The sequence below is a fragment of the Hevea brasiliensis genome, chromosome 1 (assembly GCF_030052815.1).
Source record: "Hevea brasiliensis isolate MT/VB/25A 57/8 chromosome 1, ASM3005281v1, whole genome shotgun sequence".
In the NCBI taxonomy this organism is placed as follows: Eukaryota; Viridiplantae; Streptophyta; class Magnoliopsida; order Malpighiales; family Euphorbiaceae; genus Hevea; species Hevea brasiliensis.
The window spans coordinates 125,786,464-125,928,871 of NC_079493.1; the positions used below are offsets into that span (position 1 = coordinate 125,786,464).

General features: G+C 35.0%; 7 protein-coding genes and 2 pseudogenes across 15 annotated transcripts; 5 read left to right on the forward strand and 4 right to left on the reverse strand.

Annotated features, from left to right (window-relative positions):
- Positions 1–254: 254 nt before the first annotated feature.
- Positions 255–16,036, forward strand: LOC110666896 (protein unc-13 homolog). 2 transcript variants are annotated; one of them, XM_058151934.1, is made up of 27 exons: positions 255–468; positions 1,040–1,120; positions 1,214–1,389; positions 1,477–1,541; positions 1,941–2,277; positions 2,606–2,672; positions 2,852–3,002; positions 3,726–3,893; positions 4,067–4,177; positions 4,422–4,631; positions 4,895–4,996; positions 7,660–7,878; positions 8,576–8,650; positions 8,935–9,015; positions 9,716–9,898; positions 10,004–10,159; positions 11,248–11,340; positions 11,517–11,588; positions 11,702–11,819; positions 11,984–12,162; positions 12,995–13,076; positions 13,658–13,762; positions 13,839–13,945; positions 14,692–14,769; positions 14,858–14,953; positions 15,257–15,352; positions 15,562–16,036. In XM_058151934.1, exons 2-27 carry the CDS (start codon positions 1,113–1,115, stop codon positions 15,733–15,735), a joined length of 3,309 nt encoding a protein of 1,102 aa, XP_058007917.1. In that variant the 5' UTR covers positions 255–468; positions 1,040–1,112; the 3' UTR covers positions 15,736–16,036. The 2 variants fall into 2 exon arrangements, with proteins under 2 accessions (XP_058007917.1, XP_058007920.1); XM_058151937.1 differs by having other exon boundaries at positions 255–436.
- Positions 16,037–24,195: 8,159 nt separating this feature from the next.
- LOC110666881 (peptidyl-prolyl cis-trans isomerase CYP22-like) lies at positions 24,196–30,286 on the forward strand (annotated as a pseudogene).
- Positions 30,287–30,774: 488 nt separating this feature from the next.
- On the forward strand, positions 30,775–33,202 carry LOC110666887 (NADH dehydrogenase [ubiquinone] 1 alpha subcomplex subunit 6). The gene is made up of 2 exons (XM_021827543.2): positions 30,775–31,105; positions 32,797–33,202. The coding sequence occupies exons 1-2, from the start codon at positions 30,893–30,895 to the stop codon at positions 32,980–32,982; spliced, it is 399 nt and encodes a 132-aa protein (XP_021683235.1). The 5' UTR covers positions 30,775–30,892; the 3' UTR covers positions 32,983–33,202.
- A 304-nt stretch (positions 33,203–33,506) lies between these two features.
- LOC110666851 (transcription factor TGA6) lies at positions 33,507–41,747 on the reverse strand. 3 transcript variants are annotated; one of them, XM_021827500.2, is made up of 12 exons: positions 41,397–41,747; positions 40,005–40,148; positions 39,274–39,377; positions 38,440–38,516; positions 38,133–38,330; positions 37,619–37,693; positions 37,482–37,541; positions 36,386–36,463; positions 36,215–36,266; positions 35,109–35,380; positions 34,269–34,517; positions 33,507–34,010 (listed from the first exon to the last, which is right to left on the reverse strand). In XM_021827500.2, the coding sequence occupies exons 2-12, from the start codon at positions 40,088–40,090 to the stop codon at positions 33,864–33,866; spliced, it is 1,398 nt and encodes a 465-aa protein (XP_021683192.2). In that variant the 5' UTR covers positions 40,091–40,148; positions 41,397–41,747; the 3' UTR covers positions 33,507–33,863. The 3 variants fall into 3 exon arrangements, with proteins under 3 accessions (XP_021683192.2, XP_021683199.2, XP_021683202.2); XM_021827507.2 differs by having other exon boundaries at positions 40,005–40,144; positions 41,397–41,613; XM_021827510.2 differs by having other exon boundaries at positions 41,308–41,613.
- A 4,317-nt stretch (positions 41,748–46,064) lies between these two features.
- On the reverse strand, positions 46,065–56,817 carry LOC110666871 (DNA replication complex GINS protein PSF3). Of its 4 annotated transcripts, XM_058151965.1 has the most exons (8): positions 56,508–56,817; positions 56,291–56,410; positions 55,526–55,674; positions 55,344–55,412; positions 55,059–55,159; positions 54,626–54,718; positions 46,567–46,703; positions 46,065–46,474 (listed from the first exon to the last, which is right to left on the reverse strand). In XM_058151965.1, exons 3-8 carry the CDS (start codon positions 55,568–55,570, stop codon positions 46,365–46,367), a joined length of 555 nt encoding a protein of 184 aa, XP_058007948.1. In that variant the 5' UTR covers positions 55,571–55,674; positions 56,291–56,410; positions 56,508–56,817; the 3' UTR covers positions 46,065–46,364. The 4 variants fall into 4 exon arrangements, with proteins under 4 accessions (XP_058007948.1, XP_058007943.1, XP_058007939.1 ...); XM_058151960.1 differs by having other exon boundaries at positions 56,291–56,817; XM_058151956.1 differs by lacking the exons at positions 56,291–56,410; positions 56,508–56,817 and adding an exon at positions 55,819–55,951.
- Positions 56,818–62,477: 5,660 nt separating this feature from the next.
- Positions 62,478–63,262, forward strand: LOC131182422 (uncharacterized). Its single transcript, XM_058151973.1, has one exon. The coding sequence runs from the start codon at positions 62,682–62,684 to the stop codon at positions 63,096–63,098; it is 417 nt and encodes a 138-aa protein (XP_058007956.1). The 5' UTR covers positions 62,478–62,681; the 3' UTR covers positions 63,099–63,262.
- A 3,654-nt stretch (positions 63,263–66,916) lies between these two features.
- Positions 66,917–79,625, forward strand: LOC110666829 (E3 ubiquitin-protein ligase KEG). The gene is made up of 16 exons (XM_021827468.2): positions 66,917–67,970; positions 71,088–71,450; positions 71,558–71,788; positions 71,982–72,107; positions 72,209–72,545; positions 72,637–72,794; positions 73,242–73,399; positions 74,514–74,635; positions 74,788–74,922; positions 75,128–75,252; positions 75,455–75,559; positions 75,675–75,908; positions 76,453–76,786; positions 76,911–77,099; positions 77,263–77,568; positions 77,984–79,625. Exons 1-16 carry the CDS (start codon positions 67,243–67,245, stop codon positions 79,193–79,195), a joined length of 4,863 nt encoding a protein of 1,620 aa, XP_021683160.2. The 5' UTR covers positions 66,917–67,242; the 3' UTR covers positions 79,196–79,625.
- A 157-nt stretch (positions 79,626–79,782) lies between these two features.
- LOC110666838 (nudix hydrolase 16, mitochondrial) lies at positions 79,783–86,188 on the reverse strand. Of its 3 annotated transcripts, XM_058151985.1 has the most exons (5): positions 86,144–86,181; positions 85,797–86,040; positions 84,579–84,693; positions 83,752–83,835; positions 79,783–80,361 (listed from the first exon to the last, which is right to left on the reverse strand). In XM_058151985.1, the coding sequence occupies exons 2-5, from the start codon at positions 85,961–85,963 to the stop codon at positions 80,122–80,124; spliced, it is 606 nt and encodes a 201-aa protein (XP_058007968.1). In that variant the 5' UTR covers positions 85,964–86,040; positions 86,144–86,181; the 3' UTR covers positions 79,783–80,121. The 3 variants fall into 3 exon arrangements, 2 of the variants coding, with proteins under 2 accessions (XP_058007968.1, XP_021683178.2); XM_021827486.2 differs by lacking the exon at positions 83,752–83,835 and having other exon boundaries at positions 85,797–86,188; XR_009150778.1 differs by lacking the exons at positions 79,783–80,361; positions 83,752–83,835; positions 86,144–86,181 and adding an exon at positions 84,390–84,443 and having other exon boundaries at positions 84,579–85,921.
- A 6,963-nt stretch (positions 86,189–93,151) lies between these two features.
- On the reverse strand, positions 93,152–98,460 carry LOC110667526 (glutamate receptor 2.8-like; annotated as a pseudogene).
- Positions 98,461–142,408: the final 43,948 nt, after the last annotated feature.

Below are 142,408 nucleotides of genomic sequence, written 5' to 3' on the forward strand. Positions count from 1 at the left end.
ATTATTAAATAAAAATAAAGTAAATTAAATTTTTTTATTTTTTTTTAATTTTTCTTTATTTTCTCTGTCAAGGTCAGAGCCAAACAAACGGTAATAGTAAATTCACTTTATGGAAAAGTTAATTTATACATCAACAAATTTTTATCAGTCTAAGTTTAAAAAGTCAATTTTTTCACGAAATAGTAATTTTGCACCAGATGAGACCTGAAAATATAGAATTATTTATAGAAATACATATTAATCGTCATCAGACATCATCTCCTAGCTTCCATTCCCTCTCCCTCCCTCCATCTATCCTTTACTCTCTCTCTCTCGAAATCCCAATGGAACCATGGAGTCTCAAGAACTGACCTTTTCAAATTCAGTTCTCATTTTTTTACTTTCTTCAGCTTTCACATTGAGTTTTCTATGCATTTCTCAAGGATCATCCTCTTTAGTATGCTTCATCCACTGATTTCTTATTTTTAGGTACGATTTATCCATTGATCTAACTTTACTTTCTTAGTTTCTTTGATTACCGAATCTTTTAATTAAGCTTTTAAAGTTGAGTAAAAGGGAAGAAAGTGGGATTTTTTTTTCTTGATTAGTTTGTTAGGTTGGCTTTTACTGATCTAAAGCATTCACATTTAGTGGCATGATGAAGCAAGTCAAGAAGTTGATTTCGATGTAATTTAGCGAGAATTTTCCGGTTTTGCAAGGTTTTTGTTTTATGGGTTTTCATTATTTGCTCATTAGTGATTAATTGGATCTAATTTTGTGTTTTTTTTTTTTTTTTTTTTTTTTTTTTAATTCAATCCCTTTACATTCTCTTTGTTTCTTTCATTTTCTCAGCAGCTAAACAAAGCTGTTTAGTAGAATCTGTGACTTTGCTTTCTCGTTTTCCTAGATTTTTCGAGTGTTAGATCAGGATCTAAATGCTCGTGTATGTATTTGTCTGTGTTTAATGTGGTGCCACTAAATGCAATATGATGCAGCAATTATTGAAAATCCGGCGCCTATATTAGCATTCTAATTACAAACATTTTAATTTTATAACCAGGTTCTGAAGATAGCGTAATTGCAGAGCTGTGAAATTTTGTAGAATTTGCCAACTATTCCCTGTTCTATTTGCCATGGAAGAGTATGTATTGCGCTGTACTTTATATATGTTTTTTCAATCTCTCTCTCTCTCTCTCTCTGGTTTTTTCTAAATTTGTGTACTTGATGAAATTAGGGAGACTGCTGTTCAGCTTCTACAGAGATACCGGCGGGACCGGCGCATACTTTTAGATTTTTTACTTTCTGGTAGCTTAATTAAGAAAGTTGTGATGCCTCCTGGTGCTGTTACTCTGGATGACGTGGATCTAGACCAAGTCAGTGTAGATCATGTTCTCAATTGTGCGAGAAAAGGTGGACCATCATGCTATGTTTATTTCTTTCTTTCCAAGATTCTTTTTAGTTAGATTTTATCTTCCTAATGGCTTTTTATTGATGTAGGTGGAATGCTTGAGCTCTCAGAGGCAATAAGAGATTACCATGATAACAGTGACTTACCCCAGATGGTATGCTTTAACTAGCAATAAGGTGGATGAATGATGTAGTTCATTGATTTGCAAATCTAGTTGCCCATTGGCATTCCTATTATGATACTGCGAAGTTATTACTATTTATTTAACTTTGCAATCCATGGGTAGGTTCATTTTGAATCTTTTTCCCAGAGAATTATGCATATGATAATGAGATGAGAGGCACAAGCGGTTTTTCTAAAATTAGAGATCTGATTTTTTTCCTTTTTTTAAATATATATTTGTTCTTTCTAACTTTCAGTTGCGATATAATTCCCCAAAATTAGTTGATATTTGTGCTTGATATATCTGTTAGTTCATTTAATTTAGCATATGGATGATTGTAAAGAACTTGTGCTGATGATTTTAAAAGTTGAACTCTTTGCTCAATTTCAGAATAATGGGGGTTCCACAGATGAATTTTTCTTAGTCACGAATCCTGAATCTTCAGGATCACCTCCGAAAAGGGCACCTCCACCCATTTTGGTTTCAACACCGGCCCCTGTTATTGCAACAGCCCCTGTTTTTGCACCATCTCCTGTTGTGTCATTGTCAAGTGTAGAGAAGTCAGAGTCCTTTAACTCCACTGATGTCCGAGAACTGACTGTGGATGACATTGAAGATTTTGAGTATGATGAAGATGAACTTGAGGAAGTTGATGTTGCCAGGATTCCGAGACGTAATACAAATGATGTTGCTGATCTCATGCCCAAATTGCCAGCTTTTGCAACTGGTAAGAATGGTTCTTCAAGAAGAATGTTTTCTTTAACTATAATATGATAAAGGCTTAGAAATGAAAACATTGGGAGATCCTTATTCAAAAAATGGCTAAAAAATTGACGTACATATACATAGCAGTAAATAGGCTGTGATGGGTACAGGAGTAAGGAATGAGATAAAAATTTTCTGTTTGATATTAAAAGCTACAGTTATATATGTGGTCAGTTATTTGAAGAGTTGTTGCACTGCTTGGATGCATTATTACTAAAATCTTGTTATGGAAGGTGAAGTTCTAATTTACTAAGTGCTTGTCATTATTATTTTGGAATTATACTTTTCAGGTATCACAGATGATGACCTTCGTGAAACTGCATATGAAGTCCTCTTAGCGTGTGCTGGGGCAGCAGGGTAATTTATCATTATTTCATTTGGCTTGCATATTTTTTTTTCCATTTAATGTTAATCAACAAGATTTCTAGGTACCATGTGTTCTTAGAATATGTTGTGACCTTTCTTTGCTTTTCTGTTCTTTTGTCTTTCTGAAATCTTTCATTTTTTCCCATTTATTGTTATCATCATATGAACAGGGGCCTAATAGTTCCTTCAAAGGAAAAAAAGAAAGACAAAAAGTCCAGGTTGATGAGGAAGCTTGGACGTAGTAAAAGTGAAAATGTTGTGCAGTCTGAACGTACACCTGGATTGAATGGTTTGTTAGAGATCTTGCGTGCTCACATGGAGGTATTTTGTAAACTTCTTCTTGTCATGTACATAGTTTAGTAGGGGTTTCTTCATTTTTTTTTCTGCTGTGTAGGATTCTGTCTAGTTGATGAAATAAGATGTTAGGTGATTTTGCAGATGACAGTTCTTTATATTTATGGCACTTTGTTGTAAAATTTTTTCTGGGCTGTATATAAAGGTTACAGTGGGTAGAGGACATTTGAATGGATAAGAGTGCAAGGTTAAATTATGGTATCTAAAATTGATTGAATTTGCAAATGAATTCTAAACTAGCAAGGCTACAAATTTAAAATTAATTCTTTAAGTACACCACATGCTAAATATGAGAATTCATTTAAAAATGAATTCATTTTTATGAAATTCATTTGCAAATGAAATGAATTCCATATCCATTTGATCCAAACGCGATGGAAGGCTGAAGCTTTTCAATCTAGCTATGGGTCAGATTCTTGCTGTCATCTGATGATGATATTTTTAGGGCCAAGTGTTACTTGATTTTCTGAGAATCCCTGCTTTTATTGGTGCTTAAAATGATGCTATATCACTTTAGTCTTTAGGTGTTTTAACTGTTAGCTAATGTAATTATTGATTTTAGATACTTCATGAAGTATTATTCTGACTTTACTAAAGTTCCTGATCCTTGTGTTTTAATATGCACCAATTTATATCCCTTGTTACAATGAGTGATATAATGGTTCATTTACTATACTCAAATTAGTGCAGATATCTGAGGCAATGGACATTAGAACAAGACAAGGGCTGCTCAATGCTCTTGCTGGAAAAGTTGGAAAAAGAATGGACACTCTATTGATTCCTTTGGAGTTGCTATGTTGTATTTCACGGACAGAATTTTCTGACAAGAAAGCATACATACGGTGGCAAAAAAGGCAGGTAAATTTAGTTACTTTATTTATTTATTTGTTTATTTTCTTCTTTATTTATTTATTTATTAATTTTCTTCTTCTGCTGGCTGTTTAATTTCTCTTGAAGTAGTGAAATTAGAGGTGTAGGAGGAAATTGGATTGCTATTAACATAACACATTTTTAACTTTGTCTCAATACAGTTATTCATGCTGGAGGAGGGTCTTATCAATCACCCAGTTGTTGGATTTGGTGAATCTGGGCGTAAGGCAAGCGACTTGAGGATTCTTTTGGCAAAAATTGAGGAATCTGAGGTATATACTTTATTGAATCATGAGATTTGACATGGTATCATCTGTAATAACAACATATCACACCAAAATGTAGCATACCTTATCATTCCTCTCCTTGGCTGATGAAATCCTTTTCCTTATATTCTCTGATGTTTCCAATTTGCATTACTTAAATATTCATCTGAATGTGTAAATACTTCACGTCTCATCAGTTATTAAAAACATTCATGATTATTATACTTTTTTCTATCTCTTTGGATTGTAGTTTCGTCCATCATCTGCGGCTGAAGTCCAACGAACAGAATGCTTGCGATCGCTCAGAGAGATTGCTATTCCACTTGCTGAGAGGCCAGCTCGGGGTGACTTAACTGGTGAAGTATGCCACTGGGCAGATGGCTATCACCTTAATGTTAGATTATATGAGAAACTCCTTCTCAGTGTCTTTGACATTTTAGATGAGGGGAAGCTGACAGAGGTTAGTAATATCTCATCTTGATATCATGACACAACTGGGTTGAAGATTTGTTTACATAAGTTTAGATAGTTGTTATCTAAAATTATGGTACCAGCTTATGTAAAAATATCCTGTGCTCAAAAGAAATTTCAAATTTTTAGGATTTTGCAAGAATGTTACTTTTTTTGTGGGGATGTTTATGAAAACCGAACTTTTTTTTTCAATGTTTTCTTGTGTTCATGGTTTTCTGGTTCAACTAATATGACCTTTGTCTTTATTTTCAGGAAGTGGAAGAAATACTTGAGCTATTGAAGTCAACCTGGCGTGTTCTAGGAGTTACAGAGACTATCCATTACACATGCTATGCATGGGTATTATTTCGTCAGGTATTATTCTCATTTCTCCCACCTGCTGAACTCAGACACATACAAAAAAAAAAAAATGCTGAGATGCATATAGTTTTGCTATTATTCTGTACTGATAAAATGTCTCTCAATTGTTCTACGCAATCTCCTAGTTTGAATATGTATATAGGAAATTACTTGCCTGAAGTTTTAAGACTTTATGGACATAAACTCATAAAGACCAACAGCAGTAGTCAGTTCCCTTTTTTTCTTTTCAGATACCCAAGAGGCCCAGGTGGACTCCACCACCCACTTGTTTATACATCCGCTCAGTTTGATTTTGGTCACATAAGATATCATATCTAAGACATAGTACGAACTAAACTAATTTGCCAACAAATTTTCTGGCTTTTGTATGATAAAAATTTTGAACCTCCTGTAGATGCTTGGAACTCTCACTGTTTGGAATGGCAAATAATATCATGCTGATTCTTTTCATTCTACAGATTTTTCTCTTGTTCTCTCTCATGTAAATAAACTTTCTTTCCCTTGGTTTTTATTCCCTTAATGTCCATTAACTGATTTTTTATTTTACATATCAAAAAGTAAATAAGGAGAAGAAACTTGAAAAGTTATATGAGAAACTTGAAACTAAAGAAGGAGAGAAAGATATTTATAGATTAGCAAATAGGAGAGAAAAGAAATGTAAAGATCTCAATCAAGTTAGGTGCATTAAGGATAGAGAAGGAAAAGTGTTGGTGAAAGATGAGGACATTAAAGAAAGATGGAGAAATTATTTTGATGATCTCTTTAATAATAGTCAAAATGATAATAGCGTGAATATAGACTACAGAACAATAGAAAAGAATGTGAATTATACTAGAAGGATTAGATCTTTATAAGTAAATGAAGCACTTAAGAGAATGAAAGTGGGTAAAGCCTGTGGACTTGATGGAATACCAATTGAAGTATGGAAGTGTTTGGGAGATATGGGAGTGGCATGATTAACTAAATTGTTTAATAAGATTCTAAATTCAAAGAAAATGCCTAATGAATAGAGGAGTATTTTAGTTCCTATTTTTAAAAATAAGGGAGACATACAAAGTTGCTCAAACTATAGGGGAATTAAACACATGAGTCATACTATGAAGTTGTGGGAGAGAGTTGTGGAACATCGGCTACATCATGATACTTCTATCTCTCCCAATCAATTTGGATTCATGCCTGGTCGTTCAACTATAGAAGCAATCTTTCTCATCAGAAGCTTGATGGAGAAATAGAGAGATGCGAGTAAAGATTTACACATGATTTTTATCGATTTGGAGAAGGCTTATGATAGTGTTCCAAGAGATGTCTTATGGAGAGTGTTAGAACAAAAGGGGATATCTATTAGGTATATACAAGTGTTGAAAGACATGTATGAAGGAGCAACTACTATTGTGCGCACAGTGGAAGGAGACACGAGATTTTCCTATCTTAGTTGGATTACACCAAGGTTCAGCTGTAAGCCCTTACCTTTTTATATTAGTTTTAGATTAATTAACGAAACATATACAAGAGAGTATCCCTTGGTGCATAATGTTTGCGGATGATATAGTTCTGATAGATAAGACGCAAGAAGGAGTTAATAGAAAGTTAGAGCTTTGGAGAAGTACTCCAGAATCAAATGGCTTTAAGTTAAGTAGAACGAAAATAGAATACATGCATTGCAAGTTCAGTGAAGGCCGAATTGGTGATAGGGAAGGAGTTGGTTTGGATGGAGTGATACTGTTTCAAAGTAATCACTTTAAATATCTCGGCTCAGTCTTTCAAGTAGATGGGGGATGTGAGGAGGATGTTAGTCATAAGATTAAAGCCGGATGGTTGAAGTGGAGACGTGCCACGGGAGTTTTATGTGATCGCAAGATTCCCAATAAGTTGAAAGGAAAATTTTACCATAAAGCTATACGACTGGCCATGTTATATGGTAGTGAGTGTTGGGCACTGAAAGAGTCATATGTGTCTAAGATAAGAGTTGCGGATATGAGAATGTTAAGGTAGATGAGTGGCTATACTAAATTAGATAAAGTCCGTAATGAGAGTATTAGAGAGAAGGTAGGAGTGGTACCAATTGAGGATAAGTTAAGAGAAGGAAGATTGAGGTGGTTTGGTCATGTGAAGCGTAGACATACGGAGGCTCCAGTTAGACAAGTAGAGCACATTAAGGTAGAGGATAGAAAGAAAAGAAGGGGTAGACCTAAACTGACTTGGAAGAGAGTAGTACAATATGACCTAGAAGCATTACATATTTTCAAGGATTTAACCCAAAATCGTTTAGAGTAGAGAAAGAGAATCCATATAGCCAATCCCAAATTTTTGGAATAAAGGTTTAGTAGAGTTGAATTGAGTTGTATATCAAAAAATAAATAAATTATAAAAATAAAATAGGCATAAAAAATATAAACAGTGTGGATCTGTGGTTAACAGCTAGTCTTGCCAGTAAAGGATCAAATTTTATGGTGAAACTTGGTTGTGAGTAGAACATCATTGCAAGCAAGAAAGGGATTTTGCAACATGTTTTTTGTTGGCCCTTATTTTAATTAGCTGTGTTTAGTTTAGTTTTTGTCACCATTGACATTTAACATCGGCAGTATCCTTCATTAATTTATGTTCATTTTCATTATTATCAGCATTTTGTTGTTAGAAATGTGGTTGTATGATTGCAGTATGTTATCACACAAGAGCATGGACTTTTGCAACATGTCATTGAACAGCTGAAGAAGATACCATTGAAGGAACAACGGGGCCCACAGGAGAGATTGCACTTGAAGAGTTTGCGTTCCAAATTTGAAGGCGAAGATTTATCTTTCTTGCTGTCTTTTTTGTCACCAATTCAAAAATGGGCTGATAAGCAGCTAGCAGACTACCATAAGCACTTTGCTGAGGTTTGACAAATTGTTTGGAGCAGTATATGAATTATTTTTTTTTTTTATCTAATATAGTTTTGGTGATAGGTTGTGGTACAATTTTAATATTTGATTTGCGGATGCTCTGTCTGAATTGTAATGAATTTGAATTGCTTAAGTTGGTGCACTCATTTGTAGCCTGAACATTTTGCTGCTGCCATTGTTCATGCTTTTATGCTTAGGCAAATAAAATTCACCATTAAATTATTATTATTATTATTATTATTATTATTATTATTATTATTATTTGCATTTACATTTAGTATTATTTCTTGATGATCCTTTTATATTTGAATGAAAGCTTGAGAAGCTCATAATTACAATGATTTCAGAGGATTAGCAATCTGATGAGAATTTTTTAAAATTTATCTTTTCTTAGTCTACTCTAATATTTAAGTCTAGATATGAAGGAAGAAATATTTTAAGCTGGAATTGTTGTGAAAATATATTTTATGATGCATTTGATATGTTGTGCACTTATGCTATGCAGTGCATTTGTACTAGGAGTAAGGGAGGACTCTAAATGAAAGTGTGCAAAGTTTTTTTTATCTGTTCTTACATGCTGAATCATGCATTTTCCCACTAGAAAGAATATCCTTCCTATAAGGCTTTTCCTCTGCAGCTGTCTTCCAAGGTTTGGAATGATGTATCATAATATATATTATTGGCCTTGTAGGAGTGGGCAACAATGGAGGATGTGGTATTAGTTGCAATGGTTACTCGGAGGCTTCTTTTGGAAGAATCTGATCAGGTATGTGAGAATCTTGCTCATGCAGTGTGTGTGCTCAAGATGAGCCCATTATGGGATACATTTTGTATTTGAGGTGAATATTGTTTAGTTAGAACTTGCTCTGTTTGTTTCTATCTAGACAGAAACATATTGTCAAAATATTACAATGTACATGGCTGTTTAATTTGCAATGCACATATTGCTTTATAATTTAATTGACACCTGAAACTTTATAGTTTAATTTGCAATGAGATTGAAATTGAAATTTTCTGTTTTTTTATACGTATTTTCCATTTTTCTTGTAGGTAATACAATCTACATCTGCCACAGATCGGGATCAGATAGAATCATACATATCAACCTCCATAAAGAATGCATTTACGAGGGTAAGTGTTCTAACATCATGGATTCTAGCTGGTCCACTTGGTAGCTGATGATAGAGCATGAGATCTAAAATTAAAGCAAATTAGGAAACACCAAACTTTATTTTTTAAACTATATGTAATTGCTGAACTTCCCCTTCACAAGTGGGGCATACATAAACATAGATATACAACATAGGAGCCAACACCAAAAACAACACTATAACAGTCAACTCCGATACTATTTTAGATATCCAACACATTAATTTCTTAAATGTTTGATTTATTTTCTTCATATAGATTTCTGCAGCCAAATGATCCATTATAGTTGCTGAAACTTGGGAGGATTGCAATATCAGAGTTTCTTTCTCTATTAAGATTGAGAATATGAATCCAATTATTTCCCTTCCACAACTTCAGAGAATAGGAAGAGATCAGGTTAAGATAAAGGGATTCAAATTTTTCAAGAGGTTAATAATTTATTTATTACAACTTTGGAAAAAAAAATTGTGTTTTGCACAGTAGCAACCTTGTATGTATTTTATGCATGCTATGGCTGTGATATATGTAAAATATTGTTCATTCCAGTTTCTGGCTGCCTTCAGAACAAATTTTAAGTTATATGAAACTAGTGAATTGTGAATATTGATTTTGACTTATTTAATTATCTTTAAAATTACTGTATCTCTCTCTCTCTCCCTCCTTCCTCTTCTTCTTAATGCAGTCTCTGCAAGCTGTTGAAAAATTAGACACAATGGATGAGCATTCTCTAGCATTACTTGCAGAAGAAACCAAGAAGCTTCTGAAAAAAGAATCAACCATATTCACGCCAATTTTGTCTCAGAGACATCCACAAGCAATCATAATTTCAGCATCGCTTCTTCACAGGCTTTATGGGATCAAATTGGTAAGGAATTTGTGTTGGTTTTGCATGATTGCAATATTGCATATGTTCTTATTTCCCCCTTCCTTCCTTCGTTGTGGAAGCTTAATTAGACTTGCCTGTCTTCAGAAACCATTTCTCGATGGTGCTGAACATCTGACTGAGGATGTTGTATCAGTTTTTCCGGCTGCTGATAGTCTTGAGCAGTATATAATGTCACTTATCGCATCTGCCTGCGAAGAGGGGAATGTTGAAGTCAATTTCAGGAAATTAACTCCATACCAGGTGAAATAGCTGGAATTTATTGCTTGAAGTTTTCTCTTTCTTTTTACCTATCTGTTTTCTCTATCATCAAGTAAATTTAGTTCCAAATTCCAATAATATAGGCTGAGTGGAGCTTGTGGGACAAAGATGCCATTAAGTTGGATAGCATTATTTGGTTTGATAACCAAGTCTTCTACAGTGTCAAACTTGAACTTTTAGGTAGGACTTAGGAGGGGGGATTCTCAGTGGCATCAATTAGTCTGGAAGTTAGGGTTATAAAGTCCTTGATTTTTTTTGAGTTCTTTTGTGAAAATACCAGGAAGTCTACCTGTTTCACATGTTTTTGAGAAGTGCTAATGAACCACAAAAAGCACTTTAGCCAAATTTACAATTGTGGTCCCTTCTTTGGAAATGCACTATTAGGGCCTCGACTTCCATTTCATGTCCTTAAAAAGGTTTTTTGATATGGACCTAAATATCCATATTACACTAGTCAAAGTCCAAGGCTAGATAGAAAACTGAATCTTACACACAACCAACTGTTTTAGGACCACATCCAGAACACTTTCAGAATTCACTTAAGCAAAGCCAATTCTGCTACCCTTTCCCCCCTAACACAAAAAGAGAGAAAGAAATAGGACCACTCATCCAACCCCTCTCCCACCTACAAAGAGAAAGAAGAGGGAGGGGGGGTGGTTTGTTGTGGGTTGGTGTCGTGGTGTAGAAGAAGAAAGATCACTGCCGCATCATGTTTTCTTCAAACAAGGTGGTAAAAAAGTTTTGGCTCTATTGGATGCCCCCTTGTCAATAGGATTAGCTGCAGATTTGTGTAACCAGCTAATGTTTGTAGGTGTGCATTAAGTCTGTGTGTAATCCCTTCTTTTAGCTCTCTAATTTGTAACATACTTGGGCGCTTGTGGTTAATGTGATATGGCTAAATCTTAATTCTTTATGAGAGAATGCAGCTATCAAATTGTTTGAGTAACTTGTAATCAAGCTTTTATAATAATGTCATACACTCAATAGTAGTGCCTAATTACTAGGATGTTTTCATTCAGTTTTATTTCCCTCTCATTGTTTTTCTTTCTTTGCCCTTTTGTTCTAAAAAGGTTGAATCTATATCTGGAACACTGGTGATGCGATGGGTCAATTCACAACTTGGAAGAATTTTAGGTTGGGTTGAGCGCACCATTCAACAAGAGGTAACTGTTCAAGTTTGTTTCATTTATCCGTTCGTGAACACTTTTTCTTATTGAATATGTCCTATTCTTAATCTATGTAAATCAATTATTTAAACCTTGGGGTACGCTTAATCTTGCTTCTGCCCCAGCTAGGCATCAAATTCCTTTATCTAATGTATGCTGCAATTTTCTTTCAGAGATGGAACCCAATATCTCCTCAGCAGCGGCATGGGAGTTCAATTGTCGAAGTATATAGGATTGTGGAAGAGGCATGAATACTTTTTTTATTATTATTTTAACTGAAATATATGAATGTTTATGTCATTTCTGCTTCTAGAGACACTAACAAATGCTTGCATCACAAATATTCATTTTGGTGCAGACAGTTGATCAATTTTTTGCTCTTAAAGTTCCAATGAGGCCTTCAGAATTGAATGGGCTGTTTCGGGGCATTGACAATGCATTTCAAGTATATTCAAATCATGTTGTTGAAAAGTTGGGTGAGTATATGCCGCATGTAAATTTATTTGCACCAACAACCCCACCACCACAACCCCCCCCCCCTCCCTCTCCTCTCTCCCTTTTTCCCTTTTTTATTTCTTCCTCCTTCTGCTCCTCTTCTCCTCTTACCAGTTAAATCTTAAAGAGTGATTTTGACATGCAGCATCCAAAGAAGATTTAATTCCACCTGTCCCTGTTCTCACACGATACAGAAAGGAAGCTGGAATAAAGGCTTTCGTAAAGAAGGAACTATTTGATTCTAGGCTGCCTGATGAGACAAAACCAAGGGAAATCAATGTCCAGACCGCTCGAACTCTTTGTGTTCAGTTGAATACACTTTATGTGAGTTCAAGTTAACTTTGGCATTGTTCATTGAGAAATGAAATAAAAGAGCTTCAAATTCATTATTTCATGTTAGTTGTATAATAATGACAAGATTGTTTAATTTTTTTTTTTTTTTTTGTTCTGCCAAAGACTGTTCTATTGAAGAAAAAATTTCACACATACAAAAGCTTTGAACTCCTAATTGCTATACTTCTTCTATATATGAAGCAAACCAAGACGAGAAAACTACAGAAACAAATTATAACACCAAAATGGGATCAAAAGTAGAACACAACTGGAGATACTAATTCCAGATATCACAAACTCACACCATGCACTATTAAGGCTAAGATATATATATATATATATACCTGCAATGTTGCGCTCACATCATATTGCTCTTTAAAGTAAAATTTTATTACTATATGATGGTCATGGAACATTAACTGATTCTAATTTTATTCAATTACAGAGGTGGCCTTTTTGTACAAGTAATGTCATAAAAGTCCTCTCTTTAATTCTTCTCTTTTAATGTTATCATCCTGCACATTGGTATTGGTGAAACATTTGTGGTCACTTGTTATGTGAAATACAGAATATGTGCTTAATGGGTTGAGAATTTTTACCTCAAATAATGTAAATTGTTTTCTTAGAAAATTTCAGAATTGCTGGAATTACTCAATTGGATGATAATAACATCACCTTGGTGACAATTTATCTCGTCAAGAACTGTTGTTGCATCTGTTCTAATTAATGCTGGCTTTCTGATTCTTTTCATTTCAAATGTGGAGGCTATTTTTTGGTGTTTTTATCACAATGTGTTTGCCATTTCATTTTCTGCCATGAACAGTATGCAATTAGTCAACTGAATAAGTTAGAAGATAGCATTTGGGAGCAATGGACAAGGAAGAAGCCTCGTGAACAATTTATCAGTATGTATCTGAAAGGATAACTCTTTTGTGCTTTTTGTTTTAAGTTTTTCCTGAACTGCATATGCTATCCACAGTTGGAATATGCCTGACTGATATGATACCCTTTTGATTAGCTAATTTTTTGCTCTTGCTAGCTAATGGAAAGGGAAGATAAAGTTTTTTTTGTGTCTGGTAGATCCAGTTATTTTATGTTTTTCATTTTGTAGTACATAAATTGGTATAATTGTTGTCTGAAAAACACTTCCACTATTGCATCAGATATTCTCATTCACTTCATTGGTTTTCTGGCTATATAATCAATTAGATTTTAGATTGTAGTGAGTATTTACTTCCAATACTCTCTAGGATTTGTGAGGTTATTTTACATTTCCAACTTTTATAGCTCCCTGTTTCACTCAACCCCAAGTTTGTTGCATCCGTACGGCTGCTAAAAATTGTAGCTTGTACAATTACTCATTCAATTTTTTTTTTTTTTTTTTTTTTTTAAATTTTTGGGAATGCCATGATATGCTTATGCTTCCAACATAAGCAATTTTTTTTCTAATGTTTGCCATAATCCATATGAATACCTACATTAATAGGAAAATCCATAGATGAGAAGTCCACAAGTTTCAAGCAGAAGGGTACATTTGATGGGAGTAGAAAAGACATAAATGCTGCTATTGACCGCATTTGTGAATTCACCGGTAAGAGTTATTGGCTACTACTGAAGCCTATCCTTGAGACGTTAACTTGACCTTCAATTAATTTGGGTTCTTACAGGAACTAAAATCATCTTCTGGGACTTGAGGGAGCCATTCATTGAAAATCTATATAGACCTAGCGTCTCTCAGTCCAGACTAGAAGCACTAATTGAACCAATTGATACGGTAAGTTGGTCCTCTTAGGATGCTACGTTCTTATTGCTATACATTTCTTTATGAAGTGCAAAAAATAAAACCAATTAATTATAGCTTTTGACTGGAAAAGAAAGCAATGTGGCATTCTTCTGCCAAAATAAAGCGGCTTACATGTGTGGATCCTTGCTATATTTCTTCAATCTTGTAGAAGAAAAGTTCGTAGAAGTGAGAATTTATTTGATTTGTCCCTTCCATTGTAAGTTCTGCAAATGACTGCATTGTATGCCATCCTGTTAACTTGCATGCAAATGTGGCTTTTATTTGTCCAGAAATGGATTCGTTTATATAATTGCCATGTGCGTTGTGATACTGGAAGTGCCAACTCTCTTATGTTGGAGCCGTCTAGTAAGTCAAGTTAGCTTGCAAAATGTACTTCTCATTTCTCAAGCCGATGCAACTTAAGATGCCCTATAGTTTTTAATTATATTCCCATGTTGCAGTCAGTACCCAAAGGAATGATAACTGCACAAGTTTTTACAACAACTTGACAAAGCTGTTATACTTCACTCTTAGGTTCAGGAGATTGATATGTCTTTGATGAGCTATGACCATCAAAGAAAAATAAGGCGGAATTAAATCAACTATTTGATTTTATTATATTCCATGGTATGATAAAAGGCCTCATTCTTAGCAACTGCTGCAGGAACTAAATCGGCTATTTGATTTTATTAAAATCTATGCTTTATAGAAGACCTCATTGTTAGCAACTGCTGCAGGAACTAAATCAACTATGTGATATTATTGTGGAACCCCTCAGGGATCGCATTGTGACGAGTCTCCTTCAGGCTTCGCTGGTCTGTGTCTTTTGCTTCTCTGTACATCTCTATAAAAATACCACAAATGCCTGAATTTGTTTTTCACTGAAGTGGTTTTTCCTTTCAGGATGGTTTACTTCGTGTAATACTAGATGGAGGACCATCACGAGTTTTCTCCCCAGCTGATGCAAAATTACTGGAAGAAGATTTGGAAGTTTTGAAGGTATTTACTCACTGGTGCTTCAAGTTTGAACTAGCCAGAAAAAAATGGATAGGCTAGACAAAATTTGCTGTCAATTTCTGATTTGGGCACCTCTTGTATTTGACTAAGGAAATTTCTTTAAAGAAGGCTTTTAAAAGTTGCATGAAGAATGATTTTATAATTTGTGATGTAATGTTTAATTGCTTTATTAATGAGGCCTGGTAGAATTAGGTTATCCAACAGGAGCAATTTCATCTTCCCGAGTCTTTTCACCTAATTATTATTTGCTGTCTCACATGTTTCTGTTCTGTGTTTGACTTGTAGGAATTTTTTATTTCCGGAGGAGATGGGCTTCCTAGAGGAGTAGTGGAGAATCATATAGCACGAGTTCGTAATGTAATTAAGTTGCATGCCTATGAGGTTAGTTGCTGTAGCGATGCTTAAAATATCCTCAAGAAAATTGTAATAAACAATGGAATGTTGCCTCATTGATGGAAGGTTTTAGACTATGCTAGATGCAGATTTCAACCTTTTCTTTTACACATATTAATCCGGTGTTATATTAGATAAGGTATATTTCAGCTCCACGTTTAAGGTATATTGATTTCCATTTTGCACTTGGATTGCAGACTCGAGAATTGATCGATGACCTGAAATCTGCAAGTGGAGTGGAAAGACAGAGTGGTGGAGGCAAAATAGGTGGTGATACACAGACTTTATTGAGAATATTATGTCATAGGGGTGACTCGGAGGCATCCCAGTTCCTCAAGAAACAGTTCAAAATACCCAAGTCTTCAGTATAGTGGAGAGTGCCTGTGCTGTGTTCACTTGGAGATGCATAGAAGGGTAGAAAAAACAGTAACTGTGTATCTGTAGCGATTCTATTTTGTTCATATCATTTCAATTCTATTCTTTTCCATTTCCCTCCAAAAAAAAAAAAAAAATACTAAGGATATTTACTTCTTTCAGTGTTCACTATCTGTATGCCCATAGAGGTTTTGTAATTTGTATCTATCTTTGCTTCCTATTATTGTTTCCATAATTATATGACCTTGATACAGCTCCTAATCTTGCAGGTAAAGTCCGTTTGAGAATTTCCAACCACTTGTTAGTTATGTTCTTATCTTCTTTTACCCCATTTTGGCTCCTTTTGGAATTGTATTTTGCAGGTAAAAAAATAAAATAAAAATATTTTTTAGATGTTGAAAAAAAAAATATTTGATTATTTTTAATTTTTATAAAATATATAAATTTTAATTTTTTTAAACTAATTTTTAGTATCCTTTAATTAGTATATTTGAGTAACAATAATGTCAAATTTGATATGATTTTTTTTTTTTCCTTTGAAGAGGCGATGACCAGTTTTGTAGTATGGTACTGCCTAAATTTCGATCAATTGGACTTATTAAAAATAATTTTAAAAAATTGTAATTTAATTTTTTTGTAATTTATAAAAAAATAAATTAAAAGATAAAATTAAATTTATGATTGATTTGATTCATTATTACTGTGTGGTCTTAGTATGAAAATGCTGATATGTGAATCAAACAGTATAATTTTAAATGTATTAACTAAAAATTAATTTTAAATTATTTATAAAAATTTGAAAATAATTAAATATTTTTTAACAATATTTAAAATAATTTTAAAAGGTGTGTTGAGCTAAACCCAACACTTTAATAATAAGAAAAAGTTTTATTTTTAATTATTTTTATCGTAATTATGAGACACATGATTTAGGTAATTGAAATTAAGCTTTGCTTTTAACAACCAATCATCCTTGGACACAAGTGCAGTTAAACCTCAAGATAAAGTTTTTCTATTTCAAGTTCAACCTAAGCTGGTGTTTTCTAATGTTAATTGATTTCACATAAATTAAAATTACTTTATTATAGACAAAATAAAATAATTTAATATTCAGAGATATTTTTATAAAATGATTTTTAAATAATTAATTATGAAAATTTATTAATTTAATAAAAAAATTTTCAAGTAAAAAATACATTTTATTTTTTCACATTTTCATAAATAAATCATGTAATAAATTTATTAAAAAATTATAAATATAAAATATATTTACCTCTATTAATAAATTACCCACTAAATATAACATATTATTTATTAATTATAAAAATATTAAAATAACTAAAATATCTTAATTTAATAAAATTTTATTATTTTGATTAAAATTATAGATTTTAAATATAATATATTGTTTCAAAAAATTAATATGTTAGATAATTATATCTTATTTTATTATTATTTTTAATTAGTAATTGTCACGACCCAACCTATGGGTCGGACCGGCACTAGGACCTGGGCCAGCCTAAAGCCCCCGAGGCCCGTAGTAAGCCTAACTATTCACTTAACCCAACTCTAAGGCCCATTTGGACCCAATTTCAAGAAATCAACCGGACAGAGTCCGGCCATAAAATGGACCTTTCAACGGGGAGTTTTTGACTCACTCGACCTGTAAACACAATAAATACTCAATTGGGGAGCTAAGCCCACCCTCTATATACTCATCAACATAAAAATAAATGGGAGCTCAAGCTCCCTCATCTAATCCATCAAACATGCATAAAATATTAAGTTTACAGATTCAAAATAATAATTTAATTTACAGACCCAAATCAAATAAATATTTCTAACACATACGGAAATTCTAAGATTTAACAAGTTTATACAAACATTAATAATCTACCTGCGAGGGAGAAAGCAGGTTAACCTCAAAAATATCCTCCTGTGGCCTGGAAAAATATTGAACAGGAGTGAGTGTTCGACTCAGAGAGTAAAATATCAATTTTAACCATAATCTCTATAACTATCTAAAACTAATGCACCCTGTAGAGTGAAATGCAACAACAGCAATAAATTCACATCATAACAGCAAAAAGGTAATTTGGAGCACTCACACACCCAGTAATATCAATCATAATATATGGGAATTGATCCCCTATACAGCTCTCTTAAATCCAACCTGGTGCCAGCGAATAACTCAAGCCAGACTTTCGCTTGATAAACCAAATCGGGGTCCCAGTGAAGAACTCAAGCCGTGACTACCCCGAAGGACCGGGTTCCAGCGAAGATCTCAAGCCGTGTCTACCCGTCCTATCAATAGTCCACACCACATCACACGCACGTCAATGCACGCACACTGCTCCAAATTACCACAACAACATCCATGGCACTTTAACAGTTATAAATGCAACATAAAACGTGCCTAGAGTTTATCTACATAGATACATACATATAAGTGATGCATGGACATGCTTGAACATATAATAATAGTGAAATTACAATTAAAATTAATATTTTACTCACAGACTTGACAACGGTCACTGGGGTGGCTGGGCAGAGGAAGAAGGCTGTCCTGGCTCACCTGAAAATTACATTATAATTATTTAATACAAATGACTCAATACAAATTAAGAAAAGACTAAATACGTCCTAAGTCGTGCCGAAAATCCGGCAGAGTCTCCCCTATACCTAGGACCTACCCAACCTGCAAAAGGGCTCAAAACACACTTCTATATTCACAACCCATATATCCGCAACTCAATCACATCACACAGCCCCTCCTGGGCCCATCAAATCAGTCATCCATCACAATATGTAAAATTTCAATTTAGTCCTTATAATTGATTATTTTTACAAAAACTACCCAAATAAGCTCTAAAAATTCTAAAACTTTGCCCCGCGATCCTTAACAATATTGCTAGGCTATTGCAAAAAGAATCATAATTTTCTGAGCTATCACGAATATTTTATAAATTTTTAATCCTATTTAAGCACTAGAAAATTATGAAAAAGCAAGGTTCGGGTTTACCTTTGTCGATTTTGACTTCGGGAACGCGCTCGGGACGTCTGAAAATGGGGGGGTAGCCAAAACCTCGGTCCAATTCGGAGACTTTTCCGGTAACGGGTCTGTCTGATCGAAAATTCACAGACCCGGACAACTGTCGAATTTCCGCGAATTGAGGATACCTACATGAAGCCCACAACACGGGGGTTAGTACATAAATTTTTCAGAATTTTCTAAGCTCATTTAATGCTCGGAAAACACTACGAAGTTCCATGGGACCCACCGAAAAACGGTATCGAAAAATTTTGAAATTTATATCCCCACGAAGCTCTCAACGAGTGGAGCGCTCCGGTACTCTCAGTTTTCTCGTGAGGTTCACGGTTTGCGAGAAATCTAGCTCGAAAGTGAAAATGGGCTAAAACTTCCCGGGCAAAAATTGGACAAACTGCTCGATGGATTTCTGTGTTCTTAGTGTCTATGGAAAGCTCTGGACGAGTAGATGAGTTTAGACACAAGACCCGGTCCGATTGGTGGCCGGATCGGCCTGATTTCTGCCGGGAAAACGAACGGTCGCTCGCGCGCGTTGCTCCACTTCGGGCGCCGTTTTTCGACGTTCCAGGCGGCGGCCGGTGGGCTGGGACGGCTGGGGGTGGGCGCCGGTGAGCTGGGGTGGCAGGGGAGGTGGCAGCGCGGCAAGGGGAGGAGGGAGGAGAGAGAAAAAGAGAGAGAAAGGGAGGAAGGTCGGACGCACCCGGGGAGGAGGAAGAAAAAGAAGAAGACCGGTCCGATTCGATCGATCAGATCCGATCCGGTTCGATTCGGTCGGTTCAATTCGAAATACAAAATTTTGAATTTTTACTCTGCCTTGGGACCGAAAACGAGGTCCAAAAATTCTGAAAATTTTTCAGAAAACTCAGAAAAATTCGTAGACTCTAAATATATTTTTAGTTTTGCCACGTGATCTTTAAATTAATTTTTAAAAATCATTAAAATTTATAATTTCGGAAAATCGAACCTGATTTTTAAAATTTGAAAAAAAAATCTCAAATAATTTCTTAAAATTTAAATAAAATTAAAATATAAATAATACTCATAAAATAATAAAATTTAAAATTTTTGGGGTGTTACAGTAATTTTTCATGTTAATATTTTATTTTACAGTATTATTAAAAAGATTATATATATTTTTATGTAAAAATATTTATTATTTTGTTAAATTAACAAATTTTTTTAATTAGTTTATGAAAAAAAATATTACTTTATAAAAATTTCATGAGATATAAAATTATGTTAGGTAATCATATTTTTTACGATAAAAGAAAATTTAAATATTTTTTAAAGGTACAATTATGAAGAATTTAAACTCATATGATAATAAATTTATCTATTCTTAAATTAAATTTTTATGAATTTATATATATTAAGTTAATTAACTCCGCCTAAGTAGTTTGCGCTTAGTCGGTCCCAAGCCCGAATATAGAAGGAGGGTTGCGGTAGGTGAAAACTAGCATAAAAATTTTATCACATCTTATTATATGGATTCAAATGATATAAACGTTGGGGCGTCCTCTACTTACGACGCACTACATCGGAGCCTGAGTGTAGTGAGAAATATGCAAGGGTGTAGGGCATTCACCAAAAGCGACACGCCATACCGGCGCCTGGGTGTGGTGTTAAGTGAGCAAGGGTTCCCACATCATGGACGGGTGTGGATAAAGAAGTTAGTCCATAGGACAGATAGTAGAACAGATAGTTGAATAGAACACAAGATAGACATAGAAAACAATAGAAGATATCATAGAAGAAGACCAATTAGGAAGAAACAGGATAGGAGGAGGATCATGGTTGGTACTTAGAATGTTGGATCACTTACAGGAAAATTAATGGAGCTTGTGGATACCTTGAAAAAGAGAAGGGTGAATATTGCTTGCATTTAGGAGACTAAATGGGTAACAGAGAAAAGTAAGGAAGTGGGTAATTCATAGTACAAACTGTGGTTTATCAGAAATGAGAGAAACAAGAACGGAGTGGGCATAATCATAGACAGAACATTGAAAGATGCAGTAATAGCTGTGAAAAGAGTAGGAGATAAAATTATACTAGTAAAGCTAGTACTAGAAGGAGAAACAATAAATGTAGTTAGCGCTTATGCCCCGCAAATAGGACTAGACAGTGAGAGTAAACAAAAGTTTTGGGAAGATATGGATGATTTAATGCAAAACATACCAAATGAAGAGAATGTTTTCATTGGTGGAGATTTGAATGGACATGTAGAAAGTGATAGACAAGGTTATGAGAATATTCATGGAGGTTTTGGTTTTGACAATCGAAATGAGGAAGAAAAAAGTATCATAGATTTTGCTATGGCATACGACCTAATACTAGCAAATACTTACTTTATAAAAAGAGAGTCACATTTAGTGACTTTCAAAAGTAGACAATATAGAAGCCAAATCGACTTCCTCTTAACTAGGAAGACAAATTGAGCTCTATGCAAGGATTGAAAGTTCACTTACAGGAAAATTAATGGTGCTTGTGGATACCTTGAAAAGGAGAAGGGTGAATATTGCTTGCATTTAGGAGACTAAATGGGTAAGAGAGAAAAGTAAGGAAGTGGGTAATTCATGGTACAAACTGTGGTTTATCAGAAATGAGAGAAACAAGAACGGAGTGGGCATAATCATAGACAGGACATTGAAAGATGCAGTAATAGCTGTGAAAAGAGTAGGAGATAGAATTATACTAGTAAAGCTAGTACTAGAAGGAGAAACAATAAATGTAGTTAGCGCTTATGCCCCGCAAATAGGACTAGACAGTGAGAGTAAACAAAAGTTTTGGGAAGATATGGATGATTTAATGCAAAACATACCAAATGAAGAGAATGTTTTCATTGGTGGAGATTTAAATGGACATGTAGAAAGTGATAGACAAGGTTATGAGAATGTTCATGGAGGTTTTGGTTTTGACAATCGAAATGAGGAAGAAAAAAGCATCATAGATTTTGCTATGGCATACGACCTAATACTAGCAAATACTTACTTTATAAAAAGAGAGTCACATTTAGTGACTTTCAAAAGTAGACAATATAGAAGCCAAATCGACTTCCTCTTAACTAGGAAGATAAATTGAGCTCTATGCAAGGATTGCAAGTTCATTCCAGGAGAGACTTTAACAAGTCAACATCGGTTGGTGGTCTTAGATGTCAAGTTTAGGAACAATTCAAGTAAGGTCAGAAAAAATAGTATAGCTTGAACAAAGTGGTGGGAGTTCAAAGGAGTAAAGCAAGTAAAGTTCAAAAATGAGCTTCTCAAGTCCGAAGTATGGAAGCTAGATATGGAGGCCAATGATATGTGTATACAGATGGCATCAAATATTAGAAAAGTAGCTAGAAAAGTACTTGGAGAGTCTAAAGGACATGGACCACCCTCAAAAGAGAGATGGTGGTGGAATGAGGAAGTACAAAACGCAGTGAAGAGAAAAAGGAAATGGTATAAGAAATTACCTAAATGTAATAATAATGAGTCATATGAACAGTACAAGATAGCAAAGAAAGAGACAAAAAGACAATTAGTCAAGCAATAGCACAGGCTTTTGAAAAGTTATATGAGAAACTTGGAACTAAAGAAGGGGAGAAAGATATTTATAGATTAGCAAGGAGGAGAGAAAGGAAATGTCAAGATCTCAATCAAGTAGGTGCATTAAGGATAAAGAAGGAAAAGTGTTGGTGAAAGATGAGGACATTAAAGAAAAATGGAGAAATTATTTTAATGATCTCTTTAATAATAGTCAAAATGGTAATAACGTGAATATAGACTATAGAACAATAGAAAAGAATGTGAATTATACTAGAAGGATTAGATCTTTAAAAGTAAACGAAGCACTTAAGAGAATGAGTGTGGGTAAAGCCTGTAGACCCGATAAAATACCAATTGAAGTGTGGAATTGTTTGAGAGATATGGGAGTGGCATGGTTAACTAAATTATTTAATAAGATTCTAAACCCAAAGAAAATGCCTGATAAATGGAAGAGGAGTATTTTAATACCTATTTTTAAAAATAAGGGAGACGTACAGAGTTGCTCAAACTATAGGAAAATTAAAGTCATGAGTCATACTATGAAGTTGTAGGAGAGAGTTGTGGAGCATCGACTACGTCATGATACTTCTATCTCTCTCAATCAATTTGGTTTCATGCCCGGTCATTCAACTATGGAAGCGATCTTTCTCATTAGAAGCTTGATAGAGAAATATAGAGATGTGAAGAAAGATCTACACATGGTTTTTATTGATTTGGAGAAAGTTTATGATAGTGTTCCAAGAGATGTCTTATGGAATGTGTTAGAACAAAAGAGGGTATCTATTAGTTACATACAAGTGTTGAAAGATATGTATGAAGAAGCAACTACTATTGTGCGCACAATGGAAGGGGACACAAGAGATTTTCCGATCTCAATTGGATTACACCAAGGATCAGCCATAAGCCCTTACCTTTTTATATTAGTTTTAGATGAATTGACGAAACATATACAAGAAAGTATTCATTGGTGTGTAATGTTTGCGGATGATATTATTCTAATAGATGAGACACGAGAATGAGTCAATATAAAGCTAGAGCTTTGGAGAAGTACTCTAGAGTCAAAGGGTTTTAAGTTAAGTAGAATGAAGACAGAATACATGCATTGCAAGTTCAATGAAGGCCAAACTAGTGATAAGAAAGGAGTTAGTTTGAATAGAGTGGTACTATCTCAAAGTAATCACTTTAAATATCTAGGCTCAATCCTTCAAGTAAATGGGGGATGTGAGGAGGATATTAGTCATAGGATTAAAGCCGGATGGTTGAAGTTGAGACGTGCTACAGGATTTTTATGCGATCGCAAGATTCCCAATAAGTTGAAAGGAAAATTTTACCGTATAGTCATACGACCGGCTATGTTATATGATAGTAAGTGTTGGGCACTGAAAGAGTTGTATGCGTCTAAGATAAGAGTTGCAAAGATGAGAATGTTAAAATGGATGAGTAGCCATATTAGACTAGATAAAGTGCCTAATGAGAGTATTAGAGAAAAGGTAAGAGTGGTGTCAATTGAAGATAAGTTGAGAGAATGAAAATTGAGCTAGTTTGGTTATATGAAACATAGACATATGGAGACTCTAGTTAGACAAATAAAGTACATTAGGTTAGAGAAAAAAATGGGTATACCTAAATTAACTTGAAGAAGAAAAGTACAACATTACCTAAAAGCATTACATATTTCTGAGGATTTAACCAAAAATCGTTTAGAGGGGAGAAAAACGAATCTATATAGCCGACCTCAAATTTTTAGGATAAAAGTTTAGTTGAGTTGAGTTGAGTATATATATTAAGTTAATTTTATATATTTTGATATAATTATTTAATTTAATAATTATTAATCTATTTTTATATAAATGGATATATATATATATTTTCAATCTAAGTCGGCAGCTTTAAGCAGTAATGTATAAGCGCCAAAAACCTTAACAGAAACTTGTCGTTGCCAAGAAGCAAGATGCTCTGCGCTTATCATGGCTTCCGGAGGCAACGCAGCCGCCGGTTTAGGGAACGTGGAGTGGCATGTGAGGCCTCCAAACCCTAAAAACCCTTGTTTTCTTCGATATTACCATCGGCGCCATCCCTACCGGTCGCATCAAGATGGAGCTCTTCGCTGATATTGCCCCCAAAACCGCAGAAAATTTCAGGTTCTGTAATTCCCATCGCCCATTTTCCCTTCAATTTTGTTAAAGTTTATTGCTTTTGCTCGATTCCTGAAGTGTCTTTTTTTTTATTTATTTTTTTTTTATCTTGCTTGCTTAATCTTTCAGGCAGTTTTGCACTGGAGAGTACAGGTACAGAGAATTTTCGAAATTTTTTGGATGATGTTCTATTTTCTGGTCAATTTAGCTACTCATTAATTGGATAAAATGGGCAGAAAAGCAGGATTACAGTTACAAAGGTTGCCAGTTCCATCGGGTGATTAAGGATTTCATGATTCAAGCTGGTGATTTTCTCAAGGTTTCTACACAATTGATAAGTTCTGTTAGTTACATTTATTGATGCTGAAATGCTCATTATGAAAATTTTTCTATGCAGGGTGACGGTAGCGGATGTGTTTCTATATATGGACACAAGTTTGAGGATAAAAACTTTATTGCCAAACACACTGGTCCTGGTCTACTGTCAATGGTGTGCATCTCCTTTTGTACCGAATATATGTCATGTTGCTTTTAGTATTGAATGATCATGCATTTTACTTACTGTTAGAAAAAAAAATTATGCATTATTTACATATTATTTTTCTTTTCGATATGCTTAGTTTCTGAATATTGAAAAGGGGCGATTCTTAGTAGGTGTGTCATTGTAATGATCCGAAGGCATTTCCTATTAATAAAAATCTGTTAACGTTAGTTCTTTTCATATATTTTTTTAGAGGTTTATTTTGACCATCAGCTCACTTGGCTACACCCAAAGGCTGCACCGCATGAATGAATGACTGCCATGTACCATGAATGTCTTATACTTGGCCAATGAATGAATGACATGTACCCCTAAATGCTTCACACTCATTAAATGGCAGTCATTCATTCTTTTCGTGTAGTGCTCTAGTTGTAGCAAAGAACTTTCCAAACTTCATAGGGTAAAGAAGTATCTATGCGCTTGGAAAGAGTTTCTAGTTGCCAACTTGGTAAAAGAACTCAAGGATTAAATGCATTGAACTTATATTTAAGTTGCATGATGGTTAGAAGTTTTGGGACCAAATTTGTCAGATTATTATTCAGTTGTTGGAAGTACTGTATCGTTCCTTTAAAAACTGTTTGATTTCAAGTGAAAGCCCAAATTTCTCTGAATACCAAACCTTAAATTTTTTTGTAGCAGTAGTCTACCTATATTGATTTTATTATAAACTTGATTTTGATACTTAGGACTAACCTTACATCACAATTATTGAATATGCAACTCTCTTCTATTCCTGGCAAATAGTGGGCCAAACACAAATGGTTGTCATGTTCTTTCTCTTTCTCTCTCTAGCTCACACATACACACAGCCTACTACATTTTGTGTTAGATATTCAAAAGTACTATATATGTTGTTTGCATGGGCATAGGTCAGAAGCCTTTAAGGGACAGCAGCCCACATTTCAATCTTATAAACTGGAGGTTTGGTATGCACAATGTATATTTAAATACATGACTTTTTTTTTTAAAAAAAAAAAGTAACTGTAGTGATCCTCCAGTATATGATAAGCTGCTTACTTGAACCAATCCAATAAAGATGCCACAAGCCAGCTCTTTCTTCTTTATTTCCCTTTCATTTACTCCCTTTTTAGATAGGTAGAAGATAGAATCATAGGTAAGAAGTTAAACTTGGAATTTTACTCAACTCAACTCAACTCAACTAAGCCTTTACCCAAAAAATTTGAGGTTGGCCATATGGATTCGCTTTCTCCACTCTAAACGATTTTGGGTTAAATCCTCAGAAATATGTAATGCTTTTGGGTCATGTTGTACTACTCTTCTCCAAGTTAATTTAGGTCTACCCCTTTTTTTCTTTCTATCCTCTAACCTAATATGCTCTACTTGTCGAACTGGAGCCTCCGTATGTCTACGCTTCACATGATCAAACCACCTCAATCTTCCTTCTCTCAACTTATCTCCAATTGGCATCACTCCTACCTTTTCTCTAATACTCTCATTACGGACTTTATCTAGTCTAGTATAGCCACTTATCCACCTTAACATTTTCGTCTCTGCAATTTTTATCTTAGACGCATACGACTCTTTCAGTGCCCAACACTCACTACCATATAACATAGCTGGTCGTATGGCTGTACGGTAAAATTTTTCTTTCAACTTATTGGGAATCTTGCGATTGCATAAAATTCCTGTAGCACGTCTCCACTTCAACCGTTCCGCTTTAATCCTATGACTAACATCCTCCTTACATCCCCATCTACTTGAAAGACTGAGCCTAGATATTTAAAGTGATTACTTTGAGACAGTACCACTCCATTCAAACTATCTCATTCTCTATCACTAGTTTGGCCTTCACTGAATTTGCAATGCATGTATTTTGTCTTCGTTCTACTTAACTTAAAACCCTTTGACTCTAGAGTACTTCTCCAAAGTTTTAGCTTTCTATTGACTCCTTCTCGTGTCTCATCTATCAGAACAATATCATCCGCAAATATCACACACCAATGAATACTCTCTTGTATATGTTTCGTCAATTCATCTAAAATTAATGTAAAAAGGTAAGGGCTTATGGCTGATCCTTGGTGTAATCCAATTGAGATCGAAAAATCTCTTGTGTCCCCTTCCACTGGGCGCACAATAGTAGTTGCTTCTTCATACATATCTTTCTAACACTTGTATGTACCTAATAGATACCCTCTTTTATTCTAACACATTCCATAGACATCTCTTGGAACACTATATAAGCCTTCTCCAAATCAATAAAAACCATGTGTAGATCTTTCTTCACATCTCTATATTTCTCCATCAAACTTCTAATGAGAAAGATCGCTTCCATAGTTGAACGATCGTGCATGAAACCAAATTGATTGAGAGAGATAGAAGTATCATGACATAGTCGATGCTCCACAACTTTATAGTATGACTCATGAGTTTAATTCCCCTATAGTTTGAGCAACTCTGTATGCCTCCCTTATTTTTAAAAATAAGTACTAAAATACTCCTCCTTAATTCATCAGGCATTTTCTTTGAGTTTAGAATCTTATTAAATAATTTAGTTAATCATGCCACTCACATATCTCCCAAACACTTCCACACTTCAATTGGTATTTCATCGAGTCTACAGGCTTTACTCACTTTCATTCTCTTAAGTGCTTCCTTTACTTCTAAAGATCTAATCTTTCTAGTATAATTCACATTCTTTTCTATTGTTCTATAGTCTATATTAATGCTATTACCATTTTGACTATTATTAAAGAGATCATTAAAATAATTTCTCCATCTTTCTTTAATGTCCTCATCTTTCACAAACACTTTTCCTTCTTTATCCTTAATGCACCTAACTTGATTAAGATCTTGACATTTTCTCTCTCCTCCTTGCTAATCTATAAATATCTTTTTCTTCTTCTTTAGTTCCAAGTTTCTCATATAACTTTTCAAAGGTCTGTGCTCTTACTTAACTAACTGCCTTTTTTGCCTCTCTTTGCTATCTTGTACTATTCATATGCCTCATTATTATCACATTTAGGTAATTTCTTATACCATTCCCTTTTTCTCTTCACTGCCTTTTGTACTTCCTCATTCCACCACCATCTCTCTTTTGAGGGTGGTCCATGTCCTTTAGACTCTCCAAATATTTTTCTAGCTACTTCTCTAATCTTTGATGCCATTTGTATCCACATATCATTAGCCTCCATACGCAGCTTCCATACTTCGGACTCGAGAAGCTCATTTTTGAACTTCACTTGCTTTACTCCTTTGAACTCCCACCACTTTGTTCAAGCTACACTATTTCTTCTTACCTTACTTAAATTGTTCCTAAACTTGACATCCAAGACCACCAACCGATATTGACTTGTTAAAGCCTCTCCTAGAATGATCTTGCAATCCCTGCATAAAACTCTATTTGTCTTCCTGGTTAAGAGGAAGTCAATTTGGCTTCTATATTGCCCACTTTTGAAAGTCACTAAATGTGACTCTCTTTTTATAAAGTAGGTATTTGCTAGTATTAGGTCGTATGCCATAGCAAAATCCAGAATGCTTTTTCCCTCCTCATTTCAATTGCCAAAACCAAAACCTCTATGAACATTCTCATAACCTTATCTATCACTTCCTACATGTCCATTCAAATCTCCACCAATGAAAACATTTTCTTTATTCGGTATGCTTTGCATTAAATCATCCATATCTTCCTAAAACTTTTGTTTACTCTCACTGTCTAGTCCTATTTGTGGGGCATAAGCACTAACTATATTTATTGTTTCTCCTTCTAGTACTAGCTTTACTAGTATAATTCTATCTCCTACTATTTTCACAGCTATTACTGCGTCTTTCAATGTCCTGTCTATGATTATGCCCACTCCGTTCTTGTTTCTCTCATTTCTGGTAAACCACAGTTTGTACCCTGAATTACCCACTTCCTTACTTTTCTCTCCTACCCATTTAGTCTCCTGAATGCAAGCAATATTCACCCTTCTCCTTTCCAAGGTATCCACAAGCTCCATTAATTTTTCTGTAAGTGATCCAACATTTCAAGTGCCTACCCTGATCCTCCTCCTATCCTGCTTCTTCCTAATTGGTCTCCTTCTATGATATCTTCTGTTGTTTTCTATGTCTATCTTATATTCTGTTTCACTATTTGTTCTACTATCTGTCCTATGGACTAACTTCTTTACCCACACCCGTCCATGATGTGGGAACCCTTGCTCACTTAACGCCACACCCAGGTGCCGGCATGGCATGTCGCTTTCGGTGAACGCCCTACACTCTTGCATATTTCTCACTGCACCCGAGCTCCGATATAGTGCGTCGTTAGTAGAGGACGCCCCAATGTTTATATCATTTGAATCCATATCATAAGGTATGACGAAATTTTTACGCTGTTTGTCACCTACCGCAATCCTCCTTTATCCGGGTTTGGGACCAACTAAGTGCAAATTACTTAGGCGGACTTAAACTTGGAATTTTACTGTGATGTTATAATTCTAACCCTTAGGCCCTTACAATTCTCTAAATTACTTACTAGCTTAGTGAAAATTCTTGATATTTTCTAGTGTTTCTAACTTGACATAAATTAATGTTGGTGTTGATTTGAACCTTCATTTGCTGCAGTTCTTTATCACTTGTGCAAAATGTGACTGGCTTGACAATAAGCATGTTGTATTTGGGGTATGTTCTCTAATTCTTTTCTACAATACTATCTAGTTAGCTCCTATTTGCTCGTCTAATATTTCAATTAGACTTAATATTCCTTGGACTAGGTTCAACTAACGTCTAAATATTCAATGTCGATTTCAAAAGCAACCAACCATGATCTTACTTGCTGTAAAAAGCAATCAAACCAACAACAGTTCATATCTTTTCAGCTTGGAGCAATCTTCACACGCACAATCATGAAAATATCTTCCAGATATCAATTCCAACCCAACCTCCTCTCTTTTTCCCTGTATTAACTCTGATTTATTGTCTGCTAATACTTTTTGTAGAGGGTGCTTGGAGATGGTCTTTTGGTTGGCTACTGGACCCAACAACCGGCCTAAACTAGCATGTGCTATTGCTGAATGTGGGGAAATGTAGAAATTGAATTCAAGAGCAGAGCTTTCCAGGATTTATTGCAAACACTTGTATAACCTCTTTTAGATCAACATCATCTAACCAACTGATCTTTGTCTTACATTATTGCTCCTTTTAGTGGGAAATATTCATTCTCAAAATGTTGGTAGAACCAAAATACCTTGCACATGTTGGCATTGACAAGTTTACATTGCTTCATGGACAGCTTGTAAAATTTTAAATGATTTTGCTTAAACCTTATGAACAATTTTAAGGTGACTGTTAGATTGATCGCTGTCTCACTTTGTATCATTGTGATTCTCCAAATGCTTCTTCTCATCAAGTGATGTTGAAGCTTGTAAGGTTGCATGTTCCTAAAACTCTTTTACGTAAAGTTGGATTCAACTGAAACTCGAATTTTTTTCTGCCACAAGCAAAATAATTTCCTCAACGCTTGCTAAATTTCGTTGTTTCCATCATGATTTCCCAGTAATTCTTGAGAGGAGGTCTCATTCAAATGTTGTTTACCAAAATAATTTGGATTTAATAGTTAAAATGAAGGTGACAAGAAAGCTAAGAAATTATTGCCTAATCAATCCAACTCTACCCTTATTATTGGTGTTTAAACTTAGAATTTTGATATATGTAAAGAAAAAGAAAAATAAAATAAGAAAATATTTACAGATATTTTGCATTTTGTATTTTTGGCTGATTTCTTTGCTGGAAAACGACGTCGTATCTCTAATTCTGGCCACGTTGCTAGCTGTTAGAAACATCGTATGGTTCCATCCATGTCCACCGTGTAATAGATCTTTTGGATTGGTGTCTTCACTGAAACACCGTCGAGCGAGGACTGAGACAGCTGAGTGAGTGAGTTTAGCAAGTTAGGCTGACAAGATGTCGTTTACATTGAGAAGCGTGAAGGTTCCTCCGAACTCGGCGAGTCTGGAGGAGGCAAGGGCTCGTGTTTTCGATTTCTTTAGAACGGCCTGCAGATCAATTCCCCAAATCGTGGAAATCTACAATCTACAGGACGTCGTCACTGTGTCCCAGCTCCGTTCCACCATCGCCTCTGAGATTCGCAAGAACTCCAACATCACCAATCCCAAGGTCCTCTCTCTCACTCACAGATGCATTTCCGCTCTTCTTGTTGCTTGATATCTCATCAATTACATTTGATTTTGAAATTTTTATTTGATAATTTGTTTCAATTTCTGAGGAATTCATTTTTGACATGTTTAATTAAGAGATAGGATAACCCTTCTAGGCAAAGTATTGAACTTTGCAATTAGATAAGAGATATTGAAATGGCTGGTTGGATTTTTTGTTTGTGTTATTTTGTGTACCAGTTGTAGACTGGGTAGTATTGGAGTTGCATTACAAGTTGTCAAGATTCCTTTTGTCATGTAGAAGATAATTTAGGTTCTGTGGAGATTAGAATGATCAAGAAAAATATATGAAAGAGATTTTAGTGGCAGTCTCCATCTCAATTTTAGTAACATTCAAATGGAGGCTAACTTTCTGCCATTTGATAAGTTGGGTCATAAGTAATTTGGCATAGGAAAAGTTAGAGGATTCAATCATTTTCTGTTAATATGCCAAGAAACAAAGTTGAAATATTGATAAATGGGTACACGATAATCTGAGGCAACTGGATAATTTCTTTATTCTAAGGAAGTAGCAGAATTGTTTTAAAGCCCTAAATGCTTAATCACATGGAAAATTAATATGTTGGAGGATGTAATACCAATAACTTACTTTTATTGTTAGGAGAACAGGAAATAGTCTTTTGGTTGATAGGTTGTGAAACAGCTGCAGTTAAGTAAATCTAAAATTTTCAGCTTTTTTTATCCATGTCCTAGTTAGATTAGAAAATGGTTAGAACATTATGAACCAACTTATTTTGGGTTCAAGAAACCCCTTGTCGTCCTCTACTTCCCCACCAAAGCAACTCTGACAGCATTATTCAATCAATTTTGTGCAGCTGCAACTGAAGGCTTCTAGACAACAAAGAATAATTCCCAAAATTTTTGTTAATACCCTATTCCGATCTCACAGGTTGGACATAAGAAATAATAATGGTCACCATCTATTTTTTTTTGTACCAACTTTAACCCCTCCAACCTCATTTTTTATCTTTTGTCAATAATAATCCCTAACTCCATTTCCGTTCTTATTGATCCTTTTATCATATTTATCCTACACTCATGATGTTCATGCCTGCTTTTGTGAGTTAAATCTCATAGATGATCCCTCATCACTTAATTTCAACTAAATTTCAGTTAGTAACACAAAAGTCGCTGAACTTTAATTTTATTAGTTGGTGAAAAATATTCTCTTTTTTTTACATTGAAAAATCAAATAGCTTGCCAGAGAGTATTTCCAATAGTCTTACTAAAACTAAATTTAAGTTTAATGATTTTTACGTTAGAAATTGAAATATAGTTGCCACACTAAAATTAAGAGATAAATTGTGCAACCACAAGTGTAATTTGCCCTTCTCTTCCCTGCTTTGTATCCTGGAATCAGACAATATTGATTATAATTATCGAATTCACAAATTCAATATTTGCCATCCAAGGTTATTCCAAGTTTCCATGTGAATCCAACATATATGAAGCCATTTCCTAGCAAAGGAGGGTAAAATCAATTCTTCTCCTTGTTTATCCTCTTCGTACTATAATGCATAGAAAATGACATCATGCTGATCTCTTAGGTTGCACGTCTCATTTCCATCTTTTGAGTAGTCTGATGGCTTGAAAACCTTGTTCTTTATCTTTCTAATAGTAGTAAACCTGCAGGTAATTGATTTGCTGCTTTTCAAAGGAACGGAAGAGCTGAGCAACATTACAGAGCATGCAAAGCAGCGCCATCATCTTATTGGCCAATATGTCGTGGGTCAACAAGGACTTGTGCAGGATTTGGACACCAAGGATCAAGGCATCTCTGAGTTCCTCAAGAACTTCTACAAGAGCAACTACTTTTAAACTTCAATGTTTTGTGGACTTCCTTCCCTCTCTTGAGTTTCCGTTTTGAGTATGGATCTCCCAAATAATAATAAACTACCGTCTGTGCATCATCTGGTGGACAAAACACTTTTTTAGCTTATGGTTCACTTTCCTGGAACCTAAATTATTACCTTTTCTTTTATGATTTCCTACTAGGTTTCATAAATCAAGAAATGGGTCTTTTCTTTTGGTGGAAGAAGTCAGTATCATGTGTCATATCCTTTATTCGTTGCATAACATCATGTGATTTACTTCGATGGCCAATGTTTAGGTTTTCTTAGTGATCATGGAAATGAAAGAGCGAATTTAAAGTCCTAGGCCTCGTGGGAGATGGCATTCATCATGGTTACGGAGAATTTATCTTGATAGAAAGCCAAATGTGTATACATTCATGCTTGGAGAAAATCTTCGACGGATTGAACCACAGTGGTTGCCGAGAAATTATGCATCTGTTGCCTGTTGGTGCATAAACCATGACCCCAACAAAAGAAAGATGATAAAAGTTAAGTAAATGAACAATTCATTTTGGTTTGTATCCCAACTTTCAAAATCATCAAATACAAGAAAAATGTCACATTACAAGGACAGCCAATTCCTATTTGAAAAGATGAGGGGGGTGAGGATAATTAACATTGATACATGTATCTGGAGTAGTAAAATTCTCTGACTACAGTAAGATGACTAGCGTGGCTGATACAGATTAGTTCCATAATTCACATCTGAAACTACATGATGAGAACTGTAGGGGCAATATATATATATATATATATATATATATTAAACACTAGAAACCGTGTATGATTGCTGGACGTGGAATATGCCTTAGATTTTTCTGCAAATACATGACTCCACTGCAATGTTCATTCTCTTGGTCTGGCAAGCCAAAGAGAACTAAGAGCACGTAGTCTGGAGAAGTAGTCATGGATGGCAAGAAGTGCACGAGCTGACTGGCGAGTTGTCAATATTCGGTGCATCTGTTGTAGTGTTTGCTGCCTCAAATTGTCAGCCTGAATTTTAAAATTCATCAAAAGTAAAGAGATCCTCTTGAGACACAACACTTAACAAGAAAAGGAGCAAGAGAAACACAAGACCCCATGAAACAAACGTATTCAAAGATATTCAATATTTCGTATATAACTTGTGTAGAATGACTTAGAATATTAACCTTACCACAATACCCAAAAAAAAAAAAAAAAAAAAAAAAGAACGTAGAACTTTTTGCACATTACTGAAAATGTTCTTGAGTGGGCGTTAGAAACAAATACCTGGCGAATGAACCCCTCAAGGGTCCCTAGCTTGCCCATGGCCATGGCCATCTGACCCATGTAATTTGCCACATTTCCAGATGAACTTGATGAACCAAGAGATCCACTAGACAGTGTCTCAGCCAGGGACTGTTGCAATGCCTCCATTCCTTGAGATAAAGCATCTTCTGCCTGCTGGGAAGATTGCTGCAGATTACCTATGCCTACCAACTGCTGCTCAGTCAAAGGCTCCAACTGGTTCACAAGAAGCTGCATCCACACCATTAAATTTTATCATGTCTTGGAACAAAATAAGAAAACTAGAGAAGTTTTCATTCCCCCACCCCATGATCCAAAAGAAAAAAAAAAAAAAAAAAAAAGGCAAACATATATTGTGGGGTGGGTATGCAGGAGCTAAGAAATTATCTCTTATTTTTAGCACAAATCAACTGTTCAATCATAAGGTAGATTGGATGAGCATAACATTGGCATATATATGTATTGAAATTTATGACAGATTCCAAATAGCCTAATCAATTGTTTCTTACCAAATATTTGCACCACCACCGATGCCCTCCCTTAGACACACACACACACACACACACACGCATAGGGGAAACAAGGTGGGGGAAGGAGTTGCTACCTTTTAGTGCATGAAGTTCAAAGCAACAAATAACTTTCTGTCAACAGCATGAATTGCATTATATCAAGTTTAAAAGAGGAAACAAAAAAATAGAGTGCCTAATACTCATTTTATTTATGCAACATTGTGTATTAGTTCATTTCAAACTTCCTCCCGTTCATCCCACAGCTGCTAGAACCCTAGTCTATGAAAATCACTTAAAGCATAAACAACATCACCTTGAGGAGCTCTGATGAACGGAAGCCACCAAGCCACAAGAAACACCTCTCAGCAGGTGTCTTCCACATGCCAGATAGCAAATGGAAAACATCAGCTGAGGCTGCATTTCCCTTTAGCCGAAAAATTTCATCATAATGAGCCATTATACCATCTATGATAATGCGAAGTTCAGCATCACCCGCATGAGAATTGACAGCTGATCTTAGCTCATTAATTTGTCGATTTTGCTCTTCCAGCCACCGTGCATATTCCACATCAAATGCCATGGCCCCTGCAAAAAGATACAGCGAACACAACGATTTACATCATGCTATAGACTTACATCAAAGGCAATAAATTTGGTATAAAAGACAATAACAAACAAAATTTAAATCTTGCTCAAATGTATTTATGGATATAAAAACACAAAATGTTAGTAAAGGCCTAAATAGATGCACCTGAAATGCAGTTGTAAAGGCTCTCTCTCTCTCTCACTCTCTCTCTCATTCTTGCTTAGGAGGAAACATATCTCACCCGTTTGTATTCTGTTGTCCATTCCTAACGCAATTTCTTTCTTTTTATCAAAATCGAAAAAACAAAACCCTTATATCTTACGTACACTCCCCTAATCAGATTATTGCAACAGAAGTTACCATGATTTTAGATCTTACCTATTCTTAATATACCAAGTTTACGAAGGATAAAAGCGATAATGCCATCTGGCATATAATGAGATAAATTGTGATAAAAAATGCCTAAGATACAGAGTGCCTTGAATTTCTGGATCTGAGAAAGGTAATGGAATGTTGCATGCCCAACATAGAGACACTTCACACCTAGCATCAGACCTGAGGACATGTGAAACCCAAAATTTTGACCCCAACATCACCAAGAAATTAAAGTCTATACTACAATTTCAAAGCTATTAACTAGCACCCAATCTCACTGAGATGCCTGGCAAGACTCTTACTGTAGAACTAAGAGCGTTCATGTGTTACTTCACTAAAGCATTCATAAGTCATAACAACTGGACAACGCTATTCGCAAACAAAAAATAGAAATTGAAACAGTTGCTGTTCTTCATAGAAATTGAGAGCCTGCTTGAGGAAAAAATAAGCAGTTTTACCATTTCCACTCATTGAATGGGCTTGGTCCCCTGAGCTTGATATAAAGATTCCCTATATAGGAAAAAGAAAGCAAAAAAAAGTTAAAAGAGCTATTAGTACCTTAAAAAGATAATGCCTACATGAGCAAACTTAAGTATTGCAAAGGTGATGAAGAATTAGCCGAAGTTAACCTGCTGGCGCGCTCGCTGTAGCTCCTGTTCCAGTTGGGTCAGCTTCAAGCGGCTACTTTCCAGTTGCTGGACATAGGCCTATGGGGAGAACAAGGATAGATGCACCTCAATAGAGGCAATGTAATTACATATGCATGCATCATGAAGTATGTTGTCACCAAACCTTGCAGATGTAAGATTATCAGAAGTCCACAAAGGTAACCACTTACTTTGCTTCTCATAAGGCCCCTAACCCTCTCTGTCTCTCTTATAACAAACCAACACCAGAATGCATGTAAAGACTTATCAATTAGAATCTGCTGTTCTAAGGCCATATCTTAATCTTTGTAGGATTTAACCAAAGAACTGTTCCCACCATAATCGCTGCCTTATACCATTGCACCAAAAATAAACCATGTCATCATTAAAGTAATGAAAAAGTTGGACCCCTTTTTTACAATTTCCAATTAGTTTCTACCTTCCTTTCAAAGTTTTCTCCCCACCCCTCCCCCCTTCTCTTTACTTTCAAAGCCTTCTACCTTTCCTTTCTATTAATCATGCAATTTATTAGTGTAATAATTAATGTGATGAAAAAAAAAATTGGAATTCAATCAAATTCTATTGTTTCAACAAATAAAATATAGAATTGAATCTATCTAATTTCCCATGTTAATATTACTGCTCTTTATGAGGGCATAAAGTATTAAAGTTCCATTAACTAATTTCTCCAATTATCAAGAGTGAATTATACCTTTTATTACAACTAAATATGAATCCTCACAACATAAGAATTGGAGAAAATAAAATCGCTTGGCACTAATTCGTTGTTTATAGAGGTTTCCAATCCATACAATAATAAACTTTAACCAGAATATCATCACATTTGGTCATAGCCAATCCACAGTTCCATGATCACTGATCCTGGCACACATTACCTTAAAATTGGTCCACTTTTTATAAATTTACATTGCATACTTGCCATCCAGCAGTAAAAATCAGTATTATTGCATGTAAATGGTATTCATTGCAACAATGGAAAATGAAATATGAAATAATAACGAAATGAGAACCAAATATCTGATTAAAATGAATTAAAGAAGGGATAGGGGGCACACACTTTCTTCCTCAACCGGCTTTTTCTTGCAGCTTCTCTATTTTGGGCAAGTCTACGAAGAGTCTGCAGAGTGTAACAAGACAAAATATCGTCAAATACAGCCAGCTACTATCACATATGTTATTATATAAATATTTTACCTTCTGATCCAATTTATCCTTGGATCTGTCACTGGAATCTGAAACTGCAACAATACTGGATTGACCCCTATCAAACTGCATATACAGTGTTAAATTGTTAGATTCACAGCAATTTTGTTTCATCGATTCATTTTCCATCGAGTTAAATGGAGAATTTCACAGCTCAACTTGTTATGCAAGAGAAAAAATGAATATGGGAATCAAAACTATGGAGTAATAATTAAAATTCTTGATAACTTCTAAGTAAATCTCAAAAATTGCAGAATTGGGTACATAATATATACAAAGAGAGAAAAGGAAAGAAACTGTACATAATTTTGTTACATCAATTCATCTTCCAACGAGTTGAATGGAGAATGTCATAGCTCAACTTGTGATACATGAGAAAGATTGAACATCGGAACCCAAAACTAAGGAGTAATAATTAAAATACTTAATAACTTCTAAACAAATCTCTAAAATTGCAGAATCAGCACATAATATATACAAAGAGAGAATAGGAAAGAAACAGTACCCTCTGATTTTTTTCATCAGTGTCTGCATCTGTTGATATATCAGTCCGTGGACTGGCATCAGCCATATTGGACTCTCCCAAATTCTCTGTATTACCACTAGATATGGATACCAGGTTCAACTGTTGATTCTTTTCTAGTGGCAATCTTTGCAACTCCACTTGGGCAGCAGATGGATTAATATTAAAGTAAGTAGTTGACTGTTTTGACCAAAAGAGAGGAGGCCAAAAAATATTAGTAGAAACAACTATCACAGGTAAACTATCACAGGCAAAAACACCATATATCAGATGGATTATGGAAATTCACCTTGTCAAAAGTGCCAATATTGAGGGGATCCGAAGAGACTGCTTGGCTACTTGCTTTTGCTGAATTGAACAATGTATCTGCAATTCCATGTCACAAAATCCTTCACAGATGCAGACAAATTATTTTTCAAATCTATTTACAATACTACCTGAAAAACTAGTGCAATATTCATTATGTTGAGGGGCAAAAAATTTCTCTTTGATTTTCACTTTCACTAATATATTACAGTAGGCCAAGTTTTTACTCATTACCACTAGTACACTTCCAGAAATATCCATGCAACACGGTGGTAAATTATTGATTTTACAATAATTATAACATTTCTAGGTCATGCACCACTCTTCTTGATAAAATACTCTTCCCATCAAACAATCCACATTATTGCAGTGAGTACTATGATTGTAATTTAATGAAAAAGGGGAGAATAACCTAGAGCAGCAACCACATATATACTGCAGAGTTCATGCACTGCATGCCACCCAAGTCTGATATCAAAAATCATTCCTATATTTTATCTTTTTTTTTTTTTGTTACGAGAATAATTTCTTTTGAACTAGCAGCAATATCAAGACCATGCAATCTTGATGATAATTTTTGGAAAAAAAGAAAAAATTAGCCAAGATCACATTGCATGGTACCATTATTCTGATGGATTGTTCTGAGCAGTAGTGAGCACAAGAAACAAATTCCCATAGAATCTTTAAACCGTTAAAATAGCCAAGAAGATATCGGCGAATACATTTTAGTTTAATTATCTATCAGGTAACAGAGCATGAAACAATAAGCCATATCTGATAAACATTTCCTTCAGAAGTTGGATTACTGAATACTTACTTGCACTCAGGTCAACAGCATCATGGAAGCGAAATGCAATATTTTGCTCAAACACCCCAATATCAGAGACACGATATGATTGGATTGTATTTCCCTCTATGCTACTGAAAACCAGAGTTATGAAGAAATAAGTTACAAGAAATGCATTACAATCTGACAATCAGATTAATTTCTATTAAAGGTACCAACATAATGCTACTGATCAAAGTATTAAAGTAGACATATGATATTATATTCTCTTTAAGACATCATAACTTGGACACGGACCAGACATCTTAACAAACTTCCAATCATTTTTTTTTATTCATAATTAATAGATCACAATAAAGGAATGGCTACAGGGAGAAACAAATAACAATCACAATTACGTTCAACTATTGAAACCACAAGAAAGTACCTTGTAATCATTCAATCTACTAATCTGCGAACATCAGTCAAACAAGAATTTTTACCGCTTACTGTGTTCTTATCTACCAAATTGTAATATGACATTCAAAATTCAAAGTCAAAATATTAGAAAACATTTCTGACACTAGTAGCAGTAGCAGAAATACTTCAATGCATGCAATTGATGGCAACCATGTTAGCATCTGTTCAATACGTACATTAGAGTGGACAAAAACAAAGCCTAAACATTTTAGAGAGAAAAGAATTACAAGTTGATCAAAGATGGCAACTTAAAATGTAAACTCAAATAATAACGAAACAAGTATATGAAAGAAGGGCATTACAGTGCATTCGAAATGGGCAATTGAGGATCAAAGCTCAGCATCCCGTTGGCTTCCTTCTCATCTTCCACACCCACCCTACTCCCCATACATCACCATCATCCTCACTTCCTTAGTCCCGTTCAAGCAAATTAGCCAAACCACTAACTAAACCAAACATCAAGAAGCATCATTATCTTCCTTCAGTGAAAAGCAACCAAATAGACAGAAACAAGAACATAAGAAATAGTAACAATCAAATATAGAAGATCAAGACTACTCGTGATTAAATCTGACATCTAGCAGAACTAGTTCCTATTCATAGAATCACAAAATTCACTCAAAACTGAAGCCTGTTCGAACACTATCATAAAAATTCCAAGTTCATATTCATAGAATAAATAAGAAGTTATTCCAGGGTTCCAACCAAATCCAAAATCTCAACATTAAGAACCTAGGAAAATTCCGAGCACAGAAGCTACTAAGTTTTATTTAGGTAATGCTAACTGATGTACCAGATATTAAGGCGAAAGCAAAATCTACAAGAAGAAATAAATGAGCTACTCGTTGAAGTTCTTGTACAGATCAAATACAAACTTAGTTAAGGAAATAGACCTAAGACTATGATACCTTAGTTAAGGAAATAGACCTAAGCCTATGATACCAAACAATTAGTCTCTCAGTCAATTTTCATAACACTTGGCTGAGGAAAATGAAGAGAGAGAGGAGGGAAGAAAACAAACGGAAAAAAACCCAAACAGAACACAATACAGTAACTTCTCAAATATCGATAGGAACTAGTTTGGTAACGAAGTCGCAAGTTAAGGAACCCATCCAGCAATACCCAGATGCCAGACTCAGGCAGGACAAAAACCCACCAAATACGGGCTTTTAGAAAGCAAAATCCTTATCCAACATGAAGTAAGCAATTTCCACCAACAAAATGATAGAGCAAGATCTCAGAGAAGAAAATTACAAGACCTAGAATTCAACTTCTACAAAATGCTAATATAGTGACAATTCAACAATACACAAAAGCTAAAATGAAGCGCAGAACAGATGAAAACCCTTAAAAGAACAGCTTGCAGAAATCAAACTCGCCTACCCTAACGTGTAATAAGTTCACGAATCCTCACCAACCCTATGATACCCAGAAGTCAAAATCAAGGTAAAACGCTCCAAGACCCCCTTAACTCCAGAACCGTCGGAAAATCATGATTAACCTAGTCTAAATTCGCAAGGCACAATTTCACCACAAAATAAGCAATACCAAGAAGCCAAAAACCAGCTGAGGAAAAAAAATAGAACTTCTAAGATCGAAATTCACCTTACTACTAAAAAAGTAGCAGACTTTCATACCATGAAGTGATTGTTCTAGTCAAAATCACAACAGAGTACAGAAAGCACCAAACCCACCTGGCAATTTGTAGTTGATGATGATATTGGTGATGGTAGATGATAATGAAGATGAAATAATTTTTGCTGTAAAAAATTTTTATGTATTGGATTGGACAGAGAGTGTGTGTGGGGGGAGGATCAATCCAATCTCTAGACGTCTTCTTCTGGGAAATCTTCCACTTTCCAAGGACTAATGATTTTTTAATCAATTATTTTAATGTTTAGTGCTTTGACATGAAATGTTTTTGTGTTTGTTTTTTCCTTTTTTTTATATAAAATTTAATTGCTTTTTATAAACTTCCTCACTGTTAATCGTGTCAGAAACTGACACTGTTAACAATACAACCAATCTTTCTAGCTTACTATTGCTAGTGGGCAGAGCTTGGATTCTCTCCAGTCGAGGCCAAGACAAGGTATGGAACGGTAGTTGCTCTAGTTTTGCCACGTGTATAGTCTTAGTGGACATTGTAATAATTGGAATCTTTTTTTTTTTCCTTTTTTACCCATTGAGCCAACGTGGCAAATGAGATTTGTGCTAGTGGTCAGCGCACTCTGATTTCGGCCTAAAATTGGAATGAAATCGATCATTTCAATTTAAAGGGAATTGAAGGAATTTTAATTTAATTTAATTTGATTTTATTAAATGTCAAATTTTTATTAAAATTTTTAAAAAATAAAATTTTTAATTTTTAATTTAAAATATGATAAAATTAATTAAAATCTATTTTATCTAATTTTAGATGATTATGACCAAAGTTGAAATTAATCAATTTCAATTAAAATTTATTTTAATTTTAATTGAATTAATTTCAGTCGATTACAGATAATTTTATTTTTTTCGAGTTTTTCTGGAGTAAGCTCAATTTATTGTGCTCTAAGACTTTTTTTGTCACGACCCAACCTATGGGCCGGACCGGCACTAGGACCTGGGCCAGCCTAAAGCCCCCGAGGCCCGTAGTAAGCCTAACTGTTCATTAACCCAACTCTAAGGCCCATTTGGGCCCAATTTCAAGAAACCAAACGGACAGAGTCCAGCCATAAAATGGACTTTCCAACGGAGAGTTTTCGACTCACCCGACCTGTAAACACAATAAATACTCAATTGGGGAGCTCAGCTCACCCTCCACATACTCATATCCTCATAAAAATAAATGGGAGCTCAGCTCCCTCATCCAATCCATCAAACATACATATCATTATATGTTTACAGGTCCAACATGATAATAATATTACAGACCATAATCAAATAAATACTTCTAACACATGCGGAAATTCTAGGAGTAAATAAAATTACACAAATATTGATAAACAACCTGTGAAGGAGAAAAGCAGGTTAACCAAAAATAAAATCCTCCTAAAAATATTGAGCAGAGTGAGCTGCTCGAGAGTAAAATATCAATTTTAACCATAATCTCTATAACTATCTAAAACTAATGCACTGTAGAGTGAAATGCAACATCAACATCATTTTCACATCATAACATCAAAAGGTAATTTGGAGCACTCACGCACTCGTAGCATCAATCATAACATATGGGAGCCGATCCCTATACACTCTCTTAAATCCAACTGGTGCCGAAGAACTCAAGGACTTTCGCAATAAACCAAATCGAGGGTCCCATAAGAACTCAAGCCGTGACTACCCCTCGAAGGATCGGGTCTCGTAAGAACTCAAGCCGTGACTACCCGCCCTATCCATAGTCCACACCACATCACACGCACGCCAACGCACGCACACTGCTCAAAATTACCATAACAACATCATGGCACTTTAATAGTTATCAATGCATCATAAATCGTTCCTAGAGTTTAACTACATACATATATGCATATAAGTGATGCATGGGCATGCTGAACATATAATAATATCGAAATTACAATTAAAATTAATATTTTACTCACAAGACAATCGATGACTATTGTGGAAAATAGTGACCTCGATCATCTAATAATTAAATTATAAATTTATTAGTAGTAAGTTAAGATAAAACTCTAAAGAGGCAATAGATTTAATTCATGCCGAAAATTCAGTCTCCCTATACCCTGACCTACCCAACCCGCAAAAATGCTCAACTAACACTTCTAATTTCGCAATTCCCTCAATCACATCTCATCAATATCACATGGCCCTCCTGCCCTCCAAATCAGACAATACTCAAAATCTTAAAAATTACGTTTTAGTCCCTATAATTGATATTTTTCAAAAATCCACTCAAACAAGCTCTAAAAATTCTAAAATTTTGCCCCGCGGTCCTTAATAATATTATAAGGCTATTGCAAAATGAATTGTAATTTTCTAGTCACCCATGAATATTTTATTCAAGAATTTTACTCAATTCCATAAGTTTCCAATAGCTAACATATTATTAATTCAACCCAATTTAATATTCACATATTTAAACCTCCATCCTCAAGCTTCAACCAATCATATAAAATTTAAACATCTTAATTTCAAACAATCTTATATGCCTATATGCTAAAAATTTAACTAAAATCCATCCATATTTCTCAAAAATATTCTACGATCACCCAAAAATTCAACTAACACCATAGAATATCTCCAAATAATTTTACTTTCATCATATATTTTTCTTAGAATTTTTCTCCAATTTTTCCTGTTTAATAAACACTGTATTTATGCTCCATGCAGAGAAATAATAAAAATTGTCTTACCCAAGTTTATCTGTGTCTCAAAATTCCAAAATTTATGAGGAAGCCTCTGGAAGTTGAACCATCTCCATAGCTCACGAGCCACCGCCATCGCAAGACGGTGGCGGCCGTCACCGGCGACATTTGCCGAATCTGATCATACCACCATGTTCCTCTCCTCTTCCTCAGTCCATATGTGGTCTCGGATCGTCGATCCAACGGTCGGATCGTCGTAGATCTGACGAAAAAGCTTGAAAAACCCGAAACTTCTCTCCTCCATATCTCACTCATCCGACCTCCATTTGCTTCAAAATTGGTGTCAAAAGAAAGCTCTCGGAACAAGCTTTCCAACGCCACCGGAATCGCCTCGATCGGACGTCGGACGAAGCTGGAATCGCGCCGGAAAGCCGCTGCCCACTGTGCGCGCATTTTCTCTCTCCTCTTCCTCTCTTGCCGCCGTTTCTGGTGGTCCTGGACGTCGCCGGAGGGTCGCCGACCGGTGGGGAGCTGCTTGGGACGTCGCCGGCCGGTCACCGGAGAAAGGAAGAAGAAGAAGAAAGGGAAGGAGAGGGAAAGAAGAGAAATGGGGGGGGGGGGGTTTTCCTCCTCCCGTTTTTGAAAATTTTTTTTTTATATATATATATATATAAAAGGCTGCTGTGACAGTGGGAAACCCACTGTCACACGCCAATCCCATTTTTCAAAATATATATATATTTTTTTTAATTCTTTCGAGCCCAAGCATGCTTAACAATGAAGCTTCAATCTGGAAAAAAATATTTTTTTTATAATTAAAATATATTAAATTTAATTATAAAAATTATTATTAATTAATATATTTATCAAAATATTTTCTCAATTACTTCAACCATAATTTTATGTAAACTATAAATAAGACTTGCTGGATAAAATAAATTAAAAAAAATTACAATAAAACATCAAATTTTATTGTTTATTTTGTTAATATAAGGTTTAATTTAAAAAGAAAAAAGAAAAAAAAAGACACTGGTTTTGCAACAAGGCCTCGAGAATTCTATTGTAACAATATGAAGAATTTAAATAAAAGGAATAAAACATCAATTGTAATTAAAATTTCAATTTCTTTTAAGTTATAATAATTAAAATATTATATCTAGACAAAGAAATTAGCAATTTGTGATGGGAAATTAATGCTTGCATTTTCAAGGTTTTAGCACATTTAATTAAAAAAAATAGGAAAAAATAATTTTTTTTAATCTTCGATTAGTAAAATAGGAAATTTGCTCCAAATTGACTTAATTGATTGCATTGATTTTATTGAAGGCATATCATTCAATATGACAAAGTTGATTGGAATCCATGCATTTCCAATTCTCTTTACCTAATAACAAACAAAAAATAAAAGCTGGATTATTTATTTATAAAATTTTAAAAAATGTAATACAATTGAAAAAAAGTATTCAAATATAGATTTTTTATATATATATATATATAAGTAGGTAATTTTTAAATGCTTTTATTCGGTGGGATTCAATTTAACGGATATAGCAATTAGCTTAAAATATTATTTATTTTTTAAAATTTATTATAAATTTTTAAAGATTTTAGATTATGAAAGATTTTATCTCACAATTATTTGCCAGAAAACAATATATAAAGCTTAATTTATTGTTTGATGTTAATGGTATTTTCCAATAGAAAGCAGAAAATCTTGCCTTATCTTTTATTTCTCTTTTTTCTTTCCTTTTAAAAAATGATATTATTTCTTCTAAAAAAACGATAATTCGTCTCAAAATAAATAAAAATAAAAAAAAAAGAAGACGAATCTAAAAGATTCCTTTTTTTCCTTCACAATTTTTTTTTCCAAGCCTCATAGAAGTAGTCCCTATTGATTGGAGGCTCTTACTTCAAAACTTGGATTTCATACAAGGGCTAGCAGCTCATTCTAATATGAGAAAGGAGCTTGTAATGACCAAGCACTATTAGTTAAAATTTGAATTGTTTTTCTTTTTGGGAATTTAATATTTTTAGGTTATGCAGAATAATAATAAAATATAGTTGAGAAAAGTAAACAATTCCATACCCATGACCCCTCGTCCATTCCGGATATTACAGGTCTCTTGAGACAATAAGTACGTGAAAGTCAATAATCAATAAATTTTCTTTTTCTAAAATTATAAAAAAAATAAAAATAAAAAAACACACGCACACAAAGGGAAAGTCTAATGAATTAATCAGTATTAAGTATTTCACATTATTTTTTATGAGTGTGTACAAATTTCATGTGCAATTCACATGACACACTTTAACAGCAGCAAGAGTGTCTGAATGAAGAGTACAGCTGATTAGTAATAGACCTTACTCTGTTGCTTTTCTTTTCCTCCCAAGAATTGAAGCTCTTTGCAATCTGGGGCCCCCCATCCGCCATCTCTTGAAGGCGACCATGGAGGATTGAGCTGCCTCATACACTACACTATGCACAGCCGATATATGAATGTTACTAAATATCTTGTGAGGCACAAAAAGAAGATATATGGCTAAACAAGCGGATGAATCTTACAATTGGTTTCTTCCTTTGTTAAAAGTGCCAAGAATTTGGTGGCTGCTCCGAATGCTATAGTGTGTGCCTTGTATAGGACCTCCTTATAGCGGATTCTAAATGAATAAGAGAGCAACAATCCAATGGTTTTATCACACCTGTGCATGATAATCAAACAAAAATTAACAGTTTAATCAGAATCAGTTTGTTGGCCAAAGGAAAATACATGGTATAATTTATAAATTAAATCTCAACAGGTCAGAAACACCTCCAACACTGCTTGAAAGGTAGTGCTCGTTTTAGTTTTACCACCAAAAGGACAGCAATTTACTATTGCATTAGATAAAATCACAGCAAATATGCCATACAAAATTTGCTTATAGCATTGTTGGAAGGAACCAAAAAGTACAGGTCTACCACAACACCCATCTAACTCAACCAATTTTTAAGCATAATTTACTTATAAGCTCCAGAGCTTTTACTGTTTAAAAAAAATTTTTAAAAAACAAGAAAGAAACACCCTGTGTTGAATGCTGGTTGTTAAGTTTTTTATCACTTCTAAGCACAATATTAGTTGCACAGTTGGTGAAGGAACAAGAGGGGGAAATGCTCTGATACATGAACTTCTCACAATCAAAATAGAAATCATATTAGCTTCTAACTATAGTAAAGACCCAGACAAGTGCCTGTTCATTTGTACCTGGACCTCTTAGAATACAAACTTGATAGGATGTACTTTACAACTTCAATATGCTTAGGTCTCAATACAATCCAGAATTTAGGTACAACTTAGAAGGCTACAACTATGAGTTAGAAACATGTTTCAGGCAGAAAAAGACAAACCCAAATAATCAACATGTTTGAGGCCAATACAGTGGACAAGTATCATAACAATTCAGTTTGTGAATGGTTCTCATTCGTGGTAAACTGATGTTCTCATTTTACCAAATGAAAGATGTCTTAAGTTTATAACCAATTCATGAATGCTTCTGGTTGGCAATTAAGCAATGTCCTTCTGTTAATAGATAGAAGATACTGTAAAATCAGTATCTATGCTTTAGAGCCTATGATCATCTACAAAGCAACTTCTTGCATTACCAACTTAAAAATAATAATAATAAGAACCACAACAACAACACAATAATAATAATAATAATAATAAAGGTATCTTTTATTGCATAGTCTATGCCGCAAAGGTTTTGCGATCGCCAGACAATTCTCACCGAAGTGGAAAAATGAGTAGTCGTCACTTTAATTTTGAGGGAAATTAAAAAAAACCATTATTCTTTTAAAAATTCTTAATGCCACTTCTAAAATAGAGATTCCAGGTTCGAGGTCCGTATACGTGTGCGAAAAGTATTAGGCACTCCACATCGTCCCTCAACGAGGGCGAGTAGATTTAACGATGTGCTCTTTGTAACTTACTATCAATAATTTTGGAGTTAAACTTACTATGTTGGTTCCACGGCTTATTAAAAGGGACGCTTGATTTTTCACTATTCTGGATTTCCCATGAACACGGGTAAATGGGATGGCTCTAAAGTGAATTGAGATCTTATTTGTTTAATTCATTATGTATTTATTAAATTTCTCCCTCCCCGAATTAAGACTTTAATTTCGAAGAAGTATTATTTGATACCTAGAGATTCATGATGAGTGAGAAGGACTCTCGACTCACTTGTCATTCTACTCATCATTGGTATCAGAATAATTGAGAGTGTGGTGTGTGTAGCGAATATACATGAACCAATACGAGTATAGATTTTTATTCCTTTTAATTAGGACTCTAACTCAAAAGGGATGCGTTAATTACGACCCAGAGAGTTTCCTTCACTAATGAGGACTCTCAGTTTATGAAGGTATCATCATCAGCATAATTACCTATAAAACCTTTACCCATATCGTTTTATCTTAAACTATCTAGTGTTTTGTAACTACGGTATTTTGTTCGATTAAGCCGAATTGAAGGAAGAACATGAGGATTCCCAAGAAGGACTCTCCATTGGATCCCCATATAAAATTCGAGGTTCTTGGAAAGACTCTCTCACGAATGGAACATTGAAATGTGTTTGATAAATTTGTTTAAAGAATGAACTTCATAATAACGTAAAATTGAGGGAGTTCCAGGAAATGACTCTCTACCGAACTCCTGTAATTTAAAAGAATGAATTTAATAAGAACGCGAAACTGAGGGAGTTCAAGGAAATGACTCTTTTCCGAACTCCTATATTCATAAAGAGACCGACTCGTTACTTTTAAGAAGATGATCACTCACAGCCTCTTCATTTTCCGAACTACGAAATGACTGTTACAAATGATAAAAGATACTATCTCCTAATTTCTTGTTATGCGTGAACTCAGATGTATAAGAACTGTATGTAGATTATTTCCAATCTCCCAGATTTATTAAGCACCTCATATGCGATCTCATCCTATCATTCCGACCTTGTCATTTCCGATCTCTTGCAGTCATATCCGAACTCTTTATATTGAACCGAACTCATTATGTCGTACGCTTACTCTCATTATTCCCGATCTCTTCCATCAAATCCGCACTCGTCTTGTCAAGTCCTTACATTTGCCTTACTCTTCCTCTCCGAAATCTTCACTATTCTTCCGAACTTCAAACAAAATTTACACCACCCGAACCCTTATTCTTACGCTACTAAAAGTAAAAAGAGATACACTTCTAAAATGACGTATGTGTTACTGTAACAAACTAAAAGTAATATTTACGAAACTAGCCAATCTAACCCCAATCTACTCTAAAAGTTTGATGTGATTAAATACTCTAAAAGTTTGGATTCTAACTTATGTAACAAATATAGCCTAATAGTATTCAATCAAAGAAAGAATTATTAAGGCATTTACCTGTAAAATGTTGTAAGGATGATGGGAGAGCCAATGAGGATGCCTCGCGCCAAAATGAGGTCGCCAAGGCTGGGCCGAAGGAGAGCACCTTTTGAGATAACGAAAGTGACGAGGGCGGGATCTTGATGACGAGCCAAGACTGAACTACTGAGCTGTTGAACAAATTTACTGAAAAAAAAGATTGGAGTATTGGAACTTCTGGAGACAAGACTCTTTAGAAAACACGTTTCTAAAGCTTCTTTTTGCATCCGTGACTCGATATTTTTGGAGTAAGACAAAAAAACAGAGATTGAAGCTTGAAGACAGAAGATCAAAATGCGAATGAAACTTTGAAGACTAAGAACTTCAGATCAAAAGGCCAATTCTTAAGCCCAAGGACCAAGATTCCAAAAACTAAAGACCAGAATTCCGAAAACCAAAAACCAAGACCCCGACTCCAAAACCAAAGACCAGACACCAAAAACCCAGAGCCCCTTCTACAGTATAGCATTCAGGTATTTATAGGGAACGAAGGTCTTAAAATGGAGGGCCAATATTCAAGTAGAAAAAGATGAAGGGTTTGGATTTAGAAGGACAAAATCCAAAGGCCGAAAATTAAAGAGGATCAAAATTGAGGGCTGAGATTTAGCTCAGAATTCTTCTGTCCTTTCCTATCTATTCCAACGGTTGGGGATTTTGCCTTACATAATGGATCCAAAGGTTGGGAATGAAAGATGCTAAATTTGTTATTTACTTTAATCCAATGTCTCAAAATCTGTTATTACAAGTGAGATCAATGGGGTGGATTGACACGTAATAGAATGCTTTAACCACCTCAGATCCCATGGTTCAGGTTCGTCTTTACAAATGGGATAAATGGTGGAGATTGAATCGTACCTCAAATGCTTTAACAAACTTAAATCCGACAGTGGGGGAATTAATCTTGCAAATCAAGGGTCATGACTAAAAGTAACTTCTGAACTCCTAATTTCTCAAACTTTTCGATCTTTATTAGCCATTTTTTTATTAACCGGATCTATGTATCTTGTTCCTCTACTCGATCTCTCATTAGGGTTGATAACTTTGAGACCTTCTTGTCTGACCTCTTATATTGACCCTTTCTATGTCTGCTATCTTCTCGCTTCCCGATCTCTTTTCTATCTGTCCCTTATATCTAGTCCATGTCGGTGACACTAGAGTAACAGGAAAGCATTAAATTCTCCACTTACCGATGAGCTGCTTCGAGTTATGTGAGCATTAAATACCTAAGCTTATATATACTAGGGGGGTAGTAGGCTGCCATTATCACATTCCCACCTTTATTTCTCCGGTCAATTTTCGATGTATTCTTCCACCATACCCTAAATCTCCGACACCGATTTTCAACATGACGACTACTTTGATCTTTTTCCGATAACCACTTTTGCCTATCATCTGAAAATGGATGACACCAACGGTCAAAGGATTACGAGAATGTCAACTGATGATGGCAAAAGAACCGGACTAAACGACCGACCAGGGTACAAAATGACTATCGTATCGATCTCTGATCGGCCTACCAGTCTGAACCAAAGACCGATCTCGGGCGAGGGGACTGCTAATTTTAATCTTGATATCGGTGATCGCCTCTTGAAGTTCATTTGGCTCCTAACCATCTCAGGGGTCCCGATTGAAGCTCAATTCTGGTCGATGACATCGATGATGACAATGAGCTTTCGGTAGTCTTTACCATAATTGACGAGAGCTACCTTTTCGATCTCCGCATCCTGAGATTGGGAAGTGTCCGAATTATGAAGCAGAATGGGTAGAATGTAGGATAAAATGTAAGTACATCTATAAATAATGATCAGGCTAGGGAAGACCGCCCAATAATGTAATATGATCTTTTGGAAATGAAATAAACTTTTATTTAAGATTGACTCTATTTTATTTTATTTATACATTTTGTTTTTTTACTTATTCATTATATCTTTTATTGTCCGCGCTGTTCTGATTATCCTTCCGATATCTCTTCTATTTAATACCTCTTCAACCACTCTCTTTAGTCTGGACTCGTTTCCTATTCTATCGATCTCTTAATAAAATCATTTCAACTGTCCTCACGTATCCGATGTCCCCTTCTGAAATCTTCTCTTGGTGTCCATCGAGAATTGGGATACAATTAAGTTTTCCACTATTGAAGCGCCATCTAGGATTTTGCAACATTTAATGCTCGAACAAGTATAAATAGGGGAGGGGCTCAGTCATTTCTCACTTTTGCATTCTCCGTTCATTTCAAACCCCTCGTCTCTCAATTTCTCAGCTTCTCCGATGCCGATTTACAATCAGGTAATAGTTTTGATCCTTTTCCGATCATTTTTACCTCCGTTACATGAAAATGAGTGACACCGACGATCAGAGAGTTGCAAGCCCACCTTCTGTTCATGTTTCTTAGTCCTCCGATGAAGGCAGTGAGGCCAGACCGAGTGGGCAATCTGAAACTATTGCTATCATCATTCCGACTACTAGTGAGCCCGCCGAGTCGAGCCAACAGCATGCTTTGGTCGTGAGGAGGGAGCCTCCGCTTGTGGACGTGCTCCCTTCAATCCTTGGGATGTCCGATCTCAAGCTAATAAGCCAAGAGTTCAATCTTCCAACTGACTCCTTCGAACTCATTCATTGTAACAAGGATTTTCGAGCCGATCACTACTTCGGTAAGGTCGATCTGATTGTAGTATATGAAGAACAGTTGAACGCGGGGCTGCAGTTCCCTTTGGAGCTATTTTATAAGGACGTCCTGAAATATAATCGGGTTTGCGTCTCCCAGGTACACCCGAACTCCTGACAAACTTTGGTGGCCTTTAGAGGATTATGCCGAACCAAAGGACTCAAGCCCATAGCGAAGGTATTCACTGAACTACACAAACTTACTTGGTGAAAAGATCACAAATTTTGGTTCCTCCAAGCAAAACCGCGTTGTGGGCTGTTTACCGACCTCCCTTCTTCACTAAAGAATTGGAAAGATCGATTTTTCATTCTCCGAAGTAAAGATCCTCGTGGCTTCGAGGGGATCCCACAAAGTTAGAATTATTTGGCGGAGAGGCCTGAGAGAAGGATAGCTCTCAATGATATCGAGAGCGCCATAGTGAAGGAGCTTAAGAGCCAGGCGGCTTATCACAAATATTCATGCCTGGATGTAATCATGGCCAAACTAAAGTGGTGGATGATGAGCATGATCGCCTATGAGAATATCCAGCTGCAACTCTCCAATCTCAATCCTGGGACAGATAAAACCTGAATCTTTAGTCTTTTGATCCTAGCAAACTCACTAACTTATTTTCTGCGCAGGTATGGCGAGAGGTGAGGCGGCGAAAGAAAGTTGAGAAAGGAAGAGAGAGCTCGTCAGGAAAGTGTGAGAAAAGAAAGAGGCTACTACTGCTGCTAAGGCCCAGAGACAGGTTCTGGTGGAAGTGCCGAGGTCCCCAGTCCGAACTTAGGAGCAGTCGACCTCGGAAGTGCAAATCCTCATTCCGGAGCCTCCCACTCAACCCACTAAACCTCCTCCCCAACCTCCAATCTCTTCGATTGTAGAGGGCGGATCTTCAAGACAGACAATCCCAGTCGGGCGACCACTCTTCCGAGGTGCTTAAGTCTTGCTTCAATCATTGGAGAAGAACTGCTCTGTATGTGAGAACATCAATTTAGCCAAAGTCTTGGGCGCTTCAATCTGCCTCCCTGAAGATCGGACTCGAATAGGCCCAGAGAGCATAGAGGATCTCCTCACTCAAACAATAAGCTTGGGTTTGAAGGCAGTTGCAAATCAATAGATGCTCAGAGAAAAAGCCCATCTCTTAAGGAGGGAGATCTCAAAGGCTATCCAGGATACAGTGGTTGCGAAGACCCAACTCTCTGCTACTAATGAGCGGATCATCGAGCTGGAGTAGCAAGTGAGGTCCTACAAAGAAAGGATAACTTGGCTAGAGAAGGAACTCGAAGATTTCCGGGCCTATCATGCTTCCAATCTAGCTAAGTTCTCCGAAGAGATCAAAGTAAAGGAGGATGAAGCTCTAGTAAAGGAAGCTGGCGCTTACGTGAACGCCCACAGTGATCTCCTAGCCGAGCTGGTCAAGAGCTACCCCAAAGAGGACTTCACCTAGCTGGAAAAGCTCGCCCCGGGTGTCCAGGGTGAGAGTAAGGGCGAACAAGAGGGAGAAGAGGGAGTGACTATTGAAGTTGTAACTGAAGATCGGGCTGGGGAAGACCCGCCTGCCGAATGAATGTAGTCAAAGTTTTGAGATAAATAATATAACTCTTTACTTTAGCAATTTTGTGCCTTTTAAGATCGGATAATTATTTAGAGATCAGATAAAATATTAATTTTTATTAAAAGTGTTTGAACAATTAAGGCCAGATAACTAATCACAAAACTAACCACAATTTAGAATTTTGAGATATTTGGACACAATGAGATCGGAAAACAACAGAATGCAGGATTGGTTAATCCGAAGATCAAATATCAATCAGAACAGGAAGATTAAAGATGAAGAGGTTGGAAAACAACTTAACCTTAAAGTGCATGAGATCGAATAATCTTGAAACTTAATATTTATTTGGGAAACAACTTGGACCATTGCCAGTTCAGAAAGGGGACCTGTGATCGGGTTGCAATCAAGGTAACTAACTGAGATCGGATAACGTTAAGATGGAAAATCCATTCAAGAAAATAATATTTTTAATGAAATTAAAACTGCATTACAACTTTTAAAAGGAAAATTTGTATATTAATTCGAGCAAAATATGGCGTCTACAGTCTAATAAAAGACGCTCAAACAACTTATTAAGGATTTGATAAGTTTTTTTTTTTTTCTTGTACTTTCCTACTTTGGGTGCTTAAGAGAGACAAGAAAGGAAGGTTAATGATATTTCTGGTTTACTTCGAGAGAAACCAAGTCTCTATTAAGCAAAATAATTTTGCAGGAAAATATGAATTGCTTCCTCCATTCACTAAATCACAAAATATATACATGTACTCTTAACAACTTCCCACATAACTAGGAATTAACTAACAATTAGATAATATGCCCTAAAATGACCCAACCACAAATTGACTCCATTGGACACCACTAACTAACTCACAAATCAGAAAAAAAAAAAATGCAAAAAGCCCACTAACCCACTAAGTAACAGTTTCCACTTCTTAGTCACATTAACATATTCATGCATGAATAGATAGGTACAGGAAGAGACTTACAGAGGTGCCAGCTTGCATCCAAATTCATAGAAGTATGGACAGCGAGATCTTAGATCCACACATGCCGCATCAGCCTGCATTTCCAGCCTTGTTCTGGCAGTAGAAAAGCACATTATAACACAAAAAGAACTAACAAAAAAATAGATCTTGACTGACTGCATACTAATCATTCTTCATGCCTCTATGGTTAAGAAGTACTGCTAGAAGTTTTTAATCCTTAGTTAAGTTACCACAAAATATTACAGTAAAATATAATTGGCCAAAAAGAAAGCAAGTTAAACAACATCTGCCTTGGATTAGACCCCTTTACTCCAAGGCGTCCAAACCATTGTACATTGGTTATGCACAAAACAAGAGCATGTCAAAAAAGGCATCTCCCTCTTACTCAGATACAAAATATATAATATCATTCAGAGTAAAGCATGACCATTACTTTTGATTAAAACATGCAGGAACTCTCATTGATACAGCGTGTCTCAAGTGTAACTCACGAGCAAGCCAAAACGGTAGCTCTGCCTTTGAACCTTGTTCCACCTAAGAACCACAATTTAGAAACAACACGTCAGCACAAAGACATTCACTGTCAACTCTCACTACAAGTGATAGAAAATTAAAAGATTTTTTTTTAATTATTATATATATATATATATACACACACACACACACATTAAATTTTAAATCAAAAATCCAACAACAAGCAAATCTCCCCACAACTTACATAGCCTCTTTCAGTGCTTTCATCAATTTTTACTCCATTTACTGCGTTGTGGAATACAACTGGAACAAACTGTAAACAAGAGGGAACATAAAAAAGTTCAAAATAATAATAATGATAAGGAAGAACGATGGTAAATAATTGTAAGTGGAATAGTTGAAAGAAGATCAAACTATACTGTTGACCTCTTCCTCCGCAAGGATATCATCAATGTCATAGTAATTTGCCATTCTTGATGCTCTCTTTTTCGTTCTTGCAATTTCTCTCGAATTTAGAAAGAAATGTTGTGAATAGAGACAATTTTGGGTCTTCCAAACTTGCAAGTATGAAATTGCTGTCCAGAGGAGAAACATTCTAATTAACATCCAAACTTGCAAGTATGAAATTGCTGTCCAGAGGAGAAACATTCTAATTAACAAACATCAATATGAAGAATATGATAATTTGCAAACACAAAATATATTATCACATATCTCACGCATATGCAGTTTCATTTATAGCACAAGCCTAATATCCGCCAAGCTCTATGTAGCTTTCGCTCTTTGAAATTATAGACTCCACTCCGTGAGCCAAATATAAAGTGGAAAAGCGGGGAAAAAGGCAGCAAGCAAATTTTCTGCGGGAATGGAAAAAAAAAATGGCACAAATCCGAAATTACTTATTAAAAATTACCAAGTTCTAGCCTAACATTGAAAATGTTAATAAATAACGTAATTTTTTTCTAAACATATTAACTAAATACCCAAAATCTTAAAAAAAAAAAAAAAAAAAACAGTATGCAAATCGAACTCCTTCAATTGGGCTTATAATTAGCAAATTACAGCAACTGAGAAAATCAACGGGCAAAAGAATTCAAGCATAGAAAATTCCCAATGGAAGTTCAAACAAAATTCAGACTTGCTACTGGAAAAACAGAATTGAAGAAAATGGAATCAAGAATTGTTACTAACAAAGTGTAGACCCAGGAACTCTGATGACGAGTCGTTTTTTTCTAGCTGGACGTTAGGGTTTGGGATTGCATATACACCCACGATCTCAGCTCCGGCCACCAATTAGATGCAATTCTCAGCCTTGTATTTACAGATTAACAGTGCAATTGAGAGCAAAATTTAAAAAAAAAAAAAAAAGTGAAAAACTTTGGATGAAGATTTGAACTTGTCAGTTTACTTGAAGCTGGAAACCCTAGAATAGTGAGACTGAAGCCTGAAGATAAACAGCTACTGTGAACAAAAATTTAAAAGCGAGGGAAACTCAAAATCGTCGAATTTGAGGAAAGTTTCTGTGTATGCGCGTGTAACATAATTTGGTGTTTGTCAATCATGGACCCAGGGCCACGGGTCGAGAAGAGTCCGGACCGGAAACTCCTGTTGCACTATTTTGAACGTTCCACAGCCCCCCACCTCGGCGTATTGAAACGACCACGTTTCAGTCCTTGCCTTAAAATATTCAGAATGGAAAATGCAGTCTTGTTCAAGGAGCGCGGCCGAATTCATTTTACTTTTATGAGCATCTGTGTTAATAAATTCGATCACAGAAATTGACCTGTTATATCTAAAAGGTAGGATTTATATTTGTATTACAGGGACTAATATTATTGGTTGTACTGATAAAATTTATTTATTAAATATAAAAATTTTATATTTATATTTTAAATATATAATTTATTAAATTTATATAAAAATTATATATATATATATTAAAAAATAATTTATATATAAACCGTACATTGCAACTTGACTAGAGTTCTAGAACCAATAACATCAACTATAACTAAAAATCTTCCCTTGTTGAAATAATCTCTTTTATTTATGTAAAAAAATTAAAGAGACCTTTGAAGAAGTGCACTCCAAGAAAAAATAATAAATAATAATAATGAATGCGAAGGACTTAACATAATAATGGGTCAAGCGTTTCTGGAAGGTCAACTAAAGTTAAAATGAACCAACTAGATGAAAGCAACGACGTCGTATCAAACGTCAGCACAAAGGTAGAAACACAAGTTGGACACGTCACTTGCCACCTCAACATTGTCCAATCCAACGGCTATTATTATAATAATATCATAAATTGTCAATACAAACATCACACAAAGGATCTTGAATTTCTTGGCTAAAGCCCAAAAAAATTAAAAAATTAACAAGTAATGAAGGAGACATTGCCAACTTGTGTTGTACCAGATTCAATCAACTTTGAATTTTTTTTGTAGGGGGGGCCTCTTGGGGACATTCTTGTGTGTTGTTTCTATCTTCTAGATGGAGCTTTGCGGGCAATAGAGATATAGAAAAGATAATGATAATCTAATATTGATTAAGGAACATTAATTTCAACGTTTTTTATTGAAAAATGGAGCCATCATGAGTGCTCTAGAGGGTGACTTTTTTTCATATTTTTAATATATTATCATAATTATTAATGAATTTTAACTTTGTGCACTAAAATTATTTTTTTTAGATAATTTGATAATTCATTAAAAAAATAATAAAATAAATATAGTATAATATTTTTATAAAAAAATAAAAATATAAATAATTAAAATATTATGTTGAACAATTCACGTTATATTTTAAATTGTCAAATAATACATTCAAATATTAAAAAAAAATCGTTAAAGGGAGAAGAAACAAAACCTAATAATAATGAGAAATAAGACTCAATATTAGAGAGAGAAATTCATATCTATTTATAAAAAATACAAAATTGATGGGAGAACTTAGATCTATTCCAAATAAATACAGATCTAAGAGTTTATTAGAGAAAAAAAAAACTAACAAAAAAATAATAAAAAGAAAAAAAAAATTGATTTAGAGGTAGCCATATGCAAGAAACTAATTGGTGGTCACCAAAAAAAGAGAGAAAACAGAAAAAAGAGGAGAGAGGAGGAGAAGAAAAAGGAAAATGGTTAACTCTTTACTAAAGTCATATTTAAGTTTATGAGATTTTAAAATAGTGTTTGGTATAAATGAATTTTACAAAATTTTTATGGAATTCATTTGTAAATCTAAAATTTTAGTATTTAATTTTAATGAAAATTTATTTTTAATTCTTAATAATCAATTCCATGAAATTTATTATAACTAAACAAAATTTTAATGAAATTGATATAATTTACAAATGAATTTCAAATTTAAAATCATATATATTTTAAGTGATATATATCATTTTATTTTATTTTATTTATTCCAAATACAAAATTTATTTCGTTTGAAATAAAGTTCATATTTAATATAAAATATACCAAATAAATAAATTCATTTATAAATGAATTATCTCGCAAAATTCATTTACAAATCAAATAAATTTTACCATAAAATTAAACCAAACAGAATCTAAGTATAAATCTCAATAAGAATCAATTATATAAAAAAAATAACAATATGTTTAAATTAACATTTTTTATACAAAAAAAAACTAAGTAATTCAAATTTATAACAAATTAAATTAAATGAAGCCGAATTATGAAGAAAATTGAATCAATTTGAATTAAAATAGTTCATTCGAATTGATTTATCGATTTAGATTTCATCTTAGACTTTTTTTTAGCTTATTTTAAACTCATTCAAATATAGTTTCAGTTATATTTTCTATTTTAACTCTAATTTTAAACCTAATTAACAATTAATTAAAAAATAATTTATCAAATTTAATTTAAATTTATAAATTTTTTAAAAATAAAGAAAATCAAATCGAAAATATTGAAATTTTTAAAATTAAAAATCAAATTAAGATTCCGAGTTAAATTGTCACGACACAACCTATGAGCCGGACCGGCACAGGACCTAGGCCAGCCTAAAGCTCCCGAGGCCCGTAGTAAGACTAACAATTTCTCAACTCAACTTTAAGACTCATTTGGGCCCAATTTCAAGAATCAACCGGACAGAATCTGACCATAAAATGGACCATTTAACGTAGAGTTTTTGACTCGCTTGACCTGTAAATATAATATATAATAAATTGGTGAGCTCAGCCCACCCTCCACATAATCAAAACGTCACAACTCAAATGGGAGCTTAGCTTCCTCGTCCAATCCCATCATTCATACAATTAATAATTTTACAGGTCCAACATAACTTTTATAATACATGCCCAAAATAAAAATAAGTGCTTCTAACACATGCGGAGTCTAAAATTTAACTCAATTATACAAAAATATATTAAATACTATTACTGGACCTGCGAATAAGAATAACATGTTAGCCACAATAAATAATCCTCCTATAGCCTGAAAAAATAGATGAACAGGAGTGAACGTTCAACTCATAGAGTAAAATATTAATTTTAATCATAATCTCTATAACTATCTAAATCTAATGCACCCTGCGGAGTGAAATGCAATATCGTCATAATTTTCATATCATAACAGCAAAAAAATAATTTGGAGCACTCACACACCCAACACTGTCAAGCAATACATATATGGGAGCTGATCCCCTATACAGCCTTCTTAATCCAACATCTACCAGCAAGTGTCTCTCAAGCCAGATTTTCACTTAATAAACCAAATGCGGGGTCCCAGAGAGTGTCTCTCAAGCCGTGTCTACCCGTCCTGTCCTTATCCAATACTATACTACACGCACGCCACGCACACACACTGCTCCAAATTACCACAAACAACATGCATGTCACTTCAACAATTATGAATACAATATAAAACGTGCCTAGTGTTTAACTACATATATACATATTTATAAGTGATGCATTGGCATGATTAAACATATAATAATTTCGAAATTACAATTAAAATTAATATTTTACTCATAAACTTAAACCGAGGTCACTGCGGCGGCTGGGCGGAGGAGGAAGGCTGTCCTGGCTCACCTGACAATTTCATTGCAATTATTTAATATATTTGACTCAATACAAGTTTAGAAAATACCAAAGACATTCTAAGTTATACTGAAAATCCGGCAGAGTCTCCCCTATACCTATGACCTACCCAACCTGTAAAATAGTTGAAATAACACTTCTAAACTCAACCCATATCTCATTATCATTATATGGCCCCTCCTGGGTCCTCCAAACCAAGCAATAATCATAACATCAGACAACTCAATTATAAGACTTCAAAACTAATATTTTTCAAAAAATTATCCAAACTAACTTTAAAAATTCTATAAACCTGTCTCGCTGTCCTTAACAATATTATAAGGCTATTGCAATAGGAATCATAATTTTCTTACCATTCACGAATATTTTATAAATTTTATTCTAACCCATTACAAGGCAAAATTTAAGTAATGTAGAGTTCAAGTTTAATTATGACAAATCTGACAACTGGAACGAGTCCAAAACGTCTGAAAATGGTGGGGTAGCCTATAATCTTGACCCGGTTCTGAAATGGTTCCAATAGTTTATCTGCTCGGCCTGAAATTGCAGATCCGGGCGACAATCGAATTTCAAGGAAATGAAAGTAAATATGCGAAGTCCACAATATCAGAATTAAAATAATATATATACATATATATATATAATAATTATTTGAAAATTAGGGATGTTATATAAATAAAATCAATTAATTATATCATAATAAATTATATAATATTAAAATTAATTGGAAGTTAAATTTATTTTTTTTTCTGACTGATTTAAACATGAATGTGAACCCAAAGTTGCATGTTTTTTTTTTAAACATGTAAAATGCACACACTCAACACTAGGGATAAGATTTGACGTTTTAATAAAATTATAGTAATTTTATTAAGATTATGGTAATTTTGTTAAAATTCTCATTTTATATAAGCATTTTGCATATATCTCTCCATATCTAATATGAGATCCTGAAAAATCAGCTTCTGAATACGCCCGACTCACTCATAGATCTCAACTAGAGCCATACTAGAACACTTAGCTCACCTTTTATTTTCACTCTTTATTTTTTCTTTATTAATAGATAGAATGTATATACGTAATGTTTAAAAATAAGATTTAGTATATTAATAAAATTGTGATAATTTTACTAAAATTTTTTATTTTATATAAGCGTTATATAGATACTTTTAACATCTAACGTAAAATCTCAATAGTCGAAAAGTTACATGTATAGAGCAGCTAAATTTCACTTTCATTATACTGCAGCAATCATGCATCTTAAGATAAACTCAAATTAATGAATCACTAAACACATGATTATAAAAGAACGAATTATATATTAAAAAAAGGGATTTTATCATAAAAATGATAAGATGATGGAAAGCTGGATATATTTTAACCAATGGTTTACAGCCCCATAAATATAATAATGTAAGAGTCAAGACACCTAAATAAAGCCTACGTTTTCCAAGTCACAAGAGACTGCGCACGTGCTCCCTCCTATTTTCCTTCTCTCTACAATGAACACAGGAAAATAAGAAAGAAAATTTCACCATCATAAGGTAGACATGGCCCACTTCAAAATAAGATTCATACTAAATTAATTAAAATAAAAAACAAATCGAAATTCATTAAATTTATATTAAAAATTATCTTTAAATTAAACTGAGGTTGGACTGAGTTAATTTTTGGTTAATTTGATTTAATTTTAAATTAAAATTTTAAATACAAATTTTAATCATTTAATTTAATCAAATAAAATTGAATAGGGTAAATTAAACCAAACTCAAAACTAGCCCTTCAAATTTCAACCGAAATTACCGGTCCAATTTCGGCTTGAAATTGAATCGAGCCCGTCTAATCACAAGCTCTTAATAGACCCATCATGTGAAATCAATGCTTTGATATTAAATTACAAGGTCACTTAAATTTTAATTTTGACTTTGATTTGATTCTATTTAATAATTAAAAATTTTCAATTTTTTTAAATAAAAAAAATATTAGTTCAAATCGAAATAATTTGATTCTAATTCAGAAGAAAAAATAATCAGATTTAATCCAATTAATATTCATAAAACTTAAGCGAATTTTGAATTTGAATAATATCAAATTGATTCAATTTAGATGCAGGATATATTATGTATAATAAGATTCACATATTTATATATTAAATTTAAGTCGAGGCAATTTTTTCAGACCCAGACCTGGACCATGGCCATAGCACTCAGGTTTACGGGTCATTTAAGTATCTTTCAATAGAAGAATCTCCTATTCCAATATGCACCTTATTTGTCCACCTCAATATCTTCTTTTTCTAATTTATGTAACACCTTCCAGGAAGTAACCTAGCTACCTTGCCATTTCTTCTAATCTTAGTCACCTTCTGGGAAATCGTCACCTTTCACACACCACAGAAATCTTATTTTTTTCTACTTCCGTACCCATTATATAAACCCTAACCAATAATGATCTAGTACATGTTATTCAACAAAAAGGTTCATTACTCATTAGTACGGACAAAATAAGCAAAAGATCATGGATGTTCTTGGTGTTAACGTTAAGAGCAAGAAACAATCCAGGAGAAGGAGCGCCAAAAAGGGTATCAAAGTTGTGTACATATCCAGCCCTATGAAAGTTGAGACTAGTGCCTCAAAATTCAGGGCTCTTGTGCAAGAACTCACTGGAAAAGACTCTGATGCAGAGCGATTTATGGACTTTAATGGTGTCGAAAACTCTCCAGAAATTCTTGAACGAAGAACTGTTGATGGGTCTGCTGGATCTTTAGTCCCTTTGATGAACTCTTACAATGAGTCATCATCGTCTCCTGCAGGTTCTGATTCTATTTTCCAGCCTTTTGATGGATTTTTGCAGCCTATGGAAGGGAGTTTTATGAGCATGTTTCAATCAAATCTTTTCCATGAATCTTCTCTCGAGCTTGATGTGTTTAACTAGAAGATTTAGCTTAGGTATGCCTTGTAAGTTTTTGTATGAGCTCTTTTCTTTCTGTTTTGGTCATTCTTTCTTTTTCTTTTTTTTTTCTTTTTTTTTTAACTATACCGATACATATATATGTAAATTAATCATAGTACTTAGATAAATTAAGCTTTTTTACATAATTCTGTTAGAACTTTGTTATATATTTGTAAATTAATTAGTATTGGTATATATAAATATAATCATACTTTCTAAATAAGGCGATCGATTTTTATTGAAGGTAGAACTTAAAATTTTATATTTCACTAATTATGAGTGATATTTTTTAATTAATCTAATATGGGTATCTGACTAAAATATTTTCTGTGAGCAAAATTCATTGCTACAATGGAAGATCAAGATATTAGTAAGAAACTGGAAAAAATCTGTACTAAATGGTTGCAATCTTTGACTTTGACTATCTTCATACAGATAAACATTGACAAAATGATTAAACCTAAATTCTAAATTTGAGACCAATTGAGCTTCTGCTGTTTTGCATTTTTGATGGGTATCTCGGATTCGTTCTCCTGTTTCCTTTGTTAAGAATTTGATCGGATTGATACATTTGGGTGTAAAAAATAGTTTTATATCTCTTTATGAGATTTCACATGTAAAAATTTATCAAATTTAAAACGTAAATAAATAAATAATCACTTTATCTTATATTGAAATATCCAATTAATAAATAAAATACTTGAATTTTAAACTTTTTAATTTAAAAGGTTCTAAATATTATATCAAAAAAATTACTCAATCAAAAAGTTTAAATTTGTAAATGAGAGTTTCAATACTAGTTTTATATTTCTTTATTCATATTAACTAGTCGAGTTCTTGGCTTTTCTACATTTTTTCTGAAATGTCTTGTTAGAAAGTGTTTAGTTTAATGGTTGGATGCACCAAATATAAAGGATGAGATGAGATGAAAAGAAAAGGCATATAGAGTGGTCCTTGCTCTAGTGAGTGGATAAGAATGTAGCAGACGCATAAGCGCACCTGGGTTGGATATTAGTTGCTCTGGCGAGTGGTGAAAGAAGTTGATGTTGCTGCCGGCTGAGGGCCCTTTGCTCATCCTATTATCATGTGCACACATTAAAACGCAAGCTTAAATAATTGGTTAAGTTTTTAATTCAAGTAATATTAAAATTATTTTTAAAATTTTAAAATTGAAAATTTAAATCTTAATCACAGCATTAAATAAAAAAAAATATTAACTTATACACATGAGCGCCTATAAAATGTATAATGAATTAATTATATGAGTACTTAATTATATGATAAAAAATATTTTCATTGAATTTATTTAAAAAAATAATGTAAATAAAGTTTCAAAATATAAAAATTAATTAAATTAAATTTTTATAAAATTTTAAATTTCAAACAGGGTTGATAAAATTGATTACGGGCTTAAATCAAACCCTATTTATCAGCCCATCCCCTTAAAAATATTTATAATATAATAATTTATTTGTGTATTTTTAAATAAAAATAAGTAATATTCTTGAACATAAGATGGTTAAACTGAGACAGTGAGAGCTGAATTCTAGATTGCGATAGTAGGCTACCAAGTGAAGCCCATTAATAGAGACATCATAGCCCAGTCTCCACAACAATCTTCTTTCCCTTATTTCTTTCTTTATTATTATTATTTTTTTTATTCAAGCAAAAGGATTAATCCACAAATACAAATCCAAATCACAAGTACATATACATATCAATTTTAAGCATAAATTATAGAATATTATAGAATTCTATCAAAGCTATGGAGGGTCGATAAAACACTTGAGATACAAGCAAAATAATAAACAAAAATAATTTTAAATAATAATAATAATAATAAATTAATTAATTAAATTTAAAAATTATTCAAGTTAATTAAGTTTAGAGTATTACAATTGGTTAGAGTTATTATATATGAAAAAATTGTGCAAAATTTGATTGATTTATAAGAAAAAAAAATTACTTATGATTAAATGAAACTATTTAAAACACCAACGAATCATAATAAAATGATAAATTTAGTATTATCAATAAATTAGTACAACCGATAAAGGATTTTATTTTTTAAGTAAGATCGAGTGTTCGGTCATTATAAATAAAGAAAATCCTACTGAAAGTATTTTACTCTATGTAATAAATCTTCCCCACGTGAACAAAATTATGTCTAATCAAGTGGGTTAAATACACACGTGATCTACTTAAAAAAAAAAAAAGATAAGTTCAGTATCGACTTAATAATTGTACTTGAATAAAAGCATAATAGTATTAATACAAAATTAATATGAGTTGTTATGAAAATATTGCAAATTCAAGAGAGAGAATGAAACATACAGTGAGTTTATAGTAAAGGCAATGGATTTATTACTAAGCCTAATTATAAAAAGTAATTTAGATTAATCATTTTATATAAAATGATTTAAAACTTTTGCAGTATTGTAACATTAATTCTATAAATGATTTTAAATTTAATAATTTAAATTATTTTATCAATTCTAACAAACTAAATTAAAATATAGAAAAATGTTAATAATAAGTTAGCCATCTTGTGAAATTGTCCAAATTCCATGACAGATGGTATTAATTGGTCACTTAGACAAAACCCTCCATTTTTGTTTGATTATTAACTAAGTTCATCCTTTTTTTTTTTTTTTTTTCTTTTAATCAACTAAGTTCATCCTTTCACCATCTTCTTGGCTCAAAATTCACATGCTTTTAGCTTTGTGGACAAAACCATCTCCACTTGCCTAGTGCCTACTGAGAATGGTATCAAGCATTATTTGACCTTTACCCCCAAAATAGAAATAAGTTTGGTGCAAATAAATTTATTTTATATTAATAATTTTGTCTATTATACTAATTTCAATTTTATATTTAGCTTTGTGAATTTTTTTTTAAAAAAATATTTTTTTTACATTTTTCAAATTAGACATTTAGAAAATTATTAATAGAAAATATTTTTTAATTAATAGAAAAATAATAATAAATTTTTTAAGAATAATGATTTTTTTCAAAAAAGAAAGTATTTTTTATATTTTTATAATCTTATTAAAATATAAAAATATTTTTAAAATATAAATGTATATTATTAATTTAATATTATAATAAAATAATAAAAAATATTTTAACATAACATATTTACTAAAAAATAATTTTCATGAAAAATATTTTTCACATATATATTTTTTTTCATGAATAAAACGAAGACTTAATAATAATAATAATAATAATAATAATAATAATAATTATTATTATTATTATTATTTTATATTTATAATCAAATACTATAAATCAATTTATTACATACAATCCATGTTTTTACGCCATATAAATATTGTAATTTTAATTAAGTAGAAGTGATATTTTTACAAATAATTTTTATTTTAATAATATTAAAATTATTTAAAAAAATACTTTATATTTGAATTTGTGAAAAATAAAAAAAAATTTTGAAAGGAAAATAAAAATTTTTTTATTTATTTCTACTTTCTCTTTAAAAGAAAAAAAAAGTAAAATATAAAAATTTGCAAATATATCCTTATATTTATGAATTTTTATTTTTTAATTTAAAGATAAAATTATAATTTTATTATTTATAAAATAAATTTTCTTTTAATATTTTTATTTTTTTATTTAAATATTATTTTTTTCTCATTATTATTATTATCTTCTTTATTTTCGTTGTAGAGGAGATGGGTTGTGGACTGGACTCTGTCTGGCTCTTCAGTGCACGCAAACAGAGCAGCAGCCAACCAGTCGAGCCGAGAGAAAAGGGCAAGAAAAAGCGAAGAAAATAATAATAATAATAATAATAAATATAAAAACCAAAAAAAAAATCCTAGAAAATCCCTATTCTCTCTCTTTCTCGCTCTATAAAACCCTCTTTCACTTATTCTCTCTCTAAAATCTCTCTGAAATCTGTCACTCTGAAACACTTCTTTCCTAATTTACGATCCATTTTAATCCTCTAATGGATGATGGATCTGCTCTCTTAATCACTTTCAAGATCTTTTAACCTCCGAATTTAATCATTTTCTTTCCCCTTTTCTTCCTGATTCAGTAGATTTTATCGGGAAAATTTTCAGAGAGGAGGGGAAGACTACTAGAGGAGAGGAGAGAGTTACAAATGAAGGTTCCGTGCTGCTCCGTGTGCCAAACACGGTACAACGAGGAGGAGAGAGTTCCTTTGCTGCTTCAATGTGGACACGGCTTCTGCAAGGAGTGTCTATCACGGATGTTCTCTGCTTCGCTCGATACGACGTTGTCTTGCCCTCGATGTCGACACGTGTCAGTCGTTGGTAACTCCGTCAACGCTCTCCGTAAGAACTACGCTGTCCTTGCCCTCCTCCACTCCCCTTCTGCTGCTGCTGCGGCGGCGGCATCGGCGCCCAACTTTGATTGTGATTACACTGATGATGATGAGGATGAGGACAACGAGGAGGAAGAGGAGGAGAGGTGTAGCCGTGGGTCCCACGCGTCGAGTTCTGGAGCTTGTGGCCCGGTGATCGAGGTTGGGGTCCACCAGGAGGTGAAGTTAGTTAGGAAGATAGGGGAGGGGAGGAGGGCTGGAGTGGAGACGTGGGCAGCTGTAATTGGTGGTGGGGTCCATGGTAAGTGCAAGCATCGGTTGGCACTGAAGAGGGTGGAGGTGGGGGAGGATATGGAGGTGGAGTGGGTACAAGGGCAGCTGGAGAACTTGCGGCGAGCTTCCATGTGGTGTAGAAATGTTTGTACTTTCCATGGGGTGGTTAAGGTGGATGGATGTCTAGGTCTTGTTATGGACAGATGCTCTGGGTCTGTTCAATCTGAGATGCAGAGAAATGAAGGCAGGCTTACTCTCGAGCAAATTCTAAGGTTTTGCCATTATTGTTGCTACGATTTTGGGTGTTTATGTTTTCCAATTTGATGCTTTTAGTTGAGAATTGAATTTTTTATGTTTGTTATTTGATGATTTAAATGTGGTTGAATTCTAATTGTTTAATGTTAAGTGTATGTTATTCATTTGGATTTGGGAAACTAATTTTAGGTGCATGATTTGAATTTCCTGGTTTTGAATGTTAGCATAATTGATTGGCTTTGCTCTTGAACCATCAAATCTAGTATTTAGAAGATAAAACATTCTATTGTGATTCCATGGTAGGAAATTGAGATGAACAATTGATCAGTAAATTAGAAAGATATATTATCCTAAGGCTTATGCAGTTATCCTTTTCTTTCTTTCCTTTTTTTTTTTTTTTCTTTAATACTAATCTTGTTATTTTTCTTCTTATAGTTGATATTTTTGTGTGTTCTATTTTCTGGGGAGTAACTAGTAAGACTATGGATGTGTGGTTGTATGGAGCTGAGTTAGAGTGAGGAGCATACTTTGAGCCCTTGGTTATCCATAATGCACAAAATGGTGGCGTGAGGCCAAAACAAAGACTTTTAGTAGTAAACTTTGATGTGGATTCTGATGAAGATGTCTGTTGGGTATTTGAATTATTTTTTCTTCCGTGCAAATGTCATTGAATCACAGGCATACAGAAAAACATTACTTTTATGGTGTTGACTAGAGATTGATACTGCCAATGCCATATTCAGAAGGCACAAGACAAATGTGTTACTTATGGGTACATGATAAACCACTCAATCAATGTGAATCATATGAGCATGGACTACGTGTTGCCGAGTGGAGTTTTGTGGCAAATTCATTCCAGTTCTCATATAACTGGCCCTCTAGGAATCTCAGCGTACAATGTAAATGCTTTGATAAGCTAGAATAGGATATGAGAAGCCATTTTTACTATACATAATTGAAGGGTCTATATCTTTAGCACATCTAATTAGTGCATTGGGATCTTATTTATTTCATTTTATACTTCCAAAATAAATTGTATGTCAAGGTTAGAATTTGAGAAAAAGAACTTTTTGAGAATGATTATGTTGATGTGATGTGAGTGATAATAATCACATGGGGACAGCTAGACAACTTCATGTTTTGATTTGTGCTCTGGGGAAGCATCATGGAATGGATAGAACAGAGAGAATGATGTCCCAAGACTTTAGTTGATTGAACAAGCTAATGTCGATAGGAATTTTCACTGGTTTTGGAAGATTTTTAAGTTTCCCCCTTTTAATACTCTGGAACCATGGAAACAGTTATTAGTGTTAATTCCATTTCTACTGGATAGTTTACCTTAATTTATCATGTTAAAGGGAATTAAGGGGAATTAAGATTTTTTTTATGCAAAGTTTCTAAACAGTATCAATGCTAGAATTAGGAGGACTAAGAGTGATAGTCTTTGTCGCTCTGTGTTCCTAAGAGTCTCAATACCGTTCTCTCTTTGACTAAGAGCTGTAATAGCTAGTTCGTAGACTGCAAGAAGAGACTAAATTTTGTATTTATTTTTTTCAAGAAGTGCCATCTGCCAAGAACTGTGTTGCATCTTCTTTAAGCTCTCAACATTACATGGTAACAAAAGAAGTTTTGGATGTGCAGTGTGTTTTCTTGTTAAGATCAATATTGGCAATTAATGTGCATTATCTCTTTCTTCATTTGCAATTCAAGTCTGAATGGAATAGCTGCTATACAAATTACTCGAAAATGGAAAAGATCATTCAATTGCCTTGTGCTTCATTTATTAATGTTAATTTTGAAACTTGTTTTGGCTCATATAAGTAGCCACTATGATCAGTTTAGTCAAAATGAAAATGCCAAAATGTATGTAGAAGTATGAGGATGGACTCGATAAGGACTAAGGAATAAATGCATTTGTAGGAAAGTGGAAGGGGCCCAAGTATAAGAAAATATTGAGAGAAGGTCATAAGAAGGAATTGCAGTCGTCAACCACCAAATTGTTGGTAAAAAAGATTGGGCATATTGAAGATGGACAAAGGACAAGAACAGGTGGACCTAGGATGATGACATAGTGGAAGTAGAGAAAAAGGATTTAATGTCTCGAATGGGTTAAAATGGAGGAAAAGGATCCATATGACTGACCCCATCCCCAACTAGTTTGGGCTTGTGGCTTTTTGGAAAACTTGTGGTAATAATTCATGTCTAACACACACACTTGATAGGTTAGACTGTTAGAGAGATTTTTTTTTTTTTTTTTTTTTTAAGAAAGACAACAAAGGGAATGCTGCGCATGCACACTAGATACATAAAAATTTGTCTTCACAATAATATATGTCATGTTCTAACCTCTTTTTTCAATAGTTGGTGATTCGTAAGATGAATGATACTTCCTCTCTCTTTCTTTTTTTTTTCTTTCTCTTTTTTTTTGGTTTTTCTTTTCTTTTCTTTTTTTTTTTTTGTTGGGGGGGGGTTTCAATGAATACATGCATAACCTCAAATATCAATACGAACCTCCAGTGAATACAATATTTTCGGAGAGCAGATGTTTCTTTAATGGAGATGTGTTCATTTTTTGTGCCAGCAGATGTTTCTTTGATTTCTTTCCTGAGATGGAAGAAAGGGGGGTGGAATGTTGATTGACGTAAAAAATTTTAGAAATGGGTGAAATAAAAGGAAGGGCAAGGAGGCAATGAGGGAGTATTAATTTGTGATTTTGGATTTGGAAATGAATTTTGCAAACGTGGGAGGGAACAAGGCTGAAAGGATAATATATGTATCTTCTGGATCTTTTTGATAAATGCTGTAAATCTTGTGCAACTTTTTGATATTACTTTTCACTAGGGGCGAATTAAAGAAGTTGTAGTATTTGACACTTTTTATCATTTATATATGCTAAATTTAGCAAATTTTAGGATAAAAGACTTATGGAATTATCTTATCCAGTAATGATCCTTCCATTTCAGCATTTAATTTATGCTAAATTAGCTGACGTCTTTGAATCAATTTAATTGAATGATTAAGCATATGTCAGTTTTGATATTTTACTGAAAGATACTGCAAAATGAAAGCTTTGAATAATATTATGAGCTGGCTATGACTATTGTCATGACGCTGCATTCGTTTGCCACCTGTAGATATGGGGCTGACATAGCACGAGGGGTGGCTGAACTTCATGCGGCAGGTGTTGTCTGTATGAATATAAAACCGTCCAATCTTCTCTTGGATTCAAGTGGTCGCGCAGTGGTTTCTGATTATGGACTTGCTGCAATTTTGAAGAAAACTGCTTGCCGGAAAGCTCGGTCAGAGTGTGAGTCTGCGAAAATCCATTCATGTATGGACTGTACAATGCTCAGCCCACACTACACAGCACCAGAGGCATGGGAGCCAGTGAAGAAGTCATTGAATTTATTCTGGGACGACTCAATTGGTATTTCTGCAGAGTCAGATGCCTGGAGTTTTGGTTGTACATTGGTGGAAATGTGCACAGGCTCCATCCCGTATGTGGAGTAACTCATTATTTTTTCTAGTTTCTTCTTTATTTTTTTTTTGAATTTCACATGTTGTGTGAATTCTCTAATCATTCAAGTTGATGTTCATTGTGCAGGTGGGCCGGATTAAGTGCTGAGGAAATTTATCGAGCTGTTGTCAAGACTCGAAAATTGCCTCCACAATATGCAAGTGTAGTGGGAGTTGGAATGCCTAGAGAATTGTGGAAGATGATTGGAGAGTGCCTACAGTTCAAGGCAGCAAAAAGGCCAAGTTTTAATGCAATGTTAGCAATATTCCTTCGTCATCTGCAAGGGTTGCCACGCAGCCCTCCTGCCAGCCCTGATAAGTAAGAATTTCAAAGTTTTGATCTTGTAATTTTATTCTTCTCATTTTCTCTTTGATCTTCTGGTTTGGCCGTGGGCAGATACAAGATTGCAATAAATGCTGTCATGTTGGGTCTTCTAAGCAGACCACACTAGTGTGCGTGCGTGTGTGTGAGAGAAGGAGCCTGATTTTCTTACAAAATTGTGTGATTACAGTAGCTTTGCAAAATATCCTGGATCAAGTGTGACAGAACCATCTCCCACATCTGATTTGGAGGTTTTTCAGGATAATCCTAGCCATTTACATAGGCTAGTATCAGAAGGGGATGTAAATGGCGTGAGGTTAGTTTACTCAGAACATACTTTGTTACTCTCTAATTGAATAAACTGAGGCTTTCTTCCTTATTTCCTTTTTTTTTTTTTGTTTCCTTTTTAATTTGCAGAGATTTGCTTGGAAGGGCTGCATCAGGAAACAGTGGTGGCTCAGTATCTATACTATTAGAAGCGCAAAATGCTGACGGGCAGACTGCTCTTCATCTGGCTTGTAGACGCGGTAGTGCAGAACTTGTTCAGTCTATTTTGGCATACAGGCAGGCAAATGTGGATGTTTTGGATAAAGATGGTGATCCTCCACTTGTTTTTGCTTTAGCTGCTGGATCTTCAGAATGTGTTCGTGCTCTCATTGAAAAAGGGGCTAATGTTAGATCTAGGTTGAGAGAAGGCATTGGTCCATCTGTTGCTCATGTTTGTGCCTACCATGGCCAACCCGATTGTATGCGAGTAAGTCTTCAGTCGATAAGTTATAATTTTTTGGTTTTTCTTTTGTGCAGTTGTGCTTCTTCCTATTAAAATTGGGTTAAAATAATGTCAGGAGCTACTATTGGCTGGAGCTGATCCCAATGCTGTGGATGATGAAGGTGAAACAGTCCTGCATAGGGCTGTTGCCAAAAAATATACAGATTGTGCTCTTGTTATATTGGAAAATGGAGGCTGTAGGTCAATGGCTGTTCAAAATTCAAAAAATTTGACGTAAGTTAGGTTTTGTTTTTCATCTTTTCCCCCTATTTAATATGAATGACATAAAGGGGAAAAATTGTTTATAATGATATTTTTATGTCCCTCATTTTGTGTCTTGGGTGGTTGTTTGAGGTTGGTTGCAAGGTGATAGCAAGAGATATGCATGTAGCTTCCACGTTGTTATTGTCCAGAAACAAAAAGTGTGATATGCTCCCATCGGGCATAATTGTTGCATTGTTTTTGCTTATTATATTGTAGAGTGGAGTGCGTGTAGCTTCCACATTGTTGCTGTCCAGAATCTGAAAGTATGACCTGATCCATGGGGCATAATTGTTGCATTGTTTTTGCTTGTCATACTGTTATTTTTGAGGTTATTTTCACTTCACCATTGTAATGCAATTGACTTATGTTTTATCCTATGTATGCTCCTGTATTCACATCTTGATTCTCCTATCGCAGGCCATTGCACTTGTGTGTGGCAACATGGAATGTGGCTGTTGTGAAAAGATGGATGGAAGTTGCTTCCCCAGAAGAAATTGCTGATACAATAGATATACCCAGTCCAGTTGGAACTGCATTGTGTATGGCAGCTGCTGTGAAGAAAGATCATGAAATTGGTAATGCTAGAACCTCAAGACTGTCTAATGCATTAATAATGTCAATAATCTAATTTAATTTGTTGGAAGCTTTGTTGAAAAAGTCAATGTTTTGGTCTCTATTTGATCCATTTTTTATTTCTCTTGGAGCGTGGGGTGATAAAAGATTGATTATATTTTTCTATTTTGTAGTCTTCTTGAAAGGTGATGCTGGTTTTGCATGTAAGAATAGCCAAACGGAATTGAATAAAAGATGTTATTGTGCATGTTAATTTCTTTTGTAGTATGCATCGAGGTTTTAATTTTTAGTGTCAGTTAACTCACTAACTGTTTGCATAGAATTATAAAACACTGTGAGATATGTTTAAATGTCATGTCTCATCAAAAAGTTTAGGAGCTTATAGAGCTTCAACTGAAGTGCTGAACTCTTAGTCATGATTAATTATCGATTATTACCATAATCTCCTGCCTTCAATTGTTATATCGTTGCCCAAAATTTTCACTTGCACTGGTTTCCTATATAACGGGCATTGCTGACTGTACGCATCTCAAAGGTCAGAGTGGGAAGGCAGCTATTGTATTTCAAAACTTAAACATGAAGCGAATGTAGAAGAAATGAGATTTAGGCCAGGGTTTCCTTTTTGTTTTCTGGGTTTTATTGTATCTTGACCATGTTTCTAGTAATGTGTTCTGTTAGCCATTTCCTTCTTTTACCATTTTATTTCTTTGCTAATCATCAAAAACAGAGGCCAACCAATCAAATCTTATCATTTTTAGCATTACATCAACGCTTTTAATTGCTTATTTTTCTTCCTGGGAGTAGCAAATTCTAGTTGAACCATGGTTGGTTATATTAGATTTTAATTTTCTAGATTAACTTCATACACTTTCCAATTTAAGTGCTAAGTGTCAGCATTTTTCATCAAACTGTGTGGTGCCATGATTTATTTATGGAACAAGGACATTTTGTACTGTCCAAATGGGTACCTTTTTTACTCCTTGTCTCCTAAGTTTTCTTTGTCAGTTCTATTGCTCTCTGTGCATTTTGCTTTCATTAATTTCTGCTGTTTTCTTCAATCATATAACCACTTGATTTTATATTATTTCCCTTTTTTCTCCTGCCAATTTCACGTAGATGGGAGAGAACTGGTGCGAATTTTGCTTGCTGCTGGAGCAGATCCAACGGCCCAAGATTCACAGCATGGGCGAACCGCCTTGCATACTGCTGCAATGGCGAATGATGTTGAGTTGGTCAAAGTAAGCTATATTAGCGTTCATACTTCATATGAGTGCTCAATCAATACTTCTTAATTTAGGCAACTTAAGCTCGTGCATTTGATACAAATACCAAGGGCTTTTTTTTTATTTAATTTCTTTATTTAAGTATATCTACTATTTTTTTTCAATAGATTATTCTCGAAGCTGGAGTGGATGTAAACATTCGGAACATGCATAATACAATTCCTCTTCATGTAGCCTTAGCCAGAGGGGCAAAATCATGTGTTGGATTGCTTTTATCTGCTGGGGCAAGTTGTAATCTGCAGGTTTTGTACCCACTCTCTTTCTAAATTCAGTTAATACAGAGTGTTTATACATTTTTTTTTAACATGGATGACCTTCTGATCTACTGTTCATTTGAGGTGAACTATTATATGTTGATCTCCTTGTGCTATCCTTGTGTACTTCAAAGAAAAAATAGCTGATTTATGCAAATAATTGGAAACTAAGCCATCAAGTTATTATTGTTAGGATGATGAAGGTGATAATGCATTCCATATAGCAGCAGATGCAGCAAAAATGATACGTGAAAATCTTGTGTGGCTAATCATGATGCTTAGAAATCCTGATGCTGCTGTAGATGTTAGAAACCACAGGCAAGTACCAACTATTGACGTTGTCGCTTCCGTCTGCAACTTCATTCTCAAAGATTCTCATCCTTATTTAAATCTCGAATCTATTATTATTATTGTCGTTCAAGTTATGAGTATTGCAGTATTAAGAGGAGATACTGTATTAAGAAGGGAAAAGTGAAGTTTCAAAAGTTACTGACTTGGTTTATGCATATGTTGGTGACAGTGGTAAGACATTACGTGATTTTCTAGAGGCCCTTCCTCGGGAATGGATTTCAGAAGATTTGATGGAGGCACTTTTGAATAGAGGAGTTCATCTTTCTCCTACAATGTAAGGACAAAACTTCATATATTGTGCTGTCATGAATTATATTGGAAAGTTTATGTTGCATTTGTGATTATGACTAGATAATTACAGTACTTTTTAAATTTTTTATGCACTTTAGATTTGAAGTCGGGGACTGGGTGAAGTTCAAAAGAAGTGTCACAACTCCTGCGCACGGCTGGCAAGGTGCCAAACATAAGAGTGTAGGCTTTGTGCAAAATGTTGTGGACAAGGACAATCTCATTGTGTCATTCTGTACTGGAGAAGCTCGTGTATTGGCAAGTGAAGTTTTGAAGCTGATTCCTTTAGACAGGGGACAGCATGTCCAGCTTAAACCAGATGTCAAAGAGCCAAGGTATGGTACTTCACAGTCGTGAACTTTACTAGTTTGGGTTAATGTAGTACATATATAAAATATTCTAACAATATTGTGGTAACTGCTATCATTTCCTTTAAACATACAGGTTGTGTTTAGGTCAATCATGAGATTATATTTTCTAGTGTTGATTAGCTGTTAAGTGCAATATAAACTGGGAGAGACTTGAGAATCCAGAAACTCAGAATTCTGTATGATATGAAAAAGGCTTCCCATAAAGACTCTTGAAAGACAATGTACTTTGGATATATGGCATGTGCACCTGGAGAACCATTGCACAAAAATCTTCTCAAAATGTCTTCACAGTTTCATGCATTATCTATAAGGAAGCATAATATGATTTTTCTTTAGGTGGTGTTGTCACTCATTCCCATACTGTTGCAAGTTTTTGCAGCACTGAACTGAAGTTTTGTATATGTCTTGTCAGCTTTTAGCACATCCCTTGTTGAAACCTATGGAATGGATTCTCAATTCCATTAATAAATTGTGTTTGGAAAAATGACAATTATTTGTTTGCTATCAGGTTTGGCTGGCGTGGTCAATCACGTGACAGCATTGGAACTGTTTTATGTGTTGATGATGATGGGATTCTGCGTGTTGGGTTTCCGGGAGCATCTAGAGGATGGAAAGCTGACCCTGCAGAAATGGAGAGAGTTGAAGAATTCAAGGTTGGTGACTGGGTTCGTATCCGCCCAACGCTCACAGCAGCTAAGCATGGATTAGGATTGGTAACACCAGGGAGCATTGGTATAGTGTATTGTATTAGACCAGATAGTAGTCTACTGTTAGAGTTAAGTTATCTTCCAAATCCATGGCATTGTGAACCAGAAGAGGTTGAGCCTGTTGCTGCTTTCAGGGTATGACTGAAATATTGACCTTGCCATTTCATGGATGACATTGATTTTTATTTTACCATTTTGAATTATTTATTCTTTATTTTAATCAAAGGAAAATATACCAATCCATCATTTGATTTTACAGATTGGTGACCGGGTGTGTGTGAAGCGATCTGTTGCAGAACCTAGGTATGCTTGGGGTGGTGAGACCCATCACAGTGTTGGAAGAATTAGTGAGATAGAGAATGATGGGCTTCTCATAATAGAAATACCAAATCGACCTATCCCATGGCAGGCTGATCCATCTGACATGGAAAAGGTTGAGGATTTCAAGGTAATATATCAGTTGTAATTCATAGCCATGCAGTGATTCATCTGCAGCATGGTAATTTTTGTCATGGAAGATTACGCATCATCATGCTTGAGTTTCAATACATCCATGGTAGTAGACTTATTATATCTTTTGTTGGCGTAAATGTCTTGTCCGATATGAGCAGGTTGGGGATTGGGTGAGAGTGAAGGCTTCAGTATCCTCTCCAAAATATGGATGGGAGGACATTACACGGAACAGCATTGGTGTAATTCACAGCTTGGAGGAGGATGGTGATATGGGTGTTGCCTTTTGTTTCAGGAGCAAGCCTTTTTGTTGCTCTGTGACAGATGTGGAGAAGGTGCCTCCGTTTGAAGTGGGACAAGAAATACATGTCTTGCCTTCTGTGACTCAGCCAAGACTTGGATGGTCAAATGAAAGCCCTGCAACTGTTGGAAAAATTGCTAGAATTGACATGGATGGGGCTTTGAATGTATGCATGCTTAACTTTGATTTTATTTTTGGTTATTTTAAATTGTGCATTGTGGTCGCTGTTCCTCTTAAATTGTTTTGACCTGCAATTATTTTATTTAGCAACCTGTTGCAAATGATAGCATTTTTTATCACTTGGCTAGATGCTGGAACATTATCATTGGCTATGTGCTTTAGAGTTGTCCAAATGTGCATCGGCTAGCATCATATATTGTTTTGACACAGTGCATTATGATTGGGAGTTGTATTGATAGTAGAAGCAAACTGCATGCATTAGGCATTCCTAGTATTATTCTGCAGTATTTTTTCTGTAGTCAAAGTTATTTGGATTTTACTGTTGATGAAAATCATTTCCCAGCTACCAAGGAAAAGGAGAAAAAAATCTGGTTAATCTGGAATTTTTTATTTGTATATAGGTGAGGGTTGCCGGCAGACACAGCTTGTGGAAAGTTTCTCCTGGAGATGCAGAGCGACTTTCAGGATTTGAAGTTGGTGATTGGGTACGTTCAAAACCAAGCCTGGGGACAAGACCAAGTTATGATTGGAATAGCATTGGGAAGGAAAGTTTAGCTGTTGTCCATAGTGTACAAGAGACAGGTTACTTGGAGCTGGCTTGTTGTTTCCGTAAAGGAAGGTGGATTACTCATTACACTGATGTTGAAAAGGTTCCATGCTTCAAAGTTGGGCAGCACGTTCGGTTTCGAACTGGATTAGTTGAGCCAAGATGGGGCTGGAGGGGTGCCCAGCCTGATTCACGGGGCATAATAACTAGCGTTCATGCTGATGCAGAAGTGAGGGTTGCTTTCTTTGGTTTGCCAACATTGTGGAGGGGAGATCCTGCAGATCTTGAGATTGAGCAGATGTTTGAAGTGGGAGAATGGGTCAGACTGAAGGAAGATGCGGGTAACTGGAAATCCATTGGGCCACGCAGCATTGGTGTTGTACAGGGTATAGTTTATGATGGGGATGAATGGGATGGAAGCACTTATGTGGGCTTTTGTGGGGAGCAAGAAAGATGGGTGGGACCTACTTCCCATCTTGAAAGTGTAGGAAAGCTCATAGTTGGACAGAAGGTTAGGGTTAAACTCTCTGTGAAACAGCCGAGATTTGGGTGGTCAGGTCACAGTCATGCGAGTGTTGGAACAATATCCGCAATTGATGCTGATGGGAAACTGAGAATATATACTCCTGTAGGCTCGAAAACTTGGATGCTTGATCCCTCAGAAGTGGAGCTGGTGGAGGAAGAGGAGCTTCATATTGGAGACTGGGTGAGGGTAAGGGCATCAGTATCAACACCAACACACCAGTGGGGAGAGGTGAATCATTCAAGCATTGGAGTGGTGCATCGTATGGAAGATGGGGAATTATGGGTTGCATTCTGCTTCACAGAGAGGCTGTGGCTTTGCAAGGCATGGGAAATGGAAAGGGTTAGGCCATTCAAAGTGGGGGACAAAGTGAGAATTAGAGAAGGGCTTGTAACGCCTCGGTGGGGATGGGGAATGGAGACTCATGCAAGCAAAGGCAGAGTAGTTGGTGTAGATGCAAATGGGAAGCTAAGGATTAAGTTTCAGTGGAGAGAAGGCCGGCCATGGATTGGAGATCCTGCTGATATTGTCCTTGAGAGTTAAGCTTTTAATGGAGGTGCTGGATGAATATCTCCTTGCTTTCTGTGCTTCTTTCAGTTTGCTCCTCAATCCATAGGGTCTTAGTCTCTTGCTACTGCCTACTGTTGAGAGAAGTTTGTTTTAGCTGCTGTACGGTCCAGTATGCTTGAAACTCTACATATGACTGCAGCACCCTCCTTAACAAATCGGAATTTGTTTATTGTTAATAAACAGAAGAAATACAGAGTCGGATAATGGAAACATGCAGGAAATTGGCTTGCCTTGCTGATAATTATTGGAGATGATGGAACTGGCAAGAAAAAAAGATAGCTGTAGCCATTTGTATCTCATAGATGTTGGTAGCTGAAAAGCTTTTTGACGTATATATTATGTCATTTATATGTAATTTTGTACAAACTGAACCTATATAAATCTTGCGAGTTGTTGCCCTTTACCGAGTTAGAATTTCTTTATCCTTTTGCTTTTAAGGGCATTTGATACATATCACTGCATCCTCAAGACTTAATGGTAAATTTTCTCATTTGATGAAAGCGATATATCAAGGAAGGTACATCGTCTACGTACTGTATGATTAGAAAACCATGCACAGATGGCCAATTGCCCAATGAGTTTCGTCAATACGTTCATTCCTTTGACATTTTTAATCGAGTAATTGTCTGTAAAGTGTAAGGCCTTTCAATGGGCCAACTTCTAAATGAAATGATACACCAATGTACATCTAAAACTACAGGAACAAATAGTGGATAATTAAATGCCCGACGTCAGCAACATGAACAAGACTGAAAAAATTAACCAAAAAGAGCTAGGTAATCCTAAAATTTTGCTAATAGTCTGATAAAATTGCAGTAGCATCTTTCAAGAATATGTAAGCATGAAATTTTTCTTTATGCACACAATCAATCTTGAATGGGTGGTTTGTTCCCTGTAGTTTACATCTTAACTTCAAGCCATACAGAGAATTGCTTCAGAGCATCTTCCATCCATTTATGTCGGCAATTCTCAACTGCTTCGGATATAATCAACCAACTTCTCGTTCTGGTGATCTGTTCTGGCCATGACTCAAGCTCTTCCTTGACAAACAACGCAAACATTGAAGCTTTACATAAACCTTCTGGGCAACACTCATCTTGGAGTGTTTTACTCTTGAAGTGATAATAGCCCATGAGATCCTGAAACCCAGGTATATAAATGAGTTGAACTCATGCCTGGTAACCAAAAAGTCTTTGAAATCATTATAACATCACTAAGAATTTATGAAATGCATTTTTTTTTTTCCAATGAGAAAACGTGGGGTAGAGCTTGTTATCTTTACAGAACATTGACAGAGTTCTACAAGAGGTGAAGCAAATTGTTAAGGGACTAACATTCATTTCACTTTCAACAATGTAAACTAAATAGAACTGGAATAGTCTACTCATGACAGCACTAACAGGTGACAGCCATAGCTCACCAAAAAATTCTAGAGAATGAACTGAACTAGGAGTGTGCAAACGGTCGGTTCGGTTCCGAACCGAACCAATAAAACCAATAACCGAAAATCAAGAATTTTGAAGACCGATCCAAACCGATCACTAGGAGACAACCGAACCAAACCAAACCAAACCAAACCAAACCGAACCAAACCGATAAATATTGGTTTGGTTCGGTTTTAAACTGATCGAACCAAATTTTGTAAGACGAAATGCGAAAGATTAGAGAAGTAGCTAGAAAAGTACTTGGAGAGTCTAAAGGACATGGACCACCCTCAAAAGAGAGATGGTGGTGGAATGAGGAAGTACAAAAAGCAATGAAGAGAAAAAGGAAATGGTATAAGAAATTACCTAAATGTGATAATGAAGAGGCATATGAACAGTACAAGATAGCAAAGAAAGAGACAAAAAAGTAGTTAGTCAAGTAAGAGCGCAAGCCTTTGAAAAGTTATATGAGAAACTTGGAACTAAAGAAGAGGAGAAAGATATTTATAGATTAGCAAGGAGTAGAGAAAGGAAATGTCAAGATCTCAATCAAGTTAGATGCATTAAGGATAAAGAAGGAAAAGTGTTGGTGAAAGATGAGGACATTAAAGAAAGATGGAGAAATTATTTTAATGATCTCTTTAATAATAGTCAAAATGGTAATAGCGTGAATATAGATTATAGAACAATAGAAAATAATGTAAATTATACTAGAAGGATTCGATTTTTAGAAGTAAAGGAAGCACTTAAGAGAATGAAAGTGGGTAAAGCCTATGGACCCGATGAAATACCAATTGAAGTGTGGAAGTATTTGGGAGATATGGGAGTAGCATAGTTAACTAAATTATTTAATAAGATTCTAAACTCAAAGAAAATGCCTGATGAATGGAGGAAGAGTATTTTAGTACCTATTTTTAAAAATAAGGGAGACATACAGAGTTGCTCAAATTATAGAGGAATTAAACTCATGAGCCATACTATGAAATTGTGGGAGAGAGTTGTGGAGCATCGACTACGCCATGATACTTCTATCTCTCTCAATCAATTTGGTTTCATGCCCAACTATGGAAGCGATCTTTCTCATTAGAAGCTTGATGGAGAAATATAGAGATGTGAAGAAAGATCTACACATGGTTTTTATTGATTTGGAGAAGGCTTATGATAGTGTTCCAAGAGAGGACTTATGGAATGTGTTAGAACAAAAGAGGGTATCTATTAGGTACATACAAGTATTGAAAGATATGTATGAAGGAGTAACTACTATTGTGCGCACATTGGGAGGAGACACAAGAGATTTTCCGATCTCAATTGGATTACACCAAGGATCACCATAAGCCCTTACCTTTTACATTAGTTTTAGATGAACTGACGAAACATATACATGAGAGTATTCCTTGGTGCATGATGTTTGCAGATGATATTGTTCTGATAGATGAGACACGAGAAGGAGTCAATAAAAAGCTAGAACTTTGGAGAAGTACTCTAGAGTCAAAGGGTTTTAAGTTAAGTAGAACGAAGACAGAATACATGCATTGCAAGTTCTGAAGGCCAAACCGTGATAGGGAAGGAGTTAGTTTGAATGGAGTAGTCTTGCTACAAAGTAATCACTTTAAATATCTAGGCTCGATTCTTCAAGTAGATGGGGATGTGAGGAGGATGTTAGTCATAGGATTGATGGTTGAAGTGGAGCGTACCCACGGAGTTTTATGTGATCGTAAGATTCCCAATAAATTAAAAGGAAAATTTTACCCATACGATGCTATGGTATATGGTAGCAGTGTTGGGCCTGAAAGAGTCGTATGCATCTAAGATAAGAGTTGCAGAGATGAGAATGTTAAGGTGGATGAGTGGCCATACTAGACTAGATAAAGTCCGTAATGAGAGTATTAGAGAAGGTAGGAGTGGTGGCACTTGAAAAAAAATTTGAGAGGGAGAGAGAGGTGTGGTGGTCATGTGAAGAATGACATACGGGGGGAGGCTACAGAAGAAGCAGCAGACATTATTATAGAGGATAGAAAGAAAAAGGGTAGACCTAAATTGACTTGGAGGAGAGTAGTATAACATGACTTAGAAGTATTACACATTTGATTTAACTCAAAATCGAGTGGAAAAAGCGAATCCATATAGCCGACCCCAAATTTTTGGGATAAAGGCTTAGTTGAGTTGAGTTGAGTTGAGTTAGAGTTGACATGAGACAAAAGTCCAGAGCATGATATGCTGAAGTCTCATCCACTGATCAGACTATGATGTAGCATCCTGATTCAGACATAAGTACAGACTGCACAGAAATTGCACTATATCCACAATTAAGAATATAACAAAATTAACAACTCCAAACACATTCAAGCTCACATGCAATACCCATGATTTTAAGAGATTACAATATTACCATAGCAAATACAATTACTGTAGATATTCCTTTCAAAATCACCACAAGAGCACTTTCACGTACACATGATGGGTAGTCCACTTTGAAAGTAACCAACTATTGTTTCACAACCTTGAGGAAAACAAGTTATATTAATTTACACTTGGAAGTCAACTTTGCAGCAATATTAAACCTTTTCTCTCAAATTACTTCTAAAACACACCTACCATATTATGATGGATGAATATTTTGGCACTTCTAACGAACCCTTAGTAATTGTTCACTCAAAGAGTTCATGCCTTAGTTTAACAAAATGTTTTTGAGGCTTCCTTCATATTGTCATACATTCATGTTGCAGCTTGCACTGATATAATTAACAAGCTAATCGAAAGCTTGTGAAGAATACTTCTAGAACTATTATCAGTATTTCGAAAAGTTGCCTCTTTCACTGGAATTTTTTTTTTAATTACCAAAGAAATTAAGATAAACTGAAGGGCTATAAAGTAATTACAACAATGACATGACAATAAGAGATGCAAATCACAAATCAAATATCATGAATCAGAACATTCATTCAAATGCAATCTGAGGATGACAAGACTGTGAAACACTTGAATGCCAAATGAATTTCAAAATTTTAAGATATGTAGAACCGATCAAATAATCAAAGACAATTTTTACCAACATCTGATAATCTCAAAAAAAAAGGGCATATATCAATTTAAATAAACTTTCACCATAAGGTCGCCTCGAACTCCAGCTTCTTCAATGGCTCCCCTCACTGCAGCCTCTTTAACACTTTCATCATTCTCCCACCCTCCCTACAAGCAAATTTAAAAAAGAGGAGGGGGGGTGGGTGTGGTTTTTGGTGTGTGGTGGGGGGAAAGAAGAAAATTACATAAAGAATGTAACATTTTATATCTTCTTAAAGCATCAAAGAAAAGAAGGCCTCGCATAGAAACTTATCCATATACACAAACAGAAACTTCCTAGAGAATGGATTTAACCACCTGACATCTATTCCTCTTTTGGTCTTTGATTCTTTGTTAGGGAACAATTAGGAGGATTGAAAATAGCTTTTCTCATCTTGTTAGGATAGGAGGGATTGAAAATGGTATGAAAATTGTTTTATGATGGAAAAATTACAAGTTTATCTTTCATCTTTATCAGGATGCTAATTTCTTCATTTTACATCCATTTTCCTTCCAAAATTTGGAAGAAGAATTTTGTGGGATCAATGCACAATTTTCTCTCCATTTTCTTATGCCCCCACTTTCCTTCCTTCTCCAAAATGGAAAAATGCAACTTTTCAAAATTTTCTCCCCCTTTTTCTTTCCTGGCATTTTCCTCTGTCTTGCATAATGTAAAAGCAAGGTTTCAAGATTCAAACCATGTAATGGATTAGCATGGGCAGTGATTCTTCAAACATCTAGCAAATTCACAAATAAAAGGAAATATAAAAAAAAAAACTCTTCATTCGTAAGATGTCAGACTGATTTCTTATATCTCAAACAGCACAACTGATCTTATAATTACTTCTAAAACTGTTTATACAACTTTATACCTTTGGAAACAAGAGACCTGGTCCACTAGTTGAGTTGATCATAAGAACCTCAACAATCTTCTCAGCATCGGTATCACCATTTTCATAGTAATTTCTATACCTAAAAGGAATACACCTGCCAACATAACCTGCAGAGTTAGTGATTCAAGATCAAACAACAATATTTTTTTTTTTTTTTGCACCATCCATCAAAAGCATCAGCAACATTCTCAGAGCTGATACAAAATGTTTTGGCATAAATGTTAAGCTTTTCACTATTTAGCTCCCAACAGCCAGCGATTCAGCAGACACAATATGAATTCACAGAAAACAAAAGATATTACCATCCAAAAAGAAAATGCGAAGGAAAAAAAAGTGACACGCCAAAATTTCGGGAGAATACACAAAGAAATAAAGAAATTGGCTAAGCTTAAGTTGAATAATCTATCCCCATCTCGCTGCTAAGCAGAGAGGGCCATGCACTGTGTATAACCATTAAAAAAATGCCATACAGAACAATTACAGGAATCCTCAACATGCACATCCCTTAATATTAAGAAAATATTAAGAAATAAACATTGTTTGAGTATAGGATTCGTATTCCTTTATATTTTGCAATTGGCAATTAAAATCATTCGAAAATAGAAGAGAATCAAATAAGAGAGAGCTTAAGGGGAAGTAAATATTAGCATCTCTAATGCAGTGATTTTAAAATAAAAAAGAGGACTTAGAACATTTAAGAGAAATTAGTAACAGTCTAAGGAACTCTGCCATATCAAATCCTTTCTAGAAGAATATGCTCAACAACTCCTTTCACAACTAATATTTGTAAACCCCGCCAATAGAATTCATCCTACAATCAATAATGCATCACCTCACCAACTATTCACTTTCAAAGTCAGTGCCCGAAAGAGAGAGAGAAAATCAGAGACGAATGATATAAACACGTCCCACAAAACACCCATGAGAAGAAAAATGTAACCAAAATGGCCAATTACATTACGAGAAAAAAATAATTAATCCCCATAAAGCTTAAAAAACAAGATTATTAGTGGAACACCAGTGTGTACATAACACCATTAACCTTTTACTAAGAAAATCTAAAAGATAACCCATTAAGTGATAATGGCATTATCAAACATTTGACGACCTCATAAATCATCATATCCAAACACATATACCTATACAAATACGAATGTACACATAAAAATTGTTTAGGAAAACTACGAAAGCAAATACCCGGCGACAAGGCGACAACCGCCCTCGTACCGCTGCTGATGCCGACCACTGCAGGCAACCAATGCAGCTGCACATACTAAGGAATGAATCCTTTTTCCCATCCCAAATGGAGGGGCCCATTGGTTTGGCCCTGCCTCTACTGCAAATCTGACAAAATGCTTATGCATGCACAGGATAAAATCTCCTGCATTGCTGGTCTCGGCGCCGATGGTGGAGCTTAACGCAATGTGACATGATCGAATGGCTGCGAATTTTTCTCTTTTTGGGTGATTTCGTTCCTAGGTTTAGTCGCAGAAGAGGGAAAATAAAAAAAAAATATATTAAAAAAAAGGAGAGATTTTTTTCACCTTTTGCTTTCAGATCTTTGGAGAGAAAGTTCAGCTCTTTTACAGAGAGAGAGAGAGAGAGGAGAGAGAAAAAGGGCCTAAAGCGGATGATAGGGAGCGGATCGGACGGTAGTGGTGGTCAAAGTCACGTGGGTTGTAGGGTCCATCAGCCGATTATAAAACTGTGATTTGATGCTCACACGTCATTTTCTTTTTTTTTTTTTTTATACACTTATAAATGCTTCTATAATGCAACATAAATAAATTTTCATAAAAAGTAATAAATATTCATTGAGATTTTTCATAAATAAATTTTACATATATTTTTTTTTTTAATAAAGCAGCATTATTTTATTAATAACACAAATCAAATTGAATTTTATCCTCATAATCAATGATCGGTTAAGTTAGTGGTTAATGATAAAAGAGAGTTTAAAAGGGATTTTAGGTTCGAATTTAAGGTTGTTAGTATATTATTTAATTTAAATTTTATAATTTGTTATTAAATTCTCATAATTTTTAAATAATAAACTATTTTTTTTATTTTTTAACAATATTTAAAATTCTTTTGATATTATTATTAGTTATAATTGAAAATATATTATTAAATACATTAATTAGAAGATGTTAAATTTAATATATTTTAATTATAAAAAAATTAAAATAATTAAATAAATATTTTTAATATATTAAAATTTCTTCAATATTCATTTAACGGTACATAAAAAATTAATATCTTAGAAATTCATGATTATCTCTTTCAACGATATTAATTAAATATGAGTTTTTTTAGTAATATTTTTCAAAAAATATATTTTTTTTATCTCTCTATCTAAATCTTAAAATGAAATTTTAAAAGATAATTTTGTAAAAAATTATTTAAATTTAATTTTTTTAATACCTCAATCACAATCCAAATGCTGCTTTTATGTTGGAACATTTCATTATCTCATTAAAGAGATAAGGACATTTATAAGTTAAATTATTATTAGAGTGGAATGCATTATAATTTACACCTTTATTAAATTTAAATATTTAATTTTTGACATTAAGCATTTGATTAATATTTTTTATGAATAAAAAAAAAGTAAAATTAGGAGGCAAAGGCTAGGTCAAAATGTAAAATGTGAATATGTTATAAACAACTCAAGAGGTCAAATGCAGTGAGCCAGAATAAGGAGATCTCATTAAGGGGTGTTTGGCATGTGGTTAAGTGTAATTGTTACTGTTATAATTTTTAATCTCTAAAGGGTATTAAGTATTTAGATAAGATTAGGTTAATTTAATAAGGGGTGTTTGGATGAAATTAGGTTAACTTTTCATCTCATAAATAATTATATCCTTTGAAGGTTAAATATTAATTTTAGAAGGATTAGGTTAATAATTATTTAGGATGTATTTATTTGAAACTAAAAAAATCAATGATTAAATATTACTATTGCAAATTTTAACCTTTAAAAAGAATAATTATTAATTTAAACTCTAAAATTAACATTTAATACTAATTAGTTGAAAAGTTAACATAGTCTCTTTAAATATCAAAACAATATTAATAAGTGATTAAAAGTTATAAGTAATAATTACTCTTTATTAATCTCGTATTTAAACTTATAAAATTAACATTTAATATTTGATTTTTAATTTTTTTTATCAAACATACTCTAAAAAAAATCAGAAGTCATAATATCACAAAGGGAATCATAAAGAGTGAGAACTTCCTCTTAAGAATTAAACTAAAAATAAATTGTTGTCGTCAGACAAGATAATTAGTGATAGAGTTCGCTAATCTACGAGAAAAAGCCACAGAACACAAGCAGGTTCAGTCAAATTTAGATGAGTGAATTGATTCAATCTAGTCCCATTTTGGTTTTCTTGTGTTTTCTCGAGCCTTAGATGTCATATTTCATTACAGTTTCTAGCTTTCAGTAAGTAAGCATTCAACCAAAGCTCAAATACTTGCATTCTTTTGTTCAGCAAGAATTTCCAAATCCAATGGAATGATTTCCAATCACAAGATTAAAGAGTCGCAAACTTTATATTTTGTAGAATTCAGGTCTGCAGCGTGCAAACTCCATTGTAGGTAAAACAGACAAAAAAAAAAAAAAAAAATTAATCAATTGGAGTGAGCCATATTTATTGGGAAGTTGATGTATATGCGGATTGGCTTGCTTGGAAAGCTGTGGATTATACAATTGGATTTCCATCTTTAGTTAATCTCTCTAATAACTTTGAGCCAATGTGCGAGTTATGTATCACTTCGAGTCAAATAATAAATATTTGAGTTAATTTCGAATCAAATCATAAATGTTAACTCTCAATTTTACGAGTCATTCATGATATAAGTCAACAAGTATACAATTGCAATTCCATCTTTAGTTAATCTCTCTAATAACTTTGAGCCAATGTGCGAGTTATGTATCACTTCGAGTCAAATAATAAATATTTGAGTTAATTTCGAATCAAGTCATAAATGTTAACTCTCAATTTTACGAGTCATTCATGATATAAGTCAACAAGTATTTGGAATCGCACAAACAATACAGTGAAAAGTAAGTATCATTTTTACAGAAATTGTCTTTAATTGTCAAAATTTATGTTAATTTTATTAATATCTAGACTATCAAATTGGATTAAATTCAAAAAATTAAAATGAATTAAAAATGAAATTAACTAAAATTGGAATTTAACTAATAAAAACAATGAAAATTTTGGGTTTAAAATCAAATAAGGTGGCTAGGGATATTGATTTTACTTGATCAAATAATTAATCTCAATTAATTTTGTCTAATAATCAATTTTGACTACTTTTATAAGGATTAATAATCAAAAGCATTTAATAATCCTTTTCGGGCAACATCAACCTTTTAATTAATAAATTAACCTTTATTTCCCGATAGATAATTAAGCATTAAGAAAAAGATTATTTCAACCAAACCCCATAAACCGAATATTAGTTTTTACTTTTAATTGAAATCTATGATAGTTGTTATTAAATCAAACTCATAATCATATTTTTCAATTATAGATTATAAATATAATATTATTCAAGTATTTGATCAAGATATTCAAAAATATTAAACTCAAAAATAATAACTATTAGCAAGGAAAATTATATTAAAATCTAGAGATTAAATCAAGTAAAGCTACATCAAATCTTTAGCTAAAAAAAAAATCTAGCTACGCATCGTATTAAAACTCAAAACAAACTTAACAAATTGTATTTAAACATAATAACAATTTAGTCTCTAAACAAAAGTTAAGAAAAAAAAAGAGAAGAAAGAACTCTAAGAAACTGGAAGACTTAATAAAAACTTTTGCTCTAATCTCCTCCAACTTCCTTTTCTAAAAGCCTTTTTCCAGCTCTAAAATAGAAAAACTACAGTGTTTGGATAGTTCTTCGTTCCTAGAAAATGTCTCTTCCTTTTCCCCTTGCGTAAGTTTTCCAACTACTTTCAATTTTGATTCTTCCTCTATCTTGTTGAAATGTCATAAGACCATTAGATGAGAAAATGCTCTCAATAGCATCTCATGGCCAACCATGCAAGTTCGGAACAATCTCACAATTGGTCATACTTGTTTCTCAATCCCAAGATTAGTCATATTGATTTTGCTCAAATAAAATTTTTTCTAATTCTTCACCAATTTTTGTAAATTTTAAAATAAAATAAATTAAATTTTAACTAAATAAAATTATAAAATATAATTAAAAAACTAAATATTTACATATATTAATAAAAATTTACTCTATTATCAGATCAAATTATTTCAAATATTGTGTAGATTAAAACAGATAACAAATGACCACCCCAGACCTACTGTAGTATTACTTTTACTTTCTGGAAAGCTATCTTTGGTTGCAACAAGTATAGGCTAGGCCTAGTTCAAACTCAGGCTTACTAATTAAGTTGTACAATAGAATCCCAACCTGAAAGTTGGCCCTGAAATGTGAAAAATCTTGAGCCAGCCAAGAGCAAAAAATGTTTGTCTGCTCTGAAACAGACAAACATGTAATAGGCTTAATAAGTACAATAATTGTGATAATTGAAAAAGCAATTCTGATGAACATATTCACTATTTATATACATAATTGAAATGGAAGAAACAACACATTTTACGAAGTTTGTGGCGAGCAGCACCAATTCAGCAATAAAAACCAAGGCAAGATTCATACAACTTAATAAGTGTGCTTTGTACAATTTTGTCATTGGTGCTGCACAAAAATCACAGATCACAGATGTCTTTTATGAGACAAATGAATCCCTTTTTGGAAGAAAATAAGTACTCGCATGTTCTTCTAATTGATTTAGATTCGAACATTTTAGTATTATTTTAAATTTCGTCCAGTCTATACCTACCCTTTTCTCTTAGTTTCGGTTCATATATCCTTTTATTGAAGGTATTTACAACTTTTCTTTAAAATATGATATGAGTTATTACAAATGAAAGAGACTTTTCTTAAAATAAAATTTAAATTAAGTGATTATATTTTAGAAAATTAAAATTTAGAGATAAAAATAAAAAAATCTCTAAATTTAAAAACGATTGATATAATTAATCCAGTTACCCGAGCATTGATTTAAAATATTTTCTTTTTTTTTTATTTTAAAAAATTTGAAATTTTGTGTGTTTTGACACTTAAAATTTATTTTTTTTTTAAAATATCATTTTAGTTATTATTTAAAAATTTTATTTTATTATTTTAATATTATTTAATTTATATATTTAAAAAAATAATTTTTAAAATAATAATTTTAATAATAATAATAATGTCAAATGGGTCTTTAGTGTCATTGGCAAACAACTATGAAATAGGAAAACGGGGATCAAAATCAGGTAAATTGTATTCACTTCCCTATGCAAGTGGGTGAAGATTTTTTTCTTCTATGTTTTTCTGTCTGGGAAAGAGGGACGTAGGCGCGTGGGATAGGTGAGAGCAGATACATTGCACACAATAAAAAATAAAAAGTAAAAGAAAAGAAAAAAAGGCGAGTGCAAGTGTACCAACTTGGACATATTCCTCTTCTGAAATCTTAAATTCAGAAGAAATGAACTTATCTTCTGTCTCCCATGTGAATCATATCTTCACCCATCAATTTTTCTTATGCAAGTGTGTCAGACGCGCCAGCTTTCAGTGGCTTGGTAACCATGCATTGAACTCAGACTTTCTGTGGGCTTCAAGTTGTTTATCTGGATTAGAAGAGAATAAAAATTTAAAAAAAAAAAGAAAGAAAAGGGATTGATTTGATTGATAGTATTGAAGATGGTAATGGCCAAATGGGTTTCTGATATATTCCATAAAACGATCACAAAAAGAGGACCATGCTTCCATGATTTGGGATTCCCAGTTCCCAGCATTCTTGGACTTTTGAATCCCTCCTTTCTCCTTTCTTTTTAAAATTAGATTAAATGTAGAGTAAATCAGTTTAAAATATTACAAAATCTTATAAATAAAAATATAAAAAAGAAAAGAAGAAGAGAGAAGTTGTCAAGTGAGAACATCTTCTTCCCAAGATCATATGAATTTTGAGAGTTTTTAACAGTGGAAAGTCAGGAAAAGAATGAAAGATACTTTTATTTATTCTTTCACTTACACCTAATAATATTAAATTTCTCTATTAACACTATTTCCCTTTTTCAATTCTAATCTAATTGTAAACAAGTACAACAAGAAGCCATGTTTCTCAAGTAATGTATAGTAATTTAGTTCATGCATTCATAGCATGGAATCCATTTGAGTGGACATTAATTAGCTATCTTTTTTGAAGTTGAAATCCTACAAGTTTCTAACTTTTACCCAATACAGTGAAAATGGTGTTTCAAACAAAATTTCATTAGGCAAGGTCAATATTTTTTTGGTGTAAATCGTGTTAGGTCTTATGATTGATTGATGTGAAAGACATTTTCATTGCAAATTTACCTGCATATCTTAAATTTAATTAATTATTTTAATTAATTATTTCGAATGACATGCATTGAGATTTTCTTTTGTCATTCCATCTCAGCACATTGTGTCATCAGAAAAAAAGATACATAGAAAGAGCAAACATCCAAAATAGACAAAACAACAAAACCCAAACACTTAATGTAAATTAACTCTTCATTTATCTTCTTAAACAACGTAAAAATTATCTTGAATTATTGTACACAAGTTGTTCCCTAGACGTATCAGCTTGAATATATATTGGGATCTGCTGCTTCGATTCTGTCCGTTTTGGACTAACGCTCCAAAACCAGATATCTCAACCTCTTACTTGGTCCCACATTTGCCTGATCAACGGCTCTTATTTTCCTTGATGCCTCTATAAATTTACGTGACATTCCTAAAACGGGTATTCGTGGTTTCTCTTCACCATCCATAGAAACTTTCTTTTCTTTTTCTTGATTCCTGAACGTTTAAATTCCGAGAAACCAATCATATTCTTTAAAACAAGTTGTATTCTTGGACTGAGTCCAGACGATTTCATTGGTTTCTTGGACTGATTTTTGTGCTGCATTTTTTTGCAAGAAATGGTCAGAGCGCCAACAAGATCATCAAGAACAATAGAGACAAGACTATGGTGCGGTGTTTTGGCTTTGTGAGTGTTTTACTGCTGGCGGTTCTTGCGTTGTCAATGGTGGTGTTGCCCTTGCTTTTGCCTCCTTTGCCTCCTCCTCCTCTATTGCTTCTTTTATTTCCGGTTGGGATTATGGCTGCTCTCATGTTCTTGGCTTTCTCACCAGCTGAGGCTGGAGGAAATGCTGTTGCTCCTAGTGTATAAGAGTTTGGGTTTAATTGGGTTCTAGTGGCAAAATTGCATCTAATTTATGGTACATTTCCAGTAAAATTTCCCCTGCTCTTATTTTATTCATCATTTGCTTTCCTGGCTAGTGTTTTCATGTTTCTTTGCTTGGCACTTGGCAGAAAATAATTAGGAAATGATTTTCTTTTTCTTTTTTCCATATATATATAACACAGTGGGCAAAGCTTCAAATAAGATAGTAGCAGCAGTATTAAAAGGATTTGCAATTTAATACAGATGGCAAAGCATATTTCATTGCCAGATTCTGAGCACGTCACATTGCAATTAGATACCACAGGGCTATGGAGACGATTGATTACAGGAATTATCAAGTCTTCAATAGGAATCATGTCCAAAATCAGAAGGTTTTAAACTCAAATCTCAAGAGGAGATATTTTTGCACAAACCCTAATAAAAAGAGGATAGAAGTCAAAATTTGTATTTTTTTTCTTGTGAAGTAATTAATGAATTTAGAAGTTCAGGACCTTAGAGACTTGCTGGACCTGATAAATCAATAATCTTGATAAATTAAGTTACAGGAGTGTCTGACACATTCAAACAGTACAATTGTGCGTTTAGATCATGCTAGTGTTCTTGACTTGTCTCAGTGTGCTCAATGAGTAGTGCTTCCTCTCCACAAAAAGTTATCTCATTTTGATAATGATAAACATCTTCTGCAGAAGGTGTTCGTTGCGTTCCATGAAGATCTGTAATGCCACTTCCGTAACAGGAACAGTAACGCTACTTCCATGGCAGGAGCAGTAATGCCACGTACATCATCTACTATGCTTTTCTTCAAAGTGTGGGATTTGAAGTCCTTTTGGTTGAAGATTTTGAGCAAATGAAGAATTCTACTCCACATTGGAACTCTGGAATCAGAGGGCATCAGGATTCCTCTGTTTTGGTATATAAACATCCCAGTGTATATTATTAGAGCCAAAAATGAACTTATTCCAGCAATTAAAAATAGTCCCCAGAAGCTACTGAGACCAAGCCTATTTGAACGAACAGAGTTGCAGCGATCTGGACAGGTACTCAGATCACCAAACCATTTCCCCCATATATCCTTGATTTTGTCTCCCTCTGTTACCTTCAAAATTGCCCTGGAAATATCAGGTGCCAGAGGAGAACCTATGGGGAAGGCCTGAAATCCACAGAACACAAGAAACCCACATGAGAAAGTATGCAATAAGAACTAGGCAGCTAATTTTGACCCAAAAATCAAATTAGTCTGGACACATCCAAGAAAAAAGACTCGAAAAACCTGTAACCTAAATTAATCTGAACTCGTCCAATTTAATTCGTTTGTCACCACTAATATGAGCATGCTTAAGACATAGAATAGATACAGGGGAGAGGGAAAGAACCCACAAAGCCAAGACCATCGGTGTTAAATTCTTGAATATTTGAAACGTTTTTCCAACGAATGGCTTCCAAAGTTGATGTAGGTTCAACAAGGGTATACTTGGAGCAATTCTGTGCAAGAATGAGGTGTATAGTAGTGGGTCCATCAAAAGCAGCAGCTACACCTCCATTTTTGCTACCTCTGGAAAGGAGTTGGCCACATTCTTCAGCAGACTTAAAAGGCATAAGCTTGGATTCATCAAAACCCAAGCTTTTCAAGGTTTCCTTAACAAAAGATCCCTTCTGGTAGCCCACAAAATCCCCCTTTTTAATGAGCTCATCTATGGTAGTAACACTGGGCTGGAATTGCTGAACAGTTAAAAAGCTCGACAAACTGGCTGTATAACTCTGACTAAGAATGAGTCCAACGAAGCACCAAATGATCACCACCATTCTAGCTCACCACTTTTTCCCCTGTAAATATATAGTTTACAAATTATTAGATCTAATTTAAGTATACACATATAGCAGAGGATACAGAGTAATTCAGAAGAATTGAAAGGAGATTACTATGAGCAAAAACCATGGTTGAGAGAGAAGGAAAACCAGAAGCTAGTGCTAACTTTGTGAGAAGGAGTCCTCGAAAATCCTCATTTATTCTGTGTTCAAAAACCCAGACTACAAATCCAATGAAAATAAAAAATACCAAGCTTAGCAACCAAAGATCCCATGTCAGAGGCTTCAAGAAAACCCAAGCATTTTTGCTCACATCTTTTGTAAGTGGCACTATCATTGATATTGATTCTCGGCCAGATTCCATATAAGGCAGAGTAAAGTCGACATACAAGGACCTGTTGGCCACAATTGATATATCTCCAACAGCAGCATCAAAGATCTGCATACAATAACAAGGATCAATTTATGTTCACTATAATGTCCTGGACAAGCTTATATATACCGAGATTATGTCTAAATCTTTCACATAGGCCTGATGCATTCAGCATTTTCAAAAAATCTTAAAATGCTCTTAGCAAAACCCTAATTGATAAGAAAGGGAACTGATTAGATTACTAATTTAAAGAAATGAATAGGAATTTAACTAAAAAGGAGTTTTACCCCCAAGGAGACATGATGGATCAACTCGTTGTACGTTCCAGCACTATTAACGTCTGGATTGGCAAAGGGGACGTACTCATAAGTTACAGCATATGGTAATTCAGCAACCACAGCATCAAAAAGATCTATGCAATATCCTTCAACTTTGAGGTGTTTGTACCTGGATATCTTGTCACATTCGCAAATTGAGTGAAACCTTCCTTCACTGGTACTCCTATTCTCAATTTCTTACCATCTGTTGGAATCTCCCAACCCTTGGGAATTGAAGCTGTATCTCCTGGCCATATAATAGTTGTAAGAGTAGTACTGTTGTTAGCAGAATAATTCTTACTTGTATTTGCTGTTGTTGTCTTCAATCTTTTGACAAGTCCTTTTCCAGGTAACCAAAAGCCTACCCTTCTTGCTCCATCACCAACCACATTAACCATCTGGAAAGCTGATGACTTTAAATGCCCATTAATTAAGAGAAAGTCTCCTGTAATCCCTCTACAGTTGGTGTTTGATAATGCTTGACGAAGGCTTGGACCAATCTGAGAGACCCCAAGGGTTTCAAGATTTGTTGAGCTGCTAGAAATATTTCTCTTTTGGAAGCCAAAGTTCATAGTTCCAGCTACTCTCTCAACTGCCATGGCTAATGCAATTGTAGCATCATAAGCCCAAAGTCCATAAATGTTCAACTCAGCATCAATTAAGTCAGGATGATCATGATGAAATTTCTTTTTCCACTGAACCCTAAAATTTTTAACTCTTTTGGATCTTGGAACATAAGGTTTAACCCCCAATACTCCTTGCATTGATTCAATAACAAAATAAACCATGGAATTCAAGAAATCGGCCATCCTATATGTCATTAACCAATCATAGCATTTACCCATCATTCCCTCCTCTTTGGCTTTGGTAAATAGCCGCGAGCCAAGATGGGGTGACACATGCACTATGAAAACTCTAGTTTGCATTGCCTTCAACTTGCAAAGCTCTTCAAGAATTTGATCATCGGTGGCAAATGGAGAAATGGCACTCTGGTAGAGGACTTTGGTATCAACTGCTTGCAAAGAATCGGTTAGATAAGGCATGATTCCCACTCCATATTCATTGTCAATATAGACAGGCACTGCTTCCCTCCATCCAAAAGCTTGAACAATTGCACTTATGGCATTCACTTGAGCAGAGTCACTTAGCGTTGCTCGAAAGAAGTATGGACTGCGAATGGAAGCAAGAGAAGGACTTGATGCAGAAAATGATATAATGGGCACCTGAGCTTTTTCTCCAAGTTTAATTACAAAATTGGCTTGCATAGATGTTACTGGCCCTATGGTTGCTTCTATTTTAACGTTTTTTATCAAGTCCAAAGCTGCATTTACAAACGAGATAAGAATGTCAAATACTGAAAGTCGATTTCTTGTTTTTATAATCAGTGGAGATTAATGGAAAAAAAAAAATTCAGAGTTTTTTTCTCGCATGGATTATTATGCAATTAATTACGTAATTATGTTTTAATGAGGCAAATAAGGCTTAATCCCCAACTAGTTTCCTATGTTCATCATGTCTAACTAGTAGTTATTGTTGTTGGCTCAAGCTAGGAGTTTGAGACAACTCAAATACTTCAGATTTAAATTTAGATATAATAATGACTCTAATACCATTAAATTAAAAATTCATTGGTTAGATGATTATGTTAGCTGGAGTGGATGTTAATATTAATTAAGTGCGTTATTGGTGATTTTAAGAACTTTTAATGAGCTAGTTGATATTTGAAATTTAATCATATGATCAGATAATAGTAAATTTCATAGGGATCCTATTATAATCAACGATAAAAGCATATCTGTTATACATAAAACGATTGCACTGAATAAATTGAATAAATTCTCATGAGATAGATACTTGTATATTTGACATACAGAGGCTAATGATGCATCTAGTAGTTGTTTTATTGTTCATTTATTAATGAGGTGTATTATATTGTTACTTTGTTTTTTTTTATTTTTTTATAAAATATTGTTACTTTATTTTATTACAATGTAAAATTATTTTGTTACAAAAAAAATAAAAGAATTTTGAAAAACTTTGTAATTTATCTCATGTAATTTTTATAAATTAATATATTTTTCACAAATCAATTAATTACGAAAAATTTATAACTTAATGAAAAAAATAATTATTGCGAAAATTATATATAATGTAATTAATTATTTTAATTTAACACAATGAATGAGTAATCTGTTTTTATACTTTTTTAATAAAATTTGTTATATATAATTCATCTATTAATTTTTTTAAAAAAATATTATATTTTTTTGGTTGAGAAACTTTTTTTTTTTTTGCTAAGTTAGTGAATTTTTGTAATTAATAATTTCATATAAAAAAGTACTAATTTACGAAATTCACATGATATAAATTGTAAAATTTTATTAAATTATCATATTTTTTATAATAAAATAATATTACTTCTAATAAAAGGAACATAGAATACACCTATTAATAAAGTTTTGAACTTTCTATGCGTAGTGTGGGAACTTTCCGTTAGCAGAAGGTGCATCTTCCCTGTTTTTGTTCTTTTGTAGCCCCAATCCAGTTGTGACCATTTCTTGATGATTTTTGAAAAAATTTCCAGGACATGAACAAGACTTTAAAAGCTTGCTTACGTATTTCTATAAGTGGTAAACCAACCAAAATTCTCGCTAGTATAATAACAACATGTTGATCGTCCTTACCAATAAAATTGGACATGAAACATAACTTGACCAGAATCCACATTAAAAAAATAAAAAATAAAAAATAAAAAAGACGATACCTGAGATGACTTGTAAGCAGAGAGCGCAAATGAACCTAACCCTAATATCAACTCATTGGAATTTGCCACCTTTATTTGAGATTATATATGAAAAGGATAATAAAGCAAATAAAATAAATACTAGAATGAACATGTGATGTATATATATATATGGACTCTGTCAGAGAGGGAAACTAACCTGCTGCAGCTGCACCAACATCATCATTCTTGGAGTCCCTGGCATGGAGGACCAGCCTGGTTTTGTAGTGAGAATGTTTTGCATAAAAATCAGAGATGGACATGTTGATGCAGCTCAACCCTGTCATGACCCAACCTATGGGCCGGACCGGCACTAGGACCTGGGCCAGCTTAAAGCCCCCGAGGCCCGTAGTAAGCCTAACTGTTCATTAACCCAACTCTAAGGCCCATTTGGGCCCAATATCAAGAAAACAAACGGACAGAGTCCGGCCATAAAATGGACTTACCAACGGGGAGTTTTTGACTCACCCGACCTGTAAACACAATATAGTCAATTGGGGAGCTCAGCTCACCCTCCACATACTCATCAACATAAAAATAAATGGGAGCTCAGTTCCCTCATCCAATCCATCAAAACAGACTTAAAATATTAAGTTTACAGGTCCAACATGAATATAATATTACAGACCAAATTCAAATAATTACTGCTAACACATGCGGAAATTCTAGGAGTAATTAAAATTACACAAGAATAAATAAACAACCTGCGAAGTAGAAAAGCAGGTTAACCCAGAACAAAATATCCTCCTGTGGTCTGTAAAAATTTTTGAACAGGAGTGAGCGTTCGACTCAGAGAGTAAAATATCAATTTTAACCATAATCTCTATAACTATCTAAATCTAATGCACCCTGTAGAGTGAAATGCAACATCCACATCATTTTCACATCATAACATCACAAAGGTAATTTGGAGCACTCACGCACCCTGTAACATCAATCATAATATATGGGAGCTGATCCCCTATACAGCTCTCTTAAATCCAACCTGGTGCCAGCGAAGAACTCAGCTTGGACTTCCACTTAAATACCAAATCGGGGTCCCAGCGAAGAACTCAAGCCGTGTCTACCCCGAAGGACCGGGTCCCAGCGAAGAACTCAAGCCGTGTCTACCCGTCCTATCCATAGTCCACACCACATCACACGCACGCCAACGCACGCACACTGCTCCAAATTACCACAACAACATACATGGCACTTTAACATTTATCAATGCATCAAAAATCGTGCCTAGAGTTTAACTACATAAATATATGCATATAAGTGATGCATGGGCATGCTGAACATATAATAATATCGAAATTACAATTAAAATTAATATTCTACTCACAGACTTGACGACAATCACCGTGGGCGGGCGGAGGAAGAAGGTCATCGTCTCACCTGACAATCATATTACATTTATTTAATACAATCTGACTCAATACAAACAAAGAAAAGACCAATTACGTCCTAAGTCGTGCCGAAAATCCGGCAGAGTCCCCCCTATACCTAGGACCTACCCAACCTGCAAAAGGGCTAAAAACGCACTTCTATATTCACAATCCATATATCAACAGTTCAATCATATCACACAGCCCCTCCTGGGCCCATCAAATCAGTCATCCATCACAATACGCAAAATTTCAATTTAGTCCTTATTATTGATCATTTTTGCAAAAACTGCCCAAACAAGCTCTAAAAATTATAAAACTTTGGCCCGCGGTCCTTAGCAATATTACTAAGCTATTGCAAAAAGAATCGTAATTTTCTAAGCTACCACGAATATTTTATGGATTTTTAATCCTATTTAAGCACTAGAAAATTACGAAAAAACAAGGTTCGGGTTTACCTTTGCCGATTCCGACGTAGGGAACGCTCGTGGGACGTCTGAAAATGGGGGGGGGCTAGCCAACACCTCGGCCCACCGGAGACTTTTCCAGAACGTGCATGCGGCGAAATTTGCGCACCGATCAATCGCCGAATTTCCGTGAATCGAGGATACCTACACGAAGCCCATAACACGGGGTTTAGTACATAAATTTTTCAGAATTTTCTAAGCTCATTTAATGCTCGAAAATACACTGCGAAGTTCCGTGGGACCCATCGAAAAACGGTGTCGGAAAAATTCAAAATTTATGTCGTTGCGAAGCTCTCGACGAATGGAGCGTGCTGGTGGCCTCGGTTTTCTCGTGGGATTCACGGTTTTCGAGAAATCTAGCCCAAAAGTCGAAATGGGCTAAAATCTTCCCGAGCAAAAATCGGACAATCCGCTCAATGGATTTCGGCGTTCTTGGTGTCTATGGAAAGCTCTCGCCGAGTAGATGATTTTGGACACAAGACTCGGTCCAATTGGTGGCCGGATCGGCCGGATTTGGCCAGGAAGGCTAAGCGGCCTTGGCGCCACGAGCGTTGGTAGCGTTTTCCGGCCGTTCGGGCGGCCATTGCATTTGGTGAGTGGCGGCCATTTCTTGGGTGGTGAGGCGGTGGCCGCTGAGGTGGAGAGGAGAGAGAAACGAGAGAGAGAAGAGGGGAGGGACGACGCGCGCGGGAGGAAGAAAAAGAGAAGAGACCGGTCCGATTCGACCGGTCCGATTCGATTCGGCCGGTTCGATTCGAAATACAAAATTTTGAATTTTTACTCTGCCTCGGGACCGAAAACGAGGTCCAAAAATTTCGAAAAAAATTCCATAAAACTCAGAAAAATACGTATACTCCAAATATATTTTTAGTTTTGCCACGTGGTCTTTAAATTAATTTTTAAAAATCCTCAAAGTTTATATTTTCGGAAAATCGAACTCGATTTTTAAAATCCGAAAAATCTCAAAAAAATTCCTAAAATTTAAATAAAATTAAAATACCAAAAATACTCATAAATAATAAAATTTTGGGGTGTTACATTCTTCCCCCCTTATAGAAAATTCGTCCTCGAATTTTTACACAAGGCAGAATAAAGTACATGATTATACATTGAACAAGTAAGGGTACTTGCTACGCATGTCCCGTTCTGACTCCAGTGCACTCTTCCAGCAGTGACTCCTCCACAAAACCTTAACCATAGGGATCTGTTTGGATCTTAGCTGTCTTACTTGGTAGTCCACTATGGCTACAGGTTGCTCCTCAAATGTCAAGTTCTCTTTTAGCTCTATCACATCCGGCTGCAGTACATGAGAAGGATCGGGAATGTATTTCCTAAGCATGGAGATGTGAAACACGGGATGAATGTGAGAAAGGTTGGGTGGTAGCTCCAACCGGTAGGCAACTGCTCCAACTCTATCAGTAACCTCAAAAGGTCCAATATACCGAGGTGCCAACTTGCCCTTTTTTCCAAATCTCATGACTCCCTTCATTGGAGAAACCTTCAGGAATACATAGTCGCCCACTGCAAACTCCACATCCCTCCGTCTGGGGTCTGCATAACTCTTACATCTCATCGAAAAGCTGTCCTCAGTCGTTCCCTGATTAAAGGAACCACCTCTGAAGTGTACTGCACTAGGTCTACATCATGCACCTTCGCTTCCCCCATTTCCGTCCAACACAGAGGAGACCTACACTTTCTTCCATATAGTGCCTCATAGGGTGCCATCCCTATCTTTGGAATAATGCTTGTTGTAGGCAAACTCCACCAAAGCTAGCTGCTCATCCCATTGACCTCCAAAATCCAATACACTCATGCGAAGCATGTCTTCCAATGTTTGGATTGTCCTTTCGCATCCATCATGCGAGGGTGGAATGCCGCGTCTTGAAGTTCAACTGTGTGCCAAGTGCCTCCTGCAACTTTCTCCAAAACCGAGAAGTGAACTGGGGCCCTCTGTCAGATATTATGGAAGCCGGAACTCCATGTAATCTGACTATTTCTCGAATGTAGAGCCGGGCATACTGTGCCACAGAGTAGGTAGTCTTCTGAGGCAGAAGTGGGCTGATTTGGTCGACGGTCTACAATTACCCATATCGAGTCATATCCTCGCGTGGTGCGAGGCAACCAGTCACAAAATCCATAGTGATCATTTCCCACTTCCATTGCAGGATAGGGAGCTCTTGCGGCTTCACGACGGTCTCTGGTGTTCAAACTTCACCTTCTGACAAGTCAAGCACTTGGACACAAAGTCTGCAATGTCTCTCTTCATGCCATTCCACCAATAGCTATCTTTCACATCATGGTACATCTTGGTGGAACCTGGGTGGATACTATACAGTGTATAGTGTGCCTCTCGCATGATTTCATTTCTGAGGTTGTCCACATCGGGCACACATATCCTAGAACCTTGCACTAGGGCGCCATCATTGGCAAATCCAAACTCACCACCTTCACCTTGCTGTACTCTTTCTATGATCTTCATCAATTGTTGGTCTGTCTTTGGAAACTCTAACTCTGTCCCTCAAGTCTGGCCTCACTGAAAAGTGAGCCAACAATACCCCCTCATCTGAAAGATCTAGGATTAAACCTTAATCCATCAACTCATGTACCTCCTGAATCAATGGTCTCTTCTCTACTGAAATGTGCGCCAAAGCGCGGAGGATTTTTACGCTCAAGGCATCTGCTACAACATTGGCCTTTCCAGGGTGGTACTGGATGGTGCAATCATAGTCTTTCAGAAGCTCCATCCATCTCCTCTGTCTCAAGTTCAAGTCCCTCTGCTGGAAGATGTACTTCAAACTCTTATGGTCGGTGTATATCTCGCACACTTCACCATACAGGTAGTGTCTCCAGATTTTTAGTGCAAAGACTACAGCCGCCATTTCCAAATCATGGGTGGGGTAGTTCTGCTCATGCCTCTTCAGCTGCCTTGAAGCATAAGCCACTACCTTTCCATTCTGCATCAAAACACACCCTAGGCCAACTCTGGAGGCGTCACAATACACGGTGTATCCTTCACCACTCGCAGGTAGTGTCAACACAGGGGCAGTGGTTAGACACTCCTTAAGCTTTTGGAAACTCTCCTCACAGTCATCTGTCCAAATGAATGGAACATTCTTCCTGGTCAACTTAGTTAGGGGAGCCGCTATTCTGGAGAAATCTTGTACAAAACGCCTATAGTAGCCAGCTAAACCCAGAAAACTTCGCACCTCAGTGACTGTTGTAGGCCTAAGCCAATCAGTTACAGCTTCAATTTTCTTGGGATCCACTTGAATGCCATCACTAGAAACCACGTGTCCCAAGAATGAGATGCTTTCTAGCCAAAATTCACATTTTGAAAATTTGGCATATAGCTGGTGCTCCCTCAACGTCTGCAACACCATCCTCAAGTGCCACACGTGTTCTTCCTCGGTCCGAGAGTATACCAGAATGTCATCTATGAATACGATGACAAAACGGTCCAAAAATGGCTTGAACACCCTGTTCATCAAGTCCATGAAGGCTGCTGGTGCATTAGTGAGTCCAAAAGACATCACCAAGAACTCATAATGACCATATCTTGTCCTGAAAGCCGTTTTGGACACGTCCTCATTCCTGATTCTCAACTGATGGTAGCCTGATCGCAGGTCTATCTTGGAAAAGAATCTAGCTCCTTGGAGCTGATCAAACAAATCATCAATCCGAGGAAGTGGATACTTGTTCTTCACTGTCACCTTGTTCAGCTGTCTGTAGTCGATACACAACCTCAATGACCCATCCTTCTTTCTCACAAATAGAACAGGAGCGCCCCAAGGTGAAGTGCTCGGACGTATAAAACCCTTGTCCAAAAGCTCCTGTAGTTGCTCCTTCAGCTCTTTCAATTCTGCTGGTGCCATCCTGTAAGGTGGCATGGATATGGGATTTGTACCCGGAACAACATCAATGCAGAACTCTATTCCCCTTTCTGGTGGCAAACCTGGAAGCTCCTCAGGGAAGACATCCATGAATTCTCTGACAACAGGAACATTTTCCATACTGACACCTTCTACAGATGTATCTCTCACCAATGCCAAATACCCTTGGCATCCACGCCTCAACATTTTTCTAGCACTAATTGCTGACACTAAGTTATATGGAGCTACGCTCCTGTCACCATCAAAGCTAAACTCTTCCACACCAGGTATGTGGAAATACACTTTTTTGTTCCTGCAGTCTAAGGTGGCATAATGAGTTGCCAACCAATCCATCCCCAGGATTACATCGAAATCCATTACTGGTAGAGGAACCAAGTCTGCTGGGAGGATCTTTCCATCCACTACCACTGGGCTACCCGGAAAAATCATATCTACCTCTATGTTGTCACTAAGTGGGGTAGCTACTGACAAAGGGCACTCTAAAGTTGTAGGGTTTCTACCCAACCTCATGGCAAACACAGGGGAGACAAATGAGTGCGTAGCACCCGGATCTATCAAAACACGAGCCTCATAAGAACAGACCAGAAGAATACCTGCCACAACTGCATTGGAAGCCTGAGCATCTTGGTGGGTCAGGGTGAAAACCCGAGCTTGACCCCTACCCTGAGTGGCAGAACCCTGATACTGGCTTCTACCTCCTGATCTGCCTCCAAATCCACGTCCCCATTGTCCTCGGCCCTGTTGGCCACTGCCATGTTGGAAGTACCCGGATACAACTGGCGAGGAACATTAGCAACAGAACCCTGTGACCCCATCTGTGGCTCACTGAAAGCAGGGCATTCTCTAGCAAAGTGACACAGTTGGCCACACACAGCATACTCCTGACCCCATCAAACAAGGTCCTGAATGTGCTCTTCCACACTGTGCACACGGTGCCAAAGAGGATCTGAACGAGGCGAAGCTGCAGTACCTGAGCTATTACCCTTTCTTTGGATCCGTACCAGTGCGAACCCTCGGGATTTGTGTCTAAAACCACTCCTCTTATTTCTGCTTCTTCCTCTGTAAGTAGTTTGGCCACCACTATCCGTAGTACCCATGTGGGGAACACCTGAAGAACCCTCTGCTCTGTTTTTCTTTGCTCTCCCGCTGTCATCCACAGCATAGCTAATCTCAATCTGTCTGGCTCGATCAACCACCACATCAAAAGACTGATCCGACATCATGGCCAGGTTCGCATACCTCCTGTCAAGCCCCTTTAGGAACCTCTTCACCTTCATAGTCTCTGTAGATACTGCTGTAGGGGCATATCTGCTCAATTCCAGAAATTCTGTAGCATATTCATCTACAGACCTGCCATTCTGTCTTAAGGCCTCAAAGGCCCACTGCTTCTGATCTCTGAAGCTTTCTGGCACAAACCGATTGATAAAAAGTTCCACAAACTGAGCCCATGTCAAACCCTCCATCCGGGGTAACACGTAGTCATTCATCCATTGTCTAGGCATGGGCCCCATGACGTGCTGCATACACTCTATCAATCTTCTATCAGTCAACTGTAATTCTGTTCCTGCCTGTCTGCAGGAATCCAAAAACCGATATGCATCGTCTGACACATCATAGGTACCAGGCACCAACTTCTTGAAATTTATGATCTGTTTGTAAGATTCCTCTCTTGGTGCGGTGGACTGCTGCTGCTGTGGAGGGTGGACCATATACTGCGCCATCATGTCGATGGTTCTCTGCAGACCAGCTAGAGTAGCTGCCATGGGGTCCATGGGACCCTGTGCCATAAAGGACTGATCCTGTACTGGGGGTGGCTGCTCCTCTACTTGAGCAGCTCTAGGCCTCCTACCCCGCCTCCTCGGGGCAGGCGCCTCATCCTGTGCTGACACCTCGTCAGGCACATCTGGTTACAGTGCGATGGCGGCTCTCACCTTCTACGCATTTTCACGAAATTCAAGACATTAGCCCACAAAAATTCAAAGCGCTCATTACATGACTCTATAGACTCATATTTATACATAACATATGGAGCAGAAACTAGAAGCAAAGATGACAATGCAAGACGAATGTGGACCCTATATTTCCGCATGTGACTCCTAGTAGACTCTTCCCAACACTTTAGACAACATTCCCTAAGAATCTGGAGCCTAAGCTCTGATACCACATTTGTCACGACCCAACCTATGGGCCGGACCGGCACTAGGACACAGGCCGACTTAAAGCCCCGAGGCCCGTAGTAAGCCTAACTGTTCATTAACCCAACTCTAAGGCCCATTTGGGCCCAATATCAAGAAAACAAACGGACAGAGTCCGGCCATAAAATGGACTTACCAACGGGGAGTTTTTGACTCACCCGACCTGTAAACACAATATAGTCAATTGGGGAGCTTAGCTCACCCTCCACATACTCATCAACATAAAAATAAATGGGAGCTCAGCTCCCTCATCCAATCCATCAAAACAGACTTAAAATATTAAGTTTACAGGTCCAACATGAATATAATATTACAGACCAAATTCAAATAATTACTGCTAACACATGCGAAAATTCTAGGAGTAATTAAAATTACACAAGAATAAATAAACAACCTGCGAAGTAGAAAAGCAGGTTAACCCAGAACAAAATATCCTCCTGTGGCCTGTAAAAATTTTTGAACAGGAGTGAGCGTTCGACTCAGAGAGTAAAATATCAATTTTAACCATAATCTCTATAACTATCTAAATCTAATGCACCCTGTAGAGTGAAATGCAACATCCACATCATTTTCACATCATAACATCACAAAGGTAATTTGGAGCACTCACGCACCCTGTAACATCAATCATAATATATGGGAGCTGATCCTATCTGACTCTCTTAAATCCAACTCAGTGCCGTGAAGAACTCAGCTCGACTTCCACTTAAATACCAAATCGGGGTCCCAGTGAAGAACTCAAGCCGTGTCTACCCAGAAGGCCGGTCCCAATGAAGAACTCAAGCCGTGTCTACCCGTCCTATCCATAGTCCACACCACATCACACGCATGCGCCAACGCACGCTGCTTGCTCCAAATTACCACAACATCATTCATGGCTCTTTAACATTTATCAATGCATCAAAAATCGTGCCTAGAGTTTAACTACATAAATATATGCATATAAGTGATGCATGGGCATCTTTGAACATATAATAATATCGAAATTACAATTAAAATTAATATTCTACTCACGGACTTGACGACAATCACTTTGTGGCGGTGGGCGGAGGAAGAAAGGCATCGCTCACGACAATCATATTACATTTATTTAATACAATCGACTCAACACAAACAAAGAAAAGACCAATTACGTCCTAAGTCGTGTAGAAAATCGTGAGTCCCCTATACCTAGGACCTACCCAACTTTGTAAAAGGGCTAAAAAGCACTTCTATATTCACAATCCATATATCAACAGTTCAATCATATCACACACCCCTCCAGGCCCATCAAATCGATCATCCATCACAATACGCAAACTTTCAATTTAGTCCTTATTATTGATCATTTTTGCAAAAACTGCCCAAACAAGCTCTAAAAATTATAAAACTTTGCCCCGCAGTCCTTAGCAATATTACTAAGCTATTGCAAAAAGAATCGTAATTTTCTAAGCTACCACGAATATTTTATGGATTTTTAATCCTATTTAAGCACTAGAAAATTACGAAAAAACAAGGTTCGAGTTTACCTTTGCCGATTCCGACTTCGGGAACGCGCTCGGGACGTCTGACAATGGGGGGCTAGCCAAAACCTCGGCCCAATTCGGAGACTTTTCGTAGCAGTGCATGCGGCGAAATTTGCGAACAGATCAATCGCCGAATTTCCGCGAATCGAGGATACCTACACGAAGCCCATAACACGGGGGTTAGTACATAAATTTTTTAGAATTTTCTAAGCTCATTTAATGCTCGAAAATACACTGCGAAGTTCCGTGGGACCCATCGAAAAACGGTGTCGGAAAAATTCAAAATTTATGTCGTTGCGAAGCTCTCGACGAATGGAGCGTACTGGTGGCCTCGGTTTTCTCGTGGGATTCACGGTTTTCGAGAAATCTAGCCCAAAAGTCGAAATGGGCTAAAATCTTCCCGAGCAAAAATCGGACAATCCGCTCAATGGATTTCGGCGTTCTTGGTGTCTATGGAAAGCTCTCACCGAGTAGATGATTGTGGACACAAGACCGGTCAATTGGTGGCGGATCGGCGGATTTGGCGGGAAGTCTAACAGCGTCTGCGCGCAGGGGCGTTCGTAGCGTTTTCCGACCATTCGGGCGTGGCCATTGGTGGGTGGCGTGGCCGGCTGGTGAGGCGGTGGCCGTGGTGAAGCGGTGGCCCGGTGAGAGTGGAGAGAGAGAAAGCGAGAGAGAAGAGGGGAGGGACGACGCGGGAGGAAGAAAAGAGAAGAGACCGGTCCGATCCGGTCCGATTCGATTCGGCCGGTTCGATTCGAAATACAAAATTTTGAATTTTTACTCTGCCTCGGGACCAAAAACGAGATCCAAAAATTCCGAAAAAAATTCCATAAAACTCAGAAAAATACGTATACTCCAAATATATTTTTAGTTTTGCCACGTGGTCTTTAAATTAATTTTTAAAAATCCTCAAAGTTTATATTTTCGGAAAATCGAACCCGATTTTTAAAATCCGAAAAATCTCAAAAAAATTCCTAAAATTTAAATAAAATTAAAATACCAAAAATACTCATAAATAATAAAATTTGGGGGTGTTACAAACCCAATCTTGCCAATCTTATTATCAAGGCCAAGAACCACACCCACGTCCACTGGGACTTTAGTGTTTTGAGCCATCACTGTTTCAATGAACAAAACCCTCAAAATAAACACACAAAGAAAGGGAAAACTGGCATGCAAGGGTAGCTTTTATTCCTCATTTTTGTACTCAATTGAAGTGCTTCCTTCCAGTTTTAGTGACTTTGATTTTAAACACAAGATTGTGTGTTGTATTTATATTAAGATTCTATAATAAGACTGAAAAAAACTTTGGAGAGAAGGGACAGGAATAATGAAGAGGTGATTGCTTGGGAAGGGCCTAACTGTATCAAAAAGGAGAAAATTAACTACAATAGTCTATAATTTACGAGGAAATTGCATGCTATCAATGTATTTAAGAGGTCCAAATTTTAATAATTCTATTTTCCTTAAAAATTTCTGATGAGGAAAATATAATTTGCTGAATTTATTTTGTTTTGTTCATATAAATAAATCGTGAATCGAATTATATGGATTGTTAAGTTAACCCTCTATCTTACGGCCATTGATTTTGATCATTTGTTGAGTGTGAGTAACGGATGGAATGAACGTATCGAGAAAAAAATTGTCATCCCTAGCGTGGGATAACAAAAATTCCATGTTTTTTTAAGAGAAAATAATTATTTTGTTATATTTTAATGAAACTTACCTCTTGATATATGAAAAATATATTATTTAATCACTTTATTTTGTTTAAATTAAAAATTTTAATTCCTTTATTAAAATTTTTTATTAGTCAATAAATTTTAAAATCAGTTAAAACTATTACTGAATCCTTTATTTTTGTAAAATTAATTAATTTTTTCGATATGCATTGAAATTATTGTATTTTGAAAAACACTATTATTTAGTGTTTCTATTTTAGTTCATTGAAACTAATTAATTAGTTCATATATTTCAAAAAATATATTCTTAGATAAAAATATAAATTTTACTTTGTGAAAACTAAATTTGAATTTGTAATTTTTTATAAAAAAATTTAAGTATTTTCATTCAATTTTTTGGCATCAATTTTATGTTTTCTTTATTGAGAAATAATTTTATTGGATTATCTCATTATTTACTTCTAAGTGTGATAATAATGAGATATTTGAACAGTATAAGATAGTAAAGAAAGAGGCAAAAAAGTAGTTAGTCAAGTAAGAGCGTAGGTCTTCGAAAAGTTATATGAGAAACTTGGAACTAAAGAAGAGGAAAAAGATATTTATAGATTAGTAAGGAGGAGAGAAAAGAAATGTCAAGATCTCAATCAAGTTAGGTGCATTAAGGATAAAAAAGGAAAAATATTGATAAAAGATGAGGGCATTAAAGAAAGATAGAGAAATTATTTTGATGATATCTTTAACAATAGTCAAAGTGGTAATAGCGTGAATATAGACTACAGAGCAATAGAAAAGAATGTGAATTATATTAGAAGGATTAGATCTTTAGAAGTAAAGGAAGTACTTAAGAGAATGAAAGTAGAGAAATTGGTGAAAGATGAGGACATTAAAGAAAGATAGAGAAATTATTTTGATGATCTCTTTAACAATAGTCAAAGTGGTAATAGTGTGAATATAGATTACAGAGCAATAGAAAAGAATGTGAATTATACTAGAAGGATTAGATTTTTAGAAGTAAATGAAGCATTTAAAAAAGTGAAAGTGGGTAAAACCTGTGGACCCGATGGAATACCAATTGAAGTGTGGAAGTGTTTGGGAGATATGAGAGTGGCATGGTTAACTAAATTGTTTAATAAGATTCTAAACTGATGTGTCCCAACCGCAAGTGCACGGGTCGTTCAAGTAGTATAGAAAAAGATATCGTTCCCACGGGGAGTTGTGTTAATGATTGAATTTTTGATGTAAAATAAAGTATGTTAAAATTATATTTTAATCAGATTTTATAAAAGAAATTTAGGAATTTGAAGCATAAGGTATGAAAATGCAAAACTAAATTCAAACAATGACTAATTTAATAATTCACAAAATAAAGAAATTGATAATATTAATAATGAAAATTAATAAAATGAGATTAAACTAAACACTCAAAAGTAAAATTCCAAGCAATAATTGATAAAAGACGATTCTGGAGTTAAGGGTTCATATTTAAGTCATTTTGGGATTTTCCTTAGCTAGCCCAATCCATGAAATTTATGGGTTTAAAGGAGATTAATTCTAAAATCCCTTGAAAACTCTTTCGAGTGAGACAAAGAGTGCCTTAATTAACTTAATCCTACTTTCGTGGAGTTAAAATTAACCAAGACCCATTAGGTTCTTTAATCAATCTATTAAAACCCTCTTAACCCTTAGTCTATTTCTAGATCTAAGTTAATTAAGTCTAATTTCTTGATTAACTATCACTTGGTTTTCTCCTTTCGGTGCTTCAACTAAGGATTAAGAACACAACTTAATGGGGCCCTTCATTAAGCATGTGAATAAGCACATAAGAAATGGATTAAACCTCATAAATTTCATTAAATTGAGACTAACCCAGTTCAAATCCACAAAAATAACTAAAATATTACATCCCTTACTCCAGAATCAAAGAAAACTACTCACAATCCATGATATTTACAAGATATTCTAAGTTAATATGGAAATAAAACCTTAATCTAAGCTAAGAACTAAAAAACCCAATACAAGAAAGGTAAGAAATATGCAAGAAAGGAAAGAAAACTTGAAATCTGTCTGGAAATGGAGGGGGTGACGTTTTTGCTCCCCTTTTTGACTCTTCAGCTGCTGCTCCTTCTCTTTTTTGTTTTTCCTCCCCCTTTTCAAATGGGATAAGGGCCTATTTATATCTTTTTCTCTGACAATGAGCCCTTAAATTGTGTGTTTGAGGTATGTTTTTATGAGGGAATCTTCTGTCAGCTCATTATGAAAACTTTATGGAACTGCATAAGTGGACTGCATAAGTTATGCAGTCCGTTATGCAGTTTTCGGCTGGTTCCTAGGCTCTCTGTGCGAAACTGCATGAGCAGGGTGCAAGACTGCATAAGTTATGTAGTTTTCCGTGAGGTCGCATAAGCAAGGCACGAATCTGCATAAGTTATGCGGCAACTTATGCAGATTTCGGCAGGTTTGGGACATTGTTTCTTCTCCTTGTGCAGAACTACACAACTTATGCGGCAAGTTATGCGCAATTTGGCCAATGCATACTTTAACTTTGAAACTTGTTTTTGACATCTTTGGCTGTAGAAATCACTCCACAATGGCAAAATTTCTTTTTTAGTCGCTCAAAAACACCATTTTTCCTACAAAACAAAGTAAAATTACAAATTAATCCAAAATTGGTAATTATGAAAAACTATCTAAATAACTAATGAAATTAGCTAAAAGTGACTAATAATCAAATAAAATGGCTATGAAATTAAACCTAAATGACTATGCAAAATGTATGTATCAAATACCCCCAAACTCAAGCTTTTGCTTGTCCTCAAGCAAACTTTAAAATATAATGCAATTTTTAGGGGTGCCTTGTCCAAAGAGATATGAAAATCACTTATTAAAGTAACTTAACATACCTATAGCCATACCAACAATCCATATGCCCATCTTTCAAGATGCAAAGAATTTAATGCTTATCCAAGCTTTCACCGCTTAGCCATCAAGTCAATTATCATCCAAAATTCCCAAACCAACCAATCAAAAGAGAGAGTGCTCAAAAAGAATTCTAGAACAATCAATAGCCAAAGTGTCTCTATATAGAATGATGGAATTTAATGAGTGAATGAATAAATTTTCAATCCCATAGGCAAATTCTCTACTCCTATCTCCACTAATATAACAAGTACTATCAAGAGATCAAAGGTCTTTTTAGGGATGTAATGGGGCCATGGGGTTCAAAATGAGGCTAAGAAGAAAAAGGTAAAAATGATTCAAAGCATGAGAATATTTTCAATCTTGAAAACATAAGGTACACTTCTTATTTTATTTTTTTTTCTTCTTCTTTTTTTTTGTATTTATACATATATATATGGAGGAGAGAAATACACAATAAGAATTGTCAAGTGCTAGCATATTTTACAAAATACATAAAAAAATGGAGGGACACTTTGATACTTTAAACTTGTATCTTGCATTTTCTCTTGATGATTGTCCCTAAAAATGCCACCCCCAAACTCATTTCCTTTAATTACTTTGGGTGGATTTCTTTCAATTTGAATGACAATAGTGAAAAGCACATATACTAGCACTTTTATAAGATGACAAGCATTTCTTCTCCCTTTCATTAATATATATATATTTTTTCTTTTTTCTATTTTTTTTTTGATAGCAGAGTATAAAGTATACCTAATATTCAATTATTCTCATGAAAAGGGTTGGAGGGTTTGGTTCATTGACTAGGTAGCAATAAGGGTTTCAAGAAAAATTAGGAATAAAAAGGCTCAAAGGGGTTTGTAAGGGTTAATCTTAATTAGGAAAAATGCTAAAGGTTTAAAATGAGAAGGTTTAAATCAAAGAATGCCTAATCATCTCTCTTTTCAAGTATAAGCTGGTATTTCGCCTTGAAAGGTTCAGAAAATTTGTTCTAGGATTGGTGAGACATCATTTGACTACCTTATATCCAATAACTCCCTCTAAACACTCCAATCTCTAAAGGACTAGTTGGGTGGCTTTTTGGCTAAGAAGATATAGGCAAGGGATAAACACTTCAAAACTTTACACCTCTTAGAAAACTTTCAATCCACAAACCCAACTAAAGGTAAGTCAAATTACTCTCATAGGCAACTTTGCAATACTCAAGGGATGTGGCAAAAGATTTTATTTCATGATGCATGATTCCTAAAAATGAGCAATGCATTAACTAAATAAAATAAATCTATTTGTAATATCTATATGGTATGATTCCTAGATAATGTGTAATGTATGTATATATGTACAATATAATATATGCAATCTAATTACAGTGTATGTGTATGCTAATGAAATGGAATGAAATGTTTTTTTTTTTTTTTACTATTTCCTATATTAAAATGTGAGAACTTTTTGCAAAAATCAAAATTAAAACATTAATGCATACCCCCAAACTCAAAATTGGACATTATCCTTAATGTCTAAGGTAGTGCATAGTGAAATTCAAGTTAAAAATGAATAACCAGGTATTAATGAAATGAAAAGCAAATGTGAAAGGTTACCTGGCATAAAACAGTGATTTAGCAGCTAAAATGTGAATTCAAGAGATGATGGTGATGCATAAGAAAGCTGCACAAGTTATGCAGAATAAATGCTATACAGAACAAGTGCATAAGAAGAGTGCATAAGCTGTGCAGTATGGCATGAGTTGCATAAGGGACTGCACAGGCTATACAGAACATTTGCAGAAGGAGTTTCACAGCTTGTGCAGTATATTGAAAAGCTACAGCATAATGATATATCAAGAAAAAATGTGCAAACACCAGCAGAGGTATGTAAATATATACAGTGTATAAGCAGGCTGCACAAGTTATGCAGCATACAAAACCTTGAAATGAGTTGCATAAATAACTGCACAAGTTGTGCAGTGGACTAAAAACTGCAGCAGAATTATATAATAGAAAAAATGAAAAGAATTGTGGGTCAAGAAGGAATGTACACTAGTATGCAAAATTGGAGCTCACAATCATAAAGCAACAGTGAAAAGCCAAAGCTACCATCCATTCAATTTGTTCAGCAAACTAAATCAAAGCAAGTTAAATTTGTTCTAGCAACTATAAAAATGTAAACACTGTATATAAAGGGAAACTACTAGAAGCTAAACAAGAATAGATCAAGAATCAATCTATTTTTATGGCTTTGCCCTTGTCTAAAGGGTCTACTGCTGAACTGGATGGCGGTGCTGCTGTAGAGGTAGTGGCTGGGATGGAGGTGATGGTGCACAAGTTATGCAGGTCCTTATACAAGTTTCAGCAAAAATGAAATAACAGGAAGTTAAGTGATGCGAAACTGCATAAGTTATGCAGGTTTCGGCAGAAATGAGAAACAGGACAAAAATGAAGTATAAAAACTACACAAGTTGTGCAGTTTGCCTATGCATAATTTAGCAGAAACAAAAGTTGATAAAATCACTTTGCAAATTTGGAAATCGCAAGGGAAAATGACTTTTAATGTTTAAACTTCATTAAAAATGAGAAATTTCACCTAAGAAATACATGAATCATTAAAAATTAACATAAAAAATGCATTAACACACGTAAATCCAAATTAAAGCACATTCAAGTTCATGATAGCAATATTTTCTGCACAAAAGCCTGTGAGCAATATCATTTCAACTCAAAACCTATAACTTGACATTAGTCACATCTTAAGCCTAGCACAAACCAACACCACTGCATTACAATCAGAAAGTTGCATTTATCCACAAAAATAAATCATGCATGCTCAGTTTTTTCAATCAAATACAGCACCATAAAATTGAATAACACAACCCAATTGAGCTCACAACCATAAAAATGAACCACTCACCATAATACCAATATTAAAAACATAGATATATGAAGATAATACACCCAACCTCAGCCAATAAGAAATAGTTGACAGCACAATTAAAATATCAAGTAAGAATAACTTCCCAACAGTGCAATAGCCTCTAGTCCTTCAAAATGCATCTACAAAAGGAAAAATTCAACAATGTCAAAATTAAATTTGAGGGATATTTAAAACAAAAATAATGCAAATAGAATAAACTTAATAAAAATAGAATAAAGAAACTTGGGGTGCCTCCCAAGAGCGCTAATTTATGGTCCTTAGCTTGACCCTTGTCATGCTTCATGGTGCTGGACTTGGAATTTATTGCCTCTATTTTCAATAGGTGCTTCAATGAATCTATACTTCATTTTCTTTCCATCACATGAGAAGATCCTTGTTGCTTTGTCTAAAAATCCAACCATTTCTTTCTTGACGACCTTTGGTGCATCTTTTTCTTTGAGAGATGGTTGCTTGACCTCACTTTTCTCCACTTGCTCAAGTTGAAAGATTGGTGCCATATGACAAGGTGGATTACTCTTCAAATATTGTGCAAATACAGCCTCTTTTGGATTTTCATCATTGATAGTCCTTTCATGGACAAGACAACTTTCAAGAGAAGCTTTTGGATAGCTCTTTCTAAAGTGCTCTTTTGTTAACTCATCAACTATATCAATTCTCAAACAAGAGTCTACATCTTCATGTTGCTTCTTCTTATCATTGCCAATGTTGAAGACTAACTGATCCTCTCCGACTCTAAGAGTAAGCTTTTCACCTTTCACGTCAATCAAAGCACCAGCTATAGCTAGGAAAGACCTCCCCAAAATGATTGGCATATGAGAATCCTCTTCCATGTCCAAAATGACAAAGTCAACTGGGATGTAAAATTTTCCAACCTTCAGTGGTATATTTTTCAAGATCCCTTCTGGATACTTAATTGATCTGTCTGCCAACTGAAGAGAAATGTGGGTTGGCTTAAGATCTCCCATGTTAAGCTTCTCATAGATGGAGAGGGGCATAAGGCTTACACTAGCCCCTAAATCACATAAAGTTTTTACAGAACATGATTCCCCAATGTGGCATGGAATTGAAAAACTCCTTGGATCCTTGAGCTTTGGAGGAAGTTTCCGTTGGAGGATAGCACTGCATTCCTCAGTTAAGGCTACAGTCTCATAATCTTCAAGTCTTCTTTTGTTTGAGAGAATTTCTTTCCAAAACTTAGCATAAGAAGGCATTTGGGAAAGAGCATCAATAAAATGCACATTTATATATAACTTATTTAAAACCTCTAAGAACTTCCCAAATTACTTATCAAGCTTGGCTTTTTGAAATCTCTGTGGAAAGGGAAGCTGTGGCTTGTAAGGCTCTGGAGGTATGTATTTCTCTTCTTTCTCTTCAACCTCCTCTTTACCTTTTTCTGCACTCTCTTGTTTTTCATCTCCCTCGACATCTTTCTCATTTTCTCTCTTCTCAACTTTTTCACTCTTCTCAGTATGCACTATTTTACCACTTCTCAGTGTGATGGCATGATATTGTTCCCTTGGATTTTCTATCTGACTAAGAAGTCTTCCCATTGATTTGGTACCTGAAGAGCTTGCTTGTTATGCAATCTGATTTTCCAGCATCCTATTGTGTGTTTGCATTTGTTCCAGTCTTGCTTTCATCTCTCTCATCTCTTTATCATGCTTAGTTTGATTAGCAAGAATTTGTTGTAATAAAGCCTCTGTGGTGGAACTTTGTTCTTGTTGTCTTGGTAAAGGTGCAGGATTTGCATTCTTTTGCTGAAAACTAGGTGGTGGTTACCTAGGTTGTTGGTATTGATGCCCTTGTTGTTGTGGTGGAAAGTTCTGAGTTGAAGCTTGATTTTGCTGATTCCCCCATGAAAAATTGGGATGATTCCTCTAAGCATATGAAGGATAATCTACTCCACAGCTCATTATTCCTTTTGCATAAGTAACTTGTTGAGAACTTCCAGAGCATGATGATGAACTGACTAGCATACTTAAATCCTCTATTTTCTTAGTAAGGACATTAGTGAGTGCATCAAATTTGGCATTGATCATGTTGAATGGATCAAGCTCATACATTCCAGCAACTTGCCTTTTTTGAGTTGGAGCTAACCCTCTTGGACTACTCCATAAATGATTGTTCTTTACTATTTTCTCTAACAACTCATAAGCTTCATCTTCATGCTTAATGATGAATTCCCCTCCAGTTTGAGCATCAATGATTCCTCTGATAGCAGGAGTGACATTTGTGTAAAAATTCTGGTTTATCATCCATTTAGGAATGGCATGATGTGGACATTGTCTCTCCAACTCCTTCCATCTCATCCAAGACTCATAAAGAGTCTTGTCTTCTCTTGGTCTAAAAGCAATCATTTGATTCCTCAACTCTTGAGTTTTTCCAGGTGGAAAGTATTGGGCAAGAAATGCATCAGTGAGCTGCTCCCAATTTGTAATTGAGTTGTGAGGTAAAGAATCAAGCCAATCCAATGCTCTATCTTTTAAAGAGAATGGAAACAATTTTAGCCTTGCTGCATCATCAAACACTCCTGGTTGCTTTTGCATGTCACAGATCATAACAAACTTCTTAAGATGAGTATGAGGATTTTCTGAAAGATGACCTCCGAATTGAGAATTCTGAATCATTTGTAGTACTCCAAAATCCATCTTATAACTATTTGCATCAATTCTTGGTCTTGCTATACTCTCTCTTAAGTCATCAAAATGAGGAAATGCATGATCCATCATACTTCCCTTAGGCACATTAGCATTTACAACTTCTTCACCATGAGTTGCATTTTCATTGTTTCGATTATTTCCAACATTACCACCACCAATTCTAATTCTTTCATCAGCCATGTCTGTTTCAATTTCAGTTGCTCTCGAGGCTTCTTTTCTTTCTTTGGTTTCTTTCTTGTTGGCTCTACAAAATTTCTCAATTTCAGGATTAAACAATAAGGATGTATCACTTGTGCTTCTAGCTCTTCTTATAAAAGATCAAGAGTACCTAAAAAAACAAACAAACACAAAATGAAAAGATAACAAAAATAAAACTATAAACAACTAAAATAATCAAGAATTCAATCTTAAACAAACAACTCCCCGGCAACGGCGCCAAAAACTTGATGTGTCCCAACCGCAAGTGCACGGGTCATTCAAGTAGTATAGAAAAAGATATCGTTCCCACGAGGAGTTGTGTTAATTATTGAATTTTTGATGTAAAATAAAGTATGTTAAAATTATATTTTAATCAGATTTTATAAAAGAAATTTAGGAATTTGAAGCATAAGGTATGAAAATGCAAAACTAAATTTAAACAATGACTAATTTAATAATTCGCAAAATAAAGAAATTGATAATATTAATAATAAAAATTAATAAAATGAGATTAAACTAAACACTCAAAAGTAAAATTTCAAGCAATAATTGATAAAAGACGATTCTGGAGTTAAGGGTTCATATTTAAGTCATTTTGGGATTTTCCTTAGCTAGCCCAATCCATGAAATTTATAGGTTTAAAGGAGATTAATTCTAAAATCCTTTGAAAACTCTTTCGAGTGAGACAAAGAGTATCTTAATTAACTTAATCCTACTTTCGTGGAGTTAAAATTAACTAAAACCCATTAGGTTCTTTAATCAATTTATTAAAACCCTCTTAACCCTTAGTCTATTTCTAGATCTAAGTTAATTAAGTCCAATTTCTTGATTAACTATCACTTTGTTTACTCCTTTCGGTGCTTCAACAAAGGATTAAGAACATAACTTAATGGGGCCCTTCATTAAGCATGTGAATAAGCACACAAGAAATGGATTAACCTCATAAATTTCATTAAATTGGGACTAACCCAGTTCAAATCCACAAAAATAACTAAAATATTACATCACTTACTCCAGAATCAAAGAAAACTACTCACAATCCATGATATTTACAAGATATTCTAAGTTAATATGGAAATAAAACCTTAATCTAAGCTAAGAACTAAGAAACCCAATACAAGAAAGGTAAGAAATATGCAAGAAAGGAAAAAAAACTCCAAATCTGTCTGGAAATGGAGGGGGTGACGTTTTTGCTCCCCTTTTTGACTCTTCAGCTGCTGCTCCTTCTCTTTTTGTTTTTCCTCCCCCTTTTCAAATGGGATAAGGGCCTATTTATATCTTTTTCTCTGACAAGAAGTTCTAAAATGGTGTGTTTGAGGTGTGTTTTTATGAGGGAATCTTCTGCCAACTCATTATGAAGACTTTATGGAACTGCATAAGTGGACTGCATAAGTTATGCAGTCCCTTATGCAGTTTTTGGCTGGTTCCTGGGCTCTCTGTGCGAAACTACATGAGCAGGGTGCAAGACTGTATAAGTTATGCAGTTTTTCGTGAGGTCGCATAAGCAAGGCACGAATCTGCATAAGTTATACGGCAACTTATGCAGATTTCGGTAGGTTTGGGACATTGTTTCTTCTCCTTGTGTAGAACTGCACAACTTATGCGGCAAGTTATGCGCAATTTGGCCAATGCATACTTTAACTTTGAAACTTGTTTTTGACATCTTTGGCTGTAGAAATCACTCCTCAATGGCAAAATTTCTTTTGTAATCCCTCAAAAACACCATTTTTCCTACAAAACAAAGTAAAATTACAAATTAATCCAAAATTGGCAATTATGAAAAACTATCTAAATAACTAATAAAATTAGCTAAAAGTGAATAATAATCAAATAAAATGGCTATGAAATTAAATCTAAATGACTATGCAAAATGTATGTATCATAAATTCAAAGAAAATGCCTGATGAATGAAGGATGAGTATTTTAGTACTTATTTTTAAAAATAATGGAGACATATAGAGTTGCTCAAACTATAAGGGAATTAAACTCATGAGCTATACTATGAAGTTGTGGGAGAGAGTTGTGGAACATCGACTACATCATGACACTTCTATCTCTCCCAATCAATTTGGCTTCATGCCCGGTCGTTCAACTATGGAAGAGATCTTTCTCATTAGAAGCTTGATGGAGAAATATAGAAATGTGAAGAAAGATCTACACATGGTTTTTATCGATTTGGAGAAGGCTTATGATAGTGTTTCAAGAGATATCTTATGGAGAGTGTTAGAATAAAAAAGGGTATCTATTAGGTACATATAAGTGTTAAAAGATATGTATGAAGGAGTAACTACTATTGTGTGCACAATGGGTGGGAACACAAGAGATTTTCCTACCTCAATTGGATTACACCAAGGTTCAGCTATAAGCCCTTACCTTTTATATTAGTTTTAGATGAATTGATGAAACATATACAAGAGAGTATCCCCTGGTGCATGATATTTGCGGATGATATGGTTCTGATAGATGAGATGCGAGAAGGAGTCAATAGAAAACTAGAGTTTTGGAGAAGTACTCTAGAGTTAAAGGGCTTTAAGTTAAGTAGAACGAAAACAGAATACATGCATTGTAAGTTCAGTGAAGGCCAAACTGGTGATAGGGAATGAGTTAGTTTGGATGGAGTGGTACTGTCCCAAAGTAATCACTTTAAATATCTTGGCTCAATTCTTCAAGTAGATGGTGAGGAGGATGTTAGTCATAGGATTAAAGCCGGATGGTTAAAGTGAAGACGTGCCACTAGAGTTTTATGTGATCGCAAGATTCTCAATAAGTTGAAAGGAAAATTTTACCATATAGTCATACGACAGGCCATGTTATATGATAGTGAGTGTTGGACATTGAAGGAGTCGTATGTGTTTAAGATAAGAGTTACGGAAATGAGAATGTTAAGGTGGATGAGTGGCCATACTAGACTAGATAAAGTCCGCAATGAGAGTATTAGAGAAAGGGTAGGAGTGGTGCTACTTGAAGATAAGTTGAGAGAAGGGAGATTGAGGTGGTTTGATCATATGAAGTGTTGATATACGGAGGCTCCAGTTAGACAAGTAAAGCACATTAGGTTAGATGATAGAAAGAAAAGAATGAGTAGACCTAAACTGACTTGGACGAGAGTAGTACAGCAAGACCTAGAAGTATTACATATTTCAGAGGATTTAACCCAAAATCGTTTAGAGTGAAGAAAGAGAATCTATATAGCCGACCCCAAATTTTTTGGATAAAAGTTTAGTTGAGTTGAGTTGAGTTATCTCATTATTTACTTGAAAATTTAGAGGAACTGATTAACTTTTTTGTGCATACAATTTATACCATTTTTCTATTAAAAATTGAAAGAGGGGAGAAAGGTGTAGTACAGAGAGGGAGAAATATGAGAAGAGAGAAATGAGGGGAGAGGGGTAAAGCAGTTTGGATATAAAAAAAAAATACCCTGAGGGATTGAGAAATTAACGGAATTAAATTATAAGAACTAACTAATTTATTTTTTAAAATGTAAAGACCAAGTAATTAATTTTATTAAAATAGATAAATCAAATAACAACTTAATTGATATTAAAATTTATTGACTAATAAAAAAATTGATGGATGGGATAAATAGTTTAACGAATTAAATATAGGGATTAAATAATATAATTTTTTAAATAGATAGACTAAATAATTAATTTTGATAAAATATAAGAATGAAATAATATTTTTTTCTTTTTTTATCTGATGATTATTATTATTATTATTATTATCCATGTCCATGATAAGGATTATTCTTGGTCTTCCTTGAATTTCATCGTGTGTGATTTTTTTTTTCAAATAATGTGGGAAACATGAATTTTAGGCACGTTAACAGTGATGCTGAGTAATTTAACAATTGAATAATTTAAAATCCTTGTTGACAATATATGAATATATGAATTGGATAGTTGAAATATTTAAATTAAATTTTCAAATTAAAAAAAAGAATATAAAGCCAATTCAATGGTATTTTTTTATATTTTTAAAAGAATTCCAATTTTTTTTTTATACTTTATAATAAATGATTTCATGATTTTACTGTTTCTAAAAATAATTTCAATATCATATCATTAACGTATAGCTCATTAGATTGCAATGAAAATGATTAAAGTTGTGTTCTAATTTTTCAGCTAAACGTAAAATATTGAAGTTATTTAAACTTTAATGCTAATCAAGATTTTTTATTTAATAATAAAATAAAGAATGAATCTATTTAAAAATATTTATATTTTAGCCAGTAATTAAAAGTATATTTCTTACATGAGAGATTTAGATTTGAGTCTTACTCTTTAATTTTTTATTAAAAGATAAAAATTAAATAGAAAAACATTATACCTAACAGTTTCTGTCTTCGATAAGTGTCCAATTAAAATTTTCTATGGTATAAAGTGACAGAAAAAGGCAAGAAAAATCCGTGTTGACTGTTTTAGTTCCAAGAGAGCTGTTGCGATGGCACATCAAGAATATGAATTAATGTTCATTCCTGGATTATGGGAATGCTCAAATGGTTCTATTCTCTTGTCTTATTATATATCCTTCTACCTTGAGCAAATCAAAGAGTACGGTTTGTGGAAAATTTTACCTTGAATATATTTTCAGGTCTTAAGTCTTTGTGGTCCTTGCTTAGCAATGACCAATCATTCTAATTAACATTGGTTATGTTTTACAAGACAACTAAGGCTTGATTAGATATTTGTTTCTTAAGCCAATTATTTAGATTTGTTTATGTTTTTGGGTTGTGATGATTAATTAATTAATTAACTTTTAAACTTAAGTGTAAAAGAAGATATTTTTTTTATTCATTTTTATCTGTCATATTTAAATTTTGAATGGTGATTAAAAAAATGATTATATAATTTTATTCTTATAAAAATATATCAATAATTGACTAAATTACCATTTATCTTACTTAATTACTCTTTATACAAATATTTATTATATTTATTAAAAATAAAAGGTGAAATTAAAAAAAATTAGTACTCCGTAATTTTTTAAATATAGTAAATAATTTTTAACAAAAAAAAATTTAAATATGACATAAAAAAAATGGAGAGAATAATAACCTAGAAATTTCCATGAATGCTCTTCATTCTTCAAGGAAACAACCTTGGTGTATGTTTCTACCTTGTTATTTTTGTAAAAATAATTAAGTATATTTAATATAAATTTGATTTCACACGAAAATAAATTTAACAATATTTAGATGAAATATTTATACTAAAATTTGTGTAAAATCAATTAAAATATAATTTTTCTAATGAGTGCAATATTACGCTAGTTAAAGTTCATTAAATATACTTATTTATTCTAACATTTCACTAATAACGTAAAGAATTATATTTTCTATGTGATACTACATATTTTCAATAAAATATCACATAATTTATTTGAAATTAATAAAAAATAAATATATTTAATAAATTTTATTGCATTCAGTAAAAAAATCGATTAAAAAATATACATAATATACATAAATTTAAATGTAAATATTTATATTTAACCGTTTTAATTTTTTTAAGTGCAATTGAATTCATCTTAACATTGTAACTAGTGTAAAGGACGCGATTAATACTAGTGTTTTATAGTAAATTATTTTGAATTATGAATTAAACAACCTTTGCATTTTTTTTACTATTTTTATTCTTGAGCTCTCTCTCCAATTAGATCATTAACTTTCTAATTTAGTATTATTATTGTCGCAAAGGTTTTTGCGGTCGCCTGAACGAACACTCACCGAAGTGAGAAAAGTGAGGAGTCGTCACTTTAATTTTGAAGGAAATTAAAAAAAACCATTTGTAAAGGTAAATTAAGAAGAAACTACTTCGAAAATAGAGATTATAGGTTCAGAGTCCGTAAACGGGTGGGAAAGGTGTTAGACACCCCACATCGTCCCTCAACGAGGGTAAGCAGATTTAACATTATGCTATTTATAAATTAAAATTGATAATTTGGGGGTTGGAGTGACGATGTTAATCCTTCATAAGGATAAAAAGAATATTTGATATTTCACTATTCAGGGCTGCCCAAGAACATGAGTACATGAGATGACCCTTAGTGAGTAGGTGTCGGGTAGCGGATTTTTGTTTAGGGGGTTACTTTGTGTATTGAAGTTGTGATATTTTAATTTGGGTTTTAGTTAAGAGAATTCGGGTAAGCACTCTCTCCCGATCTCTTGATGTATTAATTTAAGTGGGAGATTTCAAATAAGAACTCTCCTCCGATCTCCACATATTTTATTAAAATTTTGGCTGAGAATCGGGTAAGAACTCTCCTCTAATTTCTTAAAGTATTCTGTTTAAAGTTTAAGTGAAGGATTTCGGATAAGAACTCTCATCCGATCTCCACATATTTTATTGAAATTTTGGACGAGAATCGGGTAAGAACTCTCCCCCGATCTCTTAAACTATTCTGTTTAAAGTTTTAAGTGAAGGATCTCGAATAAGAACTCTCCCTGATCTCCACATTTTATTAAAATTTTAGACGAGAATCAGGTAAGAACTCTCCCCCGATCTTTTAAAGTATTCTGTTTAAAGTTTTAAGTGAAGGATCTCAGATAAGAACTCTCATCCGATCTCCACATTTTATTAAAATTTCGGACGAGAATCAGATAAAAACTCTCCCCCAATCTCTTAAAGTATTTTGTAGAATTGCATATTGTAAGAACTTTGAACTAAGGATTTTGGCGACCGAGGGCACAAGAAACCTGTGCAAAGCTTTTCCTAACCCACTGAGCCTTAAAACTAGAGAGTGGATGCAAGACCGAACTTTCCACCGATCTCCTATGTGATCGCTTTATCAGAACTCTTTGATTAGCGATATCCGATCTCTTTTAATCACTAGTCTGGGATCCGATCCTATCTCGATTCCCACTCTATTATATTATCCCCTGGGCTCGTTTCGTAGCCCGATCCCATAACTTATGTGACACCCCTTACCCGACTACAGTGTAGCCGAGCAAGTTATGCCACTCAGTGTGCCGGAGCACCAATTCATAGTTCTATTACAATTTATCCCTTTTAAATCATTTGTTTACAATTTTTGATAAATCTAAATTTTTACGCAATTTTAATAGAAAATCCGGCAGAGTGCCGGCTGTAAATTGGAAGAACAGTTCTTCTGAACCTGTTTAAAAACACTTCCAATAATTTCCAATCATTCACAAACTCCATTTGTATCACATCAATTTACAACAATTTCTTAACAATTCCTCTATTTGTCATTCATTCATTTCACATCATCATTAGACTCAAATCATAAATAAATTCTCATATGTTATTTATAATCACAAATTACAAGTACTTACATTAATACAAAATTATATTACATTTATTTCAAATACACATAATAAAATAAGAGTTTAATTACAAAATTTACAAAAATCACAAAATACAAAATGGGACCTAGTGTCCTACCACTGCACTGTAGTCTGTGAGGTGACACGGACACTATGCAGAACTGTGAACGGCCTTACTCAATCTGTGGTCTACTGGGCCCTCTGTCCAAATCTTCAGTACCTACGTGTTGCAAAAGCGACGCGCTAAGCATAAAGCTTAGTGGTGCCAATAATACAAGAAAATATAATATGCAAATAAAAATAATAATTTCTTAGCTATTGTGTTCATAAGAAATGAATAATTACTAACTTATTGTTTAGTCGAGGGCTAATTACGTTTTATGATATTAACTTCTTCATGCATTTTGTTAATTATTTTCTTCATGATCTTGAGCTTCTTTGTATTTTATTGTAATCATTCCTGATATTTAATTTTCGTATTTTCTTTAATAATCAGTTCAATTACAGTTATACTTTTCCATGCCCAAGTAACCTATACAAATTGACTGGATCGATAAACGGTAAACTAGCACCGGTACTGTGTACCTCGGGCCGTCACACCATCGGTCACAATGTGTCTCCCGATGTGCAAACAGAATGGCTAATAAGCCATAAGAGCAATAAGGCATAAAGTCAAGTAAAACATCATAATCAGTATAGCCATAGGCTATCACATCACAGAATGGCAATGAAGCCATACATCATACGCAGTACTGCTATCAAAACCCTATTGGCATGCCAACCTATCCAAACCAATCACATTAGGCCTACTAGGGCATTTTGCACTTTTAAGTTTCACAATTTTTGAATTTCAAGTTTGAATGTTACTATTCATTTCATTAGTCAACTAAAATGTTGACTTTTGCATAGACAATAGGTACATTGGTTTTAATACTCCCAACATACCACATTTTGCATTCAAAATTTGTTGGTATTGGTTGCCAATACCATTTATAAGTTTAAAGTTAATTGAGCCGAATTTTTAGTTTTTATACCTTATCTTTACTGTTCCATTAGTCATTTTTACAGTGGGAATTTGGCAAAATGATCAACATGAAAGTTGTTCCTTATTTTGTCTAGTTTAATTTTCTTTTTTGAATCACTCCATTTGGAGTTTTGTAACTCAAGTTATGGTCCAAAAACCACAACTGGCCGGATTAGAATTTTTCTGGACTGACCATATCTATAGTGCAGTGAACAGTGACTGCAACTCCCTTGTTGGATAGGTTCTGGTCATAATTTGGGGTAGGTTTTTTCATGAAAGTTGTTGGTCTATATCTTATCTTGTTACTGGTAAAATTTCAGGTCAATTGGACCTTTCTACATTGAGTTATGGCCAAATGAACAATCACTGTTCATTTGGTCATTCTGCAGAAACAGCCTGCAGGTCACCCGGATTTGAGCAAGCTTTTGGTCCACTTGGTTTGGTTTTATGGGCATGGTTTCTTCACCAAAGTTGTGCCATTATGTGTCTAGTTTTATGTCCAATTGGCTTTGCACCAATTGAACCTATAAAATTCAAGATATGGCTGCCCAAACCTGCTGGACTCATGTCCAATTCTGCAGGTCACCATGGGCAGCCACACCAACTGCAATTCCCACTAATCAAACCACCTCATTTCTTGTTTACACATAACCAAATGGTCACTAATTGACCATTAAAACTCACTTTCATCATTACATAAACAAAATCTCAAATTTGTGCCCAAACCCTAACTCTACCATTTCAATTCTCCATATACATGCAATCAATGAATCAAAGTATCTAATTTATGTTCAATGGCAGCCATGTACAACTATAACTCAATCTAATGAATGAAACCCTAATGTATCCTAAGGCTGCCAAAATTGGTGGAATTTATTCATGCAAACTTGTTTCAATTCTCTTAATTTCACCCTCATTTCATACTCTACATGATATATATATATATACAAAGTTTTAAGGATGAATTAGCACTAACCTTTTTGAAACCAACCTTGAGCTTGTTATTCTTCAAGATTTCTCCTAGAACCATAATAATCATAATTAATTATAACTTCACTTTCCTAAATTAAATATCCAATAAAAATTCAACATCATTTCCCCTTAAATTGGACTAAACTCCTATCATAAATCTTAAATCCACAACCACCCATTAATACCCAATCTGGCAGCTTGTGCATTCAAATTTATATATAATGATCTAACCGTTAGATAAATCCCAAATTTTAACCATATATTCAAGACATCCCTATACAATATCAATAAAAATTTTAGCATCAAATAATCTCTATATCATGAGATATCAAAACATTCATTCAACCCTTCAAAATCTGAATTTTTGCAGAAATCAGTCTTACTCAGACAGCTCATGCAAAACAATTTATATCTCATAAACCACAAGTCTAAAATTCACCAAATTTTAACCCAGCAGCCTCAACATCCCAATTATCATTTGTACCAAATTTCATAATTTTATAAGCATCCTAACTATTTATTTTTCTCAAATTTCAGTAGCCAAAATTCAGAATTCAACCTACAGACAGCCTGTGTTCAACAATATATTTCTCCAAATCCAACCGTTGAACAATCACCAAATTTTAACCATAACTTCCACACATACATATCTCAAACATATCCAAAAATCAGCGGTAGATGTTGAGCCAAACTCACCTGGACGGAAGAGAAACATACTGCCCTGCTGAACCCCTGTTTCTGCTACTGTTAATCTCCTTCTCCTTCTTCCTTTCTTTCTTTCTTTTCCTTTTCTCTCTCTTTCTCTCTTGATTCGGCTGATTGGGGAAAATGAAGCAGATTTCTTTGTTTTTATCTCATTTTTGCTTTATTTTTATCCCTTTTATTTATTTTGTCAAGTGGTGATTGGGTGGGAGTGCTTAGTGACATAAGCATGAGGTCAAAATTATAATTTTAATTCATTTTCTTTTCTTTTCTTCTCTACTCATTTTCAATTTAATTTTTAGCAATATTTATTCATATTTTAGATCATAATAATTATTTGCTTAACTGGACAAGTCGGCCAAAAATCATCTCTAAAGACGAAATGACCAAAATGCCCTCCGTTTAGCTTAACGGGCCAAAATTGTCTGTACCGATTGAAAAATTTTTCTAAGTATTTTCTTGGGATTCTAATTCCATACGAACCTCAATGACCCTTCTCTAGAGTCCCAAAAATTATTTTATAATTTTTCTCCCAGGTCTAAGGCTCCTAGTTGCGAGAACCGCAACTTTTCACTGGGTTACCCATCGCTAGGGCACCGGCTCATTTAACTTGGTTGTATTTTATTTCTAAAATTTTTCTTAAATTTTTCTTATTAATATTTGAGTTAATTATAGTTCCTCACTTTAGTTTAAATATATATTTTTTTTTTCGGACGTTCTAGCTGTCCGAACCGACACTGGTCACCGGAACAGTAGACTGTACGGACTAGCTAAAATGAGGATGTTACAACTCTTCCCCTCTAATAAAAATTTCGTCCTCGAAATTTATCCGGTGTAAATAGTCGAGGAGCTATTACCTCCTTATTTCTTCACCTTTCCGTGTTATCATACTTCACTTTCTCCTAGTCTCAATCCTATCCTCAAACAGTTCTGTACTCATTCTTTTTCATCTTAAATATAGTCTCCTTCTCATTTCCATTCGCTATCTCATTGTCTCTTCACTCTCTTATTCCATACCATAACCTAAAATAAACAGGAAATACAGATCTGCAATAGTGTCACCTCGACTCTTATGAATGCAATGCATGATATGCAATCTATCTAGGTCCAGAAACGCCTAAACCGCGCTCTGATACCACTAAATGTGACACCCCTCACCCGACTATAGTGTAGCTGAGCAAGTTATGCCACTCAGTGTGCCGGAGCACCAATTCATAGTTCTATTACAATTTATCCCTTTTAAATCATTTGTTTACAATTTTTGATAAATCTAAATTTTTGCCCAAACCCTAACTCTACCATTTCAATTCTCCATATACATGCAATCAATGAATCAAAGTATCTAATTTATGTTCAATGGCAGCCATGTACAACTATAACTCAATTTAATCAATGAAACCCTAATGTATCCTAAGGCTGCCAAAATTGGTGGAATTTATTCATGCAAACTTGTTTCAATTCTCTTAATTTCACCCTCATTTCATACTCCACATGATATATATATACAAAGTTTTAAGGATGAATTAGCACTAACCTTTTTGAAACCAACCTTGAGCTTGTTATTCTTCAAGATTTCTCCTAGAACCATAATAATCATAATCAATTATAACTTCACTTTCCTAAATTAAATATCCAATAAAAATTCAACATCATTTCCCCTTAAATTGGACTAAACTCCTATCATAAATCTTAAATTCATAACCACCCATTAATACCTAATCTGGCAGCTTGTGCATTCAAATTTATATATAATGATCTAACCGTTAGATAAATCCCAAATTTTAACCATATATTCAAGACATCCCTATACAATATCAGTAAAAATTTTAGCATCAAACAATCTCTATATCATGAGATATCAAAACATTCATTCAACCCTTCAAAATCTGAATTTTTGCAGAAATCAGTCTTACTCAGACAGCTCATGCAAAACAATTTATATCTCATAAACTACAAGTCTAAAATTCACCAAATTTTAACCCAGCAGCCTCAACATCCCAAATATCATTTGTACCAAATTTCATAATTTTATAAGCATCCTAACTATTTATTTTTCTCAAATTTCAGTAGCCAAAATTCAGAATTCAACCTACAGACAGCTTGTGTTCAACAATATATTTCTCCAAATCCAACCGTTGAACGATCACCAAATTTTAACCATAACTTCAACACATACATACCTCAAACATATCCAAAAATCAGAGGTAGATGTTGAGCTAAACTCACCTGGACGGAAGAGAAACATACTGCCCTGCTGAACCCCTGTTTCTGCTACTGTTCATCTCCTTCTCCTTCTTCCTTTCTTTCTTTCTTTTCCTTTTCTCTCTCTTTCTCTCTTGATTCGGCTGATTGGGGAAAATGAAGCAGATTTCTTTGTTTTTATCTCATTTTTGCTTCATTTTTATCCCTTTTATTTATTTTGTCAAGTGGTGATTGGGTGGGAGTTCTTAGTGATATAAGCATGAGGTCAAAACTATAATTTTAATTCATTTTCTTTTCTTTTCTTCTCTACTCATTTCCAATTTAATTTTTAGTAATATTTATTCATATTTTAGATCATAATAATTATTTGCTTAACTGGACAAGTCGGCCAAAAATCATCTCTGAAGACGAAATGACCAAAATGCCCTCCGTTTGGCTTAACGGGCCAAAATTGTCTGTACCGATTGAAAAATTTTTCTAAGTATTTTCTTGACATTCTAATGCCATGTGAACCTCAATGACCCTTCTCTGGAGTCCCAAAAATTATTTTATAATTTTTCTCTCGGGTCTAGGGCTCCTAGTTGCGAGAACCGCAACTTCTCACTGGGTTACCCATCGCTAGGGCACCGGCTCATTTAACTTGGTTGTATTTTATTTCTAAAATTTTTTCTAAATTTTTCTTATTAATATTTGAGTTAATTATAGTTCCTCACTTTAGTTTAAATATATATATATTTTTTTTTGGACGTTCTAGCTGTCCGGACCGACACTGGTCACCGGAACAGTAGACTGTACGGACTAGCTAAAATGAGGATGTTACAACTTATTTGTCTGACCTACTATTCGACCTTTTGTTACACCTATCCTTTTGTCATTTTTATTTGTTCGAAAACTCTCATATCGAAATACCCCTGCCTACGTTCTTTTGAGTATTTATAAGTCGCCTGTGAATTAAACGTCTACTCTTTGAGGAAATGAAAACTAAATGACGATAAATGGAATTTGCAAATAAAATAAAAGAAGACACAGGAAATAACTATTGGCCTGGACAATCTATTTTGAGATTTTAGTGTAACTAGATATAGAAGAAATTTCAAAAGAAAGCTGGAGAAAATAAACAAGGGTATTCAACGAAATAATAGTTTAGACGCTGACCTGTAGGAAGTTGAGGAGACGAATGGAATGACTTCGGAATCCACAAATCTTACAGAGGTGAAAGTTGACAGCCGAAAGACTAGTACTTACTCGAAGTGAAGGGAACCAGGTCGGAATGGAGTTGAGCTTAGAGAGTAATGTATTGATAATAGGGTGGTGAGGATGAAACTGAACGAAAATGATCTTACAGAGTAATGAATAGGCACTGAAAATGAAGATTTCAGGGTTTAGAACTCCTTTGATGAAGATATTTAAGAAAACTGATTTCTAAAGTTTCTCAATACTACGAAAGCTCAGAATGGCAAAGTAGCAAGACTGAATCAAATTTCAGAGTCTTTTCACTATAATCACCACCACCTTTTTTGTCCGTCCTGTCACACCCTACCCTTTCATAAGACATAACATGATCCCGTAGTATACCTAATGAATTACCAACTTCGTCTACTGATAACCCATTAAATACACTACAAGGGATTTTAAACCTTTTCTTACTTCTTTTTACGGTGGTGAGCACTATTTACAGGTGTTAAAAATTTTTTTGAACTGAAGTGAAACAGCTAATACATTTGAATTATTAATAATTCTGTAAAAATTTTGGTAGAGTGCCATCTGTATTTTGAATAAAACAGTTCTTCAAAAAACTTGTAAAAAGCACTTCAAATATATTTCTCAATCTCAAACTCCAACATTTGTCTACTCAATCCACAATAATTTTCCAGTGTTTTCAAAAGCTGAGATAAAAGAAATATATCACAATATTTACAAACCAAAATAATTTACAAATTTAGTTTACAACTTTAATGTACAACTTTAATTTACAACTGCTCAAAATCAAGAACAATATATACATACAGTGAACATACATTACAATACAAAATGCAAAATATGATATACTCAATATATCCGATGATCTCTCAATGTAGTACTAGCTGCCTAGTCTATCGCTCACCGTCTACTGCGATGAATGAAAAGCTATCGCTGAGCCAATGTCTCAGTGGTGCACAACATTAACCAAATATAACTTTAAATCACAAATCATAAGTCATATAAATAGTGGATACTTAAAACCATAGTTAAATTCAAAGACAGTGAATGTCAATAAGAATTTAAACTCCATTTCATAATATCACAATAAATATCAATAAATCACACACACAGCTTAATCATGTTCCAAAGTCCAATTCATCCCAAAAGCCGATGGCTAGTGAGGAATTCAATTCATCCCAAAAGCCGATGGCTAGTGAGGAATAATATAGCTAGCTAGCAATAATATGAGTACTCATTCTATTCGTCCTTAACATGCACACACCTCAACACTTCAGCCAGAGAGGGAATTCAATTCATCCCACTAGACAAGCTAGCGAGGAATTCAATCAATATACATGATAGCTGTGGTTTCAAACCATTTACAATGCTTTTCAATCAATAAGTATCCATCAAATATCAATCAAACAATTTTTTCACAATTTAAAACAATAATATACAAATAGTTATAATTTATTTCAATTGAAAATTCAAAAGAAATAACTATTGTGCACAAACCTCTGATAACTGTCTCTTGGCCCTGACTCAGTATTTCCTTCCCCTTCCCTGAGTCTTTGCTAACTGAAACACACAATTTGAAGTGTTTCAGTACTCATTTAAACTGTCTCTAAGAATAAAACTTACTACTTCATTTATTGAATTCTATTATTTCCTTAGTCAACCTAAGATGTTGACCCTCGATGCGCTCTAGGTGAATTAGGTTTTAATGTTACCAATATGTCACATTTGTAGCCTTTTAGTATTGGTACATGTTACCAAATTCATTTCCAAGTATCTTGCATTTTATTGCAATTTCCCGGATTTCGGTATACTAATTTGACCTAGCCGGATGACCTAGTTCCCTCGGTTTTCGGGTTTTGGTCAAAACTACAAACTTGTAGGTCTATGTCTTATTGCACGCGAGGCAAAATTTTAGGTCATTCTGAGTTGTGTAGACCAAGTTATGGTCAATCTACCAATGCTAGATAGAATGTATCAAAATGATAGGTTTAGGTCATTTTTAGGTCACTTTTGGTTCGGCCAGTTTTTGGACCTGAATTTGTGCAAGCTATTTGGCTTGGTTCTGGCCATTTCTGGGCTTTGGTGTCTTCATAAGAATTGTAGATATATGTCTAAACTATTTATGGTAAAAATTTCAGGTCAATTGGACCTGTTTTGAGTGAGTTATGGCTAAAACACTAACTGCTGCCCAAATGGTCAATTTTCAGGCTTTCAAAGCACTAATCCGGATTTGGTCACTTTTCAAGTCACCTTCCAAGCAGAATTTTGGTAAGCTTCCTTCATGAAAGTTGGCACTTTTTGTGCCTAGTTTCACCTCCAATTGGTCTCATACCAATTGGAGCCACACACTTAAGGTTCTAAGCCCGAAACATACACTGCCCTGCAACATACTCTTCATCACATACCAAAGGATACATTCAACACTTACCAAGTTACACATCCATGCCAATTCTGGTTTGTACCATAACATAAACACATTTAGCAACTCATTTTTGGTCATTTTGGCAGCTTATAACCATTCTCAATATGCACATTATAGTACAGAATTTCCCAAGTCCAATTATAAATAATTTAACCACATGACATAGCTCATTTACATGTCCATATTCAAACCTTTGTACACATATACATGCTACTATAACAAGCACTATAATTCAATAATATAATTCCATAAACCAAACCATGAAACAACACATTTTGGTCTACACTTCAAAGTTGCCGATTGTACATCTTCTTCAATTAGTTTCCAAGCTTCCAAAATCAAGTGTACTATCACACATATATTTAGTATACATTATCCAATTTATTCCTACACACATAAACACTTACATCAACACTTTAATCTACCATTTACATGCAAGGATAAACTGCTCTTATTGAAGTTCCATGGCTGCCAAAAATGTACCTCTCCCTTAACTCATCAAACTTCAAAAATCCTTCCACAATTCAACTACCCATAACATCCATTCAAGGTTTAATGAAACAATAATAAAAAATACATACTTACCACTTTTGAAATTCTTCAAAACCTCACCAAAACTTGATTTTCTTGCTGCCTATCTACTGCCTAAGTTGTGTAGAACAATTTTAGTGAAGGAAAATGCAAGGAAATTGGCTTGGATCATGGAAGAATGAAGCTTGGCCATGGATGGCCATGGAGGAACTTCTTCCTTCTTGGTTTTGGCTGGTCTTGACAAGGTTGAAGAAGGTGAGTAATCTGTTGTCCACATGGTGATTAAGTGTCCACTTTATGGAGTTAGTGGAGCACTAAGTAAGGGTTTAATGTTTGTTTATTCTAAAGTTTTCATATTCTCACATTTAACTCCTATCTTTTGCTATTTAAATTAGGTACCACCAATTTAATTTTTCATGATATTTTCCAAGTGTAATATCATTTATTTTTAATAGACATTTAGGTCAAAAGACAACTCGGGGTGTCAAATGACCACAATGTCCCTGTTCGGGTTGCATTCCTGATTTTTCGGTAACACCGAGTTTTGTCGTTTTCTTGATTTCCCGTTTTTCTTTGTACTAATTAATTAATTTTTCTTTGATATTTCTAATGATATTTATACTTCAATAGACGTTTATTTAAGTTCTAAAAATACTTTCCAGGGTTCCCCGCGGTCCAGGGCTAGTCAACGGTCCACGCTGCAACTTCCCAGCGCGGTCACCCATCGCTAGGGTTCTCAGCTCGTTTAACTTGGTTACATTTCATTGCTATTGTTTTTTCTTTATTTTTCTTGTATTTTTTTTCTTGTATTTCATTATTTTATGTCTCCTCATCAATATTTAAATGTAGTTCTAGAAATCCTAGCTGTCCGGACAACACTGGTCACCAGAACAGTAAAACGCACAACCGAACATAGGGGTGTTACACGTCCCTTATATAATATTGCATGCAGGTATTTATAGGGAACGGGTGCTCATCATGGAGGGTCAGGATCTCATCAAGGGAGACGGAGGGTTTAGATTCAAAAGGATATAATCCGATGTCTGAGAATTAAAGAGAATCAAAATGGAGGGTTGGGATTCTATTCAGAATATTCGTCCTTTCTTCTTTTAATCCAACGGCTCAGGGTATTGCCTTATAAGATGAATTCGAAGGCTGAGAAAAAAAAGAGCCAAACTTGCTGTCTGCTTTTTGATCCAAGGGGTCCGGGTCCATCCTTACAATTGTGATCATCGGTGGAGATCGAAATGTGACTGCCATACCTGTTTTGGCGTCTGTCAGCTAGGTAGGCGTTTCTGCAGATGAGGCGTGTGGTAAACATTTGATCACGCTTGCAACGCTTTAACTAACTCGGCTCTGATTATGAAGAGAGTTGATTGAAAGTTATTCAATCTCTCCATGCTTTCCGATCTCTATTTCTTTCGATCTCCCTATTATGACCCTCTCCTTTTCCGATCTCTCTCATATCGGGTCTCCTCTCATTTCTCGATCTCACCCATTCTAGATTTTTTCTTCTTTATCCGACTTGCCTTGGTCAACGAAATTAATTCTTCAGTTACCGATGCATTCGCTTCGGTTTCTGTATGCAATAAATGCCCAGGCCCTATATATATGCACCAACGGGGAAATCCCCTTCACACTTCACTTTTCTCCTTCAGTTTTTTTCAATGCTCTTTTTCTCCAATTCAAGCTTCTCCGGTAAAAATTCTGATTATGGCTGCTTTTGATCTTTTCTTGACTGTTTTCTTCGCCCTTCGCCTGAAAGTTTATGACCCAGGTGATCGGAGAACCATCAAGACGTTATCTGATGATAGTGATGGAACCGGACTAATTTACCGATCAAGATCGAAAGTGATGAACGTGTCGATCTCGAATCGGTCTATCGGTATAATCGGTGGACCGATCTCGGGCAAGAGAACTGCTAATTTCAATCTTAATGTTGGTGACCGCCTCTTAAAGTTCATTTGGCCCCTCACCACATTGGGCGTCCCGACTGCAACTCGGTTCTGGTCGATGACATCGACGATGACTCCGCTCATTATCATGAGAGTCATAGTCACCCTGTTTGAGCTGCACATATATCCAATACTTGTGGTTGGCTTTCTGATCAAGCACATCTTTTGATTCAGCCACAAGACTAGGCTTTGACATAGGCCATTATTAGGTAAGATGTAGTGCTGATATTTAGAGATCGCCCAAATGATGTGATCCATTTTAAAGATTCCCTTAATGATGTAATCCGATCTTTTGAGATCACCCAGATGATGTAATCCGATCTTTTGGAAATGAAATGAAATTTTATTTGAAGATTTTTATTTTATTATTGCTTTAGTTATTTTTCTGATCTCTGATATACATGTCTGATCTAATCCCTAAACAAATCGCCATTAGCCGATCCATGGTTTTGGAAGTTTGTTTGATCCGAAGATCTTGGCTAACTGATCTCATTTATTCGATTTTTATTATGTTTCTAGAACCTTCTTGCGACGTGTCGAGGAAGTGGCCGGTTCCGCTAACCGATGCGTCACTTGGGACTTCGCGAGCATTTAATGCTCAGATGGGTATAAATAGGGGCGAGGCGAGTCAGTCATTTCCTTATGTCATTTTCAGAACCTCTCTTAGTAATTCCAGTGTTTTCTCTCATTTTCTTAAATTTTTCCGGCACCGATCACATTCCGGTAAGGATTTTAATTCTTTTCTCGGTTAATTTCTTTTATTTTCTTGAAAATGAGCGGCGCTGAGGGTTAGAGAGATGCGAGCCTGCCTTCCGTCCATATTTCATGGACTTCGAAAGAGGGCAATGTGATTAGATCAGGCGGTCGAACCAGCACGGCCATCGTTCCGACTACTGGTCCGGCTACTAAACCGAAGCGAGGAACCTCTTCGAGGAGGGAAAACCTACCAGTTGATGAGCTGCCATCCATTCTGAGGGAAACCAATCTCCAGTCCATAAGTCAGGAGTACAATCTGCGAATCGACTCCTTCGAACTGATCAACAGCTGAAGGCCGGACTCCGTTTTCCTTTGGACGAGTTTTACAAGGCCGTCCTAAAGTTCCACCACGTCTCGGTAGCTCAAGTGCATCCGAACTCCTGGCGGACTTTAGTAGCTTTCCGGGGCCTCTGCAGAGCTAAGGGACTAGAACCCACGGCTAAAGTCTTTGCCGAGCTACATAGGCTTGCCTGAAGGAAGGATGACAAGTTTTGGTTCTTTCAGGCTAAGCCGAACTGCTCACTCTTTACCGATCTCCCTTCTTCATTGAAGAATTGGAAGGACCGATTTTTTATATTGAGGAGTAAGATTCCGAACGGCTTTAAAGGTTTCCCATGGAGTTGGCAACACGTGGTCGCTTCGATTCCAAAGAAGATCACCTTAAATAAGGACGAAGATGCCATGGTGAAAGAGTTAAAGTCTCAGGCGTCCACCCAGAAATTCTCGTGCTTAGACGCGGTTATGGCCTAACTGAAGTGGTGGATGATGAGCCTAATCATTGACAAAAACTACGAGCTTCAGCTCTTTGACCTCGGTCCTGGTACAATCCATATCCCTAGCCCCTGAATCTTAGCAAACTCACTGACTTCTTCTCTGTGCAGGTATGGCTGGTGGCGACACTTCCAAGGAGAGCCGCAAGCAAAAGAGGGAGGTCTCCCAAAAAGTGCGGGCGATGAAGGGGGCCACATTTGCTGATGCTCAGACTCCTCAGCGTGAATTGGTAGAGGTGCCGAGCTCTCCTCCCCGACCTCAGGAGCAGCCGATCCCAGAGGTAGAGGTCGTCACTCCTGCTACTCAGCAAATCGAACTTCCGCCTCCCCCGCCTCCTCCGGTCTCTTCCAATGTGGAAGGGGAGTCTTCTAGTCCTTCAGTTAGGACGCTTTCTCGGGGCGCTCAACTCCTGATCCAATCGCTAGAAAGGAACCGCTCCACTCGAGGGAATCCTGGCCTAGCTAAAGTCATGGGTGTCTCCATCTGCTTCCAAAAAGATCAGAACAGGTTGGCAGAGGAGAACATTAATGATATTCTAACTCAAACTATGAGTTTGGGCTTGGAGGCCATCGCAAATCAACACGTAATTAGAGAGAAGGCCCACGCCTTAAGAAGGGAGATCCTTAAGGCGGTCCAGGATGCCTCAACTGCACAAGCTCAACTCTCCTCTGCTAATGACTACATCGCCGGAATGGAAGATCGGATGAAACATTACGAATAGAGGATAGCGGAGGTGGAGCGGGAACTTGAAGACTCCCGGGCTGGTAGATCTGTCGATCTCGCTCGTTTTGCTAAGGAACTTCAGGCGAAGGAGGAGGAGCTCCAAGCGAAGGATGAGGAGCTCCAAGCTAAGGAAAAGGAAAGCACCACAAAAGAAGCCAGGGCTTATGTGAACGCCCATAATGACCTTCTGGCTGAGCTGAGGAAGCAGTATCCTGAAGAAGACTTCTCCTGGATGAATGAGCTCACCCCAGAGGCCGAAGAGGAGAGCGACGAGGAGCCAGAGAGAGAGAGAGGGGGAGAGAATCAGAGAGTGGATATGTACCTGGGGAGTAGGCTGAGGGTGAACCACCTGCTGAGTGACTTGTGTATTATTTTTCTTTGAAATGAATGGAAATCCTTTTGTTCAATTTCTTGATGAGATCAGCAAGCGTCCAACTTGTATGAGTACTTAATTGTTTGAACGTATTGGAACATTAAACTTGAAAGCAACCATTAACTCAAGTATAAGAGATTGAAAAAATATTACACGTAAGCAAGAGATCGGACTAAGCCATGACCAAACACCGGGTAAAACTTTAGAACATTAGAATTGGAAAGACTTGACATTGATTTGAATTCTTAAGATCGGGATCGTCATTAGACCGGATAGAAACCTTAACCTCATTTTAAGGAATATCTGGGGCATTCAAGTGAGAAGCCCGATCATAACATTAACAAAATGAAGTTCCATAATATTTGTAAAGAGAGATCGGAGGCAAGACTGGATGGTCCGGAGACCCAACATTGACTCGAACCCATCTGATAAGAGATCAGAAAACAATTAACTAAGTATGGGATCGGTTTATTCCATGGTCGAGCAATCGGTGAGTTCGGAAAAGTCATTTGTGGTCGAAGGACATCGACTGAGAGTGGATGATAAAGTTGATTTTAAAGTCCCTTGACTTCGGAGGTCGGCCAAAATATAGTGTCGACAATTATTTAGATAAACAACTCTTGATAAATGAGTAACTGATTGAAATATAAAGGAAAAACCATTTAATAGAAAATAAAAATAGGGGAATATAAGCTTCAAACATTCTTGATCAATTTATTTATTTTTTAATATTAAAAAAGACAAAAATATATTTTATACATTTATTTTTAAATTCTTAAAAAAAAGTGTCCAAAATCATATAAGGGGAACAATATTCATATCTCAAATCAACGTGGGGTATTAACATACCTCCTCACGTTTAGGATGAAACACATGGAGTATATTGGTTGAGAGGCTCTCATACCATCTTAAAAGAATAGGTTAGGTCTAACTCACTCCAAAAATTAGCTGAAAGAGGAAAAAGTGCAACATATAAAAAGCATAATACCCTTTATCCCAAACTTGTATGAGATATTAACATAAATATTCTCTTAATTCAAATTAGAAATTAAATTTTACGCAGATGTAATAGTAGAAATTTAAGCCCAATGGCACACACATTAAGTCCAAATACAAAACCTTACTAAAATCTAGATAGCAATAGTAGCTTCAAAAAATTAGTACAAAAGAAATTATAGGCAATAACTTCACCTGTCTCCTCTATACAATTAAAGAACTTCAAGCAATATTAGAATTAATTAACTGTGAAAGGGGAAGGAATGGCTGCTTATTTTTCATTCTCAATTAATTTTACCTTCATGTTAACAGCTAACTGAGGTTCATTTTTCTCCTATTTTTTCACCTTATTATGAGCTACAACTCAACTCAACTCAACTCAAATAAGCCTTTATCCCAATAATTTGAGGTTGGCTATATAGATTCTCTTTCTCCATTCTAAACGATTTCGGGTTAAATTCTCAGAAATGTGTAATTCTTCTAGGTCATGTTGTACTATTCTCCTCCAAGTCAGTTTAGGTTTACCCCTTCTTTTCTTTCTATCCTCTAACCTAATGTGCTCTACTTGTCTAATTGAAGCCTCCGTATGTCTACGCTTCATATGACCAAACCACCTCAATCTCCCTTCTCTCAACTTATCCTCAATTGGTACCACTCCTACCTTTTCTCTAATACTCTCATTACGGATTTTATCTAGTCTAGTATGACCACTCATCTACCTTAACATTCTCATCTCCGCAACTCTTATCTTAGACACATACGACTCCTTCAGTGCCCAACACTCACTACCATATAACATGGCCAGTCGTACGGCTGTATGGTAAAATTTTCCTTTCAACTTGTTGGGAATCTTGTAATCACATAAAACTCCCGTGACACTTCTCCACTTCAACCATCCGGCTTTAATCCTATGACTAACATCCTCCTCACATCTCCCATCTACTTGAAAGATTGAGCCGAGATATTTAAAGTGATTACTTTGGGGCAGTACCACTCCATCCAAACTAACTCTTTCCCTATCATTAGTTTGGCCTTCACTGTCTTCGTTCTACTTAACTTAAAATCCTTTGACTCTAGGGTACTTCTCTAAAGCTCTAGTTTTCTATTGACTCATTCTTGCATCTCATCTGTTAGAACTATATCATCTGTAAACATCATGCACCAAGGGATACTCTCTTGTTTATGTTTCGTCAATTCATCTAAAACTAATGTAAAAAGGTAAAGGCTTACAGCTGAACCTTGGTGTAATCCAATTGAGATAGAAAAATCTCTTGTGTCCCCTCCCACTATGTGCACAATAGTAATTGCTCCTTTATACATATCTTTTAACACTTGTATGTACCTAATAGATACCTTCTTTTGTTCTAACACTCTCCATAAGATAACTCTTAGAACACTATCATAAGCATTCTCCAAATCGATAAAAACCATGTGTAGATCTTTCTTCACATCTCTATATTTCTCCATCAAGCTTCTAATGAGAAAGATCGCTTCCATAGTTGAACGACCGAGCATGAAGCCAAATTGATTGGGAGAGATAGAAGTGTCATGACATAGTCAATGTTCCACAACTCTTTCCCACAACTTCATAGTATGGCTCATGAGTTTAATTCCCCTATAGTTTGAGTAACTCTGTATGTCTCCCTTATTTTTAAAAATGGGTACTAAAATACTCCTCCTCCATTCATCAGGCATTTTCTTTGAGTTTGGAATCTTATTAAACAATTTAGTTAACCATGCTACTCCCATATCTCCCAAATACTTTCACACTTCAATTGGTATTCCATCGGGTTCACAGGCTTTACCCACTTTCATTCTCTTAAGTATTTCCTTTACTTCTAAAGATTTAATCCTTTTAGTATAATTCACATTCCTTTCTACTGCTCTGTAGTCTATATTCATGCTATTACCACTTTGACTATTGTTAAAGAGATCATCAAAATAATTTCTCTATCTTTCTTTAATGTCCTCATCTTTCACCAATACTTTTCCTTATTTATCCTTAATGCACCTAACTTAATTGAGATCTTGACATTTCTTTTCTCTCCTCCTTTCTAATATATAAATATCTTTCTCCCTTTCTTTAGTTTCAAATGTCTCATATAACTTTTCAAAGGCCTGCACTCTTGCTTGACTAACTGCCTTTTTTGCTTCTTTCTTTGCTATCTTGTACTATTCATATGCCTCATTATTATCACACTTAGGTAATTTCTTGTACCATTCCCTCTTTCTCTTCACTGCCTTTTATACTTCCTCATTCCATCACCATCTCTCTTTTGAGGGTGGTCCATGTCCTCTAAACTCTCCAAGTACTTTTCTAGCTACTTCTCTAATCTTTGATGCCATCTGTATCCACATATCATTGGCCTCCACATCTAGCTTCCATGCTTCGGACTCGAGAAGCTCATTTTTGGACTTCACTTGCTTTACTCCTTTGAACTCCCACCACTTTGTTCGAGCTACACTATTTCTTCCAACCTTACTTGAATTATTCATAAACTTG

Coding starts and splice junctions, on each gene's coding strand:
- LOC110666829 (XM_021827468.2), top strand. CDS start 67,243: ATGAAGGTTCCGTGCTGCTCCGTGTGCCAAACACGGTACAACGAGGAG. Junction 67,971..71,087: donor ACTCTCGAGCAAATTCTAAG/GTTTTGCCATTA, acceptor TGCCACCTGTAG/ATATGGGGCTGACATAGCAC. Junction 76,787..76,910: donor AGCCTGTTGCTGCTTTCAGG/GTATGACTGAAA, acceptor TTGATTTTACAG/ATTGGTGACCGGGTGTGTGT.
- LOC110666896 (XM_058151934.1), top strand. Junction 1,542..1,940: donor ACAGTGACTTACCCCAGATG/GTATGCTTTAAC, acceptor GCTCAATTTCAG/AATAATGGGGGTTCCACAGA. Junction 13,946..14,691: donor TAATTGAACCAATTGATACG/GTAAGTTGGTCC, acceptor CAACTGCTGCAG/GAACTAAATCAACTATGTGA.
- LOC110666871 (XM_058151956.1), bottom strand. Junction 55,413..55,525: donor ATATCCTTGCGGAGGAAGAG/GTCAACAGTATA, acceptor TCTTGTTTACAG/TTTGTTCCAGTTGTATTCCA. Junction 55,160..55,343: donor AAAGCACTGAAAGAGGCTAT/GTAAGTTGTGGG, acceptor TGTGGTTCTTAG/GTGGAACAAGGTTCAAAGGC.
- LOC110666851 (XM_021827500.2), bottom strand. CDS start 40,090: ATGGGGAGTAGGGTGGGTGTGGAAGATGAGAAGGAAGCCAACGGGATG. Junction 38,517..39,273: donor TGCTGTTGACCTGAGTGCAA/GTAAGTATTCAG, acceptor ATGGAATTGCAG/ATACATTGTTCAATTCAGCA. Junction 34,518..35,108: donor GTTCATCAGAGCTCCTCAAG/GTGATGTTGTTT, acceptor GTGTGGATGCAG/CTTCTTGTGAACCAGTTGGA.
- LOC110666887 (XM_021827543.2), top strand. CDS start 30,893: ATGTCGTTTACATTGAGAAGCGTGAAGGTTCCTCCGAACTCGGCGAGT. Junction 31,106..32,796: donor CCAACATCACCAATCCCAAG/GTCCTCTCTCTC, acceptor GTAAACCTGCAG/GTAATTGATTTGCTGCTTTT.
- LOC131182422 (XM_058151973.1), top strand. CDS start 62,682: ATGGATGTTCTTGGTGTTAACGTTAAGAGCAAGAAACAATCCAGGAGA.
- LOC110666838 (XM_058151985.1), bottom strand. CDS start 85,963: ATGCATAAGCATTTTGTCAGATTTGCAGTAGAGGCAGGGCCAAACCAA. Junction 84,694..85,796: donor GGTTGTCGCCTTGTCGCCGG/GTATTTGCTTTC, acceptor TTATGTTGGCAG/GTGTATTCCTTTTAGGTATA. Junction 83,836..84,578: donor CAGGTCTCTTGTTTCCAAAG/GTATAAAGTTGT, acceptor ATTTGCTTGTAG/GGAGGGTGGGAGAATGATGA.